The sequence below is a fragment of the Leucopleurus acutus genome, assembly GCF_964270905.1.
Source record: "Leucopleurus acutus genome assembly, chromosome: 2".
Lineage (NCBI taxonomy): Eukaryota > Metazoa > Chordata > Mammalia > Artiodactyla > Delphinidae > Leucopleurus > Leucopleurus acutus.
In genome coordinates, this window is record NC_139143.1 from 142,786,468 (window position 1) to 142,930,646 (window position 144,179).

General features: G+C 37.0%; 2 protein-coding genes and 1 pseudogene across 10 annotated transcripts in view; 1 reads left to right on the forward strand and 2 right to left on the reverse strand.

Moving 5' to 3' along the window:
* Positions 1–31,598: 31,598 nt before the first annotated feature.
* Positions 31,599–99,101, reverse strand: HOOK1 (hook microtubule tethering protein 1). 2 transcript variants are annotated; one of them, XM_082833283.1, is made up of 22 exons: positions 98,877–99,101; positions 91,662–91,747; positions 84,716–84,788; positions 81,604–81,654; positions 80,142–80,274; positions 72,603–72,670; positions 71,368–71,430; positions 70,352–70,435; positions 64,984–65,150; positions 58,526–58,666; positions 57,188–57,389; positions 56,265–56,375; positions 50,625–50,712; positions 50,477–50,537; positions 48,687–48,827; positions 46,782–46,875; positions 43,685–43,719; positions 43,053–43,135; positions 42,336–42,436; positions 39,158–39,259; positions 37,190–37,258; positions 31,599–35,393 (listed from the first exon to the last, which is right to left on the reverse strand). In XM_082833283.1, the coding sequence occupies exons 1-22, from the start codon at positions 98,937–98,939 to the stop codon at positions 35,223–35,225; spliced, it is 2,187 nt and encodes a 728-aa protein (XP_082689409.1). In that variant the 5' UTR covers positions 98,940–99,101; the 3' UTR covers positions 31,599–35,222. The 2 variants fall into 2 exon arrangements, with proteins under 2 accessions (XP_082689409.1, XP_082689410.1); XM_082833284.1 differs by lacking the exon at positions 98,877–99,101 and adding an exon at positions 91,943–91,959.
* Positions 56,400–57,181, forward strand: LOC309958114 (large ribosomal subunit protein eL43-like; annotated as a pseudogene). Its single transcript has 2 exons — positions 56,400–56,436; positions 56,521–57,181. The product of its transcript is annotated as a large ribosomal subunit protein eL43-like (transcript).
* A 39,415-nt stretch (positions 99,102–138,516) lies between the features above and the next one.
* FGGY (FGGY carbohydrate kinase domain containing) overlaps positions 138,517–144,179 on the reverse strand; it is a 422,532-nt gene continuing 416,869 nt past the window's right edge. For all 7 annotated transcript variants that reach the window (XM_082834792.1, XM_082834791.1, XM_082834790.1 and 4 more), the window contains 2 exons: positions 143,847–143,908; positions 138,517–138,738 (listed from right to left, as the gene is read on the reverse strand). In XM_082834792.1, the coding sequence (XP_082690918.1) occupies positions 138,657–138,738; positions 143,847–143,908 (144 nt within the window). In that variant the 3' untranslated portion in view covers positions 138,517–138,656. The remainder of the gene's footprint in view (positions 138,739–143,846; positions 143,909–144,179) is intronic.

Here is a 144,179-nt window from a genome sequence, read left to right on the forward strand (position 1 = left end):
GACGTAATGTTCTGAAAATGTCAATTAAGTCTAACTGTTCTATTGTATCATTTAGGATCTCTGTTGCCTTATTGATTTTCTGTCTAGAAGATCTGTTTATTGATGTAAGTGGGGTGTTAAAGTCTCCTACTATTATTGTATTCCTGTCAATTTCTCCTTTTATGTCTGTATTTGTTTTACGTATTTAGGTGCTCCTATATTGGGTGCATAATGTTGATGAGTGTAATATCCTCTTCTTGTATTGATCCTTTTATCATTATATAGTGTCCTTCTTTATCTTTCTTTAGAGCTTTTGTTTTAAACTCTATTTTGTCTGACATGAGTAATGCTACAAGTGCTTTCTTGTCACTTCTCTTTGCATGAAATATCTTTTTCCATCCCCTCACTTTCAATCTATGTGTGTCCTTTGCCCTCAAGTAGATCTCTTTTAGGCATCATATTGTAGCTTCTTTTTTTGTTTTGTTTTGTTTTTTTAATCCAATCTGCCAGTTTGTCTTTCGATTGGGGCATTTAGTCCATTGACCATTAAGGTAATTTTTGATAGGTATATATTTATTTCTGTTTTAAACCTTGTTTTCCTGTTGCTTTTCTATTTCTTATATGATCCTTTTTCTTTTTGTTTTTCCTTTTGTAGTTTGAAGATTTTCTTTTGTGTTGTGCTTGTGTTCTCTTCTTTTTGGTTTTTGTGAATCTAGTGTATGTTTTTGATTTGTGGTTACCCTGTTTTTCAAGTATGTTAACCCCTTCCTATATCTACTTGCTTTAGACTAGTAGTCATATAGGCTCAAACACATTCTGAAAAAAAAAAAGTATGTTTTCTTACTCTCCTCCCCCGCATTTTATTATTTTGATGTCCTTTTTTACATCTTCATGTTTTACCTTTTGATGTTCATTGTGGTTATCATCACTTTCACAGAATTTTTTTAATTTTTATTTTTCTTAAATTGATGTACTGGCTTATTTAAGTGATTTACTTTCCATTTGTGATTTTTCTCTTTCCTGTAGATTCTTGCTTCTTTTCTATTTAGAGAAGACCTTTCAATATTCCTTTAGGACAGATTTAGTAGTGCTGTATTCTTTTAGTTTTTGCTTGTCTGAGAATTCTTTATCTCTCCTTCTATTCTAAATGATAATCTTGCTGGGTAGACTATCCTAGGTTGCAGATTTTTCCCTTTCAGAATTTTGAATATATCTAGGCACTCCCTTCTGGCCTGCAGCATTTCTGTGTAGAAATCAACTGATAGTCTTATGGGGGTTCCCTTGTAATCAACTCTTTTCTTGCTGCCTTTAGAATCTTCTCTTTATCTTTAATTTTTGCCATTGTAATTATGATATGTCTTGGTGTAGTTCTGTTTGGGTTCATCTTGTTTGGGGCCCTCTGTGCTTCTTGTACCTGGATATCTGTTTCCTTCTTTAGGTTTGAGAAGTTTTCAACCATAATTTCTTCAAATATATTTTTGATCTCCTTTTCTCTTTCTTCTCCTTCTGGAATCCCTATTATGCAAAGGTTCCTATTATCCCATGGGTCCCTTTTATTGCTTTCATTTTTTTTCTATTTGGCTTTTTTTCTTCTGTTCTGATTTCGATTATCCTATCTTCCAGATCACTTATTCATTCTTCTGCATTATTCAATCTGCTATTTATTCCCTTAAGCTCAGCTTTCGTCTTGGCAAATGAATTTTCTAATTTTTCTTGGTTCTTCTTTATTGTTTCTAGTTCATTTTACAGTAGTCTGCATTTCTATCAGCCCTTCTTTTTTTTTTTTTTTTTTTTTTTTTTTTTGCGGTACACGGGCCTCTCACTGTTGTGGCCTCTCCCGTTGCAGAGCACAGGCTCTGGACGTGCAGGCTCAGTGGCCATGGCTCACAGGTCTAGCCACTGCATAGCATGTGGGATCTTCCTGGACCAGGGCATGAAACCGTGTCCGCTGCATTGGCAGGTGGACTCTCAACCACTGTGCCACCAGGGAAGCCCAGTAGCCCTTCTTAATTCCTTCAATATTCTCATTATCTCCTTTTTGAACTCGATGTCTATTAGACTGAAGAGGTCTCTTTCATTGTTTGTTCTTTCAAGGGAATTCTCTTGATTTTTTAAATTGAGAGTGGTTCCTCTGCTTCTTCATTTTACTTACATTTCTCTTACTTCATGAATTTAGGAGAAACAATTATCTATTGTAGTCTTGGAGGGCTATTTTTTTGTGGAAGGACCCCTGTGTAGCTTGCATGGGTTTAATATTTTTGGTGCAAGGACTGTTTTAGTATTTTTGCCTGCCGCCTCTTTCCTCAGTGTGTGCTGGCCATTATCCCCTTGATGGGGGTATGACTGGTGTTGTGACCAGAGCCTGCACTGGATGTTGAATGGGGCCTCCTCTTTGTGGTTGTCAGGGTCTGCTCCCTAGTTGTTGGACTAGAAGCCCTAGATCCATTTCTAAGCTGCAGTATTAAGTAGGCAGGATTGGAAAACTCCCTCTGGAAGAGGAGCCACTGATTATTCCTTTGCTGGAGCTGTCCACCAGGGAGTGCACTCTATGGTGTCATCTGTCACCCATTGTGTGGGCTTACAAAGTATACTGTTGTTCGCACTACCCTTGGCCCTGCCTCCACTGTGGGAATGCAGGCAATCATCCCCGGTGTCCTTCAGGCTCTGTGTTCACAGAGCCACCAGAGTAGATCCCTAGGCACCCATCCACTGAAATCAGGTACCAGGACTGCTGTAGTTGCATGCCTGGTCCTACCATGGGAGCTATGGAAGCAGCCCAAACCTTGGTCCCGCTTTCATGTGCATGTGCCCACAAAGACTATAGCTGCTAAGGCTGGACCAGTCCCAGCCACAGGAGTACCCATTGTCCATTCTGATGTCCTGCAGGTGCTGAGTTTACAAAGTCAGTCACGGTGGTGTGGATCACACAGCTGTGGGGAAAGAGCTCTGCTTTCAGCCCCACATCCACACGTGGGCAGCCCTCTGACACTGGCGCTTGCATGCTCCCAGAGCTTGTAGAGGCAGCTCCGAGAAAGGGCCCCACCTCTCCCTTCACTCACGCATTAACAATGGGGTGTCAGTGGCAGTGCATGGTGGCTGTGAGCACACCAAGAGTGAGGCTGCTATGGTGGACCCCACCCTTCCCTTCATATGCCTCTTAATGGTGCTTTGCTTCTATGGTGGGCTGGGCTTCTTCTGCAGACACCCCTGGTTGCAGCCCATGCCACACTTCAGCCCCTTCAGGCTGTCCACACAGCTAACCCCAGTCCTCTCCCTGGGTCTGTCCTCTGAAGCTTGTTTCAGCACTCAGCCCCTGCATGTACTAGCAGGCACACATCTTAGGCTGGGGACTGCGGCAAAGTAGCATGGATCCTCTGTGCTGTTCTCTCTCTGTTCAACCTGAGACAAACAGGCTGCTTGAACTCTCCAAGCCTCTGAATTTCCCTTTCTGTCCTGGCTGATCTCTCCTCTGGTAAGGGAGTTTCCCAGGGTGTGGGAACCTTTCCTCTTTCACAGCTCCATCCCAGGGGCACAGGTCCTGTCCTGCTTCTATCTTTTACTTTTTCCCCTTTCATCCTACCCAGTTATGAGGGAGATCTTTCTTGCATTTCTGGGCATCTGAGATTTTCTATCAGTGTTTAGTAGGTATTCTGCGAGAATTGTTCCACCTGTAGATGTATTTTTTATGTATTTGTGGGAGGAGTTGAGCTCTACGTCCTTCTATTCTGCCATCTTGATTCTTGCTCCTATTGCCCTGTCTTTAAGTTCCTTTTTTAAAAATTTTTATTGGAGTATAGTTGATTTTCAATGTTTGTTAGTTTCAGGTGTACAGCAAAGTGAATCAGCTGTATATATATCCACTCTTTTTTAGATTCTTTTCCTATATAGGCCATTATGAGTATTGAATTGAGCTCCCTGTCCTATACAGTAGGTCCTTATTAGTTATCTCTTTTATATATATAGTAATGTGTATATGTCAATCCCAATCTCCCAATTTATCCATCCCCCCACTTACCCCCTGGTAGCCATAAGTTTGTTTTCTATATCTGTAATTCTATTTCTGTTTTGTAGATAAGTTCATTTGTACCCTTTTTTTAGATTCCACATATAAGTGATATCATATATTTGTCTTTCTCTGTCTGACTTCACTCAGTATGACAATCTCTAGGTCTATCCATGTTGCTACAGATGGCATTATTTCATTCTTTTTTATGGCTGAGTAATATTCCATTGTATATATGTACCGCATCTTCTTTATCCATTCATCTATTGATGGACACTTAGGTTGCTTCCATGTCTTGGCTATTGTAAATAGTGCTGCAGTCAACATTGGGGTGCCTGTATCTTTGCAAACCATGGTTTTCTCTGGATATATGCCCAGGAGTGGGATTGCTGGATCATATGGTAGCTCTATGTTTCGTTTTATAAGGAACCTCCATACTATTCTCCATAGTGGCTGTACCAATTTACATTCCCACTAACACTGTAGGAGGGTTCCCTTTTCTCCACACCCTCTCCAGCATTTATTGTTTGTAGACTTTTTGATGATGGCCATTCTGATTGGCATGAGGTGACACCTCATTGTACTTTTGATTTGCATTTCTCTAATAATTAGCAATATTCAGCATCTTTTAATGTGCTTATTGACCATCTGTATGTCTTCTTTGGAGAAATGTCTATTTAGGTCTTCTGCCCCTTTTTTAATTGGGTTGTTTGTTTTTTGAAATTAAACTGCATGAGCTGTTTTTCGATTTTGGAAATTAATCCCTTGCCTGTTGCACCCTTTGCAAATACTTTCTCCCATTCTATGGGTTTTCTTTTTGTTTATTTTATCCATTGCTGTGCAGAAGCTTTTAGGTTTAATTAAGTCCCATTCATCTATTTTTTTAAAATTTTCATTGCTCTAGGTGGTGGGTCCAAAAAGATATTCCTGTCATGTATGTCAAAGAGTGTTCTGCCTATGCTATATTGTAAGAGTTTTATAGTATCCAGGCTTACATTTAGGTCTTTACTCCATTTTTTTTCTTTTTCTTTTTTTTGTTGCAGTATGGTTGATTTATAATGTGCCAATCTCTGCTGTGTGAGTCACAGCAGAGTGACTCAGTTATACACATATATACGTTTTTTAGGTCTTTAATCCATTTTGAGTTTATTTTTGTATATGGTGTTAGAGAACGTTCTAATTTCATTCTTTTACATGTAGCAGTCCAGTTTTCTCAGCACTACTTATTGAAGAGACTTTCTTTTCTCCATTGTATATTCTTGCCTCCTTTGTTGTAGATTAATTGACCATAAGTGTGTGGGTTTATTTCTGGGCCTTCTATCGTGTTCCAATGATCTATAAGTCTTCTTTGTGCCAGTACCATACTGTTTTGATTACTGTAGTTTTATACTGTAGCCTGAAGTCAGGGAGCCTGATTCCTCCAGCTCCATTCTTCTTTCTGAAGATTTCTTTGGCTATTCAGGATGTTCTGTGTTTCCATAGGAATTTTAAGATCTGTTTGTTCTAGATCTGCAAAAAAATACCATTGGTAATTTGATAGGGGTTGCATGGAATCTATAGATGCAAATTTACCAAACTTATTGATGAACCCAAGTAAGTTTTTGGTAGCATCTTTAGGATTTTCTATGTATAGTATCATGTCATCTGCAAACAGCGACAGTTTTACTTCTTTTCCAATTTGGATTCTTTTTGTTTACTTTTCTTCTCTAATTGCCATGGCTAGGATTTCCAAAACTATGTTGAATAAAAGTGGTGAGAGTGGTCACCCTTGTCTTGTTCCTGTTCTTAGAGGAGATGCTTTCAGCTTTTCACTGTTGAGTATGATGTTAGCTATGTCATATATGGCCTTTATTATGTTGAGGAAGGTTCCCTCTATGCCCACTTTCTGGAGAGTTTTTAATCATAAATCAGTGTTGAATTTTGTCAAAACCTTTTCTATATCTATTGACAATCATATGGTTGTTATTTTTCAATTTGTTAATGTGGTGTATCACATGGATTGATTTGCAGATATTGAAAAATTCTTGCATCCCTGTGATAAATCCCAGTTGATTATGGTGTATGACCCTTTTAATGTACTGTTGGGTTCAGTTTGCTAGTATTTTGTTGAGGATTTTTGTGTCTATGTTCATCAGTGATATTGGCCTGTAATTTTCTTTTTATGTGATATCTTTGACTGGTGTTGTTACCAAGGTGATGGTGGCCTCATAGAATGCGTTTGGGAGTGTTCCTCCCTCTGTAATTTTTTGGAATAGTTTTAGAAGGATAAATGTTAACTCTTCTCTAAATGTTTCGTAGAATTTACCTGTGAAGCCATCTGGTCCAGGACTTTGTTTGTTGGGAGTTTTAAAATCACAGTTTCAATTTCTCTGCTTGTGATTGGTCTGTTCATATTTTCTGTTTCTTCCTGGTTCAGTTTTGGGAGATTGTACCTTTCTAAGAATTTGTCTATTTCTTCTAGGTTGTCAATTTTATTGGCATATGTTTGCTTATAGTAGTCTCTTATGATCCTTTGTACTTCTGTGGTATCTGTTATAACTTCTCCTTTTTCATTTCTAATTTTATTGATTTGAGCCTTCTTCCTTTTTTTCTTGATGAATCTGGCTAGAGGTTTATCAGTTTTGTTTATCTTTTCAAAGAACCAACTTAGTTTCATTAATCTCTTCTATTGTTTTCTTTGTCTCTATTTCATTTATTGCTGCTCTGATCTTCATGATTTCTTTCTTTCTAGTAATTTTTTGTTGTTGTTGTTATTTCTCTAGTTGATTTAGGTGTAAGGTTAGGTTGTTTATTTGGGATTTTTCTTGTTTCCTGAGGTAAGATTGTATTGCTATAAACTTTACTCTTAGAACTGGATTTGCTGCATCCCATAGCTTTTGGATTGTCATGTTTTCATTTTCATTTGTCTCTTAGGTATTGTTTCTCTTTGGTTTCTTCAGTGATCCATTGGTTTTTTAGTAGCATATTGTCTAACCTGCACATATTTGTGTTCTTTGCAGTATTATTCTTGTAATTGATTTCTAATCTCATAGCATTGTGGTCAGAAAAGATGCTTGATATCATTTCAATGTTCTTAAATTTACCAAGACTTGCTTTGTGCCCCAAGATGTGATCTATCCTGGAGAATGTTCTGTGTGCACTTGAGAAGAATGTGCATTCTGATGCTTTTGGATGGAATGTCCTCTAAATTTCAATTAAGTTCATCTGGTCTAATATGTCATTTAAGGTCTGTATTTCCTGTATTTCCGAGACTGATTTTCTGTCTCGATCTGTCCATTGATGTAAGTGGGGTGTTAAAGTCCCCCAATATTATTGTTACTGTCGATTTCTCCCTTTATGGCTGTTAGCACTTGCCTGATATAGTGAGGTCCTCCTGTGTTCTGGGCATATATATTTACAATTGTTATATCTTCTTCTTGGATTGACCCTTGATCATTATATAGTGTCTTTCTTTGTTTCTTGTAGCAGACTTTATTTTAAAGTTTATTTTGTCTGATGTGAGTATTGCTACTCCAGCTTTCTTTTGATTTCCATTTGCATGGGATACCTTTTTCCATACCCTCACTTTCAGTCTGTACATGTCCCTAAATCTGAAGTGAGTCTCTTATAGACAGCATATATATGGGTCCTGTTTCTGTATCCATTTAGCCAGTGTATGGCTTTTGGTTGGAACATTTATTCTATTTACACTTAAGGTAATTATTGATATGTATATTCTTATTGCCATTTTGTTAATTGTTTTGAATTTGTTTTTGTAGGTCTTTTCTTCATCCCTTCCTCTTTTGTTTTCTTCTCTTATGATTTGATGACTATCTTTAGTGTTGGCTTTGGATTTCTTTTTCTTTTTTGTGTGTATATTATTGTAGATTTTTGGTTTGCAGTTCCCATGAGATTTTAATATAGCAGTCTATATATATACAAGGTTGTTTTCAGTTTCTGGTCTCTTAATTTCAAATGCATTTCCTGTATCCTGCATTTGTACTCTCTTCTTCTCATCATTGCTGGTTTTGATATCATGTTTGTGTACAGATGATTTCCTAAATTTACTGTATGTTTGCCTTTACTGGTGAACTTCCCCATTTGTAACTTTCTTGTTTCTAGTTTTGGCCTTTCTTTTTCTGCCTAGAGAAGTTTCTTTAGCATTTGTTGTAAAACTGGCTTGGTGGTGCTAAATTCTCTTAGCTTTTGTTTGTAAAGTTTTTGATTTCTCTGTCAAATCTGAAAGAGAGCCCTGCTGGGTAGAGTATTCTTGGTTGTAGGATTTTCATTTTTATCACTTTAAATATATCATGCCACTCTCTTCTGGCCTGCAGAGTTTCTGCTGAAAAATCAGCTGATAAGGTTATGGATATTCCCTTGTACGTAGTTTGTTGCTTTTCCCTTGTGGCTTCTAATATTTTCTCTTTGTCTTTAATTTTTGTCAGTTTGTGTCAATGTGACTCAGCATGTTCCTCCTTGGGTTTATTCTGTATGGGACTCTCTGAACTTCCTGGACTTGGGGGACTGTTTCTCTTCCCAGGTTAGGGAAGTTTTCAGCTATTATCTCTTCCAGTATTTTCTCAGACCCTTTCTCTCTCTCTTCTCCTTCTTGGACCCCTATAATGCAAATGTTGTTGTGTTTAATATTGTCCCAGAGGTCTCTTAAACTCATCTGAGAGACTCAAAGTTCTCTTAAACTCTGAAATGAGTTCCTTCCTCTGGAATATATTCCTCTGCCATTTCATTTTGTCTAACTTTCTGTGTTTGTGGTCCCACAGGTGTTTGCCCTCTAGTGGGTGAGGCTGGTCTAAGAGTCTTGTGAAGGCTTCCTGGTGGGAGGGACTAGTGCCTGCCCTCTGGTGAGTCGTGCTGGGTCTTGTCCCTCTGGTGGGCAGGGCTGTGTCAAAGTGTGTGTTTAGAGGCAGTCGTGGGCTCAGGACGACTTTAAACAGGCCATGTGCTGATAGGTAGGGCCGTGTTCCCTCCCTGTTGGTTGTTTGGCCTAAGACGTCCCGGCACTGGAGCATAAGGGCTGTTGGATGAGGCCAAATCTCAGTGTCAAAATGGCGGCCTCCAGGACAGCTCACACCAATGAGTACTTCCCAGTAACTCTGCCACCAGTGTCCTCGTCCCCCAGTTAGCCACAGCCACCACCTGCCTCCCATGGAGACCCTATGGGTCCGGCAGGTAGGTCTGGCCCAGGCCCCTTTGAGGTCAGTGCTTTTTTCCCTGGGTACACAAAAACTTGTATGCACCCTCCAGGAGTGGAGTTTCTGTTTTACCCAGTCCTGTGGATTTCCTATAGTCAAGCCCTTCTGGTCTTCAAAGCCAAGTGATCTGGGGGCTCCTCCTACCAATGCCATACCCCCAGACTGGGGAGCCTGAGGTGAGGCTCAGAACTTTCACTCTGGTGGGAGAACCTCTGCAATATAATTATTTTCCAGTCTGTGGGTTGCCCACCCAGTGGGTATGGCATTTGGTTGTATCATGAATGCTCCCCTCCTACCGTCTCATTGTGGCTTCTTCTTTGTCTTTGGAAGTAAAATATCTTTTTTGGTTCCAGTCTTTTTTGTCAATCGTTGTTCAGCAGTTAGTTGTGATTTTGGTGTTTTCATGAGAGGAGGTGAAGTCAGGTGCTTCTACTCTGCCATCTTGTCCTGACTCGAAAATACAGTTCTGGGGACTGGAAGTCTGCATTCAAGGTGTCATCATGGTCAGCTGAGACCCCACATCTGGTCACAGATTTTTCTTTTTACCTCACGTGGTGGAAGAGCTATATGTCTGTTTTGATTATAATAACTTTGTAATATAGTTTGAAATCAGGCAGTGTAATGCCTCCAGCTTTGTTCTTGCTCAAGATTGCTTTGGCTATTCAGGGTCTTTTGTGTTTCCATATGAATTTTAGCATTTTTTTTCTATTTCTGTAAAGAATGCCATTGGCATTTTGATAGGGATAACATTGAATCTCTAGATCACTCGGGGTAGTATGGACATTTTTACAATATTAATTCTTCCAATCCATGGACATGGGATGTTGTTAAAACTATCTGTGTCTTCTTAAATTTCCTTGTGTTTTATATTTTTCAGTGTACAAATATTTCACCTCTTTGATTGTTTACTCCTAAGTATTTTTAATCTTTTTGTTGCTATTGTAAATAGGATTGCTCTCCTAATTTCCTTTTTGAATAGTTCATTGTTAGTGTATTATAGAATTACCAATTTTTGTATGTCAATTTTTATCCTGCAACTTTACTGAATTTTAAAAATTGGTCTAACAGTTGTTTGTTTTTGGTTGAGTCTTTAGTGTTTTCTACATATATGTTTATGAAATCTGCAAAGAGAGATAATATTACTTCTTCCTTCCCATTTTAAATGCCTCATTTGTTTTTTCTTGTCTAATTGATCTGGTATGGACATCCAATAATATGTTGAGTACAAGTGGTGAGGGTGGACATCTTTCTCTTGTACCAGTTCTTAAGGGAAAAGTTTCTAGTCTCCCCCTGACATAGACACACACAATTGATTATGATGTTAGATATGGGGTTTTCATATATGGTCTTTATTGTATTGATGTACGTTTCTTCTATACCTATATTGTTGAGTTTACTTTTTTATCATGAATAGATGTTGAATTTAGTCAAATACTTTTTCTGCTTCTACTGAGATAATTGTGATTTTTATCTTTCATTCTATTGATGTGGTGAATCACATTGATTGATTTGTGTATATTGAAGCATCCTTTTATCTCAGGGATAAGACCCACTTGGTCATGGTGTATATCCTTTTAATATGCTGCTGAAATTTGATTTACTAGTATTTTATTAAACATGTTTGCATCTGTATTTATTAGAGATATTGGCCTGTAGTTTTCCTTTCTTGTGAAGTCTTTGTCTAACTTTGGTATCAAAGTTATTTTGGCCTCATAAAATGAGTTTGGAAGTGTTCCTGCTTTTATTTTTTGATAGAATTTTAGAAGGATTAGTATTAATTCTTTTTGAATGTTTTGTAGAATTTACTCATGAAGCCATCTGGCCCTGGGATTTTCTTTGTGGGCAGGTTTATGATTACTGTTTCAATCTCCTTATTTGTTACTGATCTGTTCAGGCTTTCTATTCTCTCTTGATTTGTTCTTGGTAGGTTGAATGCTTCTAGGAATTTATATATTTTTGATTATCCAATTTAATTATTCATAATAGTTTCTTATCCTTTTTATTTCTGAGGCATCCATTATAATGTGTTCTCTTTAATTTATGATTTTGAGTTTTCTTTATTCTTAGTCTAAGGTTTTCCTGATTTTGCTTATCTTTGACAAAAAACAAAACAAAAACAGAAACCCAACGCTTAGGTTTGTTGTTGTTTTTCTATCATTCTCCTTTATTTGGTATATTTTCGCTCTAACATTTAGCTAACTTTGGGCTTACTTTTTTTTCTAGTTCCTTGAAGGTTAAGAGTATGTTGTTTGAGACCTTTAGTTTTTTAACTTTTAAAAAAATTATTAAAGTATAGTTGATTTACAATGTTGTGTTAGTTTTAGGTGTACAGCAAAGTGATTTAGTTATACATATACATATATCTATTCTTTTTCAGATTCTTTTCCCATATAGATTATTATATTGAGTAAAGTTCCCTGTGCTATACAGTAGGTCCTTGTTGGTTATCTATTTTATATACAGTAGTGTGCGTATGTTAATCCCAATCTCCTAATTTATCCTGCCTCCCTCCCCCACCTTTCCCCTTTGGTAAACAGAAATTTGTTTTCTAAGTCTGTGAGTCTGTTTGCGTTTTGTAAATCAGTTCATGTCTATCACTTTTTAGATTCCACATATAAGTGATATCATATTTGTCTTTCTCTGATTTACTTCACTTACTATGATAATCTCTAGGTCCATCCATGTAGCTGCATATGGCACTATTTCATTCTTTTTGATGGCTGAGTTCCATTGTATATATGTACCACATCTTCTTTATCCATTTATCTGTTGATGGACGTTTAGGTTGCTCCATGTCTTGGCTATTGTAAATAGTGCTGCAATCAACACTAGGATAATGTATCTTTATGAAGTATAATTTTCTCTGGATATATGCCCAGGTGTGGGACTGCTGGATCATATGGTAGCTCTATATTTAGTTTTATAAGGAACCTCCATGCTATTCTCCATAGTGGCTATACCAATTTACATTCCCACTAATGCTGTAGGAGGGTGTCCTTTTCTCCACACCCTCTCCAGCATTTATTGTTTGTAGACTTTTTGATGATGGCCATTCTGACCGGTGTGAGGTGACACCTCATTGTAGTTTTGATTTGCATTTCTCTAATAATTAGTGATGTTGAGCATCTCTTTATGTGCCTCTTGGCCATCTGTATGTCTTCTTTGGAGAAATGTCTATTTAGGTCCTCTGACCATTTTTTGAATGGGTGCTTTGTTTTTTGTTGTTGAGTTGTATAAGATGTTTGTGTATTTTGGAAATTAAGCCCTTGTCTGTGGTATCATTTGCAAATATTTTCTCCCATTCAGTAGGTTGTTTTGTTTATGGTTTCCTTTGCTGTGCAAAAGCTTGTAAGTTTGATTAGGTCCCATTTGTTTAGTTTTGTTTTTATTTCTATTGCCTTGGGAGACTGAGCTAAGAAAACATTGGTATGATTTATGTCAAAGAATGTTTTGCCTATGTTCTCCTCTAAGAATTTTATGGTGTCATATCTTATGTTAAAGTCTTTAAGCCATTTTGAGGTTATTTTTGTATATGGTGTGAGGGTGTGTTCTAACTTCATTGATTTACATGCAGCTATTCAACTTTCTCAGCACCAGTTGCTGAAGAGACTTTTTCTCATTGTATACTCTTGCTTCCTTTGTCAAATATTAATTGGCCATAGCTGTGTGGGTTTTTTTCTGGGCTTTTGTTCTGTTCCATTGATCTGAATGTCTGTTTTTGTGCCAATACCACAGTTTGCATCACTGTAGCTTTGTAGTAAATATTATCTGAAGTCTGGGAGGGTTATACCTCCTGCTTTGTTCATTTTCCTCAGGATTTCTTTAGCAATACTGGGTCTTTCATGGTTCCATATAAATTTTAGGATTATTTGTTCTGGTTCTGTGAAGAATGTCATGGGTAATTTGATAAGGATCTCACTAAATCTGTAGATTGCTTTGGGTAGTATGGTAATTTTAACAATATTAATTCTTTCAATCCAAGAGCATGGTATATCTTTCCATTTCTTTGAATCATCTTCAATTTCCTTTTTTAATGTTTTGTAGTTCTCAGCATATGTCTTTCACCTCCTTGGTGAGGCTTATTCCTCAGTCTTTTGTTTTTTATGGATGCAATTTTTTTTTTTTTTTTTTTTGCGGTACGCAGGCCTCTCCCTGTTGTGGCCTCTCCTGCTGTGGAGCACAGGCTCTGGATGCACAGGCTCAGTGGCCATGGCTCATGGGCCCAGCCGCTCCGTGGCATGTGGGATCTTCCCGGACCAGGGCACAAACCCTTGTCCCCTACATCGGCAGGCAGACTCTCAACCACTGCGCCACCAGGGAAGCCCTTTGGATGCAATTTTAAAAGAGATTGTTTGTTTACATCCGCTTTCTGATACTACATTGTTAGTGTAAAGAAATGCAACCAATTTCTATATGTTAATTTTTTATCCTGCTGCACATCTGAATTCCTTTATCAGTTCTAATAGTTTTTGTGTGGATTTTTTAGGGTTTTCTATAAATAGTTTGTCATCTGCATATAATGACAATTGTACCTCTTCCCTTCCACTTTGGATACCTTTTATTTCTTTTTCTTGTCTGATTGCTGTGGCTAGGAATTCCAATACTGTATTGAATAGAAGTGGTGAGAGTGGGCATCCTTGTCTTGTTCCAGATTTTTGCAGGAAGGCTTTCAGCTTTTCACCATTGAGTATTATATTGGTTCCAGGTTTGTCATAAATAGCTTTTATTATGTTGAGGTATGTTCACGTTATACTCATTTTCCTAAAGGTTTTTTTATCATGAATCTATGTTGAATTTTATCAAATTTTTTTTCTGAGTCTGTTGAGATGATCATGTGGTTTTTGTCCTTTCTTTTATTGATGTGGTGTATCACATCAATTGACTTGCATATGTTGAGCCATCCTTGTGACCCTGGGATGAATCCAACTTGGTCATAGTGTATGATGTTTTTTATATGTTGTTGTATTCGGTTTGCTAATATTTTGCTGAGAATTTTTGCAGCTATCTTCATCAAAGATATTGGCCTGTAATTTTATTGTTTGGTAGTGTCTTTGGTTTTGGTATCAGGGTGATGATGGCTTCATAGAATGTTTTGGGGAGTGTTCCTTCCTCTTCAATCTTTTGGTAGAGTTGGAGAAGGATCAGTATAAGTTCTTCTTTGTATGTTAGGTAGAATTCCCCAGTGAAGCCATCTGGTCCTGGACTTTTGTTTGTAGGGAGTTTTTTATTTTTGTTTTTTTACAGATTCTATTTCATTTCTAGTTATTGGTCTGCTCAAGTGATCTATTTCTTCTTGATTCAGTTTTGGTGGGCTCTGTTTCTAGAAAGTTGTCCATTTCTTCTAGGTTGTCCAATTTGTTGGCATATAATTGTTCATAGTATTCGCTTATGGTTTTTTGTATTTCTGCAGTATATTGTTATGTCTCTTTTTCATTTCTAGTTTTGTTTATGTGGGTCCTCTCCCTTTTCTCCTTGGTGAGCCTGGCCAGAGGTTTGTAAATTTTGTTTACCCTTTCAAAGGCCAGCTCTTGGTTTTATTTATTCTTTTATTTTTTAAAATCTCATTTATTTCCTCTCTGACTTTATTATTTCCTTCCTTCTGCTGACCTTAGTTTTTGTTTGTTCTTCTTTTTCTAATTCTTTTAAGTGGTGAGTTAGGTTGTTTAATTGAGATTTTACTTTTTTCTTAAAGAAGGCCTGTATCACTATGAACTTCCCTCTAGGAACTGCTTTTGTTGCATACCATAGATTTTGTGTGGTTCTGTTTTCATCATCAGTTGCTTCAAGCTATTTTCTAATTTCTTCTTTGATTTCATCATTGACCCATTTAGTTTTTAGTAGCATATTGTTTAGTCTCTATGTAATTGTTTATTCTCGTTTCTTTTTTCTATGGTTGATTTCTAATGTCATTCCATTGTGCTCAGAAAAGATGCTTGAAATAATTTCTATAGTCTTAAATTTGTTGAGGCTTGATTTGTGCTCTAGTACGTGGTCCATCCTAGAGAATGTTCCATGTGCACTTGATAAGAATGTACATTCTGACTTTTTTTAAATGTAATTTTCTGAAAATATCAATTAAGTCTAACTGTTCTATTATGTCATTTAGGAACTCTGTTTCCTTATTGATTTTCTGTCTCAAAGATCTGTCCATTGATGTGAGTGGGGTGTTAAAATATCCTACTATTATTGTATTCCTGTCAGTTTCTCCCTTTATGTCTGTTAGTATTTGGGTGCCCCTTTACTGGGTGCATAATATTGATGAGTGTAATATCCTCTCTGTTTATTGATCCTTTTATTATTGTTTAGTGTCCTTCTTTATAGCCTTTTTTTATTGGAGTATAATTGCTTTACAATGTTGTGTTAGTTTCTGCTGTACAGTGAAGTGAATCAGCTATATGTATATATATATCTCCTCCCTCTTGGACCTCACCCCCATATAGCCTTTGTTTTAAAGTCTATTTTGATTGATATGAATATTGCAACCCCTGCTTTCTTGTCATTTCTGTTTGCATGAAATATCTTTTTCCATCCCATCACTTTCAATCTATGTGTGTCCTTTGCCCTAGATTGGGTTTCTTTTAGGCAGCATATTGTAAGCTCTTGGGTTTTTTTAATCCAATCTGCTACTCTATATCTTTTGATTGGAGTATTTAGTTCATTGATATTTAAGGTAATTATTGATTGATATGTATTTATTTCCATTTTAAACCTTGTTTTCCTGTTGATTTTGTATTTTTTATTTGATCCTTTCTTTTTCTTTTGCCTTTTATGGTTTGATGATTTTCTTTTGTATTATGCTAGTTTATCTATCTTATATATAGTACTGTGTATATGTTAATCCCCAATTCCTAATGTATACCTCCCCCCTTTCCCCTATGGTAACCACAAGTTTGTTTTTTATGTCTGTGAGTCAATTTCTGTTTTGTAAATAAGTTCATTTGTATCATATTTTAGATTCCACGTATAAGTGATATCATATGGTATTTGTTTTCTGACTTCACAATATGATAATCACTAGTTCCATCCGTATTGCTGCAAATGGCATTATTTCATTCTTTTTATGGCTGAGTAATGTTCTATTATATATTTATATATATATATCACATCTTCTTTGTACATTCATCTGTCAGTGGACATTTAGGTTGCTTCCATGTCTTGGCTATTGTAAGTAGTGCTGCTGTGAACACTGGGGTGCATATATCTTTTCAACTTATAGTTTTGTCTGAATATATACCCAGGAGTGGGATTGCTGGATCATATGGTAATTGTATTTTTAGGTTTGTTGCGAAGCTCCATACTGTTCCCCATAGTGGATGCACCAATTTACATTCCCAGCAACAGTATAGGAGGATTCCTTTTTCTCCACACCTTCTCCAACACTTATTATTTATAGACTTTTTTTAACTTTATTTTTTTGTTGGAGTATAGTTGCTTTACAATGTTGTGTTAGTTTCTGCTGTACAACAAAGTGAATCAGCTATGTGTATACATATATCCCCTCTCTCTTGGACCTCCCTCCCACCCTCCCTCCCACCCCCATCTAGGTCATCACAGAGCACTGAGCTGAGCTCCCTGTGCTATACAGCAGGTTCCCACTAGCTATCTGTTTTACACATGGTACTGTATATATGTCAATCCTAATCTCAGTTTGTCCCATCCTCCCCTTCCTCCCCGTGTCCACATGTTTGTTCTCTACATCTGCATCTATATTACTGCCCTGCAAAGAGGTTCATCTGTATCATTTTTCTAGATTCCACATATATGCGTTAGTATACGATATTTGTTTTTTTCCCTTTCTGACTTACTTCACTCTGTATGACAGACTCTAGGTCCATCCACATCTCTACAAATGACCTAATTTCATTCCTTTTTGATGATAGCCATTCTGACCTGTATGAGTTGATACCTCATTGAAGTTTTGATTTGCATTTCTCTAATAGTGATATTGAGCATCTTTTCAGGTCCCTGTTGGCCATCTCTATGACTTCTTTAGAGAAATGACTATTTAAGGCCTATGCCAATTGTTTGATTGAGATTTTTGTTTTTGTGATATTAAGCTGTGTGAGCTGTTTGTATATTTTGGAAATTAAGCCTTTGTCCATTGCATTGTTTGCGAATATTTTCTCCCATTCTGTAGGTTAACTTTTCATTTTGTTTATGGTTTACTTTGCTGTTTAGAAGCTTTTATGTTTAATTAAGTCTCATTTGTTCTTTTAAATTTCTATTACTCTAGGAGACGGATCTAAAAAATATTGCTGTAATTTATGTCAAAGAGTGTCCTGCCTATGTTTTCCTCCAGGAGTTTTATAGTACCCAGTCTTATATTTAGGCCTTTATAGCATTTGGAGTTCATTTTTGTATATGGTGTTAGAGAATGTTCCCAGAACCACTTATTGAAGCAGCTGTCTTTTCTCCATTGTGTATTCGTGCCTCCTTTGTCATAGATTAATAGACCATAAGTGTGAGGGTTTATTTCTGGGCATTCTACCCTATTCCATTGATCTATATGTCTGGTTTTGTGCCAGTACCATACTGTTTCGATTTCTGTAACGTTATAGTCTGAAGTCAGGCAGGCTGATTCCTCCAGCTTCATTTTTCTTTCTCAAGTTTATTTTGTCTATTCAGGGTCTTTTGGGTCTCAAATGAATTAAAAGTTTTGTTTTATTCTGGACCTGTGAAAAATGCTAGTTTTATTTTGATAGGGACTGCATTGAATCTGTAGATCACCTTGTTTAGTATGTTCTTTTTAACAATATTGATTCTTTTGAATTCAAGGACATGGTATATCTTTAAATCTGTTTTTGTCATCTTCAGTTTCTTTCATCAGTGTCATAGTTTTCACAGTATAGGTCTTTTGTCTTCTTAGGTAGGTTTATTTCTAGGTATTTTATTCTTTTTGATGTGATGGTAAATGGGATGGTTTCCTTAATTTCTTTTTCTTCTATTTTGTTGTTAGTGTATAGAAATGCAACAGACTTCTGTGTATTAACTTTGTATCCTGCAACTTTATCAAATTCATTGTTGAGCTCTAGTAGTGTTCTGATAGCATCTTTAGGATTTTCTATGTATAGTATCGTGTCATCTACAGTGACAGTTTTACTTCTTTTCCAATTTTTATTCTTTTTATTTCTTGTTCTTCTCTGATTGCCGTGGCTAAAAATTCCAAAACTAGGGCTTCCCTGGTGGTGCAGTGGTTGAGAGTCCGCCTGCCAATGCAGGGGACACGGGTTTGTGCCCCAGTCCGGGAAGATCCCACATGCCATGGAGCGGCTGGGCCCGTGAGCCATGGACACTGAGCCTGAGCATCCGGAGCCTGTGCTCCACAACGGGAGAGACCACAACAGTGAGAGGCCCACGTACAGCATAAAACAAACAAACAAAAAAATTCCAAAACTATGTTGAATAAAAGTGGTGAGAGTGGGCATCCTTGTTTTGTTCCTGATCATAGAGGAAATGTTTTCAGCTTTCCACCATTGAGTATGATGTTAGCTGTGGGTTTGTCATATGTGGCCTTTATTATGTTGATGTATGTACCCTCTATGCCCACTATCTGTAGAGCTTTTATTATAAATGGATGTTGAATGTTATTGAAAGCTCTTTCTGCATCTATTGAGATGATAGTTTTTATTCTTTAATTTGTTAATGTGGTGTATCACGCTGTTTGATTTAGAGATATTGAAAAATCCTTGTATCCCTGGGATAAATCCCACTTGATCATGGTGTATGATCCTTTTAATATATTGTTGGATTTCGTTTGCTAGCATTTTGTTGAGGATTTTTGTATCTATTCATCAATGCTATTGGCATATAATTTTCTATTTTTTTGTTATCTTTGTCTGATTTCGGTATCAGGGTGATGGTGGCATCATAGAATGAGTTTGGGAGTGTTCCTTCCTTCCTCTGCAATTTTTTGGAATAGTTTCAGAAGGATAGATGTTTACTCTTCTCTAAATGTTTGGTAGAATTCACCTGTGAAGCCATGTGGTCCTGGACTTTCATTTGTTGGAAGGATTTAAATTACTCATTCAATTTCCGTACTGGTAATTGGTCTGTTCATATTTTCTATTTCTTCCTTGTCCATTCTTGGGAGATTACACCTTTCTAAGAACTTGTCCACTTCTAAGTTGTTCATTTTATTGGCATATAGTTTTTCGTAGTAGTCTCTTATAATCGTTTGTATTTCTGTGGTGTCCATCGTAACTTCCCCTTTTTCATTTCTAATGTTATTGATTTGAGTCCTCTTCTTTTTTTTCTTGAGTCTGGCTAAAGATTTATCAATTTTGTTTATCTTTTCAAAGAACTAACTTTTAGTTTCATTGATCTTTTCTATTGTTGTCTTAGTCTCTGTTTCATTTATTTCTGCTCTGATCTTAATGATTTCTTTCCTTCTACTAACTTTGGGTTTTGTTTGTTCTTTCTCTAGTTGATTTAGGGTATAAGTCTAGGTTGTTTATTTGAGATTTTTCTTGTTTCTTGAGGTAAGATTGTATTGCTATAAACTTCCCTCTTAGAACTGTGTTTGCTGCATCCCACAGGTTTTGGATCATTATCCTTTCATTTTCATTTGTCTCTAGGTATTTTGTGATTGATGTCTTTGATTTCTTCAGTGATCCATTGGTTGTTTAGTAGCATATTACTTGGCCTCCACATGTTTGTGTTTTTTTTCTTTTACATTTTTTTTTCTTGTAGTTCATTTCTAATCTCATAGCATTGTGGTCAGGACATATGCTTTATATGATTTCAATGTTCTTAAATTACTGAGGCCTGCTCTGGGGCCCACAATGTGATCCATTCTGAAGAATGTTCCATGTGCACTTGAAGAATGTGTATTCTGCTGATTTTGGATGGACTGCTCTATAAATATCAGTTAAGTGCATCTGGTCTAATGTGTAATTTAAGGCCTGTATTTCCTTATTGATTTTCTGTCTGGATGATCTGTCAATTGATGGAAGTGGGGTGTTAAAGTCCCACACTATTATTGTGTTACTGTCAGTTTCTCCTTTTATGGATGTGACGTACTCCTGTGTTGGGTGCATATATGTTTACAATTGTTATATCTTCTTCTTGGATCAGTCCCTTGATCATTACATAGTGTCCTTCTTTGTCTCTTGTAACAGTCTTTATTTTAAAGTCTATTTTTGTCTGATATGAGTATTGCTACTCCAGCTTTCTTTTGATTTCCATTTGCATGGAATACCTTTTTTCATCCCCTCAGTTTCAGTCTGTATGTGTCCCTAGATCTGAATTGGGTCTCTTGTGGACAGCATATATACAGGTCTTGTTTTTGTGTCCATTCAGGCAGTCTATGTCTTTTGGTTGGAGCATGTGATCCATTTATGTTTAAGGTAATTATATGTGTGTTCTCATCGCCATTTTGTTAATTTTTTGATGTTTGTTTTTCTAAGTCTTTTTTCTTCTTTTTTCTTTTCTTTTTTTCCTTCTTTTTCTTCTTTCTTTCTGTTTCCTCTTTTGTTTTCTTCTCTTGCAATTTGACGACTAACTTTAGTGTTGTGTTGGATTCCTTTTGCTTTTTTCTGTGTATATCTATTGTAGATTTCCAGTTTGTGGTTACTATATGATTTTGGTATAGCAGTATATAGGTAAACAAGATTGTTTTAATTTGCTGTTCTTTTAATTTGTTCTTTCAAATGCATTTCCAATATCCTGCATTGGTGCTCTCCTGTTCTCACAATTGCTGGTTTTGATATCATATTTGTGTGCAGATTACTTCCTACATTTATTGTATGTTTGCCTTTACCAGTGAGCTTTTCCATTCGTAATTTTCCTGTTTCTAGTTATGGACTTTTCTTTTCCACCTAGAGAAGTTCCTTTAGCATTTGTTGTATAGCTTGTCTGGTGGCACTGAATTCTCTTAGCTTTTGCTTGACCTTAAGGCTTTTGATTTCTCTGTTGAATCTGAGTGAGAGCCTTGCTGGGTAGAGTATTCTTGGTTGTATTATTTTCATTTTCATCAGTTTAAATATATCATGCCACTCCCTTCTGGCCTGCAGAGTGTCTGCTGAGAAATCAGCTGATAACCTTATGAGAGTTCCCTTGTATGTTATTTGTTGCTTTCCCCTTGTTGCTTTTAATATTTTTTCTTTGTCCTTAATTTTTTTCAATTTGATTAGTATGTGTCTTTGTGCTTTCCTCCTTGGGTATAGCCTGTCTGGTATTCTCTGCACTCCCTGGACTTGGGGGATTGTTTCCTTTCCCATGTTAGGTAAGTTTTCATCTATTATCTCTTCCAATATTTTTTCAGGTCCTTTTTCTGTCTCTTCTCCTTCTGGGACCCCTATAATGCAAATGTTGTTGCATTTAGTGTTGTCCCAGCTGTCTCTTCTGTCTTCATTTCTTTTCATTCTTTTTTATTTATCCTGTTCGGTGTCAGTGATTTCCACAATTCTGTCTTCCTGGTCACTTATCCAATCTTCTGCCTCAGTTATTCTGCTATTAATTCCTTCTAGTGTATTTTCCATTTCAGGTAATGTATTGTTCATCTCTGTTTTTTTGTTCTTTAGTTCTTCTAGCTTTTTCTTAAACATTTCCTGTATCTTCTCGCTCTGTGCCTCCATTATTTTTCCAAGATCTTGGATACTCTTTACTGTCATTACTCTGAATTCTTTTTCAGGTAGATTGCCTACCTCCACTTCACTTAGGTGTTCTTCTGGGGTTTTATCTTTTTCCTTCATATGCGACATATTCCTCTGCCATCTCATTTTGTCTAACTTTCTGAGATTGTGGTTTCACTTCCACAGGCTGCAGGGCTGTAGTTCTTGCTTCTTCTGTCTGTCCCCTGGTGGATGATGCTGTCTAAGGGGCTTGTGCAAGCTTCCTGGTGGGAGGGTCTGGTACCTGCCCACTGGTGGGTGGAGCTGGGTTTTGTCCCTCTAGTAGGCAGGGCTGTGTCATGGGGTATGTTTATCAGGCAGCTCTGTGTTCAGGAAGACTTTAAGCAGCCTGTCTGCTGATGGGTGGGGCTGTGTTCCTGCCTTTTTGGTTTTTTTGGCTGAGGAGTCCCAGCACTAGAGTCTACAGGCTGTTGGGTGAGGCCAGGTGTTGGTGAGAAAATGGCAGCCTCCGAGAGGGCTCGTGCCAATGAGTACACCCCAGAGCTACTGCTGCCAGTGTTCTTGTCCCTGCAGTGAGCCCCAGCTACCCCCTGCCTCCATAGAAGATCCTCCAATACTAGCAGGTAAGTCTGGCCTAGTCTTTTATGGAATCACCACTTTTTTCCCTGGGTCCTAGTGTGCACGAGACCCTGTGTGTTATAATAATGATTTTATTTATTTATTTATTTATTTATTTAATTTATTTTTTTTGCAGTACACGGGCCTCTCACTGTTGTGGCCTCTCCCATTGTGGAGCACAGGCTCTGGATGCGCAGGCTCAGTGGCCATGGCTCACGGGCCCAGCCGCTCTGCAGCATGTGGGATCTTCCCAGACCAGGGCACGAACCCATGTCCCCTGCATTGGCAGGCGGACTCTCAACCACTGTGCCACAAGGGAAGCCCAATTATTATTTTTTAATTTAATTTAATTTATTTATTTTTGGCTGTGTTGTGTTTTCGTTGCTGTGTGCAGGCTTTCTCTAGTTGCAGTGAGCAGGGACTACTCTTCATTGCAGTGTGTTGGCTCCTCACTGCAGTGGCGTCTCTTGCTGTGGAGCATGGGCTCTAGGCAGGCAGGCTTCAGTAGTTGTGGCTTGTGGGCTCTAGAGCACAGGCTCAGTAGTTGTGGCACATGGTCTTATTTGCTCCGCGGCACATGGGATCTTCCTGGACCAGGGATTGAACCTGTGTCCCTTGCATTGGCAGATGGATTCTCAACCACTGTGCCACCAGGGAATTCCCTGTAATAATTATTATAATATAATTATTATATATAATTCTTCAGTTTGTAGGTTGCCCACCTGGGGGTATGATATTTGATTATATCATGAGTCCGCCCCTCCTACCCATCTCATTGTGGTTGCTTCTTTATGTCTTTAGTTGTAGAAGATCTTTTCTGATAGGTTCCAGTCTTTTTCATCTGTGGTTGTTCTGCAGTTAGCTGTGATTTTGGTGTGTCCGCGAGAGGAGGTGAGCTCAGGGTCCTTCTACCCTGCCATCATGGCTGCTCTCCCTGAGATCTTTTTTTTTTTTTAATGTAGGCATTTATTCTGATAAATTTCCCTCTTAGTACTGCTTTGCTGAATCCCATAGTTTCATTGTGTTTTCACTTTAATTTATCTTGAGATATTTTTAAAATTCTCTTTTTATTTCCCATTTGATCCAATGGTTGTTCAAGAGTATGTTGTTTAATTTCTACATATTTGTAAATTTTCCCATTTTCTTTTTTTTTTTAATAAGAAAAGAGTTTATTTGGGGTATAAATAATTGCAATTCAGAAGGCACAGATTCAGGTAACCCTGAAAGAGTGTTCTGGGGAAGAGAAATAATCAGGGGCTTATAAAAACAAAAAGCCATGAGGTTGTTAAAAGTTGCCTGGTGAGAATTGTGTTTGTCTCCAATGTGAGTCAGGAAATATTTGTCCTTAAGAATCACAAGTTATTTTAGGGTAGGGGTCTGATAAGTATTTAGGCTGTTCCAAGGTATTTTAGAGTAAGGGTCCAATAAGTATCTTGAGTTTCTGGCAGATATTTTGGATGACATCATCAGGACAGTAAGTGGTCAAAAGGTCAGATCCATCCAGGCTGAGACATATATAAGTCACACATTATTAATGGCCTCCTGGCTCCATTTTAGAGATCCTTTTAGCAACACCAATTCCATTTTTATTTTCCTTCCACAGTCCTTTTTTATCTCTGCCCCATTTTTTATTGTCCCAGGCTAGCCTTCATGGTAAGTCATTTCAGAGATGTCCAAAAATCAACATAGAATCCTTTGTTCCCCTGGCATTTTGTTATACCAGCAATGATAATCCCCTGTTTTGGGTTAATCCTATGGTTTCCATCGTTCTCATACCCATGATGGTTGATTGTACTCATTTAAAATCATGCTAACTAAATTCAACCAGGCTTAAATTAGTTAGCAATCTTTTTTTCATTATTTTCCCTAGAGTCTATTGTAAATAATTTTCACATTCCTCAAATTCCTAGTATGTCTTCTATATCAAAACCCAGAGGCTATTTCACTGAAAAGGTTTGTTATTAATAAGCTTGATTGACTTCCTCTCTTTTCTAATCTGAAAAGTTTACCTTATTTCCTCCTATACACTTCTTCAATTTTGTCACAAAGAAATACCCTGCTCCCATTTTCAAAACTAATCCCTTCACCTGTCCTAACAACCCCATTTTCACCTGCCTCTTCTCCCTCCTTATTTATAAGGTATCTCTTGAATCTCAAGTAAATTCTTCCCTAATGGCTTGATTCCAAGCTACTTCACTGCCCTAGTTTTACTCTGCCTGAATGGTATTCCTAGGTCTCCCTCACAGGCTTTACTCAATCATTTTGATTCTTAAATGAGGGATTTCTTAGGAGATTTCTTTTGTGTTATCATCTCTCCAAATTCCCCACCTTGGTGTCTTCACATCTAGACACTCTATTTTATGTTCTTCTGCGTAAATTGCCATGGCGTTTACATTGAGCTTTGTTAAGGAAAGCAACTCTGCTACTGTCACCAAACCAGCCTGAACTAGGAGAAATGGAGAGCATGAAGTACCATCAACATGAGGTAGCTTCATATCTCTCAAACTGTAGGCTGGCCCCACTTTCTGCATAGCTTCAGAAAGCCTGGTTTCAGACCAATACTTTTACAGAGCATAATACTTGATAAAAATCCTCAAATTCTTACTGGTTTATGGTTAACCACAGGGAAAGTCCCATCATGCAGTTAGTTGGAAAAATATTTTACAATAATTATCTAGAGAAGTTCGTTTGAAATGATAATGGCCTAGGTTAGACAATCTTGGAGTATTTTATTAAAAATTCTTGAGGCTAAGATGGTCCTTTAGCTATTCTTGCTTGAAGTTTGTTCCCAGGTGAAAATGCCTTGGGTCACTTCCCAAGAGACCTTGATTGTCCACTTGAGCTGAACAACAATGAGAAGACATCTCATTCTAAAACTAGTTCCTCAGGAGTCTTCTCTTTCTGTGAAACAAGCCAGGTTTCTGTCCTTCCCCAGTCATCCCTGAGGTCCACTCAACTTCTCATCTTTCAGGAAGCCATTCAGAACCAAGTAAGGTTTTCTTCCTCTTTGGAGAAAATTTCTTAAAAATGGAAGAGTGTGTAGTAAAGGAATAGGGCTCTAAAAGTCAAATGAAAGAACCACAGGCCTCTCTTATGGAATAAGGAATGAATATTCCATAAAAACACTAAATTATATTACAAAAGAAGTGCCATGACTCTAAGGAAAGAATAGAACTGCTTTCTACCTCTTAACTTCAGCAAGCCTGTTATGTGCCTTTAAGTTTTTCTTCCTTGTAATATTGTAGATGCAGTTAAACAACATGGTTTCTCAGATTTCCTCTAGAGCTAATATAATACCTAAATTTACTCAGTAGTAAAATAGTCTAATATTATAATGCAATATATATTTTTAAAATCTATTTATTTATTTATTTATTATTTTTGGCTGCATTGGGTCTTCATTGCTCTGCACAGGCTTTCTCTAGTTGCAGCAAGTGGGGCCTAATCTTTGTTGCGGTGCGCGGGCTTCTCATTGTGGTGGCTTCTCTTGTTGTGGAGCACGGTCTCTATGCAAGTGAGCTTCAGTAGTTCTGACAGGCGGACTCAGTAGTTGTGGCTCATGGGCTCTATAGCACAGTCTCAGTAGTTGTGGCACACAGGCTTAGCTGCTCCACGGCATGTGGGATCTTCCCGGATCAGGGCTCAAACCCATGTCCCCTGCATTGGCAGGCGGATTCTTAACCACTGATCTACCAGGGAAGTCCTGCAGCTTTGATTCCATCTGTCAGACTCTCTTCAATTCTCTGAACCCCTTGCATTATTCCAGAAAGTCCCAGTTTTGCCATAACATGGAGATTTGATTTCTCTTATGAGCAAAAATTCTGTAAGTAGGAAAATAAGCACCAAATTCCAGCAGAGTCAACTTCACAGAGAGCAAAGGGGTTCAGAAACCACCTTTCGCAGAAAGGAGCTCCAGAGCCCAAACCGGCCACCATCTCTAGAAAGTTCTCCCCCCGCATCCCTCACCACCGGCCGGCCAATTTTCCCATTTTCTTGATATTATTGATTTCTAGTTTCATTCTATTGTGGTAAAAAAAAATAGTTGGTATGACTTAGATCTTAAATTTACTAAGACTTGTTTTGTTAACTAACATGTGATCTATCTTGGAGAATATTCCATGTGTGCTTGCTGTTGGGTGGAAAGTTCTGTGTGTATCAGTTAGGTCCATTTTGTCTATAGCATTGTTCAAGTCAGCTATTTCTTCATTGATTTTCTTTCTGGATGTTCTATGCATTATTGAAAGTGAGACTTATTAAAGTCTCCTATTATTATTGTATTTTTATCAATTTCCCCTTTCATATCTGTCAGTATTTCCTTTATGTACTTAGGTGCCCTGTTGGGTGCATATATATATTGCACCCAACAATTGTTCTATCTTCTTGTTGAATTGACTCTTTATCATTACATGATGACATTCTTTGTCTCTAGAGACACTTTTTGAGTTAAAGTCCATTTTGTTTGATATGTTTATAGCCACTTCTGCTTTCTTTGAATTGCTGTAAGAAAGGGATATATTACATTTCTAACATCCCTTCATTTTCCAGCCTGTCCACTTCTTTCTTGTAGATAGCACATAGTCTTGGTTTTTCATCCATTCATCCACTCTATATCTTTTGACTGGGAAGCTTAATCAACTTACATTTAAAATAATTATTTATAGAAAAGGACTTCCTATTACCATTTTGTTAACTAATTTGTCTTATAGTTCTCTTGTCCTTTTTTTTCTCTCCAACTGTCTTTGTGTTGTTGCTATTATTTGTATTGATTCCTTTCTCCTTTTCTTTTGTGTAACTTCTCTAAGTATTCTCTGTGTGGATAACTTGGGGCTTATATAAAATATAGTTGTAACAGTCTACTTAAGGTGATAACAACTCCACTTACAAACAAATCTACACTTTCATCTCTCCTTCCCCATTATATGGTCATGTCACAATATACTTCTATTTATATTGTGTATCAAATAACATGATTTACTTTTAGTTATTTTTAATACTTTTGTCTTTCAACTTTTTACTAGAATGAGAAATGATTTATCCACCACTGAAATAGTAATATGGAATTCTGTTTTTGTCTGTATATTTACCTTTACTAATGAGTTTCATAATTTCTTAAGCTCTTATGTGGCTGTTTAATATCCTTCTACTTTTGTTTAGCTGAGAAAGTATTTTTCTCCCCTTCATTTTGAAGGATAGGTTGATCAGGTATAGTATTCATGGTTAGCAGGGTTTGTTTGTTTTTCAGCATTTTGAATATATCATGCAACTCCCTTCTAGACAGCAAGATTTCTGATGAAAAATCTGCTTATAGTCTTACACGGCTTCCCTTGTATGTAACGTCACCTTTCTCTTGCTGTTTCAAAATTCTGTCTTTAACTTTTGACAATTTGATTATTATGTGTCTTTTTCATTTTGCTTGGTGTCTTTTGTGCTTCAGGGACCTTGGTGGCTATTTCTTTCCCTAGGTTTGGGAAGTTTTCAGCTATTATTTCTTTGTATAAACTTTCTTCCCCTTTCTCTCCTCTCCTCCTGGGACTCTCGTAATGAATATTCTATAAGTCCTTTAAGCTATGTTCTTTCTTTCTTTTTTTTTTTTTTCCCCCTCTGATTGCCAGTGGCCTTTTAGTTTGTCAGTGCTTTCTTCTGCTTGATCTATTCTGTTCTGAAGCCCATTTAAATTTTTTTCAGTTCAGTTATTGTATTCTTCAGCTCTGTGATTTCTGCTTGGTACTTCAAAAAATTTCCTCTTTGTTGACATTCTCACTTTGTTCATGCTTTGCTCTCCTGACCTAGGTGAGGATCTTTATGACCATTATTCTGAATTCCCTGTCAGGAAAATCACAGATCTCCATTTTATTAGGGTCAGTTTCTGGAGACTTATCTTGTTCTTTTATTTGGAACATATTTCCTTCTTTCTTCATTTCCCTTGACTCTCTATGTTGGTGTCTGCACATTAGATAAAACACCCACCTCTCTCTGTCTTCTTGGACTGACCTCATAGTATAGGAAATAAACCTCACCAATCATCCTGGCCAGAGATTCTGGGTGCCTCTCAAACCTCTGTGCTTGTCCAAACTGCCATCTTTGTTCTTAGTGTCCCCCAGGAGAATAAAGTATGCCAAGTCCTCAGTGCCTCAAGAAGGCAAGAAAGAAGCCAGTAGCTCAAATAACAGCTAGAAAAGTTGGGGCACTAGATGAGTAAACCAATTCCTTCTCTCCTTAGTGAGTGAAGTTGGAAGCTGGAGTTTATCACTCACTTGCTCTGCAATGAACTTGGGAGAGGAACTGTGGCAAATTTCTACACCCTCACTCAGACCAACCACCCTTTCGAATGGCCTGCTTTGCTCTCTGTTGCCCCCAGGATCTTAGCAAATGTTGGGTCATGTTAGGCCTCATAGACATGTGGGTTAGAAGCCAGTCGCTTGGGTAGCAGCTGGAAAGTGGGGGGCTTGATGTGAAGTCCACCTCCTTCTAGAGAGAAGCTGAGGACTTGATTTTATCACTGTAGCAGGCTGAGGGTAGGAGCTGCAGGAAGTGCCTGCACACCTGTTCAGACTCCCAAGAGACTAGTCATTGCCTGTCCTGTCAGCTCCCAGAGACAGGCAAGTTAGATGCCAGACCCTCAGGCAGCAGCTGGAAAAGTCAGAGCACTAGTTTGCAGTCTAACCCTTTCTAAAGAGATGCTGAGAGCTGGGTTTTATTGGAGTGAGCTAAGAGGAGGGGGAGGAGTCATGGGGAGAGCATGCAGGGACATTAAAAATTGTTGCTTTCTCTGTAGACCCTGGGGGAGAAGTACAGGCTGGGCCCCATCACCTCCCAGAGACAGGCAAGTTAGACCCTCCGATAGCAGCTGGAAAAATCACGACACGTGTAGTTCAACTCCTTCCAGGGAGAAGCTGGAAGCTTGTTTTTTTCACTGGAGTGAGCTAAGGGGAAAAGCCACAGGAAATGCCCACATGCCCACTTAAGCTCTGAGAGGACTAATAATTGCCTACCCCATTATCTACCAGATGCAGGCTAGTTAGAAGGCAAATCCTCAGGCAGCAGCTGGAAAAGTCACTGCCAGATGTGCAGTCAAACCCTTTCCAGGGAGCAGCTGGGAGCTGAACTTTATTGCCTGCTCACTCAGCTCCTAGCCAAGGGGAACGAGCTGGGCAAGTGCTTGTACAAGTTCAAAACTGCGTCATAGTTCCTTGAGGTCCCAGGGAACTAGCAAATGCCAGGACCTATCAGCTTCCAGAGATGGGTGAGTTAGAAGCTAGTCCTTCAGGTAGCAGCCATAAAAATTGTGATGCTAGATGTTTGGCCCAAAGCCTTCACTCCTCAGGTTGAAGGTAGTTGAGGGTTTCCTCCCATTTGCCAATTGCATGGCACATTGCTGGGGTGGGGTTTATGGTGAGAGGGTATCAGCGTTTCCTACCTTTTTCAATGTGGGTATTTTCTTAGTCACCCAGTGTGTAGGAGTCTTTCTAGTTTCTGGATTTTTCTCAGAAGTCCTGATACATGTGAAGCAGTTTATTGAGTCTATGGGTGGAAGATCTTTTGCCTATTCAGATACTCCTTCCAATGCACCCCCTGATCTCTTCAGAGCATCTTGAGACTGGATTTCTAAAGAAAACATTGTGTCCATCAGCAATTCTAATGCAGCTAGTACATATTTACTAACTGTGTAGAAGATACTGTGCTGAGTGTTGTGAGGGAAGCAGAGATGAACCAAATAAGGCCAGTGACCTCAAGAAACAGTGTAGCAAGACAGACACATTAAAAAAAAAAAACAAAGGTAGATCACATGAAGGTCACTAAGACAAAGACTTTGAAAGTTTTAGAAAAATGTATCTCATCTTTTTTGAGAAATCCCGGAAGAATTTATGGAAGAGGGGAATGTTTGAGTTGAAGCAAGAGGCAAGAGGTCTAACTTGCAACTTTCAACCACTTACTGATAGCAAGTTGCTGCAGCCCAGGTGGGCAAGGGAATGGAGCACGTCACCATCAAAACCATAGCCAGATTAAGGATCCAACTGTAGCTCTATCCCTGAGCATGTCACTGTGCAGGGTGATGCCTGAAAGTTTCACTTCACTACATTTGTTATCCCCTATAATATGGAACTTCAGAGAGCTGTAGAATGTGTACATTTAATTTAGACATCTAGAGTAGAGCTGTCCAATAGAATTTTCTGTGATGATAGAGATGTTCTTAATCTGCACTGTCCAATAACAGAGCCACTAGCCATATGTGGCTAGAAGGAGGAAATAAAATCTAAATTTGTTTTAATAACCAGTGTGGCTAACAGCCATCACATTGGTCAGTACAGGGCTAGAACTTTGGGTTGTTCTTAGTGAACTAGTCACAAAATAATATATGGCCAGCATTTATTGTATAGTTCAGAAAGTCAAATTAGTAGAATCATGGTCTTTTGGGATCATGTTGATCTACCTAGAGTGAGATAGGACTTCACTTCTGTCTCCATCATCTTTCCATAACTGACACATTAACTAACTTCATGTGATTAAACAAATATTTATTGAGCATCCATTAACATGAACAGAATTAAACCTTTCCAAGACATGTTCCAAGAACATGAAACACCTGCACTTTTCTAAAAACTTCACAACTCATTTTGAAAAACCTGTGTAAGATTCGGAAATGGGGTACTGGAAGAAAGAAACCTCCAAATAAAGCAGCTTTAAAAATTGCTTAACTAAGAGAAATCTGGGTTGGAAGTCCACAGCTGATATGACTAAATGGTGATTTCAGTATACAAGTGCCTTCTTCCTTATTGTTCCACTAGGGTTGCCCTCAGGCACATGGCATTCCAGATGGGGAGGGAGAAGAGCTAGGGAAAGCAGCCCATTCTTTTAACAGGCACACATCACTATTATTCACATCTCTTTGGCCAGAACTTGGTTAAATGGCCCCACCTAGTTACAAGGGAATCTGGCAAGTAGTTAATCTAACTCCCCCACCCCATGGTAAATATAACAAGCTGAAGTATGGGGTTCTATTGCTAAAGGAAGAAGGGAAGAAAGAATGGATATAGTCGTAGTCTTTGCCAAAAAACACAAAAAAACCCAGAAATATTCTGGATTCCATGATAATGCAAATTGGAGATATAAAAGAGCACACCAAAAAAATCATTTTTACACATCATTCACCACACACACACACACACACACACACACAAAAACAAATGAAAAAATTAGAATTATTTTTTCTTTACCAATCTAAATATTTAAGTCCTTTATTTAAAGCAACAAATGTGCACTTGTACCCACTAAAAATTCATCATATCAGACACAGAATCGGAAAGTTTATTTACTTTAAAACATTTGACAAGTATTGTTATTGGACAATCATTTATTTAAAATAATATACTAAATACAAAAATAAATCAAGTATTGCTTCTATTTTTCAAGTGTCAAAGTCTTTGCCATAGAAAATAGAACCTTTTATAAACTAAAAATTACATTTAAGCTCCATCAAGTTTAATAACTGCACACGATTTCCTTTTATGTTTGTGCTTTACAAATTTCCAAACTACTTCTTTGCAAGGTACAGGTTCACAACAAGAATGTATGCATACAACCATATACACACATTTTTACATAGGAATGTTTCTCATTAAATATACATATAGAGAACCTAAAACAGATAGTACTGTGGCCTAAAAGCCAACCCACTGGGCCACATGTGCCACTATACAGCAACAGGTGTAGATGCAGAAGCATTATTTGACATTCAAATGAGCGCTCCAGTTATCAAAGACGATGACATCTGAGTAAGGGCCACTCAGTTTAATGTTTCTAGACAAGACATTAGTTCTTAATCTATATTAAATCATTAGTTCAACAGCCTTATTCATTAAAAAAAATAGAGTGAACTTCAAATATTTCACAATACATTAAGTTAAGCTGAGGATAAACATCATTGTCATATGTATACACACTTTTATTTTAAAAAGGTAAAGGAATACTTATTAATCTTAGAGCAAATACTCAAAGATCATTCCCAAATTGGTCTGTGGTTTTACTTTATAATCACTGGGACATTCAATTCCTTATCAATCAGAGAGATAAATGCTGAATTTCTCTTCCCTGGTATATGCACTCAAGCCTCACAGCACAGACATGTATAATCATGGTTCAAGATGAATATTTATAATGCTTTACCACCCACAGGGTGTCAATCTCACACTAACCAGATGTGGAAAAGACTCTCACTTCTGATCAGTTCCTGAATTTCCATATGATTAATCACAATAATACAGAACTTTAAATTACATTAGTAATTTATTAGTATAAATACATATTGAGCATTTTAAATTCTACCAACTAGAAAAGTGCTAAATCACAAAATTTGCTTTTTCTCTATTTAGGAAAAAGAATCTAGCCTTACATCCTTATTCAGAAATTACATGAATTTTTCAGAAATTCCAAATATAATGATTGAAAATTTATAAGCAATTGAACTGTGAAAATACTAATTTATTGAAATTGATGTTTTACAATAAATTTCATTAAAAGGGAGCTTGAAGAGCTTGTGAAATCTCAATTATAAGCAAGTAGTAAACACCAAAGGAGCAGATATCTGACATTGACCAAAATGTACCAAAATGCTATAATATTTAGAAAATTTTAATTAGCATGCTAAAATATTTTCAAAAGCTTATTTCATTTCACTAAAAGTCACAGGCAAGCAGAGACTACAATAATACAGGAAAATGAAATCCAACAATATACTTGTACCAGTAAAGAACACCAAAATCTAAGAGGTAGTCAAAAGAAGTAACCCTGATAAAATATCCTGACAGATGCTCCCTAATCTCAGAGACCCAAATATAGTATGAAATTCTTATATTTTCAGTGATTAGAAAACATTTATTGGTATAGAATATAAAAACCAAGTATCTAAATGAATAATACTGTAAATGGAACGATACTCATATTTGCAAAAAAAAAAAAAGCTAAGAATAAAATCTAGAACAGATGTCTACAGCCTGCAGGCCAAATCTGGCCTACTGCCAGTTTCTGCAAACAAAGTTTTACTGAAATATAACTACACCCATTTAATTTACATATTGTATATGGCTCCTGATTTTATACTTACAGCTGAGTCGAGTACTTGCGATAGATCATACGGCCCACAAAACCTAAAATACTTACTAAAACATTGACCATCTGTCCCTTTACAGAAAGTTTGCTGACCCGTGGTCTAGACATATGCTGATAGGTATGTAGTTCTGAATAGCACTGGAAAGATTATGTCACAACATAAGGTATTCAACCATAAGGAATGTAAGATACTAGTTACATCATAATTCAATTATTTTTCATATCTGAAATCGTCCTAACATTTTTCTTTTTTTCATTTTTGTGGTCTAACATCAATGAGTGTTTCCAAGTTATTATAAAAAGATTTAGTACTACACTGTCCAAGAAGTTTCTGCAATGATGGAAGTATTTTATATCTGCACTGTCCAGTACTGTAGCCACTAGCCACATATGGCTATCGAGCATCTGAAATGTGGCTAGTGCAACCAAAGAACTGAATTTTTAATTTTAATTAAATTGCCAGTGTGACTTTTGGCTACATTATTGGACAGCACAGATTTAACTCAACTAAATTAAAATTCCAAAGTGTGACTCTTAAAAATGACCAAAAATAATAGAGTAATGCCTTTGAAAAAAGGAGCTTTGGGCAGAAATGAACTGAATACCATAAACTCAACCCAAGACAAATTCCTTAATTAGTAAGCAAGATAAAAGTGATTCCAGGGCTTCCCTGGTGGCGCAGTGGTTGAGAGTCTGCCTGCCAATGCAGGGGACATGGGTTCGTGCACCCCGGTCCGGGAAGATCCCACATGCCGCAGAGCGGCTGGGCCCATGAGCCTGCGCTTCCAGAGCCTGTGCTCCGCAATGGGAAAGGCCACAACAGTGAGAGGCCCGCGTACCGAAAAAAAAAAAAAAAAAAAAGTGATTCCAAATTGTTCCTCTACTTCACTATCTCTTTTCAGTGAAGAGGCAAAACTACTAATGCATCTTTTTTTTTTTTAGCAGAAACCCTGATAATTTTATGCTTAAAAGTAATAATAATTGTAATCTTCATTAATTATATTAAAATAGTGTGGGCATTTCACACGAAGTATATTTTTTAGCTTGCTTCCCATCAGAAAGTCATCTCTTAAAGTCAGTTCATTTCTATACCCTTAACATTTCAACCATGCTGTACAGAAGCCTTAGCTTATAGTAGGTACATATGAGAACTGTGACCTCTTCTAAATCTGCAAAATTGCCAAGAAGTGACTTCTACTATGGAGAAGTCATTTTAATAGTCCAATCTTCCAAATGTTATATCTTCCATTACATGATAAAATATACCCATTCAGCGACAGAATTAGAGGACAAAGGTAAAGCCTTGTGTAGGTCGAGTCAAAAAATATAACTCTTGTATAGTTCTCCACGTGCCTACCTCACAACTATTTTTTTTCACAACTATTTTTATACCAAAACACAAAAATAGATGTATTTTTAGATTACATATTACCGATTACACATTGCAAATTAGTTACTGGTCCAACCGAAAACATTAAACTAAAATATACAAAGTCAATTTGAAATAATATAATACTCTCAAAAGACAAATGTTTGAGATTTTTGCCTTATTATATCTTCCATTTATTCACACATGCTTCCCCAGATAGCTAATTTCACATTCTGTTTTCAAAATCAGCTGGCAAGACTAATTTTATGCATTTTGATTTTAAAATAGCTGATATCCGGAATCATACGCTTCTTTTCCAACCTGGTAGTTAGTTGAAAGATACAAAATATTTTAAGGGCACTTCTGTTTATGTGTTCTTTTGCAGTTTAATCAGATGTCGTAGCAGGAACTTTAACAGAGACATTTCTTCTGGTGCTGGTGATGTGCCGCTGCTGTGCTAGGAAAGACCGGGCAGGAGCACAAGCCCCCGTGTCTCTGTAAGCACCACTGCCGCTCACGAGTCTAGATTCCATCCCTAATTTCTGGAATGCTAGACTCTGAACAGAAATAAACAAATAACATGACTATGTAGAGTTTGCAAAGTGCTTTCCATATATACAAAGTCATTTAATCCTCAAAACAATTCTATATAGCTGGTGTCTTCCTCATTGTTATAGAAAAATTAAGGGTTCAGGAGCTACACTCCACGTGATAATGCCAGTAAGAAAGGAGAAAACAAAGGCATAAATCCCTGTTTCTCTATTTTGACCCATTAAATTTGAAATTGTTAAAAACAGTAGCTTAAAATAATGCTCCAGAATTAAGCTTAATTATAACAATAGAAAAAAGTCCCAAGGCAAATTTTTGTGTTGGGGCCATTACTCCAGCCATTATGAGCAGACACAGCAGAAGAGAAAAGCTTAGGATCGATGGTTCTTGAAGTGTGGTCTCTGGATTAACGTTTGCACAACTGGGAATTTAAAAGTGCAAATTATACCTGTGGATTCTACCCAGACCTACTGAATAAAAAGCTCTGCAGGTAAGTCCAATAGTTTGTGTTTTAACAAGTCTTCTGTTGAATGCTAAAGTTTGAGAATCACAGAATAGTTCAAATTTACTATGGTCTAGCTATATATCAGTACGTGACAAATTACTGTAGTTGTGGCTATTGGGTTTCTTACTAAGGGAAGAAGTCACTACTCCTCTCTCACTAGATCACATAAAGCGATTTTACTGAACTTAGCTTCACTGGTAACTAGTACAATAGACAACAATATTGTAAATGCTCAAAAAATATGGGTTGAGAAATGATTAAATAATGCATTATTTGGCTCTAATATCTTTGATGATTTATGTATCAAGAGGCCACAGAACAACAAGGAAAATAATACATTGTCCCTAATCTTAACCAGGATGGCTAACCCATGAAGGAAGGTTCTGGGGACACCTCACACAACCTCCTTCAAGGTCTTGCTAAATTAAGCCAGATTTCACCAAATAGAGAAGGGAGGGAAAAAACACAGACAAAAAGTATGATGACATGCAAGAAAAAGGCATGTTTGTTTGAGGATGGAGAACCAGTTCTTCATGGTGAAGCACAGGCTTCACATGTGGAGAGTCTATAAACTGATATTCGCTCGTACTAAATAAATGGCAGCTAAGGTAGATAATGGCTGTGTTATTATCTATGCTAGCTGATTAGAATACTCAAAAGAACCATATACATCAGGAAATGCTACTCTTGAAAACATCCCACCATACTAAGGATGACAAAATAAAATATACCGAATTATTTTATACTATTTTCTCTGTTAGGACAGATAGACAATTCTTAAAGAGCAGTCTCTGGATAAAAAAAAGAAAATACAACAAAGGATACACTGAGAGGCTTTAGGGATGTTAAAATACATGCTGAGTACTAGAAGCAATTAATTTTGCATTATACAGACATTCGTATTTCTATAGAAACACTTTATGAAGCACAAATTAAATGTTTTAGCTCAAATAAGGCGATTCTAAAAATGTTTAAGAACTGTATGAGTGCTTCATGTGCATTAACTTAAAGGTTGGTGAGTCATGAAATCAATTTAGTGGTTTTCAAAGTCAAAATCAACTAAAAATATTAAAATATAAAGTAAATTTGGATTATGATCAACATTTAAAGAAAACGAGAGAATGTAATAGAAAACACCTGAGTGCAACACACACAGTCAAGGTAACTTTGTTCAGTTATACATAAACATGAACACATACTAATTTGTAGTATAAAGTATATTTCCTTCTGTGGTTCATGGTCAAAATGTTTGATAAACACTGTTCTAAACATCGATTCACTGGCTAAATTTCAACTCACCTTATTATACCAGGCAGAAACAATGAGTTTTTCTTCATAATCACGGAATTTTGCTACTTTACATTCACTCTGGAAAAAGATATGAGGACTATTAAAATCCCAGAAACAAACCCAAATTACTGAAAATGGAATATTTTTTTCACTATGCCCATGATCAAGAGAATGGGAAGAATGCATTGTGAGGCACAGGAAGTATACAAATTGTAAAGCTGAATCATGGGAAATGCATGCCCAGCACCTTTAGGAAAGAGTAAGATTGTGACTAATAAATCTTTATTTTAGGAATTGTACTGGTAGAACAGATATTAAACAATAACAAACAAGAAACGAGTGATTCTTATGCTACTGTCCCCTATATCTAGAGAAAAAAGTAACAACTGGCTTAGGTGACAAAACAAAGCTGCACCTGCGGAGAGTTGAAACTAAGGAGAAAAAGGATGTAGGGAAAAATACCCCAGAAAATCCTTTAAAATTTCCTGTAAAGCTTAGCAAGAATTGTTCTGTCTCAGTCCTTGGTGACTGTATGCTACACTGCCCGGGGCCCTATCTGCGTGCCACCCTAGAGACTGACGTTCATTTCTTAATTACTCTAATACAGCTGATTTTGTACACGTTGTGGAGCGCCAGATATAGCTGGCATCTAAAACATATGAATGTTCCTACAGCAAGATGCTCATGGTATGAAAAGCATACAGGAAACAAAGGAGGTAAGATGCCCATCTTCTCGCTCACATCCACTCCAGACAGACTGCCCGAGAAGGATGCAGACAGAATAACCTCTGCTATAAACTTTAGTTTTCTCCTTTTTACTGTTTGCAGTGTGTGTACAGATAACTACACATAAATTAAAGGCCCACATGCTGTGACTTAACTGAAGATTTTCCTCACAGCCCTATATTAGAGGCACCATTTTGTCATCACACTTGTAAAGGAGCTACATTTCAAGTATCAACACTGGTGCACATTCTCATTGGCTTTCACTGGGAAGTGACTATTCAAAGCAACTTAGAGTTCATAGATTATTCAGTTCAAGTCCCATTATTTTACAGATGAGGAGACTGAGGAACAGACAGGAGTGACAACTTTAAGACAAGTTAACAGTAAAGCTGTTAACCTTGGCTTCTGATTGATGTGATATTTAATGCCGTGGGGGTACAGAGATATGATACAGCCTCTGCCCTCACGACACTCTGACACATGCCATAAAGAAAAATGCTGTTGTGGGATGAATTCATGAGTTCAAAGTACATGGAGTCACTATAAAGAGACAACTAACTTTGCCTAAGATATACAAGGAGAGCTTTATAAATGGGAGATACTGGAGCTGGATCCTGAAGAATGAATAGTATTTCTTCAGAGAGACACTTCTATCCAGTGATTTTTTACAACACTTGACATGGCCCGGACAAGCACTTGCAGCAAGTGCACCATAAGGCTGGTGTGTACTCTGTATATTAAAGTCTTTAAAGCTTTAAATAAATTATTTCCACCACAGTCTCTATCTACTGGCTCAGAAATAATATGAGTAAATGAATATAGTGTATTTCCCTGAAACATAACCTTCCTAGTTGATTTATTGGGAGAAGAAAAGTAAAAGAAGAATCTGGTTAACTGAGTGTAGTACCTTTTTAAAAGGGTGAGCTTTGTGTTTTGTTTTTTTTTAATGAACTCTCATCCACATAATATTAAAAGGAGCATGATGGCAGGACTCTACTAGAAAGAAGGGCTATCTATATGATTGGCTGATACAGAGGGAGAGGCATACAATGGAGCAAGATACATAAGCTTGTAGAGGCCCATCTTGTGGGCTTGTGAGATGCTTTGTAATAAGCATACTGAGTACTAAAACATGACACTCCTAACTTCTAAATTCTTGTGAAATTTGATCATTAATGGCAAATACTGACAGCAGTTAATTATACATTGACAGAATAATTAAGAGGAGATATATGAATATGGAAGTTTTACCTCCAGAATCTCAATTCTTCTCTCTTTCTCTGCCAACTGCTTTCTAAGTAGCATTATTTCAGCTGATGCTGGATTTAATTTGGGGTCTAAAGTTTTTATTACCTGTTTAAAGGAAAAAAACAAATCTCTTACATTCACTTTATCTTGTCAAATACTGAAATAAGAACACAGTGTGTAAAATTTGTGTAAAGTGGAACATTATCCAGAAAGTGATCCAGGAGCTAACTATAACTTGTTTCACATTCTAATTTGAGTAACAAAAATAACATTCTACAGACTAGAAGTGGTGTAAAAATTCAGTACAAAAATGGGAAGATACCCATCCCCAAATCAAATATCCTTCTCCAGGCTCAGTACTCAGAAATAGTTACTTAGCCTTATCAAGCTTTGAGCACTGAGGTCTTGAAATAACCCTTTTCTACCTTTAACTTGAATCAGATAAATTAAAACATTTTTTAATTAATTAAAATGAATTCAATAGTTATATGGGAACTTGCTAACTGTACAAAGTAGGAGTAACTAACACACAAAAAAATTCTTAGCAACAATCTTTTACTACCGTTATCTAGTTAGATGTAATTCAATATATAAGATAAATATAATAGACATTGATGATTTTGTCTGCAAATTCTAGAGTATTCAATCATATCCATGTAAATTACCAAATGTGAGCAAAAACAAAGTTTGATCAGAATGTTGTTCAGAGACTGAACTAAACTATGTAGTCAGCAGTACAGTAGCAAATCAACTCAGAAATATTAGGTATAAATTACAAGCAAAACAAGTTTCCAGTAATAAGGTCATCTGTATCACCTAATTACAAATCTATTTTAAAAGATTTAAAATTTAATGACAAGAAAATTTCATCTATGTTTATAGAGGTAAAGAAAAAAGACTAGAAAGTAATATCCCTAAACATTACTGTGGTTCATTCAAAACGATTCACTGCTAAACGTGGCAGGCACTGTGGCAGATGGGGCTGCAGCAGTTTGCCAGAGTCAGGGCAACTGACTCTTACGAAGTACCTCCCCTTATGAAGTACACATTGTAAAAGCAGACACATTAGTTTTTAAATCATAATTACAAAGAACACATAAAAATTGGTTGCCTCTAAGTGATAGAAAGTATGGTTGTGACTTCTCTATATTTTCTGAGCTTTCTATCATGGACATATGTTACTATTTTAACCTCTCCCCTGAAATAGGGTAAGGGTAAAAAATGAAATCATGTTTACCAAGAAAGCAACTATCTTTTAAATGATAATATTTGATGATGGCAAGAATACAGTATTCATTGTCATTGCTTTGTCCAATTAGTTATAATACTTTTAGAATATCATGTAGAAATACATGTTAAGCATCTTAAAAATGTTCTTATCCTTTGACCCAATAACTTTGTTTGATGCATTAACCTAGGAACAAGATTAACATAATAAACCAAAATAAGGGGAAACTTTCTGTATAAATATGTTTCCCATAGCCTTATTTCTAGGAGCAAAAAAGACATGGAAACAAACTATTTCCAACAATAGGATGTTGACTAAGTAAACAATGATATATCTACTCAACTGAAAGAATATTATGTAGCTAACTCTTTAATTTTGCAGTCTGCTCCATATACAAGTGTATTGTTTGCTGCTGTATTCCCAGTGCTTACCATAACAGGTGCTCGATAAATATGAAGCTATATTTATAAAACATGAGGACATTAAGTTTAAAAATACAAATCGCATGATCAAAATCATACGTGATACGATCATACAAATTGGGTGTGTGGGTGTGTTACGGTAAACAATCACGGAGATAATAGGCACTGAAAAAAATGCACTGTTAACAGCTGTTGTCTCTGGGAACCTTTCAATAAATTTTCTACTGAAAGCATTTACACATTTGTAACAGAGACACTGAACTGTGGCAGACTGCCCGGATGTTTAGTAAGTCGGCCTCCTGAAGTTGGGTGCAGCCACCTGCCTGAGTGCTGCCCAATGAAATGCAAGGGAAGAGATTTACGCCTGATCCATTACGTATGTCCCATACGATCTTAGCTTGTCTTCCCTCCTCTGTAGCTGGACAATGTCGAGTGAATCTGAGAACCCCTTAGTGAAGAAGGCTGACCCTTCGTCAGTTCGGGGCTCTGAATGACTGCATAGAGTACGGCCCCTCCCACACTGACGACTGAACTTCGTGTGATCAAGAAGGGAACTTCTGGGCTTCCCTGGTGGCACAGTGGTTGAGAGTCTGCCTGCCGATGCAGGGGACATGGGTTCGTGCCCCGGTCTGGGAAGATCCCACATGGCGCAGAGCGGCTGGGCCCGTGAGCTATGGCCGCTGAGCCTGCGCGTCCAGAGCCTGTGCTCCGTCCACAACGGGAGAGGCCACAGCAGTGAGAGGCCCACGTGCCGCAAAAAAAAAAAAAAAAAAGAAAGAAAGAAGGGAACTTCTATCTTGCTAAGCCTTGAGATCTTGGGGCGTACCTGTTGCTGCAGATACTATTTACACCTTAATAAATAAAAAACTTAAACATAACAAGGGAAGACATGTTAGCAGTATTTTAAGGCTCTGTCATAAAATTCTCTTCTTTTATTCAGTAACTAGAAAAGGGCACATTAACATTCTTTGAGAATACTTACAGTTAATTAGGAAAATATATTCATGGAAATAAAAGATTTTATGAGAACAGTACTTACAGATATTTAAGAAAAAGTATGAAATAAGGAAAAGAATAATTAGTCTGGTGAACATTTAGACATTAACTGTCTAATACAGACTTAATGCTAAAACAATTTAAACAAGTTTGGTGAACATTTAGAACATTAACTGTCTAATACAGACTTAATGCTAAAACAATTTAAACAAATTTGCAAAGCTCAATTTTCACAAAGGCAAATGTTCACTGTAAGAGCTAAAGATTACATACCTTACAGTAGTCATTTTCTCTATAATGAGGTCACTACAATCAATATTTAACTGTCCCTATGAAGCCATGTGTAGTATTTTCTGATGCTGATGAGTGAGAGGGAAAGAACATGAGGACTGAGGTGGAGACGCACCAGGAACCTGACTGGCAAGGCAGGGTAGTGGGGAGCAAAGCGATGTGACATAGATCCAAGAAGAGGTGGGATAGGCCCAATTAGAACCCAACTCACAAAGGCTAAAACCCTGAAAGATAAGCCACTCACATTTCTTGCTTTCTCTAAGTACATTTTGTATCTTTCTTCCATTGCTTTCATATCTTCATCTTTCTTCTGAAGAGCAGCTTCAAGTTCGTTGATCTTTTGTACTGTTATTGAAAAGAAAATGAAACGAGCAATTTAAAGTACTCCCTCCTCACATAAAAAAAATTATATTTTCTAAAGACTGATAATGAGAACTTAGAAGAGAAACATTTTATTTCTTCTTTGTAGTCAATTCTTATCTAAAACTTTTGAACTACACCCAATACATCCCTGATCATTTTGTATTATTTTTTCTTAAAAAATATCTCTAATCTGCTTTACTGAGTTATTTTTCTCCCTTCTATCAAGTATTTCATTGAGCAAATACACCTTACAATGTAAGCACAACCATCACAAAATAAAGCATTCTTTCTACATGTTTGAAGTTCATTTTAATCTGATTATAAATTATTTTATTTACACTTCCATAGTATTAATTTTATTATATTTTACAATGTTTGATACTCCTATATATCAGGTCATTTTATTAGATTTACCTTTTTTTTGCTTTAGGATACAATCATTTATTAATTACTTAAATCACTAAAAATTATTATGATTCTTATTTGCCATGTACGTATCTGCATTGCCTGAAGACTTATATACACAGTTCTTGCATCCTTCAACTAAAAAAGTCAAGTCTTTACATAAAGTCTGATCCAGATTTTTACAAATACCTACCATTCTGGTTTACATCTGGCTGGAGGTCTTCAATGAGCTCTTGTTTCTTCTGTAATTCTTCATGGACCTCCGTTAGTTTTTCCCTAAGTAGTGGAAAGAGCATGGAGCTTTGGAGCCAAACAGACCTAAGAATGAAAACTGGTTTCTGCCGCATAACATTTGTGGACTGTGGGAAAGTCACTTTCTGATCCGCAGTTTCTTCATCTGTGAAATGGGAATAATACCTGCCAAATATTCTAGGGGTTGGTTATGAGGATGTAAACTGCCTGACACATGGTGGGTGCCAAAAATTTTACAGTTTTCCCCAGGCCACCCTTGCTTCCTAAGAAAGTTAAATATTTTATAGGTTAAACATCCCACACTTCCACATAATCTAGTTCTGACAGTTGTCTGCTTTATAAACTCTTCAAACGACATTAGCGATAAAAAAATGTAGGAGTTTGGGATCATGAGCAGGTAGGCTGACCCTTTTACCATGTTCTTCTTTTCACTTTTGGTAGCAGTGGTGAACACTGAATTGGCATCAGCGTTTTTACTTTTAATAAACAAAATCAGAAAAGGATATTAATAACTTCAGGAGCTTTTAAAACCCTTCCCCTCTCATATTTGAAATGAATATCAGTTTTACTTACATATGAGCTTCCAACTTCTGCTTTAGTTTGCTGGACTATAAAAATTAGAAAAAGTTGCTGTAAGATAACTGTTGTGACAAAGGTAAGTTTTCCAGACTTTGAAATCTCTTTACCTCCTTTTGAAGGGATACTATATAAAATTATAAATGTTTTAAAAATTTGTATTTCTAATAACATACTTTTAAAAACAGAAAATTTTAGGTATATTCTTACTTCAAAGAAGAAAGAGAAAGAATAGGAAATTAAATTAGGAAGAGTAAGTATAATAGCAGAAAGAAAAATACTTCATATTTTTGAATACAATGAAAATAAAATTTGAACTCAAAGGAAAATAGCAAATGCAAGCTGAATGTGATATATTGAGGAGTATCAAACATTTAAACTCCTAAAGAATCATCCATCTAAAACACAAATTTTAGGATTTTAGACCTTCACTAAAGAATAGACTTAATGAACAAAAATTATCTCTATAATAAAACTTTATCATTATAAATGCAAGCACTTTCAATATTAACATCAAAATGAAGCAATTGGATTTTGTTAAAAAATAAAATTTAAAACACAAAATTTCCTCTTTAAAAGAACTTAGGAATTTAGGAATTAGATTGCAAAAAGGAATTTAGATTGCAATACTAGTTCTGTATCATCTACCAAATAGTTTGAAGAGTTTAAAATATATAATCTAAAATGTAATTTGGACACCAATAAATTTTTTTAAAAAGATCAATTTAAAATCCTTAAAACACTGCAATCCAAAATGTACTACCCCAAAATGATCCCATTTAAAAATATTTTTTAATGTGGCTTAAAAAAATTTGTATTAGAGAGGTTACAATACTGTCTATATGCACATATGAGATGCTGCCATGCATGAGATGATTTCTATTTTCCAAGCCCCCAGGGAAAAAAGAGAAAATCATATAAAGCGTATAAAAGACAGAAAGAAAACTCAACCCTTTCAATCTTCCTTTTCATCTCTTTATTTATCTCCCTCATCAATACAAGTATAGTTACCTAACATTCTATCCAATCAATATCTAACACACATCTAGCCCTATCTTTTTTTTTTTTGGAACAGAAAAAGTTTTATGGAAGGGCCAAGCAAGGAGAATGGGCAGCCTATGCTCAAAAAGCCTGAACTCCCTGATGGTTTTCAGGGAAGAGTTTTTATAGGCAAAATTTTGAGGGAGGGCTGCAGGGTGCATGACCTTTCTCTGATTGGTTGGTGGTGAGGTAACAGGGCAGTGCTCTAGAAATCATGTGCTCAGCCTGAAGTTACCATCCTCCACCTGGGTGGGGATCTTAGTTCCTGTAGAAGAACTCAGAGATACATTGTTATATATATATCCTTTGAGGAGGAACCAGGACCATGCTTCATCTGCACTGTTGTTTCTTGACCGCTCCTCCTCTGTTTCTGCATTCCCTCCCTTCCCTAATTAGTAACTGTTTGAATCTGCCCTTTAGAACTCAGGTAAGGTCTAGGAGGCCAAAGCCTTTTTCCTTAAAACATGAAATGGGAGACAGAGAAAGACTTTTGCACCTGGGAGGGCCCTACAGCATCCCGCTCAGTTTCAAGCATGCTTATTGGGATCATTGTTTCTAAGCCTTTTCCATGAGCAGAGCTAGGAAATATGCACACACACACATACACAATGCACATACACAACATACTTTTTTGTATGTATGTTATAGTCAGTAAAAAGGGCTTTTTGTTGAAATGAACATTTTGTCCTTCATTTTGCTTCCTAGACTCCCAATAGCATAGCCCACTGAGGAGCTATTGGCACAAAGACCATTTAGTATTTTGAAGTCTTTGTGGAGAAAGAAAGCAGTTCTTCAATTTGAGTTTATGGATCCAACTCCCATTTCAATGTTGTTCATTTTCTCTCTCATATATTAGTTCAAAAAAATCTCTACTCATCCATACTATTTTACAAAGTCTATTTATATTTTGAAAACGCCAAACTTTCATCAAATAATTCTCTTGGGGGACTGTTTGAGATGCAAGCTGTGGCAGAAAAGAAGAGGAAAGAATGGTCTGTGGGCCAGCCCACCTGTGCTTTGCTCTCATTCTGTAAGTTTGCTAGTTGCAAGTCCAGACTGAGAATGAGCTACACATGTTGCTAACACAACAGAAACACACCTCCTTACAAGGGATATTAACAAGAATATGGCCCTGAGTCCTAATTTTAGCTTAAATGCTAGGCTATAAAAGAAGTACAAGGGACACTAGATTAAGGAAGGATTTAGTCTATACTGAAAAGCATGAAAATAGGATGGCAAGTGCAAAAGAATCAAGGGCAGATATTCAGTTTCTGTCACACTTCCCAATGGAAACAGAGGAAAATATTTGCTGTAATACTTGTGTGGTCTTGAAGACAGGTCCAATGTGTCAAGTATGACATCAGCCCTATCTTTTTGTTGTTGTTTTAGTTAAATACATTCCTCCCTCAATTATTACTTCTTCTCCTCTCTGTATACAGAGATTGAACTATATAAACATCGCCAGTTCTATTCAGAGTTAGGCTGTTTGATCTTTTTTAAGTCCTCTTACCTCTGCCCTCACAATTGTTTGCCATCAAAAACCATGAGAAATGGCAAGGCCATGAGTCTGTATGAAAGGAGGGAAGAAATAAGGGGTGATGTACTTCAAGACTGCTTTAAGGTTTCTGTCCTTTGGAGGTTGATGTGACCTACTTCTCGAATGTTCTTTTGGTAGAAATCACTTTCTCATTCTCTCTTTTCCTCTATTCTGACTGCAGATTACTCTCACTAGGGTTTTCTCAGGCCAGTCCTGTTGGGATCCCAGCAAAACTGTGAAGGCCTCAATTGTAGCATGCTCCCAATCAGGAATTACCATGAACTTAAGGGTAGCTGTTGAAGTAGGACAGATAGAAATCACCTTCCAATCCATATGATCAATTTATAGGCTCCAAGTTGGCAAAATCACTGCATCTGTTATGCATATATATACGGTATTTAAGGGCACCCCCAATGATAAGGGTAGCACTTTCAAGTACAAGATTAATTTGGACATCAGGACCTATTACAGAGAGTCCATACACAACAGAATTATCATAACTTTTAAGTTACTTACACTTTCTCCTTCAGACTTGGAGCCTTGTTCTTGCAGAGACTTCTGGAGGTCCTCAATCTGCTGCTGCAATTCTCGAATTTGTTCTTTGCTCAGCCTATTATAAGATGAATCACACGTGTTTATTTGTACTGAAAGTCAAAGTAGTTAAGGATCTATAAAGGTGCATTTATGCAATTTAACTCATAATGTATACGTTTAATAGCAATAACCAAAGCTGAACAATTATCTGTGGCTAGGTATAATATATGGTATAGTAGCCTACTTTCAAGGAAATTTCTTTAAAAAAAGACATTTTTATCCTGAAAGCATACATGCCCACATTTAAAAATTTAAGGTTCTTAATGAGTCAGCGGCAAAGCATAACATTTCTGCACTGTACTCACTGGTATAAAAATCAGAAAACTAGCTCAGTTTTCCTTCAGTTGTATTTTTAATGAATGGAAATTAGGTTTCCATTTCTTGTTTCAGATTTCACAGGGTGTTGGGAGAAGAGGAAGGCCACCATTTTCCAACCATTTCTTCATGACTTTTATTTCAACTAAAGAGATTGGCACTAGCAACTACTGCAGCTTTTTAACTTGGCAAAATCTCATTAAAGATGGATGGGATGGGGGTGGGGTAGAAGGGAGGTCTAAGAGGGAGGGGATGTATGTATACATATAGCTGATTCACTATGTTGTACAGCAGAAACTAACACAACACTGAAAAGCAGTTATACTCCAGTCAAAAAAACAAAAAAACAAAAAACCCTGCTTAATCATTACTGCCATTGAAGTTACCAGCAAGAGAGAGAGACTTACTATCTGTCTGACTTTCTCTCTTCATATATATATGACACAACACACCTGCTCATCATGACACTCCATTTTTCCAATATTACAGTTATCACATAATAATTATCTATTCACATGTCTATCTTCCTATATTAACAGCTGAAACTTAGGATCTCCAGTGCTGATATTGAACCATATAAAACAGCAATATTTAATGGTCTCTTCAGAAAGCTAAAACGTTATTTTTCTTTTAACTGCAGTTGATGTAATAGTATACATACAAGTTGAGAGACAAGGTTCAAGTGTCTTTAAAATTCCTGGTGGTCTCTAAGATCCAATAAAGGTAGGTCAGATAAATCCAAATACCTTCATTGTCAGTATGCTATTATAAGAGGCAGGTTAGCAAAGTGGTTAAAGAGCACAGACTCTGAAGTCAGATTGACAGAGGGTTCAAACGCAGGATCCAGAACTTACTAGCTGTGTAACTTTGGGCAAGTTACACCTTGCACCTCAGCTTCCTTGTCCATAAAGAGAGAGATAATTATAGTTACTACTTCGTAGAGTTATTGTGAGAATTTACTGAGCTAATATAAAAAAGTGCTTAGAAAAGTGCCTGGCACTAGTAAGCACCATATAAACGTTATTTTTTAAAAACATTATAATTTTTGAACACCTCATTGATATCAGATAAGTACACCACTTGCTTTAAACACATTATCTGTAATCTTCATAAGAACCTGCAAATAGGTGTCATCTCCAATTTATAGCTGAGGACACTAAGTGTGAACTTAAGTAACTTGCCCAGTTTAAGTAGAGGTGGAATTCAAATTTGACTCCACAATCTACGTACCATCTATGCACAAGACTCCAGCTGAAAACCAGATTGTCATTTATTCATCTGTTAATTTTTTGTCATTTGTGAAGACATCTAAATGAAATTCAAGAATAAGCAACTTGCTTTAACAAAGTCTGCTAAAAATAGTGGGTAGTGAGAGATGAAAAAACAAAAATCGAAACTTGTGCAAATCCTAATTATTGGAACTACAATATCTTCCACTTCTGCGAATCAAGATTCTGTGGTTAGGTAATTAAATCTCTATGACTATCAATTATGAAGGTGTGTGTCAGTCACCTCTGCTCAGTTTCCAATTCATTCATCTTGCGGTGCTTCTGTTCCAGCTGTTCCTGAAGTTCTTCAATACGTTCATTCTCAGTACCTTCCTGCTGTAATCGAAGCATCTTATTTTCATGTTGCAGTCGAATAAACACCTCCCTGATGTTAAAAAGCAATTAAAAACAATTTTTTTAAGTATAAGAGTTTTTTAAATTCTTTGCTTTTTAAAAAAGAAAATTCCTGTCCACTCGCTAGCTGTCATTTTGAAACGTTACCAAAGCTTCTGAAAGTTCTTAAGAAAAAACTGTGCATTGTAGTACTATGTCTCAAAAAAACAAATGGTAAGTTTTTAAAGGTACAGGTATAAGATTATATGTCAATAAATGTTTATTATGTAAATCCCTAAGAGATGATATGAATTATTTTACTTTGATAATTTAGAAACTATTCACACTAAAGGTAATATATAGCACATCCTTAGAAAACATATAAATAAAAAGCAGTAGATTTAAGAAACTACAGTTTGCTTTAAATTTTTAAGTATACTTTTATGATAATGACAGTCATATGAGTGTCTCTAGACTTTTTGTTTTTAGAAAAAATTTTTATTAAAGGTTTACATACATGTTTTTAAAAATGCAAATGATAGGAATGGTATTAAATTAAAAAGTAATGCTTCCTACCTGCTGCCCTCCTAAATTCCATTCCCCAAAAGCAACTAATTTTAATTAATCACAATATTTGTTCTTCTGAATGCCAGCACCATCACTTTAAAAAATGGCTATTTTTAAATGATTAATATCACTGGATATTACTAACTAAAAAGTGCAAGTTAGTTTCCAGCCCAGCATGTAAGGAGCTCTATCTTAACAGCAAAAAGCTGAACAAATTGAAAATCAACAACTTTATAAACATTATGCAAAGTGAAAGAAGTCACTCACAAAAGGACGCATATTGTATGATTCCATGTATATGAAATGTCCACAATAAGCAAATCCATAGAGACAGAGTAGATTACTGGTTGCCTGGAGCTGGCGATGGAGGGGAGGCAGGAATGGGGAATGGCTGCTAATAGGTACAAGGTATCTTTTGTGGAGGATGAAAATGTTCTAAAACTAGATAGTGATGATGGTTATACAACTCTGTGATTACACTAAAAACCACTGAACTGTATATTTGTAAACGGGTGAATTAATAAAGCTGTTTAAATAAAGAGTAGAATTTGAAGTAATTAACAAATAAAACTGTTGCCACAAAAAAGGAAAAGAAAATTTTATACCAGATTAGTCAAATATCTAGAAGTAAACATAGCGGTAAAATACCAAAATTAAAGTTAGGTCAAGAGGAACCTCTAAAATTTGTATTTTGTTTAACTCCAGCTTAATCCTCCTGCAATTGACAGCTCCTCTCCTATTTTTTTCACCAGTGTGGATCTGAATGCCAAGTATTAAAAAGGTTTTCCTTAGTGTTTAAAAGAGGAAATTCCTGTCCACTCAATAGCTGTCATTTTAAAGTATTACCAAAGAGATTAAGGATAAAAAAATAAGTTAAACACAATAAAGGCTGTATTATATAAACTAGAATATGTTATTCAGCTAGTAAGTGAAATTTTATTTCTGGTAAATTTTTAAGCTTCCATAGTAGCAATAACAATCTGATTTAGAAAGCATAAGCATGAGACAAAGTAATTTGCAAGCCCTATGACTCGTAAAATGGAAAATGTTAAAGGCTTAGAAATTTACAAAAGGAAGAAGAAATCACGTTTCTAATATTAAGTATGGGTTATCAATTAATAAAAACAAGTTTACCTATATTCCACTGGCATAATCTCAGCAGCAAGATTCTCATAGCTTTTTGTAGCAGATGCATCTAAACAACATCAGCAACAAAAAAATAGATTAACATTTCAGTATATCTACCATTACAAAAACCTTTTCTAAATGCAACAAAATTCACCTGTTTGGTTTAGGTGATCCTGTTGTACTTGTGAACATCGAAGCTCTTCATTTGTTTCTTTCAGAGTATCAAGCTGTTCTATTAGTCTCTAAAAAAGAATTGTTTATATAAGCAAAATATTTAATTCTGCCCACAGGCAATTTAATTTATGCTTAGAATAATTTATCTTAATTTAATTTGATAATTGTTCCTTAATTAAAAATGACAATGTTTTAGTTTTAGTGCTAAGGGGTAATTTCTCTTGTATAAATCACATAAATAATAGACTTTACACAACACAAAGCTTGTGATTTTCCCCATTAGATAGTTTATCTTTGAAACAAATGAATGTAATTATGCAACACAGCACAAATATGCAACTGTAGAGTAATAAAAGTACATGGACTTTGGAGGCAAATAGATCGTGCCCTGAATTCAGTTTCACTATTTCCAGCTATACTATCTAAGGCAAGTTATTGATTCTTTGGCTTTAGATCGTTATCATCAAAATGAGAATACTGATTCATAAGCCCCTGCAAAGGTGTTCTGAGTAGCGAATGAGATAAAGTTTGTCTAATATCTAGACTATAGTCTGGTGTGTAAGAGACGCTGGAGACTTGTTATTTCCTTCTATTACTCTAAGTAGCATACTGGAAGTATGAATTTGTGGAAAAACATTATTTCCTAGGGATAGCATGCTAGGACTTCATATCATTGGCTATTTTATTTTACAGCTGACAGCCAATGACAAATTTCTACACTCTGTACAAAAGGCTCATGTTTAAATGATTTTCCCGGAACTTGAAAAGTACTTTAACATAAAATCATATTTTAAATGTTATATTTCAAATCAGTAAACAAAACTCTACTTAGTCCATTATGTGGTTCAAATCAACCTAACAGTAAATTGGTTAGGGTCCAAGGGTCCTGACTCCAAGGGTCCTTAGGCCAGAGTGCACAGATGCCGTAGGAATCTCTGAACATGAACACTATAAACTATAACTACAGTCAGGCATGAGGACCCCTATAAATCTGTTCCTTCATAAATGCAATTCAAACACTAGCTAATTTGTCAAAATCAACTTTTCCAGAACTCTGAAAATTAACCAAGGGTCGGCCGTGATCTGAGGAGCACTTGTTAAAGAAACTCTGCTAAATCTCAGAACAGGGAGCTTTTTGTTCTTTTAACTACTCTTACTACTATCACCCTCTCCCCAACTCTGGAGTAGCCTTGAAAACCAGCAGACTTTCAATCTTTGTAGCTTTGTTCCTGTTTTTTGTTTTGGCCGCACCACACGGCTTAGTTCCCCGACGAGGGACTGAACTCAGGCCCACGGCAGTGAAAGTACTGAGTCTTAACCACTGTACCACCAGAGAATTCCCTCTCAATTTCTATGGCTTTGAAAAACAGCAGCTTAGCCACCACCAGAATGGTCAGACTGGATATGAAATTCCTCCTAAAAAAGCCCCATGCTTAGAGAACTGTCACTATCTGGTCTGTCTAGAAGCACTCTGGAGAAGCCCCAGTCATACTTTTCATTGACTGATTTGTCAAAAACAATCATCAGCAATTGTTTTCACTATAGCTGCTGGAGGCTGTGATGCCAGTTAGGGCAAACAAGAGTCTTGTCAAAACCTTACAAGGAAGAGCTGAGAAACAAGAAATCCATAGAGGACTTAGAAAAGTTCTGACATATCCCTGGAGATCCAGGAGGCCAGCTATATATAGAGTTGTGTGCATGCCCAGAAAAGACCTGAGAGGGCCCCAATGTCTCAGCTCTGGATAAACTTGAAGCCCTGTGCAAATAGGAAATAAAGGCAAAGGCAGAGTTTTAAATTGCCTAAGAATTGAAGACGTTTTCCAAAATACACACTGAGTCCTTTGGCAAAGGTTGGGAGAGTTATTGGCTCAAGGCATCTATGGAAATATCTGACTAATCATTAACTGATCTCAATGGTAACTGAGCAGAGAATTCAGTGGTTGAACATTACAAAGAAAGAAGATTTTATAGAATTAGTCCAAAAGAGTCACTAAAAAAAAAAACAGCAATAATAACAAACTCTGAGGTTGAAGGAAAATCTGGATTTCCAGAGTTGAAATATTATATTATTTTAAAGGTCATATTTTCAAAAAAAGTATGAAACATGCAAAGAAACAGGACAGTCCCAATGCAGGAAAAAAAAAGACAAACAGTTAACAGAAAAAGTCAATGAGATGACCCTAGTGGGTGGACACACTAGATAAAGACTTCAAGTGACTAAAGACACACTTCAAGTGACTAAGACTAAAACCTAAAAAGCAGGAAAAAATTTTCAACTCATTCTGTGTGGTATCATCTTGATACCAAAACCTGGCAATGACATCAAAAGAACTACCAACCAATATCTCTTATAATATAGATGGGAAAACACTCAACAAAATACTAGCAAATTGAATCTAGCAATATATAAAAAGGATTATACCCTATGACCAAGTGGAATTTACCTCAAGAATGCAAACTGATTTAATATCAAAAATCAGTGTAATATACCACATTAATACAATAAAAGACAAAAACCACACATCATCTCACTGACCCAGAAAAAGCAGATGACAAAATCCAAAAACTTTTCAGGATAAAAACATGCAACAAACTAGGAATAAAATGAAACTTCTTCAACCTGATAGAGGGCATCTACAAACAAAACCCACAGCTAGTAACATACATAATGATGAAAGAGTGAATGCTTTCTCCCTAATATCAGAAACAAGAGAAGGATATCCACCCTTGCCATTTCTATTCAACAAAGTACTGGAGGTTCTAGCCAGAACAATTTGACAAGAAAAGGAAATAAAAGGCATCCAGATTGCAAAGGAAGAAGTAAAACTACTTGTATTTGCAGATGTCCTGATCTTCTATATAGAAAATCCTAAAGAATCTACTAAAAACTATTAGAAATACTAAGTGAGTCCAACAAGGATGCAAAACACAAGATCAGTGTTCAAAAATCAATTGTATTTCTATACATTAGCATTGAAAAATCCAAACATGCAACTGAAAAAATAATTTCATTTATAATGGTAACAAAAAGAATAAAACACTCATGAATAAAGCTTTAGAAGGTGCAGTCTTGTACAAGGAAAACTACAAAACATTGTTGAAAGAAGCTAAAGACCTAAATAAATGGAATGTTATCCTACAGTCATGGATCAGAAAGTTAATGCTATTAAGGTGGCCAGATTTCCAAACTGATCAACAAATTCAGGCAATCCCTATCAATATCTCAATCTGGCTATTTTTCAGGAATTGCTAATCTGATCATAAGATTCATATGAAATGCTAGGGACCCAGAATAACCAAAACAATAGCTTTAAAAAGAAGAACAAAGTTGGAGAACTCATACTTTCCAATTTCAAAACTTACTACAAAGCGCCAGTAATCATGACAGTGTGGTACTAGCATAAAGCTAGACATACACATCAATGACAAAGAAAAGCCCAGAAATAAAGTCATATATTTATGGCCAAATGATTTTTTTTTTACTTAAAAAAATTAATACACTTTTTTGCAGAAAAACTGAACAGATAGTACAAAGTTCCCATATACTCCCTCATCTCCCCCCATTCCCCAATTTTCCCTATTATTAACATCTTTCATTATTGTGGTTACCTGTAAGAAATGATGAGCCAATATAATAATAATATTATTATTAACTAAAGGACATAGCTTACATTAGAGTTCATTCTTTCTGTTTCACTTTTATGAGTTTTGACAAAGGTATATCCATCATTACAGTATCATGGTCAATTGATTTTTAACAAGGGTACCAAGACAATTCAATGGGGCAAGTCTTGTCAACAAATGGTGCTGGGACAACTGAATATACACACACAAAAGAATAGAGTTAGAAACCTATCTCACACCACATAAAAAATTAATTCAAAATTGATCACAGAGTAAATATAAGAGCTAAAACTATAAAACTCTTAAAAGAAAACATAGGAATAAATCTTTACAACCTTAAGGTTATTCAATGGTTTCATAGAAACACCACCATAAAACTAACAAAAGAAAAAATAGATAACCTTGACTTCATCTAATAAAAAAACTACTCTGCTGCAAAAAAAATACCATCAAAAAAAAAGTGAGAAGACAACCCACAAAATGGGAGAAAATATTTGCAAATCATGTATCTGACAAGGGACTTATATCCAGAATATATAAAGAACTCTTAGAACTTGAAATTAAAAAGGCAAATGACAAAACATGGGCAAATAATTTGAAGAGATATTTCTCAAAGATAATTAGAAATGGCCAATAAGTACATGCAAAGATGTTCAATATCATTAGTCATTAGGGAAATACAAATCAAAATCATAATGCTATACTACTTCATACCCACTAGGATAGCCAAAATTAAAATTTAATACACTTAGTCAAGGATGTGGAGAAATTAGAATCTACAAATTGCTGGTGATAATGAAAAATGGTTCATCCACTTTAGAAAAGTCTGGTAGTTCTTAAAAAAGTTAAACATAGTTACCATATGATCCAGCAATACCATTCCTAGGTATATACTCAAGAAATGAAGGGACTTCCCTGGTGGTCCAGTGCTTGAAAATCTGTCTTGCAATGTAGGAGACGCCAGTTCGATCCCTGGTCGGGGAACTAAGATCCCACATGCCGCACAACAACTAAGCCTGCGTGCCACAACAAGAGAGCCTGTGTGCTTTGGAGCCTGCGCACCACAACTAAAGAGAAGCCCACACACTGCAACTAGAGAGAAGCCCACGCGCTACAATGAAGATCCCACGTGCTGCAACTAAGACCCAACGCAGCCAAAAAATAAATATTAAAAAAAAAAAGAAAACATACGTCCACATAAAGACTTGTACATAAATGTTTATAACCACATTATTCATTTAATAGGCAAAAAGTGGCAACAACCCAATGTCCATAAACTGATGAACAGATAAATAAAATGTGGTATATCCATACAATGGATTATTATTCAGCAATAAAAATGAAGTACTGACACACACTACAACATGGTTGAACCTTGAAAGCATTATGCTAAATGAAGGAATCCAGTCACAAAACCCACAAAGTGTATGATTATATATTCATATATATAATATTCATATATTATATATATATTATATTCATATAATCTATAGAGACAGCAAGTAGATTAATGATTGCTAAGGCTGAGGGAAGGGAGGCCAGAATGCAGGGTAACTGCTAATGGGCACACGGTCTCTTTTTGGAGTGATGACAGTATTCTAAAATTTGATTGTGATAATGGTGTCACAACCCTGTGAATACACTAAACACCATTAAACTATACCTTTTAAATGGCTGAAATTTATGGTATATAAATTATATCCTAATAAAGCTGTTAAAAAATTGCATCTATGGTCCTTGCTCTCAAGGAGCTGACAGTCTAGAGCTGGAAAACATGCACTGAGACATGACCTAGGCTCTGTGACTTCATCTTCCCATATGAAAGAAACTTACAAAACCCCATAAAGAATGTCTACAAGACTTTCTTTTATATCACCAATTTCAATTTAGAGAAAGACAGAACGGATTACATCACTTCCATTCTTAAAACAGCAAGGACAGTATTAAAAACTAAAACAAGACATACATATTACATATCAATTATATTTACGTTTACCTCTTTTTCCTTAAGTAAAGCTTCGTGTTTTTCTTCAAGCCGCTTCATTTCAAATGCTAGTGTGTCCGCCCTTTTGGTTTCAGAGGAAAGTTTAACGTGAAGATCCTGAACCTTTTATCGGAAACAAAAGTAAATATGAGAGTATATAATATTGATAGCTTTTCAGAGTTCAGTAAATGAGAAACTGGAAATAAAATTTATACTAAGATTATAGTCTAATTCTAAATATTTGTGGACTCTCTGGGCTTGGTCCTAGGTTGTAGCAATGTGGCTAAACGCATCAAGAAGGTTGGAATTGTGGGTAAATACGGGACCCATTATGGTGCCTCCCTCAGGAAAATGGTGAAGAAAACTGAAATCAGCCAGCATGCCAAATACACTTGCTCCTTCTGTGGCAAAACCAAGATGAAGAGATGAGCTGTGGGCATTTGGCACTGTGGTTCCTGCATGAAAACGGTAGCTGGTGGTGCCTGGACCTACAATACCACTTCTGCTGTCACAGTAAAGTCTGCCATCAGAGGACTGAAGGAACTGAAGGCCCAGTAAAGCACCACCATTTGAAATGTTGCTAGCCTATAAAAATTGGTTAATTTATATAACAAAAAAAAAAATTTGTGGAAATGGCATGTAGATAAGAATAAACGTAAGTTTTAAAATACACAAATAATAACTTAGCAAAAACAAAATATCAGCCTTCTACCCTGTTTATCTAGGTTGTTTGATAAACAGCAGAAGAGAATATTTTAGGCTATAACTCCATTCTCTAGGCATTTATCACTGGTTACCAGAAATACTAATAAAACAATAAAAATGTCTAAAAAATATACAAGCTCAGAAGCCAACAAACATGTAAAAGACTTAGATAACTCAAAGTTAAACTCTTTTCAATTTTACTGATTTAAAAAATCAAGATATTTTCTTACCTGTCTCTTGTATGTTTCTAATTGTGTACGTGCTGCATTTGCCTTCTTTAATTCTTCTTCTAGGCTGACTGTATTATGCATATACATCATGTTTGTTTCCTGTAAAGTTTTCACCTGCTTGCGAAGGTCATTCAGATCTTGGAGCTTCTGACGATATATCTCAACTGTTGACTCCAGTTTATTTGCTTTATCAGAGGTAGCCCTATAATAACAGAGACTAAACATTACTGTGTAAAAACTAGTAAGTACACATAACAATGTTATTCTGGCTGTAAAATGAGTCTTCCCAATGAACTATCAATTGGTTAAAAAAAAATGAGAGGGACAGAGAAAAGAAATCATAAACTTTGCGAGAACTTTGGAGACAGACTCAGGCCTAAAACTGTCTAAAGTTCAACCCTTCCGTTATAAAGTCATCAAAATAAAAATGCTTCAAATTTGACAAACTGAATTATCAAACTATTTTATATATCAGAAAAATGTATAAAAAAAGAATGGTTTTCTAAATATAATTGAACAATTCTGAGCTGCTCTGTAGCTTACAGGCCAATTGTGCTTTGTGCATAATATTTAATGTAGTTCTGCTCTAAGTATTTGATATACTAAGGAAGTTGACTCAACTTATAATTTGTTTAGCAAAGCACTTCCCTTTGGAGTTGTGCTTACCTGACAACTGGGCTAGAGCAAAAATAAATAAATAAACCAAACCACTTCAATATCACATGCAAGTTCAAATTAATGGTTATAAAGATTTCGTTTAAAATAAGGACATTAAAAACTGTGCAAGAAAATGGCTGATTAACAAAATTTAACAGAAAATATAAAAGTCATGTGGATAGACTACTTGCTTCAGTAACATTTTACAGGCAAAAACTAATATAAATTTTATATTGTCAAAGACTATAAGACAAACCTGAGATAACCTTGAAATAAATGCTAGGATTCTTATCTATATTTTATCAAATGTCAAAATGTGGTTTGTGACTGCATTTCCTTACACAAAAATTTCACAAGATATACTAGTAAGCACAAGAAAGTCAAGCCAAATGTATCTAAAAGTAACTCAGCTTACAAATTTTTAAGAAAAAGGTATCATTTTCTTAAATGAGAAATAAGAAAAAGGTTTATGAAACTGTCCTAACAAGAATCAAATGTTATCCTTAAACAGTCCATAACTATCAACAAGCGTAAAAGAAGTAAAGACTAGGAGGCTGGATAAAAACTGATCAATACTTGATACATAGGGAAAACTCTAAGAATCCCTGATTAAAATATGGAATACTGAAATGACTAAGTATTAACTTAGAAGTGACATAATTATATTTAGACATGCCATACCTAAGAACATCTATTTCATCTTTCAGGGCTCTTGTTTCCTCAGCAAGACTAGTCAACTCATCATTCCTATGTTGAAATTCAATTAATTGCTTTTCAAGTTCTTCACAGTGAACACGGTAATCATCTTTTGCAGCTTCGAGCCTTGCATAAAGAAAACAAGTATTTATAATGTAATTTCCATTATTTGTTTTCTTACTGAGATATGAGCTTAGCAAAACTTATTTCTAAAATGTTTTTTTGGATTCTGCATTCAAAAGAAGAAAAACTAAAGGAATAAGGTACTTTTCAGCTGTTGGTTTTAAAACAGACCTGAGAAGCAACAGATGGTCAGAATTTTCATTTTTACTTCTAAAACACTGAGTTTGGTTTTCTAGTTCAAACAGGAATTTTAATTTCAAAAGATGAAGAGAAAATGTATATATTAAAGTTATCCAAAAATATACATAGCGTGTAAAGTAGTAAAGTATTAACTCTAAGTATAGACTATGATAAAGAATAAATACTTCAAAGCCTAGAGCAACAACAAAAACTAAAATGACAATACAGTAATTAAAATATTAAAAAATTATTTGATCAACTGAAAATAATGCAAAAAAGGAAGAAAAATAAACCCAAGACTAGATATAACAAATGAAAAATAGAAAATCGATAGACCTAAATACAGCCATGTCAAAAATTACATAAAAGTCAAATGGACTGAACATACTAATTAAAAAGGCAGAGACTATCAGACTGGATAAAAAAAGCAAGGCTCAAATATATTTTAGTTACAAGAAATATTTTAAATATAAAGACACAATATGTTAAAAGTAAAAAGATGAAAAAAAGTACCATGCAAACAGTAAGCAAAGAAAGCTGGGGTGGTTATATTAACATCAAAAAACTTTTAAAGACAAAAAGTATTACCAAAGATAAAGAGAGACAGTTCATAATAATAAAAGGGTCAATTTATCAGAAAGACATATCATAAAGGTATATATAAGTAAAAACAGAATTTTAAAATAGATAAAGCAAAAACTGACAGAATCAGAGATCCACAAATCGATAATTACTGTCGAAAATTTTAACATCAGTCTCCCAATAAATGATAGAACTAAACAAAAATGTCAGTAAAAATACAGAAAAGATCTGAATAACACTATTAACCAGTTTGATATAATTAATATTTATGATACACGTCAGTCAAAAAAACAGAACACACATTCTTTGCAAGTACACATGGAACACTCACCACAATACAACATATGATGAGCAATAAAATAAGTATTATAAATATTAAAAGATTGAAGTCTCATGGAATATGTTCTCTAACTACAAGGAAATTAAATTAGAAATCAGTCACAATACGAAGTCTGTAGAAAAGCCTTAAATATTTAGAAATTAAACAACACATTTCTAAATAATCCCCGAGTCAAAGAAGAAATCACGAGGGAAATTAGAAAATATTTCAAACTGAATAATAATAGAAACACAATCAATCAAATTTTGGGGACCCAGCTAAATCAGTGCTTAGAGGAAAATTTACAGCTTTAAAGGCTAATTTTAGAAGTGAAGAAAGCCTTAAAATCAATCATCTAACTTGAAGAGGCTAAAAAAAGAAGGGCAAATTAAATCCGAAGGAAGTAAAATAAATAAAGAACAGAGATCTAAAACTTACAATATGGAAAGTTAATAAAGGATGTTTGAAAAGATTAATAAAATTGATGAACCTCTAGCAAGAGTGACCAAGAAAAATGAGAGAAAACACAAATTACCAGTATCAGGAATGAAAAAGGAAATACTACTACAGCTCCTACAGTCACTAAAGGGACAATAAATAGAATATTATGAACAACTTTATGCCAATAAATTCAACAACTTAAATCAAATAAACATATACCTTGAAAAAAACAATTTAGCAAACTGACATAAGATGAAACAGAAAATCTGAAAAGCCCTATGACCATTACTGAAATTACATGTGCCATTAAAAGCCCTTTCACAAAGAAAACCACAGATCCAATTGTTTTACTGATAAATTCTATCAAATACTGAAGGAAAAAATAGTATCATTCTTACATAAACTCTTTCAGAAAATAGAGGAGGAGAGAATACTTCCTAATTATTCTATGAGACTAGCAAAACTCTGATAACAAAACCTGAAAGACATTACAAGAGAAAAAAGTTACAGACCAATATCTATTATAAAGACAGACACAAAAACACTTTCAACATATTAGCAAACCAAATCCAGTCATATGTATATAAGACAATAAAATATGACCAATTGGTTTTCCCTAGAATACAAGATTTTTTTAATTTTTTAATTCAAAAATTAATCATATTAAAAGAGTGAAAAAGAAAAACCAAACCATCTTCTCAAGACGCAGAAAAGTCATTTGACAAAAAATCAACACCAATTAATGATAAAACTTGTAGCAAGGCAGAAATAAAGGGGGAACTCCTTCAATCTGATAAAAAGCAAATTTAAAAACTCTACAGCTAGCTTCATAATTGACAGTACTTAATTGAACATTTTCTCCAAAGACCCAGAACAAACCAAGATGTTTGCTCTTGCTCAAAACAAAGAAGATAAATACAAGGCAGAAATAATACAAGGAAGAGGTAAAGCTCTATTAATAGACAAGGTGACTGTAGATTCCTTAGGATTTTCTACTTCAATAAACAACTAGAAGAATCAGTAAGGGAATTAAGAAACTTTGCAAGACAGAAAGGTTTCAAAATACAAGACACAAGTTTCAAGATACAAGATAAAAGTTTCAATATACAAAGATTAATTGTGTATCTATATATTAGCAGTAACTTTTCAGAATAATGTTTTGTGTTTGTAACAGCAAAAAAATTAAATATTTGGGAATAAAATTAACAGAAGACACACATAAAACTATGATGGAAACAACAGAAAATTGCTAGAGAAATTAGACTTAAATAGACGAAGATACTACATTCATAGACAGAAATTCTCAATATGGTCAAGGTATCAATCACATACAATCCAAATCATAATCACAAAAGGTTGTTTTTTTTTACAGAAACTGACTAAAAAAGCAAAGGATAGAATAGCTAAAACAAATTTTGAGAAGAAAGAACAAAGTTGGAATACTCACACTACCTGATTTTAAATGACTTACTCTAGAGCCATAGTGATCAAAATTGTGTCTTATAGGCATAAAGATAGAAAAATTGATCAATGGGAAAGAACTGAGTTCAGAAAATGACCCAAATTTTATGGTTGTATCATTTTTCACAAAGGTGCCAAAGCAATTTGACAGAGTAAAATAAATTTCTTTTCAGCTGATGATACTGGAACAACTAAATACTCATAAGGAAAATAAAAATAAAGCTTCACATCCACACCTCACACTAGTTTCAAAAAATCAGTTCAAGATGGATCACAGACCTAAATGTGAAAGTTAAAACTATAAAGATTCTAGAAGAAAACAGTAGAGTGTATTTTCATGACAAGGGAGCAGACAAAGATTTCTCGGACAGTGCACAAAAAGCACTGATCTTAAAAATACTGATAAATCAGACTTCACCTAAGTTAAGAACTTTAACTCTTTCAGATACCATTTGAAAAATGAAAAGGCAAGCCAAGAATGGATGAAATATTACTACCTGTATATCTGACAAAGATTTTGTATCCAGAATATATATTTTTAAAACTCCTACAACTCAGTAATAAAGACAAACAACCCAATTTAAAAATAGGCTAACAGTGTGAAGAGACAATTCACAATGTAAGATATATTGCCAATAAGCACAAGAAAAGGGGCTTACCATATCATTAGTTATCAGGAAAATACAAATTAAAGCCACAATTCAACACCCTTAACACATCCCCTGGGATAACTAAAATTAAAAAGCTTGATAAAGCCAAGTTATGTTATACAGGCAGAGTAACTAGAGCAACCAGCAGCAAACACTGCTGGTGGGAATGTAAAACAATATGAACACTTTGGGAAATGGTTTGCCAGTATCTTTTAACACTAAACACAGACATAATGTGTAACTCAGCAATACCAGTTCATTCATGTATTTGCCAATGAGAAATGAAAAAATATGTTCACAAAAAGTCTTATACTCCAATGTTCATACCAGCTTTATTTATATTAGCCAAAATCTGGAAAGCCAAATGCCCATCTAAAGGAAAATGAATAAGCAAAATGTGTCATAATGAGAAATAATTCCATATAATGGAATACTACTCAGCAATAAAAAAGAATGAACTACTGATATATTCAGCAACATCTGTAAATTTCACAAATATGCTGAGCATAAGAAGCCAGTCACCAAAGAATTCATATTGCAGTTCAATTTATAAGAACTTCTAGATGAGAGAAAACATATCTATGGTGGAAAATAATCAGAAGAGAAATTACTCTCTGGGAGATAGGGGTTGACTGGGAAGGGGCATAGGGGAACTTTCTGTAGTGATAGAAATGATCTATCAAACAATAAAAGTGTGAGTTACAAAAATGTACGCATTTGTTAAAACATGCCAAATTGTACTCAGCATTTATTCATTTCACAATATGCAAATGTCATCATAAAAAAAACAGAACTGTAAATGTACTGAAGTCTAGTATTAGTTTGCTTTTTACAGAGGTATGGGTTAGCAATTCTTACTTCCTATGTGTTTTGGGATTGAGTAAATGAGAAAATGTATTGAGGAAAGTGGAAGCCAGGTTTCTCACTGTTGGAGAAGGGAGTTACAATATGGAAATGGAGAAAATCAGAATGAACCTTGAAGTCACTGGACTAAAATGGAAGATGATAAGATGAACTCATTGTTCATAATTGTAGGTATGAAAATAAATGCAGATATGTGCATATACGCACATGTGCAAACATGGACTGGTATGAACCTGTGCAAGAGTATTTCCTAGCTCTGTACACCAAGGTGGCTCAGAAGTAATGACAGAAAGTTTCATCTGGAGCATAGTTCTTTGTTTCTAAATAACATTCTCCACTAAAAGCAATAAGGGCTTCTTGGAGAAATGGCTGATTCTAGAGTTGAGGAAGAATAAGAAGAGTCTGGAACATTTTGTTGTGCCAGTAAGTAAGAAAATACTCAAAGAAGGATAGCAACATGTTGAAATTGAAAGGTTTCTCAGTGGTCAAATCTGGGACAATTTAAACATCAAGACAAATGATGACAGTAATGGAACTATTGTCCATTGAATATCCATTACTATCAATAAATGGATCCATTTCCTAAATGCAATGCATGACCCCGGATTAGATTCTGAACCAAGAAAAAAATTACCTATAAAGGACACTGAAATAGCTGCTGGAATTTGAATATGATCTGTGGATTAGATAATGATATTGTATCAATGACCAATTCACTATTTTGATCACTATGCTGTGATTTATAAGAGAATATCTTTGTTCTTAGGAAATACATACTGAAGTATATAGGGGTAAAGGGGCATGTCTCCAATTTACTCTCAAATGGTTCCAAAAACTAACACGTGTGTGTGTGTGTATATATATATATATATATATATATATATATATATATATATGATTATGTAAAGAGACTGCTAAAGCAAATGAAGAAAACTGTAAAACAACTGTCAAATCTGAATGAAAGGTATAAAGGAGCTCCTTATACTATTCTTGCAACTTTCTTGGTAAGTTTGAAATCATATCAAAATAAAGTAACAACGGGGCTTCCCTGGTGGCGCAGTGGTTGAGAGTCCGCCTGCCGATGCAGGGGATGTGGGTTCATGCCCCGGTCTGGGAGGATTCCACATGCCGCGGAGCGGCTGAGCCCGTGAGCCATGGTCGCTGAGCCTGCACATCTGGAGCCTGCGCTCCGCAACGGGAGAGGCCACACCAGTGAGAGGCCCGTGTACCGCAAAAAAAAAAAAACAACATAAAACTAATAATAATAAAAAATAATAATAAAGTAACAACAACAAAAATACATACAGTACAACTGGAGCACCTACCCTCAAGGTCTTATAGTGCAAGGCTCAGTGGTAAGCACATAAGAGACAATCAATTTTTATTAAAGGTTAGATGTACACTTTTTTTTAAAAGAAGAAATATAAAAGTTTATATGAAAAGCATCTTCTTTAGCTTAAGATTTACATTTTTTCCATTTATTATCAAGTTCCTTCTCCTATGTAAGAAACTCCCACTTCTCCCCAGGCTTCAGCAATCACTCCTTTAAACTACTCTTGGACTTGCCTATGGTCTTCATTTGGCCCTTATCACACATTATCTTGAATTGTTTTGTTTTTTACGTATGTATCCTACTTGCCAAACTGAACTGTTAGCCCTATGAGGGCAGGAACCACTTACACCATTCAGTATTTTCAACAGTATTTTTAGGATACTAATCCTAAACATGCTTTGTAATGCTTAAAAATTAGTTGTTGATATTATGATTTTTTAGCTACTATTTTAATAAAACTGTATAAAATGATTTCCACTACAAATGTTACCTGAAGTTTTCTTCCTGTAATTGTTCTAGTTGCAACTGTGCATGAAAATACTTTTTTGCAACCATTGTATTTGGATCATCAAAAGAGCCATCCAACTGGTCAAGTTTTTCATTCATCATCTCATTCTCAGAAACTAGTGAATTCTTTTCATCTTGAAGTGCTGTCACCTAAAAAACAAATACACAAACATAAGCATCAATCGCAAAAAAGCTTAGAATAAATCTGACCAAGCCATTAAATAGCTTGGTCAAGCAGACTAGATAATTTCTAAGGATCCTTAGAACTCTGGAGTTCTGGGTCTGGGAGATTTGGGTCAGAAGAAATCAACTTTCTTAATACAGAGAAAACAGAGTTAATACATATAAGAATATCTTTCAAATGTTATGTTTGCTTTAGTTCTGAAAAGAAAATGTTTCTAAGTCTCTAAAATCTCTAAATACCAATGAACTTCAAAAAATTAATTTGTTTCCCTTTTAGGTATAAATTTTTAGGATGCTGTTACCTAGTAAGCCAAAATATACACACATATATACAAAGTTACCATTTTAGGTTCCTGGTAGAAAATTATCAGTTACACATCACGTCTTCAGGCAATAGGGCACATTATTTGGTTAATGAATCAGTAAGAAAAACCTGAATTGAATGCAACTGCACACTGAAACTATTTAAAATGGATATAAACATGTAACTTCAGAATCACATCAACATCAGCACTTGATACATTTTTAATTTTACTTACATATTTATGTTAAGCATGATTTGCTCTCTCAGTTTTATTTCTTTTTCATTTAAAAGCATCTTTAAAAATTTACAGTTAAGGCTGTGACCTTTTATAAGACTAGAAGTTTATGTGTGATTTTATTAAGATTAGTTTGAAAAAAGGTTGACCTCCCATAACTTACAATATAATATTGCACAAGTTTGCTATTTATATTTTCAAAAGGTATAATCATTTCAGTCCAGTTATGGGAATGGGACTACATATTGACACACCAAGCTAATAAGAGGAAATTAAAATCAAATTATAGTCTTAAATACAGTGTAGGCATGTTACAAACACTGTCCTCCAAATGAGGAACACAAACAAAGGCTGGGAAACTGTTCCCAGACAGACTAGGAGGAAACAGTTTCTCTTCCTAAATTCAGTGCATGCATCCATTCTTGTCATGCAAGCAGTCTAGTGACCTGTCTAGGAGGAAACAGTTTCTCTTCCTAAATTCAGTGCATGCATCCATTCTTGTCACGCAAGCAGTCTAATGACCTGTCATGTACAATCCTAAGTGTTTGGGATACAAAAAAGATGAGAGGTTGTGCCCTTTTAAGATCGCTACAGCAGAAATGTAAACAATTACAGGACAGAAAATGTGGTGCTTTGGTGGAAGTATACTATGGGGGGTTGGGGGCCCACAAAGAAAACAAGATCTCGTTCTAGCTTGAAGGTAGGGGCTGTTGTAAAAAGACTGGTAGAGGAGAAACAATACCCTGTCTTCAAACTGGCTAAGAATCCCCTGAAGAAGGGAGAGGAGCACGGGCAAACTTACTTTTCAATACCTAGTGGGTAACCAACCTTGTTCCTATCCATGCAATTTACATTGTGGTTCTAGAGAAACCTTTATCACAGATATGAAGGAGGTGGGTATTAAACATGAGAATTCCTCGGACCCATCCCGAATGGGTGACTTAAGAGTGTCCAGTGGTGGTTCTAGGCATCTCTTTTAACAAGATGCCATGGTGATATTTTGTTTAGGTTCACTCTGTACCTGCCTCTGTCCCTTTCTGTTTCTCTCTGTCTCTGTCTCTCTCTGAGCTATTTAAAAGAGACAGAAAGTTCAAAAAGCTAAAAAAGAAAAAAAAAGCTCAAAAATAATACTCATATTCTCACATCACTCAGACTTAATGTTTTTATAATTGTTTATTTTAAAAATTAAAATATAAAGTAAACTTCTATAGCTGGAGTCCTCTTTATCACATTGTGCCCAGTCACACATACTCTGTATGTAGACACCTTAAGTTTGAAAATAACTGCCTCATTGAATCTTATACAATGCTGGGTAAAAGTATGCTTTTCTCTAACATACTAGAAGCAAGAATAACCAGCCTCTGTTACTGCAGTAAGTGAAGCAGTGTTACCTACTGCTGCCAGGTGGTATGAATAATGACTGGGAAAGGCAGGTAAAGAGTGGTTGATAAACCTGTCCTAACTTGCCCTAAGGCCCCATAATCATCTTGGACCAAAACTTTGTGAAAGTTTCTCAAAATTTTACATCAAATTCTCATGTGGATTTTTTTTTCTTTCTTTTTTTAAAGTACGCATAATCAGGCCTTACTCCTGACTTAGTGAGTCATAATTTCATTTGTCCCAGTATCTATAACCATAATTTACACAGAACTCACACAGATCTTTATTTAAATGGATTGAGCTTCATCACCAGATCTTTCACTACAGAATCTCCTCTGTTCTTGCATTCTTTATTCTGATTAAAACATGTTTGCTAACTGGATTGTGTCAATGAGTAGTTTTTTTTCAAGAAAGGGAGTTTGCACCTGCACTCCTCAGTTAATGCTGTTTCCCTGCCTCAGCATTTTGTGGATATTGCTCCTCTATATTCCAGCATGGAAGTTGTAGGGGAGCCTGATTTTCTTATCTTTGTGGGTGACTTACCTTTTCTACTTGACTGACTGAGTTGTTTTTCCTGTATTCTTGAAGTCTGATAGCTTAACTAGGGTAAGGGTTGGTGTTAAACATTATTCACTGATTTGTTTCTATCTAGCTGCGATTTCCTTTTAAATCTTCACTTTGTTGTCCTAACCCCTAGTCTATTCTATTGACGTGTTCTTACGAAATTGTAATACTAAATGAAGTGAAAGTTATTTTCTAAGCTTGACTGTTGTCTTTTACATGCTCTTGTCTGTTTTTGGTTTTAGTCTGTAATGTTCACAGAGATGTCATGCTCTGATTCTTTTCATCTAGTTCATGTTTTGTGGGCAGTTAAGATACCCTGTTTGTTCTGGCATAGTGTTGAAGACTTCTTGGACACCCTTTCCACTGTAACCCATGGCCCAGTATGTTCTCCCCTCTGGGTAATAGTTGGGACTGTTTTCTCTCCACCTCTCTATATAGCCTTGTGAATGGTCAGGGAAGATAGTGGGGGGGGGGGCAGCATGGGGGCAGCTGAGACAACGGGCAATCTTTTTATAACACCCGGGCTAGGCTCTCACTTCTGAGGTTTAAGTAGTTCATACCAGGGTGGTGAGAAGTATATTCCATTCCCATGGAGAAATTCCTTTGGGCATCAGACTGTTTCCCCAATTCAGTGTGTGGCCCTACAGCCTTTGTTCCTATCAGAAAGAGTACTTAGTTTCTTCTTAGCCATCATTTCCACTCTTCCCCAGTTCAAAGAAAATGAAGGACTCATAGTGTGAACTTCCTTCTGATTGGGTAGATTACTGTGGGAAGTCTCAAGATTTTTGTTGATTCCCCTGCATGGGCTGGGGATGAAGGAAGAACAGCAGGTTCCTGCCATGCAGCACCTCTGTCAACATCATATGCCTGCTTCTTTCCTTGATTACCAGCTTTTAATTTAACTTCATTAGGTTATGCCCTTTTGTTTATTCACCTGCCCTTGGTGAATTTCTTTGCAGCTTATTTTTCTTTTTTGGTTTATTTGGTTGAGTATTAAAAAAGAATTCCCCCCAAATTTTAGAATCACTCTCAAGTGACATATGATTAAAAGTAAACATTTTTCAAAAATAATTTTCCTTATAAAATTGGGGTATCATATACACCTGTGTGAAATTCATATTGTTAAATTAATTATTTTTGTTTTGATTATATGCAGTTTTGATTATATTCATTTCACATGTGTAGCAGATAGTTGAGGGTTGACTCTATTTTGATACTGGAATTAAAAATGCCAAAACTTGGGATGTCTACACTTTTCAACTAAAATCAGATCATCACATACTCTCCATCATGTGTTACAAACACTGAAATGTTTTAACACAGAATTTTGTGTTCTTTTTTGAGTAAGAATTTCTCAGAAAACTGTACAGAGATCCTACATGAGACTGGTAATACCTGAATGATTCAATCCTCTATTCTTTATATGAGGTATTCTGGAGAGAGGATATAATCTTACTTGAAAATAAAACATCTCTGATGCTGTGCAGGTCTGTGCATATATGTGATGATATATATGCAAGGTGAGTGTGGTTAGGAAAGGAAAAAGGAGAAAAGGTAGACGTTCTCATAATTTTGAGACACTAGCTTCATACAAATATAAACACTGGCTTTGTTCAAACATAGAGGAGTGATGTTTAAAGATGACGTTAGAAGATCTGGATTCTAGTGCTGTCACTGCCCTACGTAGCTGAGTCACCCTGACCAAGTCAATTCTCGTTTTCTTATTTGCAGACCCTTGAATGTTAGAAATATTACCCAGCCCTATCACTTTAGATATTTATCTCATCAAGCAAGGATAATGCTACCACAACCTTGGTTCCTTGTCCTCACACTTTTCAGAGTCAATTATTTATGTAGCTCATTATTTGAATGAAAAGTGCAATTTACATACAGCATAATATGATGGTACATTTAAATCTTTGTATAATTTTTCGAGACTTATTGCATAATTTTCACATAACAATAATAACAATACATGCAAACATATACACAGCCCTATGCACCAGGCCCTGCTTTAAGTGCTTTGTGTATATTAATTCATTTAAATGTAATTATCACTCTGGGAGATATATACTATTAACACATCATTTCTCAAAAGAGAAATATGAAGTATAGAGAAATTAAGCAATTTGCCTGAGCATATACAACCAGCTAGTAACATAACCAGGTTCTGAATATAGGCAGCCTGGTTTGACAATCTACTCCTTTAACTGTTAACTACTGTCTCTCATGTCAAGTTTATTTTGCTAACACGTATGTGCATAGGAACCCAAGAATCACATACATGTGTTCATATACACATACATGTTAGCAAAACAAACTTGGATCTCAAATTTATTGGGGGTCAAGCCCTTCTAAATATTTCCATAAAGGACCCCAACTTAATATTCATACCCTATAAAGTAGATACTTTAGTTTCCCCTTTTTACAAAACAACAAACCAAGGCATCATCTAAGCAGTTGAAATTCTGCAATTAGAATGACCCTCTCAATGAAGTAGTTAAAAGCAAGCAATTTTCAACTCTAAAAGAAGAATTATAAAGTTCATGTTTGAAGAGTCAAGCCTATAACAGACTCTTTCAATGGTCCCTCCATGAAATGAAACCCAACCTCCAAAACACTTCACTAATTAATTAAAATAAGACTCTTGTAAATTTAAAGAGGAAATTATTCTTCGATCCATACCTGCATATCTAGTTCTTGGCATCTTTGCCTCAGTTCTTCTTTTTCTGCTAGTGCTTCCTGAAGTTCTTCCAGGGCCCTTTTAAGCTGAAATAGAAAATGTCCTAACTCTTAGTAAATCACATTTTGAAACAAATTGAAAAATATACTTTTATCAAAACACATATATACACTGATGTTGGAAATGCTTTTAAAATTTACCTATTAACAAATAAGTAGTAATATGTTGTTTTTCTGTTAATAATATCAACAGAGTCTCATTAACATTTAAGGCTAAGGTCCCACAGAAATAAAATTTTATGTAAATCTTTGTGAAATATTTAAAACAGAGTATTAGAGGATGAACTGTTTATTTTATCACAGAAAAAAATTTAGAGCACAGCATGTTTATATTTAAATAAAATTTTTATAGAAAAAATTTTTTTTAATTTGAAATACTTCTTGAGATGGCTGGTGACACTCATGAAAGTCAGATGTCCAAACATATAACAGGAAAAGTATTTGATGCATTTACCTCTCCTCTTACCCTTCCCCTTATAACCCAGATTGGTTATACAGAAGAGGAGTGTGCCTTTTCCTCCATGTAAAACAACTGTGTAAAACAACCAGGGAAAGAAGCCCTGAGTAGAGGACCTTTGAGTTAACTCTTCAATATTAGAGGAAAGCAACTGTGACAAAAATCATATTTCCTTATTAGGTAAATTAGAATGCAGCAGAATTTTTAAGTACTATTTAATTATGTAACTATACAGAATGGGCCACATATGTATTAACAAATGTCAGGAAAGTTTAATGCCACTCATCTCTTCAAACATGATCATTAAAAACTCTGGAGATGAACACTACTTGCATTCATGAAGGAATGCATAATAGTCAATTAAGATCTTATAGGAGAATAAACTAAATTTCATGGAAGAAAATAATCTTGTATGTGGTCTCCTATGTAAGCCTTTAAGATAGTAATTGACAAAGGAACTCTATCACTGTGCAACATTTTCCTCACATACTAAAATACTCACCTGTTGCTCTAATTCTCCAACAGCATCATTTGTAGGAGAGCTCACTATTTCTTTACTCATCAACTAGAATTAAAATAGTAAAATTAAGTACAATAAAGTAAGATTTACACAGTAAAAAATATGTTTACTTGAAAGGAAAGTAAAATGCTTTATGTTTAATTTTTCCTTGCCTTAATTTGATGATCCTTATATTATTTAAATAAAAAATGAATAGAGGTTTAAGCTAAATAACACAATGTTCAAGCATTACATTAGTGAGGACATAAGTAAAATGTGCTTGAAATATTTAGATATATTTAAAATACTAATGTACTGAAAAATTATAATTCAAGTTCTAAACGATGAATTACTAAATAAAACTGAACACATCACATAATAAAAAAAATTATTTTTCCATAACATGAATTGGCACTTTAAAAATAGAGCTTTAAATGAGTGATGTGGCAAAATTCTGAATTTGAGAAGTCATTTTAAAAGTAGGAGTTACAATTATATGAAAAAAAAAGGATCCTGTAAAATAACTTTTCTGCATATGAAAGGCAGATTTATGCATAGTGATGTTTTGAATTCCAACCAGCAATGCAAACTCAGAGTATACACACTTCTAAAGTCCTAGATGCTGTCTCCCTCTAAGTCATGCCTCTTCCAAACTATGTTTTCCTCACTAACCCTTCACTCAACTTTCCCTCAGGCCTCCTCTTCACTTGACTTCATCTCAGCCTTTTGTTCTGATTTTAAGAATGAACATGCACCGGATGAATTCTGAATCTCTATGGTACAACTTAGATAACTAGGCTGGCTTGAATCCAGGTTACCTGGCTCCGAAACCTAATTTTCACTCTATTTGCTCACAGTTCTAACATTCTGAAAATGCATATGAGATACATACACACACACACACTTTAAAATTTCAGAAAAGATTACTCTACCTGGCAGAAACAAAGAGAAGTTATAAAAACTCCTAACTGGGAAGAGGCTGTTTATCTTGCTTAGTTGAAGTTATTTAAAGGAAACTGGCAATGTTAATTTAACTTTTAAAATGCAGAGGTACTACAATTGGGCTTCAAGTCCTTATAAGAAATTTTTGGGGAAGACACAACAGCCAAAGATAAGTAAACCTACTACAAAGGGCTCGTTTCTACAGCAGTGAAATATACATCCATAAAATCTATGTGAACAGTTTTATATAATTGGGTTTAGGATTTTCATACATATGTGATCATGATATAGCTTACCTCTTGAATGGCAGTCATGACCACATGTTGAACAGACTCTTCCAGTGTCATTATATTTTGAATATGTTCTATGATTAAAAAAAAAAAAATCAGATCTGAAAAAACCCTACTCTTCACCCATAGAAATTTAGTCGTTCAATTAACAACATAAAAATTCATTCACTACACATAATTCTTTATGCAAGTATATTATTTTACCACAAAAAATATGTCCATTGTAAACAAATAAGCAGAACTGAAAATACTCATAAAAATATCTATAAATGTTTTAAAGAAAATCTCTAATTTTCTGACAAGGAAGAAAAAGAGAAGAAATTGCAATTAATGTTAAAACAATTATGACAATTTCTTTCCTCTTGTTAAATATTCAGTATTATGAGATGAATTCACATGTACAGGTATACCACAGAGATAGTACCAGTTCAGTTCCAAACCACCCCAATAAAGCAATTATCGCAATAAAGTGAGTCACACGAATTTTTTAGTTTCCCAGTACATATAAAAGTTATATTTACACAATACTGTAGTTTATTAAGTGACAATAGCATTATGTCTAAAAAAACAACATACAAACCTTAATTAAAAAGTACTTTATTGCTAACAAAATGCTAACCATCATCTGAGACTTTAGCGCGCGTGGTAATCCTTTTTACTGGTGGAGGATCTTATCTTGATGTTGATGGCTGCTGACTGAATAGGGTGGTGGTGAAAGCTGGGGTGTCTGTGGCAATTTCTTAAAATAAGACAACAGTGAAGTCTGCCATGTCAATTGACCTTTCCTTTCACAAACAATTTCTCTGTAGCATGCAGTGCTGTTTGATAGCATTTACCCACAGTAGAACTTCTTTCAGAATTGGAGTCCATCCTCTCCAATTCTGCTGCTGCTTCATCAACTAAGTTTATGTAATTTCTAAATTCTTTATTGTCATTTCAACAGTCTTCATAGCATGTTCACCAGGAGTAGATTCCATCGCAAGAAACCACTTTCTTTGCTCATCCATAAGAAGCGACTCGTCTGTTAACATTTTGTCATGAGATGGCAATAATTCAGTCATACCTTTAAGCTCCACTTCTAATTCTCTTGCTATTTCTACCACATATCCAGTTACTTCCTCCACTTAAGTCTTGAACCACTTAAAGTCATGTATGAGAGTTGGAATCAGTTTTTTCCAAACTCCTGTTAATGTTGATATTTTGACCTCTTCCCATCAATCACTTATGTTCTTTTTTTCCCCTCAAGGGAAACATTCCTTTATTTTTAAAAAGTTTTTATTTTACACTGGAGTATAGTTGAGTTACAATGTTGTGTTCATTTCAGGTGTACAGCAAAGTGATTCAGTTATACATACACATATATATCCATTATTTTTCATATTCTTTTCTGATATAGGTTATTACAGAGAACTGAGTAGAGTTCCCTGTGCTATAGAGTAGGTCTCTGTTGATTATCCATTTCATATATGGTAGTGTGCATATGTTAATCCCAACCTCCTAATTTATCCCTCCCCACTACCCTACCCCTTTGGTAAACATAGGTTTGTTTCCTAAGTCTGTGAGTCTGTTTCTGTTCTGTAAATAAGTTCATTTGTATCATTTTTTAGATTCCACATATAAGTGATATCATATGGTATTTGTCTTTCTCTGATTTACTTCACTCAGTATGATAATCTCTAGGTCTATCCATGTTGCTGTAAATGGCATTCTTTCATTCTTTTTTATGGCTGAGTAATATCCCATTGTATATATGTACCACATCTTCTTTATCCATTCATTTGTCGATGGACATTTAGGTTGCTTCCATGTCTTGGCTATTGTAAATAGTGCTGCAGTGAACACTGGGGTGCATGTACCTTTTCAAATTATGGTTTTCTCTGGATATATGCCCAGGAGTGGGATTGCTGGATCAAATCAATTTTTAGTCTTTAAAGGAACCTCCATACTGTTCTTCATAGTGGCTGTACCAATTTACGTTCCCACCAACAGTGTAGGATGACACAAACAGATGGAAAGATATACCATGTTCTCAGATTAGAAGAATCGATATTGTCAAAATGACTATACTACCCAAGGTAATCTACAGATTCAATGCTATCCCTATCAAAATACTAATGGCATTTTTTGCAAATCTATAACAAAAAATCTTAAAATTTGTATGGAAACACAAAGACCCTGAATAGCCAAAGCAATCTTGAGAAAGAAGAACACGGCTGGAGGAATCAGGGTCCCTGACTTCAGACTATACTACAAAGCTACAGTAATCAAAATAGTTTGGTATTGGCACAAAAACAGAAATATAGAACAATGGAACAGGATAGAAAGCCCAGAGATAAACCCACACACCTATGGTATATTAGTCTATGACAAAGGAGACAAGAATATACAATGAAGAAAAGACAGTCTCTTCAATAAGTGGTGCTGGGAAAACTGGACAGCCACATGTCAAAGAATGAAATTAGAACATTCCCTAACATCATACACACAAAAAAAACTCAAAATGGATTAAAGACCTAAATGTAAGACTGGATACTATAAAAACTCTTAGAGGAAAACACAGGCAGGACAATCTTTGACATAAATCACAGCAAGATCTTTTTGGATCCACCTCCTAGAGTAATGAAAATAAAACCAAAAATAAACAAATGGGACCTAATTAAACTTAAAAGCTTTTACACATCAAAGGAAACCATAAACAAAATGAAAAGACAACCCACAGAATGGGAGAAAATATTTGCAAACAATGCAACCGACAAGGGATTAATCTCCAAAATATACATACAGCTCATGCATCTCAATATCAAAAAAACCCCAAACAAGCCAATCAAAAAGTGGGCAGAAAATCTAAATAGACATTTCTCCAAAAAAAGACATACAGATGGCCAGAAAGCACAAGAAAAGATGCTCAACATCACTAATCATTAGAGAAATGCAAATCAAAACCACAATGAGTATCACCTCCCACTAGCCAGAATGGCCATCATCAAAAAGTCTACAAGCAATAAATGCTGGAGAGGGTGTGGAGAAAAGGGAACCCCCTTATCACCTATGTTCTTAATGGTATCTACAATAGTAAATCTTTTCCATAAAGTTTTCAATGTACTTTGAAAACCAGATCCATCAGAGGAATCACTATTTATGGCAGTTATAGCCTTACAAAATGTATTTCTTAAATAGCAAGACTTAAAAGTCAAAATTACTTCTTGATCCATGGGTTGCAGAATAGATGTTTTGTTAGCAGGTATGAAAACAACATTAATTTTGTTGAACATCTCCATCAAAGCTCTTGAGTGACCAGGTGCTTTGTCAATGAGCAGTAATGTTTGAAAGGAATGCTTTTTTTTGTGAGAAGTAGGTCTCAACAGTGGGCTTAAAATACTCAGTAAACCATGTTGTAAACAGATGTGCTGTCACCCAGCCTTTGTTGTTCCATTTATAACACAGGCAGATTAGATTTAGCATAGTTCTTAAGGTCCTAGGATTTCCAGAATGATAAATGAGCATGGGCTTCAACTCTGTCACCATCTACATTAGCAAGAAAGTCAGCATGTCCTTCAAAGCCAGGCATTGACTTTTCCTAGCTACCTATGAAAGTCCTAGATGGCATCTTCTTCCAATAAAAGGCTGTTTTGTCTATACTGAAAATATGTTTAATATAGTGGCCTTCATTAATTATCTTAGCTACATCTTCTAGATAACTTGCTGTAGCTTCTACATCAGTACCTGCTGCTTCACCTTGTACTTTTATGTTCTGGAGATGGCTTTCCTTAAACCTCATGAACCAACCTCTGCTAGCTTCAAACTTTTCTTCTGCAGTGTTCTCATCTCTCTCAGGCTTCACAAGATTGAAGTTAGAGCCTTGCTCTAGATTAGGCTTTGTCTGAAGGGAACGTTGTGGCTGGTTTGATCTTCCATCCAGACCACTAAAATGTTCTGCCTATAAACAATAAGACTTTCGCTTTCATATCATCGGTGTGTTCACTGAAGCAGCACTTTTAATCTCCTTCAAGAACTTTTTCTTCATACTCACAATTTGGTTGTTTAGTGGAAGAGGCCTAGATCTTGGCCCCTCTTGTCTTTCAGCATACCTTCCTCACTAAGCTTAATCATTTCTAGCTTTTGATTTAAAGTAAGAGATGTGGGACCCTTCCTTTCACTTGAACATGAAGAGGCCACTGCAGGGTTATTAACTGGCCTAATTTCAATATTGCTGTGTATCAGGGAGTAGGGAGGCCGGAGGAAGGGAGAGAGATGGGGAAATGGCTGGTTGGTGGAGCGGTCAGAACACATACAACATTTATAACATTTACTGATTAAGTTTACCACGTTACTATGGGTGCAGTTCATGGTGCCTCAAAACAATTACAATAGGACTTCCTTGGTGGCGCAGTTGTTGAGAATCTGCCTGCCAATGCAGGGGACACGGGTACGAGCCCTGGTCCAGGGAGATCCCACATGCCGCGGAGCAACTGGGCCCGTGAGCCACAACTACTGAGCCTGCGCGTCTGGAGCCTGTGCTCCGCAACAAGAGAGGCCACAACAGTGAGAGGCCCGCGCATCACAACGAAGAGTGGCCCCTGTTCGCCACAACTAGAGAAAGCCCTCGCACAGAAACGAAGACCCAACACAGCCAAAAATAAATAAATTAATTAATTAAAAAAAAACAATTACAATAGTAACACCAAAAAGCACTGATCACAGATCACCATAACAAATATAATAATAATGAAAAAGTTTGAAATACTGTGAGAATTACAAAAATGTGACACAGAGACATGAAGTGAGCAAATGCTGTTGGAAAAGTGGTGCTAATAGATTTGTTGGACATAGGGTTACCACAAACCTTCAATTTGTGAAAAACACAATAAAGCAGAGCTCAATAAAACAAGGTATGCCTGTATTCAGTGAACTCTTAAGATCTAAGCTCAGAAAGTTTCATTTATCACCTACTTAGTTCATTTCAGGGAGGTTTTCAATGAAGAGACTTATACAGCTTCCTGCAAACACCTGCTCGACATTCACCAAGTTTCACCTTAAGGAGATCCTTATACCTTAACACACACACACACACACACACACACACACACACACACACACACACACACGTGGGAGCGCAGTAAGTTGATTCTGTCACAATTAGAAGTGATGAATCATGAGAGTTTTTCCTGTATTTGCAGGTTTAGATCGACAGCAACTGTATGTTCTCCACCTAAAACAATTTTCCAAAAGTTTTAAGGATTTATTATTTTCTAATGCTTTTATTGTTTTAATGATACTCTGGAAGACTTCTAAAAGTTCTCCAAATCTCTCTTTTATTTGTGAAGCCAAGTACTGGAAAAAAATTCTGATAGATTCTGGTATGCACCCGACCACTAAATTCTATGGGTGTGTGTGTGTGTTGGAGGGGGAAGAATTAACTAGATGAGGCACAAGAAATGGAATGATTTCTTTTAACTGGATTTGTTGGATAATGGAGTGTTTCAAGTCTACTGAAACCTTCATAAAATTTTTCTCTTTCCACACCAAGATAAACAGGGTACTGTTAACCAAATTAGTTAATTCTTTCAAGATTAAGACTGCTGCAATACCTTTGAATCATTTTGAAAATCAATTCTCACTGAAAAGTATAAATATGTGGAAGGTGGTTTATATTATGGATGTGTTTTGGTTTTACATTTTAATTAAATTACTACAAGTTTTTTTTCCATTTATCTGCTCACTCCTAAAAATTGAGACCCCAGACACATACCTCCAAAAATAGACCCAATCAGATAATCCTGACTTTCAAAATAATGAAAATTAAACTATTTCTTTATATTTATTACTTGCTAAACTTTATATACCCAGGAATTGAGCCTCCTTTTAAAAATTCGAGGTCAAAATTGCTAAGTAATGCTTAGAACTAAATTATGAAAATACTACATATTATATCAATATTTATAGGAGGCAACAAAACAAGAGAAAATTATAGCTTAAAACATCAATTATAGTTTAGAATAGAAAGAATTGATTAATTCACAATAGAAGCAATGAGATAACAGAATAGATATTAAATAGTACAAACAAAATGAATCAAAGCCCAAAGTTGGTTCTCTGAAAAAGACTATTAAAATCAACAAACATGCTAAAGTTAAGCAAAAAGATGTTATAAATAACCAGTAACTGAAATAGAAACAAAGCATTAAATAGAAAAATAAAAAGGATCACAGTAATAGAAAATTGCTAATTCATAAAAGAATTACTATTTGTCAATTTGTAGTTAAAAATATATAGAAGTTTTAACTTTCCATAAGAAAACGTTTCTTACTTTCATTAAAAAAAAACAGAACAAAACAACAGAAACATAGAGACCTTTGACATTATCTATGAGAAATAAAAGCCTATGGAGAAGTACTGACTTGCCCTAGAAAAAAACCAGCCAGTTAATAATAGAGATGGACTAATATGAAAGTTTTCTGATACCAAAACCCTTTTTTATGATAAACTATAGCTGATTTCATGTGTTTCATTTTTCTCCTTCCTGAATTGATTCTTACTGAATTTATCTTGTCTCATATGTTCTCTTCATTAGTTAGATAACACTGAATGTGTTTTCTAAGGTTCTGACTTAAAATGTTTTACAAACTTCAGCACCCAACATTCTTTTATGAAGGTGATGTCCTAAGGCCAATTTTGGATGCAAAAAACATCAGCATCAAAAATGTCATCACCCAGGGCTTCCCTGGTGGCGCAGTGGTTGAGAGTCTGCCTGCCGATGCAGGGGACACGGGTTCATGTCCCGGTCCAGGAAGATCCCACATGCCGCGAAGCGGCTGGGCCCGTGAGCCATGGCCGCTGAGCCTGCGCATCTGGAGCCTGTGCTCCACAACAGGAGAGGCCACAACAGTGAGACGCCCTCGTACCGCAAAAAAAAAAAAAAAAATGTCATCACCCAGACTGATGCAAGCCCCTCAAGGAAGTAGACCTTGGTCTGTTCAGTTCACATTTTATTCATTACATTCAACCAAAAATGTTCTTTTTGTACTCAGCAGGATATGGGTCACTGTGTTCATATATACCAACAAAGCACACCAATTCCATTTATATCATCAGACTGCTTATCTTTATCTGGAGGATACTTTGGAAGCATTCTTCTAAAAAGAGCAGAATATCATCTGAAGAAGCCTGGAAGTAGCTGCATAATCATTTATGAAAATCTGAATCAACCTAAGGTTCTGTCTCTCACATGTTAAAGAGATAAATGTATCAAATAAATAAGTACAATTTTTATTGAATATCCACTAAGTCCTAAGCATTGATTAAATTAACCTAATTAAAGTATATTTTATTTAGCCACTGAATACGAATCTCAGAATCTAGGTACAGTTAGGATACTGAAGATTTATAGCTTTTTAATTGCAGAGCTGTGCTCGAATTCAGATCTTCTGGCTTACATTTCAGTGTGCTTTCCACCAATCTACAATAGTACATTTTTATGCAATTTCCTATAGCAATGTAGGTTGTCTCTAGAAAGTAGATATCCTCAAATGACTGAAATTCACTTACCTTGCTTCTTTTCACAGTTGACAGCACAACCTAAAATAAGCTGGAGCAACCTCCCAAGCTCCACAGAATCGGAACATTCAGTTATTTGGTTTAAATCAGGGATAAGTTCTTCAGAAATCTGTTGTCCCAAAAACTGCAGTGTTGAAAATAAATTAGATCACTCATTTATGTAGGCTACAGAGAACTGACTACACTGAATTATTGCAAGGAAAATAAATTATAAATAGGTTCACGAAAAGACTCAGATAAATTAACAAATGATAAACCCACAATTACTGACTAAAACCAGTTAGTAAAGTTCAAGCAACCTCCCCAAATTTTGAGAACCAACCAAAAGCAACTAAAATGGTTTTATAACAAATATCCTTTACCCCACGGTCAGAAAGAGGAATTGTTTAAGAAGCCCCTGGCCTGATCTATTATGATAAAACTTATGCCTTTCCATAAAAAAATAAACAGACTTAAGTCAAAGAAAATTCATAATATTTTGATACATGTTCAATGAATAGAGAACCATAAAATAAACCAAATGAACAACAAATCTAATGGATTAATCTTTCCTGGCTCTATCTTTTTTTTTTAAGATTGCTTTTTTCTTTTTTCTTTGGCTGTGCCATGCAGCTTGCAGGATCTTAATTCCCCGACCAGAGATTGAACTCAGGCCCTGGGAGAGAAAGTGCCACGTCCTAACCACTGGACTGCCAGGGAATTCCCAAGATTGTTTTTTGCAAGAAACTAAAAAGTATTCTTGCCATTAAAAAAAAACCCAAAAAACTTCAAAATGAGTTTTAGGCATTAATGAATTGAAAAATTTTAGTTCTAGAATTATTTGGAAGAAACTGCAAGTTCAATTGTATGAAAACTTTAAAAAGTAAAAACAAAATTCTTTAATGGCAAAACCAAACCAAAAACTTTTACACATTAAGCAATAAACATTCTGATATCAAATAATCCTGCTAGAGAACTTCTTAAGACGCTGAATAAGAAAAACAAATCACTTGAATAATGCATTATCTAATGTGACTTTAATACTACTTTTATTTTGCATTTTTTCCCAATTCACTTGCACAAGCATAATTTCATAGTATGTCTTTGCTGTTATTTACATTGGAAAGAAATATAAAAACAACGCTTTAAATAGAAAAGTACTTTAATTTAGTTATAAGGTCTACTTTATAGCACTGCATAAAATCAAATTATATAAAGATGAACGTAATTTTATTTGAGAAAAAATCAACTTAAAGAGTATCAATATAGAAACATTATTTTACAAATCAATATATTACTTTTTAGCCCCTTTACGTTAACAAAATTTGAGTGTTCTAAAAATGGAAAAATCATATTTCAATTATGAATTATATACCAGTAAAATGTTATAAACAAAAAGCCAAGTCATTTTTCAGTGTCAATATAATTATCACAGAGTATTTTATATTTAAACAAAGTCAAATGATTTTCATACCTCATTGTAATAACCCATAATTCCTTGAAGTACCTTCTTTAAATTACTAGCCTAATGGAGGAAAAAAAATAAATTATTTAATATTAACAATGAAATAAAACATATGCCAAGGTGAAATACAATAAAAACTTCCTGATAAAAATGACAACAGAAACATATATTAGAGTTCTATAACTACAAATACATGATTTTTAAACATCAAAGCTTTATTCAGAGTTTGATTATAGAAAAAATGTCTTCTTCCTTAGATAGTTGAACTAGAGTGATTGTATTTAAAGTGAGCCACAACAAACTCAAGTACCAACTTAAAAGATTTAGCTATGAGCATGTCCACCTTCAGTCATGAGTGAGTAACTGGATCTAGACTTACTCTCCACCACAAACAACCAGAAAACAGGACAAAATACAAGGAATATTGTTTTCAAGCTTTAGCCAAAAGACAATATAGAACTCTAATTTCTAAGAGAAGGAAAACAAAAAAGATGAGCCCTACACTAGTCTAAGATTTCTCTCTAGAGGCAATTTTCATACCATGGCACAGGGAGGTGGAAACAAAACAAAGCCTGATGTTCTCGTGGAGTTGAGAAGATAGACATCAGAAGTTCAGGAAGGTCGAGGTAGTTGGGATTTGCAGGGCAGATAAATGAAGAGGTGAGAGCTTTGGAAAGAAATCTCCATAGTAGTCCCTTTGACTCTTTGGCTGAATACTAATTTGCATGTGCATGGGTGAAACTCAATGAGATGAAACAAAAATGATTTCCGAGGAAACAACAATCTAGGGAACTATAAGCTGAACAATTCCTTGAAGATTGCACAGGGCCAGAAACTGCTAAAATTCCCACCAGTCAGAGAGAAGAGATCATGACTATGCTAATACAGACAAGCATTCACTAAAAACCCCCAAAAGGTAACAGCTTAGTAGTGAGTCTAACCTAGCCCTAGAGGAGAAAATAACTCTAGATCTGCCTTCCATGCCCCCAAACCCTGAAAAGATCACACTGATTCACAAGTATCTTAACTGCCTGTAAGAACAAAGTCCAACACTCTTTAAAAGAATACAAAAAACCCAGCACTCAATAATAAAATTCACACTGTCTAGTGTCCAATAAAAAATTACTACACATGTGAAGAAGCAGGAGTATGTGAACTATAATTAGGAGAAAACTCAGTCAATAGAAACAAGCCTAAAATGAAAGATGAAAGAATTAGAAGATAAAAAAGTTAAAACTGTTAGTTTAAAAATGTTCAAGGGGGGCTTCCCTGGTGGCACAGTGGTTAAGAATCCGCCCATCAATGCAAGGGACACACGTTCAAGCCCTGGTCTGGGAAGATCCTACATGCCGTGGAGCAACTAAGCCCATGCGCCACAACTACTGAGCCTGCGCTCTAGAGCCCGCAAGCCACAACTACTGAGCCCGCGTGCCTAGAGCCTATGCTCCGCAACAAGAGAAGCCACCGCAATGAGAAGTCCGCGCACCACAACGAAGAGTAGCCCCCGCTCGCTGCAACTAGAGAAAGCCCACGCACAGCAATGAAGACCCAGTGCAGCCAAAAATTTAAAAAAAAAAAAAATGTTCAAGGGTTTAAATAAGAGGAATATAAGAAAATATTTTTTTTTTTAAAAAAAAGAACGAAATAAAGAGACTGTCAATGGATAAAAAAGCAAGACCTAACTATTAGGTGACTATATCACTTTCAATATAAATACACAGAGAGACTAAAGAAGAGAAAAAGATATAATAGGCAAAAATAATCTTTAAAAAACGGGAGTGGTACATCAGTATCAGACAAAGTAGACTTCCAAAAAAGAAATATTACCAGGGATAAAAATAAGTCATTTTATAATGATAAGTAGATTCATTCAACAAGAAGACATAAAAAATTAATGTATATAAACCAAATAACACAGATTCAAATTACATGATTAAAAAATTAGAATTAAAAGGAGAAATTGAAAAATCCACAATCATCATTAGAGATCTGAGGACTCCTCCCCCCTTAACTGATAGAATAATCAGACAGAAAATCAATAAAGATACAAAAGTAAACAGTACTATCAACAAAGCTGTAATAATCCGTATTTGTAGGACTGCAAAATACATGTTGTTTTCAAGTGCACATGGAATATTCACCAAGACAGACCATATATTAGGTCATAAAATAAGTCTTAGTAAATGTAAAAGAATTCAGAGTATGTTCTCAAAACAAAATGGAATTAAATTAGAAATTAATAAATAAAAGAAAGATATGTAGAAAATCCTCAAATATTTAGAATTTGAAATACCTACTTCTAATCTACCCAGGGGTCAAAAGAAAAATCACAAGGGAAATTACCAAATATTTTGATCTAAATGAAAATAAGAACACAGTATGTTAAGATGTGTGGGATGTGGCTAAGGCAATGCTTACTACTAGGGAAAAGTGCTTAAAGCTGATGACTTAAGCTTTCACCTTAAGAAGCAAGAAAAAGAGCAGATGTCAAGAAGAAAGGAAATAACAAAGAAGAGAAAGGAAATCAATAAAACAGAAAACAAAAGCTAGTTCTTTTCAAAAAAAAATTTTTTAATTGAAAAACATCAAGCCAGATTTATCAAGGAAGAAATAAAAAAGACAAATTACCAATATTAGAGAAGAAAGAACAGAAACAATTCAACATCCACCAACAGGTGAATGGCTAAGCAAATTGTGGTAAATCAGTGTAATGAAATACTACTCAGCAAAAAAAAAGAAATAACTACTAATACAGGCAACATGGATGAGTCTCAAAAACAATACATGAGTAAAAGAATACCAAAGAGTTCATAATATCTGATTCCATTTATATGGAACTCCAGAAATTAAACCAATACTGACTGAAAGCAGACCTGTGGCCACCCAGGGCCAAGTCAAGAGTGAGGATTAACTGGGAAGGGGCATATGTGCCTGTTTTTGCTTAATGGAAACGTTCTATATCTAACTATGATGGTATAAGAACATACACAAGCGTCAAAACTCAAACTATACACAATAAAATGTACTCTTCAGTTAATTTAAAAAATAAGATTTAGTTGAGCTTAGTGCTAATTTCAGACCACTGTTTGGATCAAGTACTTCTAGCATTCATTCTACATACCTTTATTCGCCAGTTGTCACCGATATCCTCTTTAATTCGGCTTAACCAAGATTCATTGAACCAAGCTACATCACTATAACAAAAATACAAATGTTGAACATTAAAATGATTTTATTTCATGAAAAATACCAAATTTAATCAACAGATTCAAAGTTATTTTCCATCTTAAAGCCTGTCCTTAATAAGAATAGTAAATATTATTTGAAATGAACCCACTGAACTTTTTGTTATTCCTAAGGGTTTCTTCTGGAGTTTCTCATAGTAAATTAATTAAGTCATTAACATCTTCAATTTAACAAACATTTACTAAATATCTCATACTAGGCACCCTGGTAGGTAGATGTAAAAGTCCCAATCCTAAAGGGAAAAAAAAGGAAAACATTTTAACGTGTCTACTATGTATCAAGCACTGTGCTTGATGTTTTTTCATATTACTTCATTTAAATATCATAGTAACTTGGCACAGCAACCATTATCCCCAATCTTACTCCTCAGTGAACTGAGAATAAGACAATAATTTTCCCCAAGTGACACTAGTACATGGCAAAGTTTAGTATTAAGTCCGATATTGACATTGAAGGCCAAGACAAAGAACTGCTATACCAAATTTTTATGTATTCAATAAGGCCTTGAAGAATAACACCCGATTATAAATAGTGAACTACAATAATAGATTACATTCTTTTTTTTTTTTTTTGCGGTACGCTGGCCTCTCACTGTTGTGGCCTCTCCCGTTGCGGAGCACAGGCTCTGGAGGCGCAGGCTCAGCGGCCATGGCTCACGGGCCCAGCCGCTCCGCGGCATGTGGGATCTTCCCAGACCGGGGCACAAACCCGTGTCCCCTGCATTGGCAGGCGGACTCTCAACCACTGCGCCACCAGGGAAGCCCAATAGATTATATTCTAAACAAATACTTGGATGCTTGCTGTAAGAGTAAAATGAAGATGAATAATTTATTATCCTGACTCTTAGAGAAATATCTAATAAAGGGAGAAAGTAAAGAGCACAAATAACTATACTCAAAGGAGAATGTGATAAATGCTTTGAGGAGTAAACAAACACCAAGAAATTACAGAATGTTAGTACTAGAAGAGGTCTTACCTAAATTTTTACTTTATAGATAAGCCAACTAAAGTGAGGGTAGAAATTAAAGAGGTTATTTCCAAGGCGGTATCCTGAATTTAAAGATGCAAAGCTGAAAACAGTGCCTAGTTTTTCAGCAATCATTCTGCCTCAGATGTGCTAAAACAGAAGATGCCACTTCTGACTACAGTAACCAGAAATGGCTTCACCATTTTCAATTCATTCTTTGGAATTTGTAACCATTTTCTTTTGAGCAAATTAATGTTAATTATTTTCGACTTTTCTCAGATGCTAAGGCTATAATTACCAAAATAACTTGGCTAAGTGTATAAATGGTATATTTCTAACCAGGTATTTACCTGAAAAGACTAAATTTATTTAGTTAATGAGTCAAAACTCTCAAAGTAAATTTACTTTCTTTTGACATCAGTTTAAGTTGAAGAGGTATGCCAGTTGCAATGGTTAATTTTATGTGTCAATTTGGCAGGGCCCCAGTACCCATATATCTGGTGAAACATGCTTGGATGTTGTAGTGAAGATGTATTTTAGATGAGATTAACATGTAAATCAGTAGGCTCTGAGTAAAGCTAATTACCCTCCATAATGTGGTTGGGCCTCATCCAATCAGCTGAAGGCCTTAAGAAAATGACTCACCTCCCCTGAGAAAGAGTAAATTCTGCCAGTAGACTGCCTGTCGACTCTAGCTGCAACATCAACTCCTCCCTAGATCTCCAGCCTGCTGGTCTACCTACTCTGTGGGTTTTGGAGTTGCCAGCCTGCAAAATCACGTGAGCCAATTCTTAAATTTCTGTCTCATCCTGTGTGTGTGTGTGTGTGTGTGTGTGTGTGTGTGTGTGTATGTGTGTGTGTGTGTACATATACACATGCGTATATATACATATCTTATTGGTTCTATTTCTTTGGAGAACACTGACTACCTACTACACTTGTCTTCTGACCCTAAAAAAAATCTTCATATATGATTCTATAATTCTATAATTCCATTGTAATTACCTTTAGAAAATGGATCTAGAGATAACCTCTTCTAGTGAGAGTGTTTCCTCCTTTTGTCTACTTGTCTTCCTTCCCATCTCAAATCAGCTTTAGCCCTATGTCTTAGAGTGTGCTCAGGCTGCTACAGCAAAATACCACTAGATGGCTTAACAGAAATTTATTCCTCACAGTTCTGGAGGCCGGAAGTCCAAAATCAAGATGCTAGCAAGGTAGGTTTCATTCTGAGATCTCTAGTTGCTATCATCTTGCTGTGTGCTCACATGACCTCTTTTTTGTATGTTTATAGACAGAGAGTGAGCTCTCTGAATTCTCTTCTTATAAGGAGTTCAATCCTACTGGATCATGTCTCCCCACTTTTATGACCTCATTTAACTTTAATTATTTCTGTATAGACCCCATCTCCAATATAGTTAAACTGGGGGTTTGGGCTTCAACAGGAATTTTAAAGGGACACAAACATTCAGTCCATAATACCCTAACTGAGAAATACTTTCTAACTTCTCCATAGAAATCTAACTCCTGTTCTCTTATAAACAAATCCATCCTTCTCAAACAATTATAACTGCAGCCAATCTTTCCCACTATTAAACTTTATATCCAATCTCAGAACATTCAGGACATATCCTTCTTTTACGTTTTTGCACTGCCACATCTACGTGCTTTAACTGGACTCTTGGCCCTAACAATTAGCTCCTTTTTTCTAGTATTTCCCAGAACTTCAGTGAAACTTAAGAGACACCAAATAAGAAGGGAACACAAGACTAAGGAAGTGAAATGTGGTCTTAACTGTTTTCTAATAAAACTAAGTAAGAAACACTACAGGATTATTTTTTAACTCCACCCATGGTTATTTGTCTTCACAATTCTACCAACTAAATATAGGTAGTAATTAACACCTACTGGTTACTAGACACAACATAGCTGTGTTGCTTCAGTGGACACCCTGACACCATTCTTCGTAAATAATCAAAAGGCCTTGTGTGCTTAGCACATCAAATTGTGATCTGTACTTTGGACATGCACATCTGGCCTCTCATTTATTAAGACTCCAAAGTAAAAGTCTATCAGGAGGGGTTCAACATACTAGGCTGAAATGATTACAGTTGACTGAGGGCACTGGCTTGAGTCAGGCCAAAGTGATAAAAATATGGGCTTTGCAATTTTACTCATTATTTGACTTACTGAAGTCATTTCACCTTTATAAACCTCTGTTTCCTCACCTATAAACTGAGGATAAAAATAATGCCTACCTCACAAAACAGTAATAAAAATTAAATGAAATACCATATGTATAGGGTATAGAACAATGTCTTACATTTAGTAAATACTCATATGTTGGCTTTCATGATTTATTATTTTAAATGCTCAAATATCTGCTGAATGAATGAATGAACAAGTAAGTGCATGATACTTGAGGTCTCTGGATATTCTACATTCTGTCTCATTCTTCTCCCTCTCATAAAAATGTCTAGTCAAAGACAATAGAAAAAAACAGAGAAATTATCTGGTGCTTAAAGTGACAAAGCTAAAAAGTAGCATGCACTATTTATAGCTGTTATGGGTTGAATTATGTCCCCAAAAAAGATGTGTTCAAGGCTTAACCCCCACTACCTGTGAATGTAACCTTATTTGGAAATAGGGTCTTTGCAGATGTAATCAAGTTAAGATGAGGTCACACTAAATTAGGGTGGACCCTAATCCATTATGACTGGTGTCCTTCTAAGAGGAGAAGAGACACAGAGGGAAGACAGCCGTGTGAAGACGGAAACAAAGATTGAAGTTATGATGCCTCAAACTAAGGGATGCCTGGGGCTACCAAGGACTAGAAACAGCAAGGCAGGATCCTGACCTAGAGGTTTTGAAGGGAGCACGGTCCAGCCAATACCTTGATACTTCTAACCTCCTGAACTCGTAAAGAACAAATTTTTGTTGTTTTAAGCCACCTAATCTGTGGCACTGTTATGGAAACCATGGGAAATGAATACAGTTGTAGTTATAATTTTCCCCCCATGTGTCTTTAAAATAACAACAGTTTCTGCATTTAAAAAAGAGATACATATTATGTATTAAGACTTAAGAAAACAATTAAAGAACTGTAGAATCCTAGCAACAATTCCATGGCTCACCATGTCTAAGTCATATACTTTGGGAATTGATTCTTTTTTTTTTTTTTTTTTTTTTTTGCGGTACGCTGGTCTCTCACTGTTGTGGCCTCTCCCGTTGCGGAGCACAGGCTCCGGACGCACAGGCTCAGCGGCCATGGCTCACGGGCCCAGCCGCTCCGCGGCATGTGGGATCTTCCCAGACCGGGGCAGGAACCTGTGTCCCCTGCATCGGCAGGCGGACTCTCAACCACTGCGCCACCAGGGAAGCCCTGGGAATTGATTTTTAAGATTTTATTATTTAGAAGCATACCTGCCTCAGGTAACTAATGAAAGAATTATTCATTAGATTTTGCTACTTCCTTAAAAAGCAAAATTTTCCTTCTCATTTTCAGTAACAACTTTGATGTGAGTCACAACAGCCATCAACGCAATACATAATAAATTGGAACATATATAAAGTGCTTTGAAGTGTTCAAAGAAATAAGGTAAAATTTGCTTTTTTTAGCAGGAATATTATAAACTGACCCAACTAGGGGAAAATGTACGCTATAAGTTTCACTGTCTGGATCCAGACTTCTGAAAAGCTTACAGAAGAGGAAGGGGGTTCAAAAAGAAAAATAAATTTAAATTGGCTCTTATACTATAAGGAGGTGTAGACATCTAAGTACATGCAAAAACAGACAAATGAAACAAAAAAGAGGTTTAGGCCCAATTTTAGGTCATTTGTTTTATTGTCATTTGTTTTATGAAGAATGAGAGCTTTCTGATTGGTTGGCTATTTTATTATTCCTGCAGAAAAGCTATTAGAAGACAGTAAGAGACAAAAGAGAGAATAAAAAAAGAAAAATCAGAGAGACAGAGGATCAGCAGTAACAACAGAATCCAACACATTATGTAAGAATGAGTTGGTGATAAAGGATATGGTTTAACTAAAATTGACCTGACCCTACTCTAAATATCAGGTACAGTGCTAGCATACAGGAGGTCAAAGAGCCATATGTATCACCATATAATAGTAAAAACAGGTCTCGTCTACTGTGTTGTGGTGTAAAGCTATTAAAGACACTTCAATACATATAAATGACATCTTTGGATGGCACTGTTGAAGTGAGTGAATGCTCACCGGCCTTACACCTATACCAAAACAACATAGCTGCGTCTACACCAACACGCACAAGAATGAGAAAAGGCCAGGTCGTATGTTCTAATGACAAAAAACAATGATGACTTTCCCAAATCATCAAGAAAGGACCATATTCAGAATTCTTAGTTCTGACCAATTAAATCACTTTGAAACCAATTAGGGTATAAATAAATAATTAAGAAACATTTTTAAGAAAGCAGGGGAGTAAGGCATATTTTAGAATGACTGCCAAAAAGAATGTTAACATGCTAAATTTATCTTTTAAAGTGTTAATCTTGAGTTAACCATAAAATCTGTCTATTCAAATTAGATCATTTTGAAGATTCCAAGTAACTAAAATTATGATATTGTTTGAAGTTGTTTTTCTAAGAGTGGTAAAGAATTTTTTCTAATCTATCTACAGAGTTTTTCAATGTCAATCATAAAAAACCTTTACAAAATGATGGCAATAATTAAATAATTTCTGATATATAAAACCATGTAGCAGAAATAGGAGTCTGGTCTCACTGAAGATATATTACCATGAAAGTAAGCTAATACAAAATCAGTATGACTATTAACTAATAAATTATGACCACAGGGCTTCCTAGGTGGCACAGTGGTTAAGAATCCACCTGCCAATGCAGGGGACACGGGTTCGAGCCCTGGCCGGGGAAGATCCCACATGCGGTGGAGTAACTAAGCCCGTGCGCCACAACTACTGAGCCCATGTGCCACAACTATTGAAGCCCGTGTGCCTAGAGCCCATGTTCTGTAACAAGAGAAGCCATGACAATGAGAAGCCCGCACACCGCAACAAACAGTAGCCCCTGCTTGCCACAACTAGAGAAAGCCCGTGCACAGCAACGAAGACCCAACACAGCCAAAAAGAATTAATTAATTTTTTAAAAATTATGACTACAGAATAGGCCCTGTACAGAAGAGTACAACTCATATTGTAGATATTATAACCCTAATCCTTATACGATGTTTGGCAAAAATTATGAAATAATGGATTTAGGAACTTTTGATATTGTATAATTATATAAAAGGGGCCCAACCCAAACAGAATCACTTTATTGGTTAAGGTACCCAGCATTTGTGACTTAAAATGTCATTTACACAACATTTCATTATTGGTGGATTCATACAATTATGATTATTAATTCAATATAGATTTTAAATTAATATTTTTTCCAAATCCAGTATTTCCTGCTTCAATTATCTCAAAAATAATAATCTCCATGTATTGATATCTTAAGATGACAACAGAATAACTGAAGGAAACATTACAGTATAAGAAATTATATCACTCATTTAACCTATTTCTTTCTCAGTAACTATAACTTGTGAACATGACCAGAACAAGTTTAAAATTAACATCTCTTGAATAGATAAGAACCCCGGTTGCTCATTTAATTAAGATGTATCTCTATGAACAAGCAAGAAATAATCAGGTGGTAAAATTTTTTGTTCCTTACATGCAAGAATGCCTTGGCAAAATATACCTGTCATCACTGGAAAGGATAAAGTTTCAATAACCTTTAGAACACAAGTCTAAATTTTCTTCCTTGAAATTGGGTTTACAATTATTTCAGGAAGAGTGTGGAACACTACTTACATTTGATGAAGAACTTGTGCCATGGCAACTCCATTAGTCAGCTGTTTCACATCCTGACAAGGTGCAGCAGTATTGAATGTCTGCAGCTAAAATGACATAAAGCAAGTTACTTAACTGCTTTACTCCCCTCCCCCCTCAATTTATATACATGAATGAATACTAGAGAGAAAACTGTTTTGTTTAAATAGACCCTGCCAAACAAATGAAATTATACTAATATGTTTCTATGACTGTTATATTTTCATAAGAATACTTAACATTTCATAAAATCATTACCATACCTAATAGTCAAACGTATTGATGTCATGTATGAAGTACTTCAGAATTTCTGAAAAACACGTGTAGAACTCTTAAGATAGTAATAGTCTGTGTTTTGTCAATTTTTAGGAGAATAACATCAGGAAAAGAATTTTAAGATAACCTAACATCTGCAAGTTAAAATTTCACTCATATCATTTGGTAGGAAAACAAAAGCTAGAAATGTCAAGTCTAAAACTACCTAGTTAATCAATAAGCTCTAAATAAGGCAGGACTTCTGCCTGTTACCAACAGTTACCCTTAGAGCATGAACAGTCCAGGGCCCACCAATCACGTCAAGTTGTATCTATCTAGTTTGGCTTTAGATGCTACTAACTTTTCAAATCTCTGTGTGTTAAACATTCATGTACATTTTAAAAATAGAAGTGAAACAGTGGCAACTCTTCCCAATAAGCAAATACAAGATAGAGGAATTTTTTTAAAGCAAATTGCAACAGAGCTCAATGGATTATATACTTTCTCGAAGTCTAATCTCAATCCATAAATATCTTAAATTAAATATACTATGATTCTCTATTCCCTCACATATTCATCTCCTTTACTATTCAATTATAATTCCTTAGTTTACCACCATAATACACCTTTAGTGATTGTTGTATTTTGAGATTCTACAAATCTGTCTCCATTATCCTTATACAAAGTGGAAGAATGACACAAACTACGTAAATCTAGCCACAGTTACTTTCAAAGCACAAAGATAGATACTTTACGGAGCTTCTACTCTACATAGGGCACTGTAGTATAGGAAGGAGTTACAAGGGAAAAACACCAGGTTTCCACTCTCAAGTAGCTTCAATCCAGAGTTAAGGAGAGGAGAAAAAGACACAAATCATTTGCAGAAGATGTCACTTCTAGTCTCATGACTGCAGTATGCACAAAATGTTCCAAAATATACAAGAGTCAACTAACCTAATTAGGGCTTGTATTTATTAAAGACTTCTTAGAGACTTATTTATTAAAGACTTCTTAGAGATGATTCCAATGGATGATCCTGAGTAAAGAAAGGGCCAGGGGAAGGAAACTTCAGGAAATAGCAACATGATAAAAGCACAAGTACAAGAAAAGACATGGTATTTTTAGGTAACATGCAGTTCAGTATTGCTGGATTTCTCTGCATGTTCAGTTGTTAAGGGAGACAACCAAGGGGGTAAAAAACAGGCATGCGTCAGAACTCGGGGTCATGGCAAGAAACTTGGAATTATCCTTAATGGTATTATCTATATCATGGGGAAACAGTAGAATAGTTTCTACCTCACAAGTTGGTTGTGAGAATTAAATAAATTAGCAAACACAGTGTACTCAGATCAGTGCCTGGCACGTGGTACAAACTCAACAGCTGTTAGCACATTAGCTATGAGTCAGGGTTTCTCAAAGTGTGGCATCTAAGAACAATATGTAACAGAATCTCCAGACAAACTAAATCAGAAAATCCCCAAGTGATTCTTATGTACATCAGTTCTTTAGAACCATTGCTCTGGGTGATGAAGAATCACTAAAGAGTAACAAGGAAGAGACATCTTTAGTATGTTCTGGATAGTAGCAAGAGTGACACAGAGAATGGGAGAGAGTAGCTTTATGCTTGCTCAGTTAGAAGGCTCCTGCAATGGTCTTTTTGACAACATGGAATGCTAAGATTAGTTAGGGTAATGCTGACTAACAGGACAGCGTGAATTCATGGAATATTTAAATTATAAAATAAGAAGGATTTTGCAGTTGGGTGGATGTACAAGGAAGAAAAACCCCAGGGTTTAGGGCATCTTTAAAAGGAAGATAATCATATACGTTCGGGTAAAATGTGGCTCCCACTTCTCAACCCTTCCTACTTACACATTACATCATTAAGTTTCTACAAAATGGATATGATTAGTGATTTTAAGAAGGCAATTTCATGAGACACAGAATATTAGGCAAAATAGTAAAGAAATATGTAAAAGGAGTAAATACACTGAGTGCCTCATGGTCCACCACGCCCAGATTAAGATCAATTTCTTCTTTTTACAGCCATGAAAAGTATTTCTTGGAAGCTCTTAAACTAGTTGCAAAATAAATTAGATAACAGAGAACGTCACTTCATTTGGCTAAATTGAAAGACTTTATAACCAAGAAATGTGAATGAATATAAAGCTCAGTGAGGGGAGTGAAGCCAAAGCAGTGGGACAAAAGAAAATGTACCCTTTCAGACTACTCTTCATAGAGGTGAAGATGCAAAAGTCTTTTGGTGAGTGACCCAGAAAGGACAAACAGGGCTTCCATCACTAAACACAGTGCTCTGGCAAATAGCATCTTACTTTCTTCTTTATTTTTAAATAAAGCAAACAATCAGAAATGTGGAAATGCTGTTCCTGAACTGCTTCAATATAAACGTCAAAGAAATCAAGGAAGAAAAGGGGTTTTCACCACTGATACCCAACAAAAACTCAACTTTGGGTCAACTTTATTCTCAAATTATTCTCAAATTCTCTTCCGTCAGCTGCTCATTTCAGAAAGAGAATCACTGCTGTGAGTTTTAAGATCTTCATAAAAATGATTCAGCCTTTTTTTTTTTTTGTAACTTGGGCATACATTCGGTATTAGTTTTTCCTTCACCGGCATGTTGAAGGCAAAGAATGAAAGAACCACGTAAACCATTAAGGAAAGTCTGGTCCAGCACTCTAACTTTATTGAAGAAATTAAAGTCCAAAGATTTAAAATTTTCAAATCACAGAGCCAAAAGGCAGAATTAAATTTATCTTCACACACGTACTTCAAACTCTCTCTACCATGTAAATGATGCCCAAATTTATCCTTCAGCCCTGAATTTTTTGCTAAGTAGCAGTATAACATTTCTAAGAACTAATTATTTTAAGGTGAGCTCCAAATCATAAAATATAACTTTTAAAGAACTGCCAAAACAGGCATCTCTTCACCTAACCAACTTTTCTTGATGACCTCTCTGTTAAGGATGGTTCTATTGTCCTAGAACAATGTCCAGTACTGAAAGAACACAGTTTACTACCAGCTGTCTTCTCACTTCCATTATAACGTTTTTTGTGGTTTTTTTGCGGTACGCGGGCATCTCACTGTTGTGGCCTCTCCCGTTGCGGAGCACAGGCTCCGGATGCGCAGGCTCAGCGGCCATGGCTCACGGGCCCAGCCGCTCCCTGGCATGTGGGATCTTCCAGGACCAGGGCACGAACCCGCGTCCCCTGCATCAGCAGGCGGACTCTCAACCACTGCGCCACCAGGGAAGTCCCATTATAACGGTTTTTTAATCTTATATCTCCTACAACTTCCCCTCAACACGTAACATTACTTAGCTTGGCAGGGAGCACATTCATTAAGAGTCCAGGGATATCATGACAAAGGTGTCTTCCATTACCTTCTTTCAATCTATCCTCAAAGAAGACTATTACGTTACTGCTAGAAGTTCTTCCCTGTGTCTGGAAAACTCATTTCTCTTGATTTCTACTTGCTGAAATTCATCAATCCTCTATGAAATAGTTAAAAATTTATCCTAGGTATCTACAAAAACCTATATACTTAGTGGTGAATAACGTATGGTGAAATACTAGTCTCTGATGTCAGGACCAAGACAAGGATATTTACTATCATCACTTTGATTCAATGTTGTACTGCAGATCCTAGTCAGTTTTTGTTTCTGGGAATAAAGCAGAAAACAGGTCAGACAAGAGCTCTGACCCCAAAGTGCAAACGAGATGACTTCAGAAAATGTTAAGTGTTACAGACACAACAAAAAGGGGTTAACAGGTTACAATGGGATAGGAGTAGGAGACAGGTAGGTCACTCACTGTCACAGACTGTCTCTGAAAGATGACAAGAGACCCAAGAACTGAATGGTGAGAAGCCAGCCAGCCATTGGAAGAACCAGAAGGAGGATATTTTAGGAAGAGGGAAGAGAAGTTAAAAAGCCCTGATGCATTAAAAAAAAAAAAAAAAAAAAAGAGCTTGACTTCAAGAAACAGAAAGTCAACACAGCATGGTGGGCACGGAGGAGTGTGGCATGAGACCAGTATGCAGAAAGTTGGGGAGGTGAGGTAAGACCAACTATGCAGTAGCTGACGAACAGCAAAGTTCACTGGGAATTATCCAGAGAGGTAAAGAAAAGCCTAGAGGCAGGAACCTAAGAAACTAAGGCAGAAGATAATTTCACAAAGGAGCCATCAATTAAGCTAAGGATAATATAATAGTTCCCAGTCTGCCAATCCCAGTACGTGAAGGCCTTAGAGAAAAGAGCTCAAGTGCAATGGGCTGAGGAGTAAATTAAAGCTCAAAAAGTATAAAGGATGAGTACTTAAAAATGCAAGAAATATGACTGTGAAGGAAGAGGGGGAATACAGTGTAGCTTTAATAGGGACTGATGGCTCTTTTTCTTTTTAAGAGAGGGAAGATTCGAGCAAGTTTACATGTAGAGAGGAAAGAGCTAATGGAAAGGAAAAAAATAAATACCAAAAGGGGATAAATGACAGAGCAAAGTTTTACAAGAGGTGAAAGAGGTGGACCTAGAGCCAGAGCCAAAGATAAGGAGGAGGTCGTTTTCCTGATGGGGAGAAGGTTTGGGGCTCAAACAGGGTACTGATAAAGGTTTGCAAGGAGAAGTAAGAGAGGAACTGTGTGGTTATTCTTAATCATAAAGCTGGGCAGTTTACAGGAACAGGAGAATTTGGCTGTAGCAGCATTTGAGAGGCAACAGTCTGCACGTTAATTCCATTTTCTCCATAGTGTTTCAGCAGCCTGAGAGAGAACTGGAGAAGCAAACAACCAGTTATACTCTGTCACCTATGATTCCTTATCTTTCCTTATATTATAAATAATATTTTTACATGGGACTTCCCTGGCGGTCCAGTGCTTAAGACTGTGCTCCCAATGCAGGGGGCACGGGTTCGATCCCTTGTGCGGGGGAACTAAGATTCAACATGCCACATGGCGCAGCCAGAAAAATAAAAGTAAATATAAATAAATAATATTTTTACAGTTTTTAAGGAATTTTGCCTTCCATTATAAAAAATACACAGCTCTGCCTACCACATCAATTAAAATAGAAAATTCTTTGATTATGCTTGATATCTTTCTTCCTCAGTGACTTATACAAAGTAGGAACTTCACTATTTATTAATACTGATTAAAACAATGGATACAGTCACAAAATATTTTAAATTTTGAAATACAATTCAAGAAAATCCTATACTTCACCACCAACTCTCATGTAAGTCAATGACATCATAAAGACTAAGTTTACTAGGTAAGTCATGTTTAGAGCAACAATGCAACAGATTAGGATACACCCTTTAATTAGTCACTTGTTTAATAAAACACATCATTAGAAGTAATGTTGCCTTGTTTCATGACAGCCTTAAACATGGCATCTAAATCCCAATACTTCTTTTTTTTTTTTTTTTTTTTTTTTTTTTTTTGCGGTACGCGGGCCTCTCACTGTTGCGGCCTCTCCCGTTGCGGAGCAACAGGCTCCGGACGCGCAGGCTCAGCGGCCATGGCTCACGGGCCCAGCCTTTCCGCGGCATGTGGGATGTTCCCGGACCGGGACACGAACCCGTGTCCCCTGCATCGGCAGGCGGACTCTCATCCACTGCGCCACCAGGGAAGCACTCCCAATACTTCTTTTAAGTGAAAATACAGATGAACACTTTGCTAATTGCTTTTAACTCAGAAACTCCAGATGCTTGCATTCTACTTAAAGCAAAAGCTATTTACCTCCAAAGTGTAACGGTTGCTTTACATTATGGTTATTTCCAATAAACTTCACACATTGTCAGAAACCTTCCCTAATTTCTCATTCTTTTGAATTACATGCATTGTGAGATAGACAGGGAATCTCATCAACCAATTACCGCCTCCTAATCCAGTCTGTTTACATTCCATTCTGCACACAGTCCCCTACACAAAACTAAACAACTGGTTTAGGGATGAGCATCATTGACAGCACCTTGGGGACCATCGAGCATCAACCTTGCCCAATGTGGGTTAGAAGCCACACCTGAATGTCAGCTCTCTCTGATCGCTGAGCACCTCCAAAAGGTGACAGAGACATTGTTTTGCTGGTGGGAATAGTGGGGACAGATCCTGCCCGTCCAAACCCAACAAATTAACAGAAATACTAAACGCGGATAAAGTGCAAACGAAAATGCCACGTTCTTTTCTTTAAGGAAAATGCTTGTCCATTGGAAGGGGAGGGGAACAAGTGAGAAAAAGGGAATACATGCCCCCACCCCTAACATATCTTCTGATCCATGCAGGAAATACGTGGAAACATCTCTTCTAAGAGGCTTCTACAAAAATGGATGTCCTGGGGTCAGGGAGAAGCAATGATCCACTAACTAAAACCACCTCTTGGTCACCCGTGTCCAAGTAGAGGAAGGTGCTTGCAGTGGGAGGGAGGTTTCAGCGGGGGTCTTCACTCCCAAGTGACACAAAGGTCACTGTGGGAAGACTGTTCAGCAGACGGAAGGCAAGGGTGTCAGTGGCCCAGAAAGTCTAGGGCTTGGGCGCAGGGCAGGGGCAGAAAATGGGAGAGCAGGGAGTAAAGGGATGGGCGCTTGGCTCCCGCCACAGCTGTTCGGAGCACGATCAGGGCGGTAAGACGAGCCTCCTCCGTCCCGCCCCCCAGAGCTCCCTTTACCCTCCCCCCGCCCTCGAAGACATAAACACACGCACACTCACTCACGGACGCACACCTGCCCCGCGACCCGCAGGTGGCACTCTCGCGGTCAAGGGCGACGCGAGGCGCGGAGGGCAATGCGCGGAGTCCGGGGCGCAGGTGGCCCCCGCTACGGCGCAGGTGGTCCCCGCTGCTCCGCAGGCTCACCTGAGAGGTGCCAGTGACCAGGCACCCCCCAGGACCTCTCCGCGGTCTCCCGGCCCCCCTCGCCCCCTGGTACTCACCCAGATGATGAGGCTGTCGCACAGTGGCAGCTCGGACTGCGGAAGCGGCTGCGTCTCTTCCATGGCCGGGACTGCCGTCAACTACACCGCTGACACCAAAACCTCCCTCCTCCCCGCGCTCCGCCAGGCGCCGGTGTCGAGGACCTGCTCGCCCGTCCGGAAAGCTCGGTAGCCAGGCCCAGCGACCGCGCCGCTCACGCGCGAAGCCTCGCGCTGCCGACGTCGCCGGCGTAACCCCCTCCTCGCCGCTGCCCCTGCCCCGCCCCGCAGTTCGCCCCCTCCCCCGTCTGGCCCGGGCCGCGCCGCTCAGCACCTGAGCCCCGCCCCCTCCCCTCCCTTCCCCTCCCCGCCGTCCTCCCACCCCTCCTTTCCACTCCGGCACTCCTTTCCACTCCGGCACACCTCTCCCCTCCGCACTGAGTGACCTGGGCGCGCACCAGTCACAAAGAAGATAGGTGCCGGAGGGGGACGGGTGGGGCGGGGAGGGGGCGGGAAGAGCGGGAATAGGTTGAGCAGGAGGGATTGCTGATTGGACACGCCCTCTTGGGCTTCGACCAATCAACGTGAGACAAGACTGTGCCTCCTAGAGAGCGAGCGAGACGGTGGGAAGGGGTTTATGACCTGGCAGGTGCAGCTAGGGTGGGGGGCAGCGAGTGCGCGTGCGCGGTTGGGGGTTGCTGAGGCGCAGCCCCAAGGGCAGAAGCGGCCACGGGGGCCTAAGGGTACGCAGGGCCGGCTCGGGCATCTTCCGGCCTCCTTCCTCGCCGGTAGGACAAGCTCCTGGCTACAGCTATGGAGACCCACACTGCTTCCACAACGTCTGCAGAAATAGATCCTACCCGTGAATAAAAACCACTCCAGATAGGGAGAGTTGATTTTCTTCTAGGCTCTCATTAGAAAACGATATTTTAATTTGCAGATAAGGCAAAGAAATGTGTTTCCTATGGGAGAAAAATACTATAAAGCTGCTTAAATCAAATAAGCTCTCACGAGATTACAAATCATGGGCAATTTTATTTTAAATGAGGCAAAAGGTAGGAAAATGAAAAATGAAATGATCTTTTAGTTTTCAAAAAACATGGAAGATATCAATGTACAATGCTTCTTATTTTTCTTTAACGGTTGAAAACTTGTCTTTTCTGAGAATGTTCATGGGGGAGGGGGAGGTGTAAAATTGGAAACTCTCCAAGGTACTGATGTATAGCTTAGGCTATTGAAATGGGCTGGCATATTGTTAGTCTTGCTGTTGATTTACATCACTTCAACTCATTCATAAACTCATCAATTCATGCTCTGTGTAAAAATGCAGCTGGATCCTTTCTATTACTGCATCTTTATACTTAGACACTGAAAGTTTAAAACCGATGGATGACTGCAATTAAAAGCCCGCCAATATAAATCAGTCTCATTCTAAAATACAGTACATGCATTTGTTATTGAGTCCCTTAACATTATTCCAGAACTTTCTTACCTTGTGTGAAGTATTTTATACTTCGGGACACTAGCAACATTAGTAATATGACTTAATGAAAAGTAAAAGATCTAAGAATTGAAGACCTTGTCTGAGTCTTGACTTTACTTCTCACTGGCAATGATGACAGCTTTCTCCTCTGGAACCCAACCACCACATTCCTGAAATAATGCTAATGACGCTAACCTGCCCTGCATACCTCACAGAGGCAAAAATAATGGATGTGGAAGATTTTTATGAATTAAAAACTCCTTTGCAAATATGAGTTACTGCAACCATATATGCTTAGAAGTGTATGAGAACACTTACTACTAAGAGCCACAGGTGATTAAACTACTTGAAGTATTTAAGAAGAGTAAGTGAGGGGCAACTGAGTTATCCTTCTGGGCTTTATACAAGCAGAGAATAGGTCCTTAGGGAAGGATGCCCAGTTGTCCTCATGGTACTAGATCTAATGAGAAAATATGTGAAGGACATGATTGTGAATTCAGAGAAGAAGAAATACAAATATTTCAAACAAATATGAAAAGTTAGAAAAGTGCAAAACCTGAATCATTGAAATAAAACAACACAAAACAATGTTGAAAAGAGTAAATAAAGTACACTTGCATATACAACTGGAACAAGCATTTTAGAATATTTTTCTAAGTTTTTAATTATAAAATTAGCTTGCATTACATTATACCAGGAAAAAAGATATTAAAGAAATGCCTGATACAATATAGGCTGTTATTTTCCAACTTCTGGCATTCATTCCTAAAAGTCAGCATCCATATTTGGAGAATTGAATAAAGCTAATTTTTAAGCACTAGCCATGGAATTATAAATTGGCACAATCTTTCTGAGAAGTCTTTGAGAATAGATATCAAGAATCTTTAAAATGTTCAAAGCCTTTAAGTCAATTTTACTTCCAGAATCTATTCTAAGAAAATAATCAGATGCCAACCAAGTTGTTGATTGCAGTGCTATTTATCAAAGCAAAAAAAGAAACAGCCATTAAATGTCTGAAAGAGGAATGATTAACTACATTATGATACATCCATACAATAAAATATATTGTAGATCTTAAAATAGTTTGAAAGAAGTTTAATTACTCAGGAAAATGCTTACAAAATAATATTAAAATTAAAAAGTGATGATACAAATCTGTACATACAGTATGGATTTCTCTCTCTGTATATATATAGACACATATCTGTGGACGCATGTGTGTGTATATATGTATGTATATATACACAGAGAGAGGAGAGACTAAAGGAAATAAACAAAAATGTGAATAGTAATAATGATAATATCTAGGTTTTGGAATAATTGGTAAGTTTTACCTTCTTTGTACTTTACAATAATTTAGAAAATTTCTGTAGTGATCTTATCATCTGTAAACTCGAATAATACTTGTATATTTCTGTACATGTGTATATTGCTTAGGGATTTTTTTGGTGGTAAGTGAGTGAAATCAAACCTGGTAACTATAAAGAAAACAATGTTATTGCAAGTGTAGAAAATCTCACAGATTCGGAGAAAAATTTGAAGAACTCTGCATGGGAAAGGGCAGGTCCCAGAGCAGCTCATCAGATCGAGGTAGCAAAAATTATAAGAAGTCTTTTCAGGAGAGCACCACCCAGATGAATATGATAAAATGGTTGTAAGTCTTTCTGAGTCATTCTGTTCAAGATTCAAGTTGCAGGAAGGGCATCTGATGGGTCTATCAGGGATATGTATCCAACCCTTTGCCAGAAGAGGACAAAGGACCTCGACTGGCTGCCCCACCAGGACTGCAGACCCAAGTTGAAATCATGGGGTGGTTGCCCCATGTGGATGGAGTAGGGGAGCTGGATGCCTGCAGACAAAAACAAAAACAGCAATTCGCTCCACATTTTCTCTTATGGTTGCTGTGAAGACCAAATGCATATAAAATGCCTAACAGAATTCCTAGCTCATAATAGTTGCTCGATCTATTTTAACTATTATTTACACTGTGTGTATGTCTTAAGGTGTGTGTGTGTGTTTGCACTCATTAAAAAAACTGAAAGAAGATATATTAAAATGTTTGTAGAGGTTATTCACTGTGATTATTTTTTTTCATTTTCCTATTTTACCAAAATGAACTAACATTACCTTTTTAAAATAAACCAAAAAAAATTTAAGAGAAAGACGAGGTCAGGATGAGATTTTAAGCTCTGAATTGAACTCTAAGTGGATGGATACATGATAAAAGGAGAAAATCCCTGATTAAGTACCTTAAAAAGAATTGTAGTAGGCTCTCCTGTAAAGAGGAAATCTATGTCTTGCACACTCAAACCATGGAGTGAAAAAATGGAGAAGTCTAAGGTTTTCTCTGCTGATATGTAGATACCCTGAATGGCTGAGGGTGTTCACCAGCTAGAAGAAAACCCTGGCCTGGACAGGCATGGAACTAGACATTCAAAAAGAGCAGCCATTCTAGCAGAGTCACCATATCAGCAGCAGACAATCCAGTGGACCTTGCCAGCAAAGCATTCATTCCTGAAGCATTCCCCCACACAGAAGATCCAACATCCGATCAGCATCGAGATCCACAGTCAGTTAAATGCAACAGGAGACATATCTAGATTGTAACAGTTTTCAGAATCTGGGAGATATTTTGAAATAAGAATGCCCAGGCCCTGGGCAAGGGGATTTACAAACCCTAGGTAGGGAAGAGAGATGATGACAAAAATTGACATTTTAAAACAGCTTCTAGTTCTCAGACCTGTGATCACAGTCAGTGCAAGTGCCTAGCTCTGTTAAATACTGTACTGGGTTTAGGGAAGCAAGACCAATCCCAAACACTAACCATGGGTGAGTTTTAGGCTTTGACAAAGAGACAATCTTGGACAGAATTGACTTGGGCACTCAGTAGATCTGAACTTTTAGGTGATGGGATTAGGACAAACTTCATCCCCACAGGTATTTTCAGCCATGGTGACTATTGAGAAAGAAACTGGAGAAAGGGGATAAAGGATGTGGACTACTTTCCACTGTGTATAAAAGGGAATAATTTCACTCCTGTTATGAAATTAATGTTCATTTGGAGACTGTTCATGACACTGAGAATTTTGCTTCTGGAGCTTTTATAGACTTAAGTGATTTTATATCACTTAATGATACTGCTTTTTAATGCATTTTAGTTCAGTATTTACAAGTGATGTTATTACTAACCTGTTGGGTTGCCCAAAAAGAGATTATTCTAGGGTTTCAATGAAGAAGTGCAAGTTCAAATTAAGGGTGAAGTCATCTCTGTCACTGATGAATGTACATCTACAATGCAAGGGATTTCAAATTTATACTATTAAGAAAATATTGCAAGAAGTGACTCCGAGATGGAGATTAGCATGCAAAAGGTTTATTAAGAAGTGCTCTTGGGAATAACAGCCATGGAAGGGAAGGAAAGGAAGCAGAAGTGCTCAGAGGGAGAAAGAAGGAAGGCTGTGATGCAGTCCTACTGAAAGTCCCAACCAATCCCTGGGGAGCTCTGAAGCTGGAATGACCCTTCTGAGATGTCTGAGTTTGGATGAAGGGGGCTTGATCCTTATGCCACCATGTTGACGAGTCCTTGGATGTGGACTATTGTGGAAAGGTGGCATGACAGCCTAGGCAATTCACAAAGGCTGATGGCTGTCTGCCAACAGCACTCCCAGATGTTGGGATCTGGGTATCACATCACAGTATCATCTGAACAGCAGTAATGTCCACAGTCATTTAGGTAGAGGTGGGGGCACCATCACTCAGAACGGTAAAGCATGGTTCAAAAAAGCATGGACAGGTTACCTTAACTGGGGCAATAGTATCATAACCACACAGTTAAAATGGTCACAGAGGAAGCATGTTGGTATTCCTGGTTCTTGCATTGAGAAGGCACCAAAATGGAAAGGGATCGTAGCCATGGTTACAATTTCACGTAGGGGCTTGGTGTCAAAACACCAAACAAACGCTGCCTTAGAGAATTTAAAACTGGAGTGCCTGGGGAAACAAAAGTTATGAAAGATAAATCACAACATAGGGTGACATTATCAATTGCATTTTACACTGATGGGAAGGAATGATAAGTTTGCCATTTATTGAGTGAAGATGAATATAACTATTTCATTTTATTAAGCATATTTAAACTTACCCCAAAGCTCTAAGTCAAATAAAATTGGACCAGATTATTTTATCTTGTCCTAAGGCACTCAGATGAGAAAAAAATGTAATAGCAAGGTATATGTTCTTAAAAGCTATGTTTTCAAAAACATAAAAACAATAGGTAACAAAAATAAACATTTAGTAAAATGTACTGATGATGTAACCAACCTAAAGTATCACTTAAACATATAAATCCTGTACTTTCTAGCTCAGCTTATTTAAGTGAATTACAAGACATGTCATCATTTTACACTCTGTTAGAAGAGATATCCATATGCCGCATTCTGTTGGTGACCTGTTTCTTCTATACAAAAATCCTTCTAATCCATGTAAGCAGATTTTTAAAATAAAATCTAAACACTGACACAGTGGCTAATCACTTAATCCAAAGATGTTTGTCTCAAAAGCAAGCAAAATCTAACTTTACAGTATAACTACCCAAGGTACCTCCTATTGTTTTCAAGGGTATTGAAAATAAATATTTTAAAATAAGAAGTTCTTTAATTTACATTATATAAATGGAAAATGAATAAAATCACATTCATGAGACAAGGTTCACAGAAATAATAATAAGAGCATGATTTCTAAGAATGACAGGGATCACTGTGTTAGAGATACTGCTTATATTTTATTATAGCTTGAGAAAACTATAATTGAAACCATCGTGGCTAAACATGGTATTCTGAAACCTCCACACATATATCAGTTGAAAATACAGGAAGTGATTTTTGCCTGAGGAAATGTATCTTCCTCACTCTCCATGTGTTAGATAATATAACTTATATAGAATTTAATACATCTTAAAATACCAAAATGCTAAAAGGAAGAAATGTATCAGACCATTTAAGGACAGAAGAAGGGGGGAGCTATCTAGCCATGAAAAGTTGGGCTGTAAAAACAAAGACAGAAATGCCAAGAAAGATGTGTGATGGGTTTGTTAATAGAAGCAGTTGTAGGAAATACCTAGAAGTCCAGTTATGGTTAATAAAATTTTTGAAATGATTTAACCAAATAAATAAATACTATGTTATGTGATTTGGAAATATTTTCCAGATATCCCCCAAACAAAACAAAACAAACATAAATTAAAAAACTGATCAGGGCTTAGCCTTATAGAGAAAAGAGAGAAGCTGCACATTTCATTAACGTATGGGACTTCACGCTGGAACAGTGTTTTGTATGAACATGATTGGTAACCATGAAGATATCCAGTCCTGAGGCTATAAAAACCTACAACAACAACAGCAACAATAATAACAGCTAAAATGTATGGAGTACTTATTAGGTGCTAAGCTCTATTCTAAGTTCTTCATCTTTGCTGATTCATTATCCTCAACAAACTGACAAGGTAGGTAACACTTTTAATCTTTATTTTATAGATGAAGAAACTGATCATATAATGAATAAATTGCATACTTCAGAAAATCTCTTTTCAAATGTAAAGAGGAGAATTCTCCTAGGGGAGATCAGAACCATTTTTTTAAGCTTTATTGAAGTATAATTGATATACAAACATTTACACACATTTAATATATGCATATTGATGAGTTTGGACATCTGTGTATACTCATGATGCCATCACCATAATCAAAGTTCTAAACTCAGCCATCACCTCCAAAAATTGTGTTCTTGTGTGTGTGTGTGTGTGTGTGTGTGTGTGTGTGTGTTTTGTGGTTAGAACTGATTTTTTAAAAGACAATCATTGCAAAATAAAATATAGCATGTACAGTTCTTCAGTCATTGTTTCTGTACTTTCCCTTGCTACTGAAATATTTCTTCAGGCAGTCAAGATTCTTTTTGTTTAACACTGTGAAGCAAGCGAAGCCATCATATCTAGATGAGTGAAATTAATTGTCACTGTTAGAGAATCTGCTGACTGAAGCCTAGTGACTAAAATACATGACTGAGAGACCTTGAATGGATTAAGATCTTGACATTTTTTATCTGAAGATGAGCTGGACCTGTTATTTCGAATACAATTTTTCTTATAAACTTCACATGATTTTTCTGAGGAATAATTAAGTTGACCATTTGGACTGAATAACTGGCCTACTCTTGGGGGTGTATTTTTTTTATGTTCAAATTGGTTTTTAGGCTATAGTTGCCACATTCTCTCTCTCTCTCCATATATATATTTCAATAGAACAAAATAAATTATCCTTAAATCTTCTAAGAATAAGGACATTCTCTTACATAACCACATATAATTATCACACTTGGGAAATTTAACATTGATACAATATTATTATTAAATATGCAATCCTTCTTTAAATTTACCTAATTGCCCCTAATTATTTTCCCTGCTCTGGAATCCAAAAATCAAGAAATCAAGGACCATGTGTTGTGGTTATTGCCAAGTTGCTTTAGTCTCCTCTAATCTAGGTCAGTTCCCCAGCCTGTGTGTGTGTGTGTGTGTGTGTGTGTGTGTGTGTGTGTGTGTGTGATTTCATGACAGCAACAGTTTTGAATAGTCCAGTCCAGTAACATTTGTCAGGTTGTCTCTTCATGACCAGATTTGGTTTTACCATTTTTAGCAGAGATTATATAGGGGCTCAGTGTGTCGCCTTGGCAGGAATATGACATTGGATTGTCTGATTATGGGAGATGTTAGATTTTATAATTTAGTCAGATAGTGTCCACCAGATTTCTCCATTGTAAAGATTTTTTCCATTGTAATTACTCAGTAATTTGAGACTGTGTGAATATATGGTTCCCCAAAAGTTTGTCACCCAATGTTTTTGCTTTTAGCTTCCATTGTTAATTATTGCCTGAATTAACTATTACCATGATGGTCACAAAATGGTGCTTTTCTACTTCCATTATTCTTTTTACATCTATTAGCTGACATTATTCTGTTAAAAGAAAAAAGACTTTTCCTCTTATCTCCATATCCACCTTTTACTTTTTAAAGTATAAATATGGACGCATAAATGTGTTTTTATTCAATATGACACAATAAATTCTTGCCACTATTTCTTTTTAATCATCAAACTGTCCCAAGTTCAGCTAATGGGAACCACTTCAAGTTGGCTTCTGAGTCATTTCTGCATACTTCTACTGTTTTTTAAGCTCTTCCATACACAAGACATTCCAGGTTCCTCTTGTATTGTACTTTCCTGTCCCTATCTTGACATCAGTCATTTCTCAAAGAAGCCCTGGCTCCATTTTATGGGGAATGGTGTTTAGTAAGGCTGAATTTCTATGATCAAAGCAGGTTACATTTCCTAATTATAATTTCATTCCTTGGACATTAGATTTTAGTTCTGTGTTAAAATAATAACATCCCTGTAAAAACTAAAATACTGAACCTAGTAGCCATTTACACTTCAGGGTGAAAGTACTTAACAGCTCGTATATTTTATAAGGGGTTGGAAGCAGAGAGAATGAGGACTCTGGACAATGTGAAAGTGGGGGTGGGGGAAGTGGAGAAGTGAGATGGGTCCATGGATGGAAAGAAAGCTAACATCAATTTCTTCTATTCCGGGCACCCTCACGTACACAATTTAAATTAATCCTTACAACAATCCTTATTTTTGCAAATGAGGAAGTAACTTCTTCAAAGTTGCAATATGTATGGCAGATAGCCCAGAACTAAAACCCTTTTTGTTTGGCCCCCAAAGCCTCATCTGTGCTTTCTACTATACCACTGTGTTCCCCAAGCCAAGCAAGGAGGTCTGTGAGCCAGAAGGACAAGTACCAACCACTTCAAGTCTCGAGAATAGCAAACTATGGTCATGCTGCTTTCCCTGCTCCACTTGAAGTTGTTCATTGTGACTTGCATGCAGAGCTACCCTCACAAATATTGTCCTTCAGTTGAGAATAAGGTTCAAACATTTCTCTCTACTGCTCAGGAAGTCTGTGGGAAATAATTCTATTTCATTTGCTTTCAGTGTTGATTCAAAAAGAACAGAGAGGCATCTCAAACTGAATGCTGTCTCAGTTGGATTATTCATTACAAGTACTGCCTGTTGCCAGAAGTTGGTGCTAGTGGTGGGAAAGCTTGTTGTAGGCTTGTCAGAGATAACGGAGGCAAGTTGCCTGAAAAACAATGTCATGTACAAAGCCCGTGGTCAAGTTCCTGAACTCTCTTGGTTCTCAGTTTTCTCACTGTAAATGCAGATAATAATAGCTTGCGTACCTGAAGGAAGGAGGCAGGATATCTAGGACATCAACAACCACCTATTAAGTATCTTCTATAGACAGAACATTTCCTTTGACACTGGAAATGTGCAGAAGTATACGGCAGAGTGTCTACCCTTACTCTGCTTGCCATCTAATTGGGGATGCTGAACTTGCATATAAAAAAAGGCAAATCAATTTTGTAACACACCATGTGAGTGTCAAAGACAAGAGAAACGATTAATTACCAAGGACATTATAAGCTTCCCAATTTAAAATAATAATAAAATACAACTTTCTCTTTTTTCTACCAATGTTTTAGAAATGAAAATAAGAAACAAGGAAAGAAGGGGCAAAGGAACAATGGAACAAATGAAGAGAGGGAGAAGGGGAAGGAAAAAACACAAGAGGAGCAATAATTGTAACTACATAGGTAAATAAAAAGTCAGTATTAATGTATTTTTACTTTGTAACTCCTTGTTTTCCCTATATGATTTAAAGAAAATGGCATAAAATGATAAGTCTATTTTGATGGGTACACAAAGTATAAAAAGTAATTTGTGACAATAACATAAAGGGAGGGATGGAATTGTACAGGAACAAACATTTTATACATAATTGAAGCTAAGCTGATACTAATTCAAACTAAATTGTTATGAATCAAAATGCTAATTGTAATCTCTAGGGCAACCACTAAGAAAATAACTTAAAACTGTGTGGAAAAAAGTGAGAAAGGAATCCAAATGGAATGCTAAAAAATACATATTGAACAGGAAAGAAGGCAGTAATGGAGGAACTGAGGAACAAGAAAAGATATAAGACATATAGACAGTCTATACAAAATAGAAGTCCTTCCTTATCTGTAATTACATTACAGGTAAATGAAATTAAAACCTCAATCAAAAGGCAAAAAAATGGCAGAATGGATGAAAAAACATGATTCAACCATACTATATCTATAAGAGACTCACTTTAGATTCAAAGTTAAGCTAGGTTGAAAATTAGGAGATGTGAAAAAATATTCCATGCAGACACTAATCAAAACATGCTGGGGGCTTCCCTGGTGGCGCAGTGGTTGAGAATCTGCCTGCCAATGCAGGGGACACGGGTTCGAGCCCTGGTGTGGGAAGATCCCACATGCTGTGGAGCAACTAGGCCCGTGAGCCACAACTACTGAGCCTGCGCATCTGGAGTCTGTGCTCCGCAACAAGACAGGCTGCGACAGTGAGAGGCCCGCGCACCGTGATGAAGAGTGGCCCCCGCTCGCCGCAACTAGAGAAAGCCCACGCACAGAAACGAAGACCCAATGCAGCCAAAAATAAATAAATAAATAAAGTTAAAAAAAAACAAACAAAAAAACATGCTGGATTGTCTATATTAATATCAGACAAAATAGAGTTTAAGGAAAATTGTTATAAAAGGCTATTACATAGTGATGAAAGCATAATACATCAAGAAGATATATTAAGTATAGACACATAAACAGAGCACCAAAATATATGAAGCAAAAACTAACAAAGGGATGAACAGTAACAGTAGGACATATTTATATATATATATATATACCCCACTTTCAATAATGGATAGAACAACTACACAGAAATCAGCAAGAAAACAGAAAACTTGAATAACATTATAAGCCAACTGGATCTAAGAGACATATATAGAACACACCACCCAACGGCAGCAGAATACACTTTTTTCTCAAGCGCATATGGAACATTCTCCAGGAAAGATCATATGTTAGGCCACAAAATAAATTTCAATACATTTAAAAAGACTGAAACCATACAAAACATTTTTCCTGACCACCATGAAATAAAATGAGAAATCACTATAAAAGTCCAGAAGAAAACATAGAAGAAATGCTCATGACATTGGGTTTGGCAATGATTCTTGCATAACACACCAAAAAGCACAAGCAACAAAAGCAAAATTACATATGTAATTACACTAAAAATCTGCACAGTGAAGGAAACAATCAACAGAATGAACAGACAAACTAAGAGTGGGAAAAATATTATAAAACCATATATCTTATAAAAGATTAATATCCAAAGTATATAAGGTACTCCTACAACTCAACAGCCAAAACAAAAACAAAAAAAAGATTAAAAAATGGGCAAAGAACTTGAATTAACATTTCTCTAAAGACATACAAGTGGCAAATAGGTATATGAAAAGATGCTCAGCATCACTAATCACCAGGGAAATGCAAATCAAAACCACAATTAGATATCACTCACACCTGCTAAGATAGCTATTATATATATATTTAAAAGGTAACAAGTGTTGGTGAGGATGTGGAGAAATTGGAAACCTTGTACACTCTTGGTAGATGTAAAATGTAAAAGGGTGAAGCCTCTATGGAAAACAGTATGGGGTTTCTTCAAACAATTAAAATTAGACTTACCATATGATCCAGCAATCCTACTTTGAGGTATATATCCAAAAGAATTGGAATCAGGATCTCTACAAGATATATGCATTCCCATGTTCATTGCAGCATTATTGACAATAACCAACATATAGAACCAACCTAAATATCCATTAACAGATGAACGAATAAATAAAATGTGGTATATACATACAATGGAATATTGTTTAGCTTTAAAAAAGAAGGAAATCCTGCCATATGTGACAACATGGATAAACCTGCAGGACACTATGCTAAGTGAAGTAACCCAGTCACGGAAGAATAAATGCTGCCTGATTTCACCTATATGAGGTATCTAAAACTGTCAATCTCATAGAAAGAGAGAATAGAATGGTGGTTGCCAGGGGCTGGAGGGAGGGAAAATGGGGTGGCACTGTTCAACAGGTATAAAGTTTCAGTTATGTCACATGAAAAACTTCTAGAGATCTGCTGTACAACACTCTGCCTATAGTTAACCTATAATAATACTGTATTGTACACTTAAAGTTTGTTAACAGAGTAGAGCTCATGTTCAGTGTTCTTCAACACACACACAAAAAAACCTTTTTAAAGACAGAAGAAAGAAAGAAAGAAAGAAAGAAAGAAAGAAAAGAAAGAAGGGAGGGAAGGAAGGAAGGAAGGGAGGAAGGGAGGAAGGGAGGAAGGGAGGAAGGGAGGAAGGAAGGAAGGAAAGAAGAAATGGGAGGAAAGAAGAGAGGGAAGGAGGCAGGGAGGAAGATAAACAGGAAAACTGCCAAATTCACAAATATGTGGAAATTAAACAACACACTCTCAACCAATGGGTCAAAAAAGAAATCACAAGAAATTAGAAGATACTGTGAGATGAATGAAAGAGAAAATACAACACACCAAAACTTATGGGATGCAGTTAAAGCAGTTCTTGGAGAGAAATTTATGGTTCTAAAATGTCTACATTAAAAAAAGAGGAAAACCTTGTATCAATAATCTAAACTTCCTAAGAAACTAGCAAAGAAAAATCCAAACTAGCAAACTAAATCCAAAGCAAGTGGAAGGAAAGAAATAACGAAGATTTGAGTAGAGATAAATGAAACAGAAAATAGAAAAATGGTAGGATAAATGAAATAAAAGCTGGTTCTTTGAAAAGATCAACAAAATTACCAAACCTTTAGATCTACTAATCAAGAAAAAAGATTCAAGTCACTAAAATAAAAAATGAAATGAAGATTTACTGTTGACCTTATAGAAATAAAAATGGTTATAAGAGAACGCCGTAAACATTTGTGTATCAACAAATTAGATAATCTAGATGAAATGAACAATTACTCAAAACACACAAACTACCAAAACTGAATCAAGAAGAAATAGAAAATCTGAATAGACCTAATTATTTTGATCAATAATCAAAAGCCTCCAAAAAAGAACAACTCAGGACTGCAGGGCTTCACTGGTAGAGTCTACCAAGTGTTTCATGAAATAACACGAATCCTTCTCAAACTCTTCCAAAAAACAGAAGAGGAGGAAACACTTCCTAACTCATTCTATGAGGTCAGCATTACTCTGATATCAAAACCAAAAAAGACATTACAAGAAAAGAAAACTATAGGCCAATATCCCTTTTGAATATAGATGCAAAAATCTCATCAAAATATCATCAAAACAAATCCAAGAGCATATTAAAAGGATTATACCCCATAACAAAATGTGATTTTTATCCCAGGAATGCAAGGGTGGTTTAACATATGAAAAGCAATCCGTATATTACAGCATATTAATAGAAAAAAAAAGAAAAAAACCCTCACAGTCATTTCAATTCATGCAGAAAAGGCGTTTGACAACGTTAAAAATTCAACAATCTTTCATGATAAAATTATTCAGAAAGCTAGGAGTAAAAGGCAACTTCCTCAACATGATAAAAGCCATGTGTGAAAACCCCACTCAGTGTGAAAGAATGAAAGCTTTCCCCCCAAGATCAGAAATAAGATGAGAATGTCCGCTTTTGTCACTTCTATTCAACGTGATACTGGAAGCTCTAGCCAGGGCAACAAGTCCAGAAAAAGAAAGAAAAGGCCTCCAAATTGAAAACGAACAGGCAAAACTATCTGTATTCACAGATGATATGAATATATATACAATCTACATATATGTATACATACACATACACATATATATATACATATATATGTATATATATGTGTATACATACACATATATATATACATATATATGTATATATATATCTCACAGACCTAATAAAGGAATTCAGAAAAGTTGCAGGGAACAAGACCAACATATAAAAATCTTATCGTAGTATTTCTATACACCAGCAATGAACAATCTGAAAAGAAAAGAACAATTCCATTTAAAATCAAAATGAATAAAATAGTAATAAATTTAACTAAGGAGGAGTAAGACTCGTACACAGAAGACAACAAAACATTGCTCAAAGAAATTAAAGAAGACCTAAATAAATGGAAAGGCATTCCATGTTCATAGATTGGAAGACTTAATATTGTTAAGAGACAATACTCCTCAAATTGATCTACAGATTCAATGCAATCTCTATCAAAATTCTAACTGCCTTTGTGAAGAATGGACAAGCTGATTACATCCCTTGCATGTAGTTGCAAGGGATACCAAATATCCAAAATCTTGAAAAAGAACAAAATTCTGCATACTTCTCTATTTCAAAACTTACTACAAAGCTACAGTAATCAAAACACTGTGGTGCTGGCATGAGGACACACATATAGACCAACGGAATATAATTCAGAATCCAGAAATAAACCCAGACATCTATAAGGTACCAAGAATATTCAATTGGGGAAAGAATAGTCTTTTCAACAAATGGTACTGGGACAACTGGATATCCACACACAAAAGAAGGAATTTGTATATCTACCTCAATCATACACAAAAATTAATTCAAAATGAATCAAAAGACCTAAATGTAAGAGCTAAAACTCTACAACTCTTGGAAGGAAACACAGGTGTAAATCTTCATGGCCTTGGATTAGGCAATGGTTTCTTAAACATGATATCAAAATCATAGGCCACAAAAGAAAAAAAATAGATAACGTAGTCTTTATAAAAATTTAAAAGAGCACTTTTGTTCATCAAAGGACACTGTCATTTAAATAAAAACAACTACAGGATGGGAGAAAATATTTGCATATCATCTATCTGTTAAGAGACTTGTCTGCAGAATATATAAATAACTTACAATGTAACAACAAGAAGGTCAAACAATTCAATTTAAAAATGGGCCAAGGATCTGAATAGACTTTTTTCCAAAGAAGGTATTTTAATGGTCAATAAGCACATATAAAGATGCTCAAAATCATCAGTCACTTGGGAAATACAAATGAAAACCACAATGAGAAACCACTTCACCCCCACTGGGATGACTACAAGCAAAACCAAACCAAACCAAACCAAACAAACAAACAAACAAAATAACAAGTGTCTGTGAGGTGTGAAGAAATTAAAACACCTATACATTGCTGGTAATAATGTAAAATGGTGCATCCACAATGGAAATGCAGCTTGGTAGTTCCTCAAAAAGTTAAATATTGAGTTAGCATAAGACCCAGCAATTCCATTTATAGATACGTACCCAAAAAAATTTAAAACAGGTGTTTAAATGAAAACTTGTATGTGAATGTTCATAGCAACACTATTCACAACAGCCAAAAGGTAGTAACAACTCAGTGTCCACCAACTGATAAACGGATAAACAAAATGTGGTATTTGTGTATCATAAATGTTATTCAGCCATAAAAAGGAATGAAGTACTGATTCATGTTACTATTTAGATGAACCTTGAAAATGCTTTGCTAAGTGAAAGAAGCCAGACACAAAGGCCACATATTCTATGACTGTATTTATATGAAATGTCCAGAACAGACAAATCCATGGGAACAGAAAGATTAGTGGTTGCCAGGTGCTGGAGGGGAAGGGGAAGGCCCAGTGACTGCTCAACGGGCACAGCCTTTCTTTGTAGGTTAATGAAGATACTGTAGGATTAGATAGCGGTAATGCTTGTAAAACATTGTGAATTTATAAACACCACTGAACTGGACAGTTTAAAATGATGAAAAGGATGAATTTTATGTTATGTGAATTTTACCTCAATTGAAACAATACTGGAGAAGAGAGAAAGCACTTAATGATTCTTATTTTATGCCCAGCCTTATCTTAGGCTTTTCCCATCTGTTTTCTTGTCAATACAAGTGGACCATAAATTCATTTGTCCATAAGTAAGTCATGACCTAAATGAAGAGAATTTCCCAGCTGGAATTAAAACTTTAGAATTTGTTCCGATTCTACCTTCTCTGTGAAGCATTCCCTTAACTCTCCTAAGACAAAAAAAAATGCCTACATATTACGGAACACTTCTCTACCTTCTTCCAGCTTCTGACATTTGCACATGTTATGCCTTGGCTTTATTTTTACATGTGTTTTCTTTTACCATATAACATGTTTGTCACCTGGTTTCTGAGCTCCTCAAGATCAGGACGGGTCCTTTGTGTTTACAGTTCTGTGCTCAGCACATAGTACATGCTCAATGAAGGTTTTTCACGGGCCAGCTGGAGTCACATATTTGGTTCCTGTAAATATACTACATTAATGGCTCCTAAAATAGCCATGCCTGCTTGACTTGCCTGTGCAACACTCAGCATCCATTTCCCAGAAAGAAACTAGGTCACATCTGGGACGCATGAACAGTTTTAAGAAAAGTTCTGTCTAAAACTCAAAAACCCTTCAGTGTATATCAAATATTATCAAGCTGATGATGCCAAAAAACTGTAAGGGATTAAAACTTCATTTCATTATTACATTTTTGGTCTTTGCTCTTTTACTTCATTTAATAAGTTTTATAGCAACAGAACGACTTGCACATGTTGGAAATCAAAACAGGGTGAAAATGGCGAAAAGAAAAGCAAAACATTTCACTTTATGCTTCTTTTTCTTTCTTTGTGAGTTCTCCCCTGCGCTGTGGTTATTTTGTAACCACCACAGGTCTGTCTTTCTGGTTATGGGGACGACTTGTGCACATAAGATCTAAGACATCTCTGCCTTCCTGTAAAAATGTGTGTCAACAGAGAAAAAAATAGATTTCTATCAATAAAGAGGATCTGAGGATGTGAGCCTCTCCTGACCGCAGTAACGTGTAGGATGCTTCAGTAGGGAAGCACTTGGAATTACCTGCCTTTGGTGGTTTCTAGGGACAACAGCAGAATTTGCTGGGTGCCCACAAACCTTTGGTTGTCCCTGTGCCGGAACATAGTTCACGTGTTCTTGTTACTTTCTCTTTTGTTTGTGATTCTTAAAGTATCCTTTTTTTGTGAAAAGGAGGCAAAATACTTCCTTTCTGATAGCACATCCTTGGAAAATCGTAAATCGTTCCAAAATGGAATGGCACAAAAGCACAGTAGGCATTCCATTAATTATATTATGCCCACTCACCTCCACTCTTCCCCCAGGTACCTAAAATGGCACCAAGAAAATTCACATTCTCGCTCTCTGCTGCACCATTTCCCTCTGAATTTTTTTTGAAACCTAGAACAGATTTTACACCTTCATAAATGTTAGCATTTTGCTGCTGTTGCTCAGGCTAAACCAGCCGATTAATCCTGATTCTTTCTCTTTCTTCTGTTGACATTCCATATTGGAGAAAGGAGGTCATCTGATGGAAAGGATCTGAGTCCTGTGTCTCAAATTCTGGTGAAATCTGTTCTCCCTTATCCTGTCTCAGACCTCTTACTTCAGATTTATCAGCATTTATTGAATATCCGTTATAAATAGTGACTGGTTCTCTGCTTGGCTGTAGTAGGGGCTCAAAAATCGACTCTATTCCCATCTCCCTCCCATTTGTTATAAATATTCATTGTCTTAGTCAGGGCCGTGGCCAGAAACAGAAAACATGTTCACATTGGATTCTGATGAGAATTAAATGCAGAGACAGTTTACAGAAGTATGGATGGAGTTGGGGAAACCAAAAAGTGATCCTGAGGCACCCAGAGATAGCAACGTCAAGTAGCTGTTACTCTTTAGGCCTGAAGAAGCAAGGGGAGGCCACAGTATCATGGAGCTTGGTGAGAGCTGGTGCTCTGAAAGGCTGCTGCCCATAAGGGCTGCAGTCATAAAGGGACCAGCTACCATTAGACTCTCGGCATTGAAGAGGTGGGGAGAGGTTGCTCCTTGTTGGCTGAACTGAACAGGAAGCCAGAGGGCAAAGGGAGCCTGGCTGATGCAGTCTGCAGGGCAGAGAAGTGAAGGGCATGGATCTAGGTGACCAAATGGAAAATAAAGAGCATGCTCACTTCATAATTTAACTTCAGAGCAATTCATGAAGCAGCATTATTATCCAAATTTTACAAATGATGACACTGAGGCAGTCAAGTTTAAATAACTTGCTGAAGGTCACATGGCTACTAGGTGGCAGCCTTTGGATTTAAATTCACGTCCTCTAGTTCCACACCTATTCTTTTATACCAGAATGTCTGTCTTACAGTTTACATTACATGACCAACCTTATATTTCTGACAATGTGAATCTTGTCAATGATTGTGACTTCCATATTTAATTTGGCTGTTAGGAAATTCAGTCAAATGTTAAGCCCCCATTGCTAAGTGTGCAGGATTTGCATTTCTCAGTGGCCTTAACTTACTGTTTTGATCTTACTTTCCTTTTGCCCTGATTTTTAAAATCTTTTTATATTACAGATATTCTCTTCCATGTCTTTTTTGAAGAGGTGAAGGATAAACAAATGAATAAATGAGTAGCTAGTATCTGTGTAACCTTTGGCCTCTGCTTGATCAGCCTTTCTCCTAATACAGACTACCACTGTATAGGGCCCCCTAACCCTCACCTCCACCTTCAAACACACACATCCATGATCTCTGCTTCAGAGCTGGTTTTATCATCACAGCCTTTTTCAACAAACTACCCCCAGCAGCCACTACCCATCAATTAATATTGGCAGGGGAGTTGAAACCTATTTGCTATGCCTGGTATAATATGACCAGTAAATTGACCGATAAATCTACAGGGTCTATAATATGGAAATGCCCTATGGAGAGAGTAGCTTCTTTTTTAAAAAATTTAATTTAATTAAGTTATTTATACAGCATGGAGAGAGTAGCTTTTATGCTTAATCACAGACATCCTGAGAGCTTTTACTTAAGCTCATTGTATGTGATGCCCATCATTATAGTCTGACTGCTTCCCATACTTTAGTAAAAGGCAAGATGAGCAATATGGGAGTGCACTCCCTCTACAAATAATTAATTTTTCTTCTTCAGACTCAAATGTGTGGCATTATTCCAAGATATCTCAATGGGTATTTTTTAAAGTTGCTTGCTATTGGTTTTTATCATTCTAGATAAAGGCCTATTTGGCCTTATTAATAGAGTTAGCTCTGCTAAAGCTGCCAGGTCACAATAACATTATCTCACATCCTGAAGCAGCACGACTGCACCATTCAGAAGACAGTGGAATTTGTTTAAGCAATGTGAGACTTGGATTTCATTCAAGACCATTTAGTGGTTCCCAAAGGACCATTATTAAGAAGACTTGCCCATAAGTTCGTAATGGCCCTGGAATCAAAATATTACAGATAATAGCAGTTTCTTAGAGTTCTATATGGATTGGTATATTATAATGTGTTTTCAGGTATATCATTTCATAACCTCCAAACAAAGCTTTAACAAGTTTCATAGTAATGCACATATCTGTCTGTAGGTATATAAATATATAAACACAATGAGTTTGAGTCTGTGGGATCTACCCAAACTTGCTGATTGCCATCATTAATATGTTCTTTAATCAAATTGTTCACCTTCTGCTCTGCTGTGTGAAACTCAGGTTCACTGGCCTGTGAGCTTTGACCATAAGGAATGATTATTCTTTTACTCCACTGACAGCCTGAGCACTTTCTCTTTCTCCCCCAAGTCCACAGATTGACACAGATGTGGCTATTTCTGATTCAGATACAGTCTGTTCTTTGATATATTTGAAACTAAAACTAAGAAAGTATTCAGGATTCTGACCCCTTCCAATGTAGAATCTTCCTGGAAGTTCTTCTTTTCCATGTTCTTACTACTCCTCTATTTGTTTCAAAGATGAACAATGAACACATTGATGATGTTTTCACATTTAAAAAATTACTGTCTCATATATCACCTCATTATTTTTCCATATCATCCTGTATAGTGGATATCATGGGTCCTACTTTACCAGTGGAGATACTAATGCTCTGGCATTCAGAGCTACACTAGCTCTGGGAGGGTCAGCTGATCCAGTGATGCCATAGTCATTAGTGTTCATCATTTATTGCTGATTTTAAAATATCTGCTGTTCATTTGTGTGTGTACACCACAATACCAGACATTGGGAGTGATACACAGATATACAGAACAAGTCGGAACATGTCCTCCAAGCTCCAAGGTGTCATACTTCTTTCTTCCTCCAAGTCTTTCCAAGTACTGTTTTTTCCGCCTAACTCTTCTTGACTCTTCCTCATTTCTCTAAACTTCATGAGCAGGGTAGCAGGTCTGTATTCACTGCTGTATCCCTGTCACTAGTGCTCTGTACATGGTAAATGGTCCATCGGTATTTGATGACTGATTTTTGAACTCGGCATATCAATTTGTCTCTTGCTCTCCCTGCAGGAATTTCAGTTCCTTGTTGCCCCATTGTAACTACAGCTCACATTTCTCTTGCCCTTGGAGTCCTAATGCCATTTCTGCACTCTGAAATAAACTCCTGAAAAAACAGGTGATACAGATGGTCTCAAAAGTCTTTTTTCTGTGACAATTTGTCTCAAAACTTGACCTGGGCCCACTGTCAGTCCAAAATAGAAAGAGTTGATCAGGGACAACACTGAGAACTAAGCATAAAGCCTGTTAAAATTCACCAGTTTAATAAAAAATTAATCAGTTTCTGACTTTTGTACTAGAAATAGAATCATAAATTATATCCTTTGCAAATCCAGATTCTCAGCTATATTAATTGTTAACACTCAGCATATAATATCTATGACAAAGTTACAATAAAATTACTGCTTCCAGAGTGAGTAGAACATAAATTTAAAAAATTTAACAGGAGGAAATATCTTAACTCCATTATAATGTTCCGATGTTGTTTCACAGACATAAGAAATATTGTGTACATATTTAACTCTATGAAACTTTGTCATCATCATCATCATCTTCTATTCAAACATCTCTGCATTTCTGGCACGAGCACTGGGGCTGAAGCATAGTGTGTACTTAGCAAATGTTTTTGAATTGAATGAATACACCTACTATGACTGATCCTTGACAAGAACTTTATGGTGTACAAAGTGAACAGCTGTCCAGACATTATTCCATTGGAACCTCATAACAGCCTAGTGGGTTGGATAGAGGGATGACTACCAACTCTATCTTAAAAATAAGAAAAGAACAACTCAGAGGGATTAATTGATTCATCTAAGTTCACATACAGCTAGTATGTGATAGAGCTGTCATTCAAATCCAAGTCTTGCAACTCCAAGTCCCAACGCTTTTCTGGCTTGACTTTCAAACTTAAGTTTATATATGGTATGAGGACTGAGAATTCCTTAACAAGTCAAGTGGCACTCAATATATTTGTAAAATATCAAAATAAAATTTTTCTAATTTTTTAAATTAGAGAGTCATTAATCTAAATAAACACAGACACCATTAAAACAAATTTAGAACCTGCAAATAATTGAACACATTGTCTTAGGACTAAAATGAGAGGAAACCACGGGGTATGTGGAATAAAAACAATCATGCTGTTAGTGAAATGTCAGTATCTCTTAGTCTGAAGGAGTGAGTAATTATCACAAGAGGAAAGGAAAAATAAACCGTAATTAAGCAATGATTGTAATAGTGTTCCTCTGGGGATAATTGTTTGTCTTTATTGCATTCCAGCAACACTACTCTATAGATGATATAGAACCTACTATTTTCATTTTAATAGTTACATTTGATCCATGCATTTTTAAATCTATGATTTTAATAAACAAATTGTTTTCTTAAGGTATTTTAAGTTTAGTAACGCTTTAGTTTTTATGTAAGGCACTATGAACATTTTTAAACAACCAGTGCCTCATTATTTAACAAAAACAACAGACCACTGTTAATTCATTTGGCCCAACAATGAATAAACATCAGTAACTCTGCAGTAATTAGAGCTGCTCAGAGAGACAGAGCAACTCAGGAGCTCCACATTTTACTGAAATCCTCAGGCTGAGGCTGGTAGGGGTGCCAAAGAGAAAATTCCAGCATCCAGTTGTAGGATGGGCTTCTTATTTCCTTGTTAATTTTTAAAATAAATTGTAACTGTCCTCATTTCAAGAAAGGTCTTCAATTTATTTACAACAAAAGTACAGGTATAATAAAATAAACAATCCGAAGTCACTAAAAACAACCAATCAGTAAAAGAGGAAAGGAGAAAAATTTTATCAGGAAGTCACAGGAAAATACAACTGAGTGTGTATCATATGTAGTCATGAACTTCTTAGCAACTGAGGAAAAGAAGGAAACATTATTCTTACTATTTAGCAGAGCCTGGAGTTCTGTGAGGCTTTGGATTCAAATCTGTTCTTAGAAAAGGCTTTACATAAATAATGTAAATGAGAGCACACTTTACAACAAAAGTATACACGTATCCCTCACGTGAGTACATTTTATAGATACGGCCTTGGTGAAATCCAAGACAAACTGGAAAGATAAGACTGTGGTGTGGACCAGAGTGATATGGCTTCCTGGGGATGGGCGCCAGCGGAGAAAAGCTAATAGGTGGGAGAGGAGAGCTGAGGCAGTTGGGGAGGTTCCCACTTCACATAACCCTACATTTCTACGTGAAGGAGGACGTACCCCCTCCCCTATTTAACACCTTTCAGTGGCAACCCATTGCTTTCATGATAAAAGGAGATTCTTACCATGGCCTTCAAGGCCCTACATGATCCCGCCTCTGCCCATTTGCAGTCGCATTTCCCTTGGATAACTCTGCTCTCACCATGATGGATCCCTTCCAATTCTTCAAATGCATTGAGCTCGTCCTACTAAGTGCTTCTTCAGAGGGTGCTCCTTCTGCCTGAAATGCTCTCTCCTTGCCCTTTAGCCTGGCTAATTTCTGCTCATTTAAAAGATTTTGGCTTAAGTATTCCTGCTACAAAGAAGACCTGACCACTGCCTCCCCCCATTTGTATTAAATCGCATCTATAATTCTTTTACACAGAATGTGGCATTTTTCTTCATAGCTAATTTATTTAACAACCTATTTGGGCTTTTATTTACTTAAATTCTTCTTATATGTATATACATGGGGTAGGATACATACATACGTATATTTTCTAGGACCGAGACGGCCTAGAAGCACATCTAGCATCCAGATCTTGGTTTCTAACATCATTCTCCAATAAAAGGAGCTAGGGCTCCCTGGAGAAATGACTGATTCTAGGGGCAGAGAGAAGGCAAGATGAGCCTAGAGCATCTCGCAGTGACAGAAAACAAGGAAGTGCTTTAAAAAACGGTGATATGGGGCTTCCCTGGTGGCGCAGTGGTTGGGAGTCCGCCTGCCGATGCAGGGGACGCGGGTTCGTGCCCCGGTCCGGCAGGATCCCACGTGCCACGGAGCGGCTGGGCCCGTGAGCCATGGCCGCTGAGCCTGAGCGTCCGGGGCCTGTGCTCCATAACAGGAGAGGCCACAAAAGTGAGAGACCCGCGTGCCGAAAAAAAAAATGGTGATATGTGAAAAGCACATGGCAGTCAACCTGAAAGAGCCCCCGATGGCCAAAGGTGGAACAGTTTGAGCAACAAAATAAATAATGATAGTATTGTATTATAACCTAAAGAATAAAACAAACATCTATGAATCCATAATGATATACATGATAGAATAAATAAATAAATAATTGGAGGAGAAGAGACAAATGTTTCTTACAGAAGAATTACAAATGATAAGAGCAGTTGCTCCCCCTTCCAGAAGGTAGAGCTTAATTCCTCTCCCCTGGAGTGTAGGCTAGGCTGAGTCAACTCCCTTCTAACTAATAGAATATGAAAGCAGTTACTGTAAAAGTAGTAATTTTACAGTAAAGAAATATGACAAACACCACTTCACTAAATGATTAAGGTTAACATCACCAGTGATAAGTCATGTTTATAGCATGTATCCTTGACACAATGTGATGAGAAGCACACTCCACCTTTGGATTATTCATCCAAAAAATCCATAACTCCAGCTGATTGTGAGAAAACATCAGACAAACCCAAATTACCTAACTGGTAATTTTCAAGAGTGTCAAGGTCATAAAAAACAAAGGAAGTCTGAGAAGCTGGCACAGTTTGGAGGAGAGTAGCAATACACGCTGACTAAATGCAATGTGGTGTCCTGCATGGAATCCTGGGACAAAAACATTAGTGGAAAAGCTGGTAAAGTCTGTAGTTCAGTTAGGAGTATCGTACCAACGTTAATGCTTAGTGATAAATATGCTTTGGTTGTGTTACACATTAACACTAGGGGAGACGCAGGAAGCACATATAGGAACTCTCTATACTGTCTGCAATTGTTCTGTAAAACTAAACTTATTTCAAAATGAGAAGTTAAAAATATCTTCTCCCACTGAACTCTGTTAGCAGGAATCATCCTGTAGTGATCACTACTATATGTCCATTCCTAGAACAGGGCTGTATGCTGGATAAGACTTTGGTTCTAGAGCCCGGCTGTACATTGAATTCCTGTCTTGGCCACTTATGAGCTGTGTTATGAGCAAGTTTCTTAAGTATTCCAGTCTCAGTGTTCTCATCTATAAAGAGGAAGATGAGGTGGTTGCGAGAACGGCAGGGCTTACTATGTATAAAACACAAACAACAGTGCAAGGCTAGTTATCATTGACATAACTCTCATTCAATGTATCATTGTTGAATGACAGAAAGAATGACACAAGGTTTTTGCTAAGAGAGAGTCACAATTCTATTAAAGTCATAAACAGAGAGTGTTTGGAGAAAAGGTTCGGCACACAGAGTAGTATGAATGAAATGGGGGTTCCATGAGGCACAGTGGGTAGGTTGGCAGTAAAGATGGCAGAAGTATAAATTGTGGAGAGTGAAGCAAGGAGCAGTACTGGTATGGAAGTATGTCTGAGGGCCTTGTATCAATATTTTGATTAATAGTGAAGAGCGATCAGCCTCTCTGGGGTATGCTGCCTAGCCTCTCCGGGGCATACCGCACTCTGCTCTGTATTTGCAGAGGGCTGACCCCTGAAGCATACATTTCTCAGCCTCCCACTTCTGATGGTTTCCAGCTGAATATGGCCAAATGGGAGGCAACAGTGAGACACTGGAGGGTGGGAGATTGGAGTCCCTGGCTGGGGCAATGACTCCAGCAGCAGCTACATCTCCATGAACAGTCCTGCCATGGTCTCAGCTTTTGCCCAGAGGCCAGTGGTACCACCTCTTCCTCTGTCCCTGTAACCTAGGGTCTTAATGGCCTCCTTCTGTCAATGACTCTTGGGTTGCCTCCCTGTCCTCATTTTGGCTCTCAGTTCCTCCATTACCCGTGTAACTTTACCAGTTTTGGAATCGCTACTATGAATGCTCAGGTGGTTTCTACTTCCTGATTAGATTCTGACAAAAACAAAGGTCATGATGAAATACCCTGTTTTCCAGACCGACTGAAACTCTGGGGCAAGGCTTCCCATTGCTACACTGGTTGTTTTCCTAAGTATCTATTATAGTCAATGTGCTGTGAACCATCCTGGGCTTCAGGTATCGTGACGTTTAGAAGAAGGAGGTGTTGCGGAGAGCCTGTTTAGGATTACTGAAGCACCACTGCTTTCCAGACAGTCCCAGACAGATAGGAAACATCTGATGGGAGGAGGAAGTTTCAGAATCACAGTGACACAACAGCCAGCCCCAATGATAGATCCATCAGGGGTCATATGGGTCAAAGAGCTCCCCTGCTCAGAAGTATGCCACAGTGGGACTTCCCTGGTGGCGCAGTGGGTAAGAATCCACCTGCCAATGCAGGAGACATGGGTACGAGCCCTCGTCCGGGAAGATCCCACATGCTGTGGAACAACTAAGCCTGTGAGCCACAACTACTGAGCCTGCACTCTAGAGCCTGTGAGCCACAAGTACTGAGCCCGCACACCCAGAGCCCATGGTCCACAACAGGAGAAGCCACTGCAATGAAAAGCCTGCGCACCTTAACAAAGGGTAGCCCCTTCTTGCCACGACTAGGGAAAGCCCACTCGCAGCAACGAAGACCCAACGCAGCCAAAAATAAATTAATTAATTAAAAAATAATAATAATTTTTAAAAAAAGGAGTATGCCAGAGTATTGGAGCCAGAGCAGGGGCATCCATACCATTCCAGGTCCTTTAAATAAACCTGGCTTAGTCATGCTGGGACTTCATACAAAAAGATGCTACTGTCACCAGCACTGTGTCTCCAGCATTCATTTAGACTGCCTCTCACGTGAGTTCTTGCTCTCTTCTTCCTCATTTGGGCTCCATTTCTCACACTTATTCCTCACCTCACCCTTGGGAATAACAACCTGGCTTGGCCGGCTGCCCTACCTTGACCTTGGTATCCCTTCCAGAAGGTCATTCTGGCATTTGTCTCCCAGCTCCTCACAGCCCGACCACAGTGATGGAAGATTCTCCTTCCACACCCCCACTTAGGACTTTACCAGGGTCTTCCTTTTATTCCCGTTTACCCTTAAAAATAGGAAACCAAATGAAAGACAGCATGTGAGAGTTGATGATGAGATTGGTAGCAACAAGTCAGGCTAGAATAAAGGGAAGAGAGATAGAGGCAAGAAGTTAGCTAGGAAGCTTTTAGATGTAGTTAGAACCTAGACTCTCAGAGTGGAAGAGGTGAAGATGTATGGGAAATCCAAGAGATTTCTTTAAAGGAAGATAATAATAGTAATAACATTTAATTATAAAGACACAGAGTATCTAATCTCTTCCTTTTAGCCTCAGTCAGATGGTTCCATAAACATCCTTGCCTGTCTGAGAGACAGCAGCAGTGACAAGTAGGGTTGTTAGGGTGAGTGGGCTTTTGCTTCTCCACAATTTCCACTGGTTTTCCCCTTTAATTCCTTGATCTTGGACAGCTGACGTTTTCTCATTCTTATGGAAAGGGCTTTGCATAAGCAGTTTTGTGAAGTCTGGTAGCTCCGACTTTCCACCAAATTGAGTGCCCAGAGCAATTCCTATATAGAAATTCTCAGTTCTCTACAGAAAGAGGTAGTTTATTGCTATCAAAGGTTGATCACGGCACTTAAAATCTATACTTTATTTTAAAACAATACCATTAGGCAGTGATTCTAAACAACCACGTGCACTCCCATTCAAACCAGGCTCATGCCTTCTTTCCCTCTCCTGTAAAGGTGAGCCCGGCAGTGTTCACTTCCCCAGAGGTGGCTCTTTGATGAAAAATAATGAAAATGTTTGTCACCACAGGCTGATACTGAGAAGTTACCTACTCAGCATAGACAGCAGCCTATTTTTAGCTAAGAATCCAGGAAGAAAATGTATCTGAAGTGTGATATTGTGAAGAGTATGGGTTTTGTATGCATTCAGAGTTAGTTTGAGTCCTTGGTTTCACAATTTACTGGCTCTGTGACTATTGGTAATTTATTTAACTTCCCTGTGCTTCAGTTCACTTACCATTTATTATTTTCCTATAACAAAAATCAGGATAGTAATATTCCCCTTACAGTGCTATTTAAAGGATTAAATGTGTATTACTATCTGACCTGGCATGTCTGGCATTTAGTGGCTTGTTATTGCTGGTGATGGTGTTTTTAAGTGTATTTCCTGAAGGATCGTCTCTCTTATTCTCTCCCAGAGAAAAAGTGAAGTTACTGCTATAGTGAGATTGCAATGGTTCTTAATGCCAGCTGCATTTTAGAATTACTTGGCAGAGATTTTCAAATATACCAATGCCAGGCCACATCTCAGAACAATCCAGTCAGAATCTCTGGAGGTGGAACCCAAACAGGTTCTTCTAATATGCAATTGGGAGTGAGAATCACTAGGTTAGAGGAACCATAGATCTGAAGTTGGATGGTGTGATGGTTAATTTCGTGTGTCAACTTGACAGGGCCATGGGGTATCCAAATACTTGGTTAAACACTATTTCTGTGTGTGTCTGTGAGGGTGTTTCTGGATGAGATTAGCACTTGAATCAGTAGAATAAGTAGAGCAGATTGCCCTCCTTAATGTGGGTGCGCATCATCCCATCTTCTGAGGGCCTGAATAGAACCAAAAGGTGGAGGGAGAATTCTCTCTGCCTAACTGCTTAAGGTGGGACATTGTCTTCTGCCCTTGGACTTGGATTTATATCATCGGCTCTTCCTGAGCTTTTGGACTCGGAACTTATATACCACTGGACTTCCTGGGTCTCCAGCTTACACACAGCAGATCGTGGGATATCTTAGACTCCATAATTTTGTGAGCCAATTCCTTATAACAAGTATCTATCTATCTATCTACACACACAAACACACACATACACATAGATATATATATATATATGTGTGTGTATACATATATACACACTGTTGGTTCTGTTTCTCTGGAGAAGTCTAATACAGATGATGCTCTTATGATCCTTTGTGCTCTCCAGATTTGAGAAGACTACCTGTTATTCTTCCTCTTTTATGAGGAACATGGACCTTCATTTTCCTAAAAGAGACAATTTCAGTTTAATATCACCCTGTATTTCAGGTCCAGGGTGGAAGGATTTGACTCAGTCTACTTGCAAAAGTATGATTTGATGAGCAGTATGTTGCAGAGTTATCCAGTGGATAAATATAAATTAAGTCATGTTCATATTTAGGGACCACTCATGGATGCTTATATATTGGTATATACCTATTAATCCATTATAGTTGTTTCTTTTTTTGATGCAACAATTGCCCTGTTTTGGCCAGTGGAAACTCTTCGAGTTTATCCAGTGTAAGATACTATCATTATTAGCTATTTTTATTGGTACATAAACTATACTATATTTGAAAGTGAGAGCTGTGATTAAAGTATAGTATGAGAAACAATAATATTTAGAACACTGAATTAAGTACAAATGCAAAAGGTTGTGAGGAGAGGAAAATGATAAGGAAAGGTTTAAAAGGGTAACACATTGTTATCTCATTCTACATTTACAGTCATAAAGGTGTTTTTTTTTAACCACTTCCTCACCAACTCAATCACCTTTAGAATAAAGTCAACATTGTACTTACTTCCTGTAGATTTCATAAGCTCCCAGAAGTTTCCTGGCAAGACCCTGTATTAAAAGGAGCAGGTGATATCAAGGTCAAGTATATGTTTCTGATATAAATAGCAGGAAGTCTATAAAGTGTTTATTTTAAGAAAAGTAGGTTTGAAACATATGCTTGAATATACAGAAGCACAATACGTTCTCCAGAGCAATATAACACCTGTGTAGAACAGCTAAGCCATATGTTTCAGAAATTATACTTTAAAAATTACTATGTAGATGTCAAAAAGGAAAATGCACATTTGTAAAAAAAAAAGTTTGTTATTAACATAACTCAACTGTATGGTTTCTTCAAATCTTTCTTAACTGTGAGAAGTATTTTTAAAATCTTCTAGGATATGCCAAAACTTCTTCTAAAATCATTAACGTATAATAAACCAAAAGTCTTAGAAACCTATTGTCAAAAGGATGATATTAAAATTTCTATACAATATTGGAATTTAAATCAGCTCAATTTTAATGCAACTCATGAAATTTAGTATTAGAAACTCAATGTGTCACAAAATAGCTAATGTTAGATATATTTCCCATTGGTATCTTCTTGGTCTCAAGGAAAGAGCTTTCTGCCCTTTTTAGCCGAAGATCTAACACTATGTTAAGGTTGTCCATGTTGTAGGTATGTACGTGTGTTTAGGGTTAGGGTGTGCACAGGAAGGGGAGATAAGAGTGAGAAGTCCTCAGGCTGCTCTGTGTGACTAGAGAGGTTCCTACCTGGAATATATAATAGAGGGGAGGAAGACTTAAAGTTAGAATAAATAGAAATACTAAATTTAAAAAGATCACCAAGAAATGCAGGATTGAATTTTCAGCTAGTATTTGACACTAGCTATCCCAATGGCTTGATCTATGGTGCTTCAAGAGCTACAATTTAATTTAACTGAAAGGGCAATTTAATTGAATTGAAAGATTTATTATAATGTGTTTCTAAATAAAAATCTTCTTTAAGCCTATTTTTAATAACTAGTTTAGACCTTGATAATTAATAATATTCATTTGTAAGACAATATTTGATATAGTAAAGTAGTGAATATAGTAAATTGATACAGTAATGTAGTAAATAGCATTTTGTTTCTATAATTAGGTGAAACAACCAAATTGCACTTAGTAACCATTAATTTGCTGAATAAACCTTATTCACAGATAACATGAAAGAAACATTCATATGACTCAGGTCAAAACATTATGGATTCTTGGTCCATTGGGTTCAAATTACTATAGTGGTTCTATATGAGTGCAATAAAATGCTCGATACAAAAATGGAATAAGTCTGGAAGATGTCTCACAACTTATCTCTCTCTAGGAGATTCACAATGCACATACCATATTTAGACTATTCTAAGATATCCTATAATAACAAAAGCCTGTTTAACTCAGCGTTTCCCAAACTTAGTTGGCCCTGGCTCACTTTTCCAAGGAAAACCTATTATTCTGGCAAACCCTGTAGATCAAACCCTGTTGGCTGCCTACACAACAGCTCTTCCCTCCTCCCCTTTTCTAACAGAACAATGATTTCATTGGAACGGCAATATGTCCAGTCCCAGTGCATCTTGAGTTCTCTAAGCCAGTCTTAAGAATCCCTAGGGGCAGATCTGTGATGCAGAACCTGGCCAACGAGACCTAAGGAGAAGTCTGCTGGGAGGCTCTTCCTTGATCAAAAACGGTGGCATTGCGAGAAGGTCCTGGATGCTGTTATGTGAAAAATGAGGTGCCTCTAAAAGTGACAGCATCTTGGCAATCAGGAAGTAACAAACCTAAGGTCAAAAGCCAGCTGGCTGAGGTGGGAGGAACAGAAGGATAAAATGGGCTTGGATCTTCGATGGAATTGTTGAATCCACACGCCAACTTGATGACTGCCTGTCTCCATATTTCTTAATAAGGAAAAAAAAATCTTATATAAGCTACACTCGGGTTATTATCACTTGCAGCTCAGCACCATCCCAAGTGACAAACATTCTCTCGGGAAACCCTGGTGTAGAATAAGAGGGTGTCCTGATGATTTCCTGGGAGATTGAGCACTCAACACACACCAGTGGGAAAAGGAAGCAAGAAGCGTTGTTCAGGGCTGGGACCAAGGGCACTAATTTAACAAGACTGAGCCTGATGTTCAGATCATGGCAAACTTGGCTTCATATGGGTCAGGGTGGTGCTAATAGTTTGAGGTATATCAATTGTGAGGTACATCAGTAAGGGTAGAAAAGATTATGCTGAGGGAAGAAACAACCTTAAAACTTATGTCTCACTCAAGCTGCATGTTCATTGTGGTTTGGTTGGGGGCTCTGCTCTGACTCATCTTTACTCTGGAGCCCAGGAGGAGGGAGAACCGTTTTCTGGAACAGTGCTGGCTGTCGTACGGGAGAAAAGAAAGTTCTGGGGATTCTCACTTGACAAAGACTTGGTCCATAAATCACACCCATCATTTCTCACAGATCATTAAACAGAACTGGTTACAAGATTCCACTCAACCATAAGAGATCAGGAACGGCAAGCCCTCGGAGAACATCTTCGCTGGCTATCACTCATGTCAGCGGAGCTGGCATCGCAATAGAAGTTTCTTGCCAGAAAGCATGCTTGAGGCCTTTGGATTCTCTGTGGGAGGTCTGTATGGGCAAAAGCAAGACCTGGGTTGGTGGCTGGAGAATTACAGGGAGCTGCATTTGGCCCTGGGGCAGAGAGCTCATAAGTGCTAGATAATGTATCAGGGTTCTATCAAACTGCTTAAAATCCAAGCAGCACTCTGGCCCCAGGAGAGAAACTGGAGGGCCAGATGCTTACCTCTAGTTTCTGTTTGCTGAGTTCAGGTAGATAAGCCTTCCATATGGTTTAATTTGAGAGGGATTTCTGGGGCCAGGTGGGATGGGAGAGACGATTTATAAGTCAGAGTAGCAGGAAGGTGAATTTAACTTATGGTTGAAGGAGAGCCAAGGTTCTACCCAGGGAGACAGTTTCAAAAGTCAAATTTGAAGGGATTAGTGAGGCCAGAAATAAGAGAATAAGTAAACAAAGCTCAGAAGGATTACATGCGGAATGCAATAAAATGTGAGGCATGGACTTTGACAAGTGGCTTAGGAATAACGCAGTGAACCATGTGAGTGGACTCAACATTTCTTTCTTTGTGCCTAGCATAAGAAGAATTGAGCAATTTCAAGGGGTCATGCCAGACTGGATAAACATGTTTGTCCCTTGGGGAGAAGCCTGTGATTTAGTGAGGTTCCCAGTGCCTAGGGCCTAATGGCAGAAAGACGAATTCCAGACTCACTGGCTGGGGAAGAGCTGCAGCTGGTCGGAATTGGGTGTACACAGCCTGCCTCAGCCTGGCTTATCTTCGGGATGGAGCAGAGCTGAATCTTCGGGTGAAAGACCTTCAGTACCTGAGCTTAGCAGAGCTGAGAAAGGCAGGGCTGGATGTTTCATCACTTACAGATGAGCCTTTCCAGACAGGCCTGCATTACTGACATCCTTAGACCTCTTGTAGAACCTATCAACCGTGGTGTGCATTGGGCATCTAGTATGACATTTCTGGGCTTGTTAAATCTCTTTCTATGTGTGTCCCCTTTCTCTGCAATCTGCAGCTGGCCCCTTTACGCACTGACGGGAACTATTCCAGCACTCTTAACATAGTAAGGGCCCAGTACTGGTTGGTTGTTATGGATAGAACACAGAACTTTCACCTATAGAAAATGAATATAAAGTCATCCAACGTTACTGGAAACAACGCTTCTAGATGCTTCTAGAAACAACGAATTTACTTTATAATGTAAAAATGGATGGGTTGAGGAGAAAAACTGGTGTTTGTTGCAGTTCTATTTTATATCAGGCACTGGGCCAGGCACTTCAAAACATCATCCCATTTACTTCTCACATCAGCCGTGAGGCGGATTTTCATTTCTTTTACCTTATAGATAAGGAACGGAGACTCACAGGTTAACTAGCTTGCATGAGTTCATACACTGTGTGGGTTAGTAAGCAGTGAAGCTGTGATCCGAAGGCAGGACTCAGTGACGCCGTGGCTCAAGCCTTTATCACTTCACCACTCTGCTGCCAATAGAAATAACGCAGTACTTTGATCAACCAATGAGCATCAGAAGGGGCCTCCTAGATATTCATACATCTTGTAAAGAGGGGGACCACAGAGGAGAGACCAATTAGCTAACTAATGAATCATCCTCTGTTGCACAAATAAGCTAATTGAATTTACTTAGGAAGAAGCATTGGAGTGATCCTGCCTCTGTGATCCAGCTACCCAATCTTGGGCGAGTAACTTAAGCTCTTGGAGCCGTGGTTTTTATAAAATGAGATCCCTCCCTTTTGTCAGGCCTCCCCTCACCAATCTATTATGAGGAGCAGCTGAGATTACATGCGTGCAGTCAACGTGGATACTGCAAAGAAATATTCAAATGGAAGGCATCATTATTGACTTTGTCTAAATACCAGACAATAATAAGTAAAATATTTTCCACCTCCAGTGTATTAAAATTGTAGAATAGGGAGCCAGGCTCACCCTAGATTTTAAAAAGGAAACACTTCTAGTCAAGACTTCAGGTATGACTTAAGCAAATAAAATTAGGTCTTTAGAAGCATTTATTCTAATATGTAATTTTAAATGATTTTCTGCGCAGAATAGAGATTGACCGTAAGATTAATGGGTGAGCTAATAATAAATTGGAAAACCTTAATTTATTAGCAGTGGTCTTTGTTTTTATTTAAGTTACTTTTGTTTTATAAATTTTATATAATTGTCAAATATTTAGAAGTACTGGGAGAAACATCCTTTTTAAAAATGTACTGCTTTTTAAGTTCTCTCTGTGGAAACTAGAAAAGGAAGAAAAAGATTTTTATGTTCAAGACTTCCTCCTATTACTGTCAATAACAGTTAAGTGCATTTATGGAGACATGAGACAGCACAAAGATTCTTCTGTAATTCATCAGAAGGCCCATCTTAAGTATAATTACATTACACAGCTCTGCTTGGTCATTAGTTTTTGTTTAGTGACAATGTCCTTCATTTTAAATCCTTTGATGGTAATTATTTGTAACTACACCCTTGAATTCTGAAAGCATGTGTACTGCAGCCCTGGTGAACAATGGGTATTTCTGGACTACGATGCAATTGGTTTCCCATAAAAGATCATACAGGGAATGGTCTGTAACAACACTGAAAATTTTTTTTTTTTTTGCGGTACGCGGGCCTCTCACTGTTGTGGCCTCTCCCGTTGCGGAGCACAGGCTCCGGACGCGCAGGCTCAGCGGCCATGGCTCACGGGCCCAGCCGCTCTGCGGCATGTGGCATCTTCCCGGACCGGGGCACGAACCCGTGTCCCCCGCATCGGCAGGCGGACTCTCAACCACTGTGCCACCAGGGAAGCCCAATACTGAAAATTTGCAAAAGGTTTCTGAGCTTGAAGTACAACACAAAATGAGGTGTGTGATGTTGTGTGTGTGTGTGTGTGTGTGTGTGTGTGTGTGTGTGCGCGCGCACACATGCGCAATAAAAAACTAAAGGCAAGTCGTTAGGTATAAGGCATGATTTTCTTAACCCTTAATGACCATGTCACATTTTAAAGTTTTCAATGTTGCTTAAATTAAGGTTCGCTAACACATATCTTAGATTGTTTGATCTGCAAGTGAAACATTTTTGAGATATTTTTAGTTCTACCTGCCTTCTTTGTGCAGAAAAATGTCTCATCTTTGTGTATTTATTTATATACTGAGCACCCATATGTGTTTGGAACAATTTAGGTGCTGAGAACACAGGTCCTGAGAGTCTTAGCTTCCGACAAGAGCAACCAGGTCAGTGACAGGGCAACAAACTTAAACCTGAATAACCTGATTATCCTCTGGCCTGTGAGAAACAGAGGGTCACCTTAACATTAAGACTCTAATGCTCAGCTTGTTACCCTTACCTGCTGATCTGGTGCCTCCTCAGAGCTGGGTGTTTCCAGGAATGCCCTACATTATTTTCACCACTCCCCTTGGAACGCATACTCTCTATCCCTCTGCTCCCCAGTGCAACTGGCAACAACATAGACTGTGGTGTGAATATAAAGACCACCACCCAGTCGGGGTCTCCCTGAGAGAGGGTATCCCTTCTAGCTGTTGCATTTGGACTCCAGCAAACTCTGGCATTGGGTCCTGTCATTTACTGCTGCTCTGCACCATGTCACCCATTCCGCTGTCCTTGTCTTTTCCTCTCCACTTCCCTCTCCCAGCTTTTATTCTCTCAGGCTCTTTGGAAAGCCACATTTATATTCTTCACATATGGGAAGTATTTTCGGTCAAAATGAAAAACCCAAAATGTGTTCCTTAGCAAAATGATTTGCGAAACAAGGCTGGCTTCAACTTGAAAGAAAAGCTTTTAGTAGGCAACCAAACCAAACAAAAATCCCACAAACCACTCTGGCCACACTGTAATTCTTATTCATAAAAGCTAAATACACTTATACTTTACATGTGTGCATTAAATAAAGCCCCCCTTCCCAGTGCAAGAAGGTGAGTATTGGAGTCATTAAAATTTTTATTCTCCAGCTACACATGGTTAAAGAAATCCATAGAGACATTTACATTTTCCTAAAACACTGGCTTTATAGTAGGAACCAGAATTATTTTCTTAGGGATTAACCATCTGGCCAGGTGACACCAGAGAACACTGTGGAAACAGCATTTGTAGAGTGTCTATCATCCACATAGCACTGTGCTTGGGCCTTTATAGAGTTTCTTCACTGAACCCTTATGACCAACATTAGGCGGTAGGTAGCAGGATTATACCATTGACAGAGGGGGGAGACTGAGGCCTAGAGGTTGAGTATCTTGCCCAAGGTTTTTCAGCCCTTCTAACAGTGCTTCTCACTGTTAAGATGCCAGAGGATTTCTAGGGTTCCCATGTTCCTTGCCTCACCTGTGTGTGTTTTCCTTTCTCTATAAAGCAGTGGGAAGCCAGGGTTGGTTTGGATAGGAGTTGCCTGAGAGAAGGACCAGCAGCCCCGCTGTTCACCCACGGCACGAGTACTCTAACCAAAGAGCAGGCTGTGGGGCTGGATTCCTCTGCAGCTGTTACAAGATGGTAACACCCAAAGCGACAGATCTGGATTCAAATCCTGTCTCCACTGCCACCTGAGGGATTCTGGGCGAGCTATTTATGTTTTCTGAGTCTTAAGCTTTCTTAACTGGAACATGGAGTTAATGTTACCGTAAGTTATGCTATGGTAAGAATTGCAGAGAACATACAGGAAGAACTTGGCAAATAGTTGCTAATTATTCACTCTTCCACCTCTGTGTTCCTAGCCAGGCACAACTTCTGCATTCACCGCTGCTTTGCTTGAGTGGGCCCAGGCCTGACCTGGTGTCTAAGTCAGAGCTGATCAGTATTAGCAGCTTAAGCCTGATTGTCTGACTGTGGTCCTGACATCTTGCCTTAGGTCCTGCTATACCTGACTTCTCCTCTGAGGTGCTGAGTCTGACTCCTCAATCCTTCTCACCCATAGCTCAAGTTCTGGCTGGGGTCTAGGTGAATGAACTGGGCTTCTTCCTGCTGCCAGAGCCTGCTGGATTAGACAGCCACACCTACCTTCACACTCTAGTCCCTGCCCAAGATCTCTATATCCTTTGGATACTGTAGAGTGTTATTACAGAGCTGGCCTTTGCAACTGGGTGTGGTCATTCTACTCAAAATTTTTATTGTTAGTGTTCTGAGCATCTCCTACATGCCAGGTGCTGCAAAAAGACAGGCATGATCCAGACAACTGAGCTAGGTGCGTTACAGGTATTATTTCACTTAATCCTCATTGTGATCTAGTAAAGTAGGTACTGTGAATATCCTCATTCAAAATCTGAAGCTTAGGAAGATTGAGGGCCTTTCTCCAAGTCACACATCAAGTCGGAGGTGGAGCCAGGCCTAGAATCTCAAGCCAGGGCTCACAGCCATTACATCATAATGCTTTCCATCCAATCTGTTAACCTTCCACTGCTTCCTCCTTTTCTTGCTGTTGGATGTGCTCTACGGCAGCAGGTGCTGTCTTTTAATGTGGCACCTCTTCCAGTGTACTGTGATCAATTTACTTGTCTCTGTTTCTCTTTAGACTGGGAGCTCCCTGAAGGCAGGGACCACGTTTTCTTTATCCCTGTACTCCAGCGCATAGCACAATAGCTGGCACAGAATGAGTACTCCAAAAGAGGTTTGAAGACTGAGCTGTAGTGGCTTTTTCTTCTCTACCTGCTGACTTATGTTGCTGAAGTTCCATATATTCTCTATTCAAACTCATCTGAATGACGACAGCTCTAGAATCAAAACTAGCAGTTACTCTTGGGTCCAAAATGGTATGTGTGTGTGCGTACGTACATGTGTGTATGTTTGTGTTTGTATGTGTGTGTTATGGTGTCAACTAAGGTAACTGTAGTTGTGTTTTCAAATACTTGTCTGTATCAAAAGCTTTTAGCCACCATGTTTCTTTTCCATACACTTTTGTCTTTATGACAGAGATATTTTTAAAGAGTATAGTCCATTAAAAAACAGAATGCTGCCCAATTTGGGTTTTGTCTTATGTTTCCTCATGATTAGATCGAGGCTATGCATTCCCAGCCAGAATGATGTTATGTCCTTTTCAGGCTGTCACATCTGGAGGCCCATGATGTCTATTTACCCATCTGAAGTTAATTTTGATCACCCAATCAAGATGCTGTCCTATTTCTTCCCTGTATGGTTAACTTTCTTTTTCTTCTTGTAACTGATAAACAATCTGTGAGGAGACGTTTTAAGACCATGCATATATCCTGTTACTCATCAAAATTTCCTCCTGGAGAACAGTATGGAGGTTCCTTAAAAAATTAAAAATAGAACTATCATATGGCCCAGCAATCCCACTACTGGGCATATACCCTGAGAAAACCATAATTCAAAAAGACTCATGTACCACAATGTTCATTGCAGCTCTATTTACAATAACTAGGACATGAAAGCAACCTAGGTGTCCATCAACAGATGAATGGATAAAGAAGATGTGGCACATACATACAATGGAATATTACTCAGCCATAAAAAGAAACGAAATTGAGTTATTTGTAGTGAGGTGGATGGACCTAGAGTCTGTCATACAGAGTGAAGTAAGTCAGAAAGAGAAAAACAAATACCATATGTTAACACATACATATGGAATCTAAAAAAAAAAAAAATGGTTCTGAAGAACCTAGGGGCAGGACAGGAATAAAGATGCAGACCTAGAGAATGGACTTGAGGACACGGGGAGGGGGAAGGGTAAGCTGGGACGAAGTGAGAGAGTGGCATGGACATATATACACTACCAAATGTAAAATAGTTAGCTACTGGGAAGCAGCCACATGGCACAGGGAGATCAGCTCGGTGCTTTGTGACCACCTAGAGGGGTGGGATAGGGAGGGTGGGAGGGAGACGCAAGAGGGAGGGGATATGGGATTATATGTATATGTATAGCTGATTCACTTTGTTGTACAGCAGCAACAAACACACCATTGTACAGCAATTATACCCCAATAAAGATGTTAAAAAAGAAAAATAATTTCCTCCTGGATCCATTGATGATCCCTGCCTGCACCTATCTTAAAGTGATGTTTGCAAGATGACTATTCTGCAGTTAAATGCAGTATCTGAGGCTAAACTGGATCCTACTCGGGAGAGAAAAATGCCATAATACACGTTATTGAATTATTGACAAAACTTGAATATGAATAGATTAAAGTGCTATATAAATATTAAGTCTACTGAAATTTACTCTCAAGTGATTCATAAAAATTTGTGTGTATATATGTATTCATATGTATACAAATATATATATATATATATACACACACACACACACACATGCATATAGAAAGAGAACATATAAATGAGAAAGCAGACAGGATAACCATTCAAAGGTAAAAGTTAGGTACATGGGTGTTCCCTGTATTATTCCTATTCTTGCAGTTTTTCTGTAAGTTTGAAATTATTTCCAAATAAAAAGTAAGTTTTTAGCCACCTATAGAATAAACATTAGATGCCCTACCTGAAGTTAGGTCTTTAATGGCTGACATTGAATCAGTTACCAAGGACAGTTTCTCCTGGATTGAATGATCCCCAAGTTCTAGTCCCATAGGAGATCCTATGACCCTTGGTGAAGTTTCTGTCTCCATGATGGTGCCTGTGGAAACCACCAAGTAAATAACGGTGGTATTGTGAAATGGAAGACTCTAGTTCTGGTTGCACACGTCTCAGTTTTCTTTATTAAAAAGAAAATACATAAATGATGAAATGATACCTAAGGGTCTTAAATATAAGGTGAAATGACAGAGGCCCCTGATGCAATGACATGAAACCTGGCATCCGCCCGTGCAAGCTCAGTTCAGTCCCCTTTCATGATGGATGCATACTCCTTCTGGTGTTCAACCAGCTTTAGGAATACTTGATATTTCTTGTCATAATATCTGCAGGAGAAAAATAAATATGTTGGGTGATCTCAAGCAAGACTGTTATGCTGCTTCCCCTGACATTTAGAAGAACAGAAGTGTTATCTGTTACAGTTTTGCAGACACTTCCCATTTTTTGGATGCTGACAGCATCCTGAGTCACATGTTTCACTCACTATCTTTAACCTCCATGGGTGAACCTACATCTCCATTTTAGAGGTAAAGGTTTTAGAGCTGAGATTTGCTCAAAGAGGCAAATCTAAAATAGTATTGCTAAAACTCGGCAGAGCTGGAATTCAAACTCAGGGCTATCCGACTTCAAAGCCTCCACTATAACACAGTGGAAGTGCTGGGCTTGACACAGGGCCTTTCACATTCCCAGCTTCAATAAGTATTTCATATATGATTACCCAACCCCCCCACCCCTGACCAGTTTAGCGACTGGTTTAATGTCACAGCCTGACCAGGGATGCAACTGAACATTTTAATCACCCTTTGCACACTCCACACCTACATTTCCTTTGCAGACTCCTTTATCTGGGAGTAAAACCCCATGAGAATGTGACTAACACCTTTCCTGGAGCTGTGCCCTGCCTTCTGGGCATCCCACAGAGGACCCTTTTCTCCGGTACTATCCAGCTGAGTCTTCAGATAAGACCTGTTAGAACTGGTGTTGGCCGTGAGTTAGAAGGCAGAGCAGCTGAAGCTACCTTGGCATCACAATCTTGAAAAGGACAATAGAAGCTAAGACAAATTATACTTGGAGACGGAAGCTTGGCCCTTATTCCTCTTGGCTGGGAGGAGCTGACGTGAGGTAAGGGGTTGATGAACCCTGTCTAGCATGTCTTGGTAGGTTCTGGGGTTCTCTGAAAAGAAGTCCTCGTGAAGGAGCACTGGTGCAAGCTTGGGAATTGGGGGAGACAGAGAGTGTAAGAGTAACTCTGAATGCACACAGGGACTTCTACCTGTAACATGCAGAGCTAAACAGATTAATAGGAACACCCCTGCCCGGCATTTCTACCTTAAGAATTCTGGTAACTTAAGAGCCGTGATGGGGCCACACACAGGGTTAAGAGGTGGACTCTGAGGCCTGGGTTTGAATCTCAGCTTGGCCCCATTACTAGCTGTGTGACCATGGATATTTTACTTAATCTCTTTGTTCCTAAATGTCTCTATTTGTAAATAGGAAAAATTACAAGACCTACCTCAATAGAGGTAATGTGAACTGTTATGTGAACTAAATGAGGTAGTATTTGAGAAGAACTTAGAACAGTGCCTGACTCACAGCAAGTGATATCAATGCTAGTTATGGTTACTACTTAAAAAATTAACATTCCAAAATTACCATCAATCTCACTATATGTAGATTATACTAAAACCCACTCTATGAGCCTCCAAATTTATTAATCATAGAATGATTTTGGGGACAGCAATTTTCTTCTTCAAATGCTACTCTCTGACAATCTAACGTCAAGCAATTTTTTCACTATATGAGTTGGATTTTCTGACTTTGGGAAACTTCTAGAAGGAAGCTTGGGTCAGTACTCTTTCTCATACACTTGACGATTTCTAATGTTAATACTGACAACTTTGCAGCAACTTTGTTCATTGGCCTTAGTCTTTGTACAGTGGGAAAAGCATCGGCTTTCCAGGCAGAGAAGCCTAGGTGATTCGGGGCAACTTCTTTAAACGGTCTGAGCCTCAGTTTCCCTGCTGTAAGAGGGATGATAACAGTACCTACGTCACAGAGTGACTGAATTTTAAACATGAACATGAAATATTATGCGGACTGTCAAGTGCTTACACGATGTGAGCTGATGTTGTTCTTACATCCTTCTATTATCCTGAAATGTCAAAAGATGGAGAGACTATATTTTTCCTTTTTTATACATGGGAAGCTGAGGTCCAAGGTGCTTCTTTCCCTGTGCTTTTTATTTTCCAATTTTTAAAACTGTGGTAAAATATACATAACATGAAATTTACCATTTTAGCCACTTTTAAGTGTACAGTTCAGTGGCATTAAGTACATTCATATTACTGTGCAGCTGTCACCACCATCCATATCCATAGAACTCTTTTCACCTTGCAAAACTAAAACTCCACCCATGAAATAATAACTCTCCATTCTCCCCTTCTCCCTAGCCCCTGGCAACCAACATTCTATTTTCTGTATCCATGAATTTGATTATGCCAGGTACCTCATATAAGGGGAATCATACAATATTTGTCATTTTGTGACTGGCTCTTTTCGCTAACATAATATCCTCAAGGTTCATCCGTGTTGTAGCGTATTTCAGAATTCCCTTCCTTTTTAAGGTTGAATAATATTCTGTTGTATGCATATACCACTTTTTCTTTAACCATTCATCTGTCAATGGACACTTGGGTTGCTTCCATGTTTTAGCTACTGTGAATAATGCTGCTCTGAACATGGGTGCATAAATATCTCTTTGAGACCATGATTTCAGTTCTTCTGGGCACATACCCAGAAGTGGAATTTCTGGGTTATATGGTAATTCTATCTTACACTTTTGAGGTACCACCATACTATTTTCCACAGTGGCTGCACCATTTTACATCCCACCAACAGTGTGCAAGGGATCCAATTTTTCCACATCCTTGTCAACACTTGTTATTTTCTGGTTTTTTGACAGTAGCCATACTAATGGGTATAAATTGGTATCTCATTGTAGTCTTGATTTGTATTGCCCTAATGATTAGTGGTGTTGAGCATCTTTTCATGTGCTTATTGACCATCTGTATATCATTTTTGGAGAAATGTCTATTCAAGTCCTTTGCCCATTTTTGATTTAGGTCGTTGGCCTTTTGGTTATTGAGTTTTAGGGGTTCTCTGTATATGGATATTAATCTTTTATTAGATATATGATATATAAATGTTTCCTTCCATTCTTAGGTCTGTGTGGCACAGACCTAAGTGTTCTATACAGACAAGAACGTGATTTGAGTCAAGGAGATGTTGAGTGTAGCTCAGAAGGAAACTGGCTCTTTCCACTTTCAAATCTTCAGGCCGCCTGCAGATGGTGCTGGAGCATCGTGTGCGCCTCTCTCACATCGGCTGACAGCAAGCCGCCAAGGATTCTTTTCAAAAGTACGTAAGCTGTGACAAAGCGAGAGAGTGGCATGGACGTATATACACTACCAAAAGTAAAATAGATAGCTGGTGGGAAGCAGCCGCATAGCACACGGAGATCAGCTCGGTGCTCTGTGACCACCTAGAGGGGTGGGATAGGGAGGGTGGGAGGGAGACGCAAGAGGGAGGGGATATGGGAACATATGTATATGTATAACTGATTCACTTTGTTATAAAGCAGAAACTAACACACCATTGTAAAGCAATTATACTCCAATAAAGATGTAAAAAAAAAAAAAGAACATGTGGAATCTACTCAAAGAACTTAAAAACAGATTTCTCTCAAGAGTCTTCAGAGGGTCAGTGAAGAGATGGAGAAGAATAATGTTTCTAATTTCAACAAAAGAGAGATGCTGCTAGGCCAGGGCTCCCACTGCCATGGGGAACTCAGTTCTCTCCATGTTCCTGCATTGAGCTCCCCCATGTAAGGGCCTGCTCCACTCATCCTGGTATTTAGAGAGGGTTTATATTCAGAGGATTAACAGCCCAGCTCCATTTGGAGACTTGCTTTAAGGAAATAAAAAGATACTGGATGGCTTTTTCCATGGACGTTTCCACTCCGTTAAATGTCGATCATGCTTTGGTGGGATCAGCACCTTTGCCTGTCCATTGTATAAGGTAGAATTTGTTTTTGTGTCTTAACCTCAAATACTTTCCTAAAATGATAAAAGCCACTTGCACAACTGTTCCTTCATCTCTAAACTCACTACCAGTGACTCAAGATAGGTCCTTTTCCTCTCTCAGCTGGATTGTTGAAAAACTTTTCATCTGGTCTTTCCTACCCTTAGGCCCTCTAACGCATCCTCTAAGAGGATTTTTCTAATATCTGCATCTGACCAGGTCCCACCACTGCCTAAAGTTCAGTATCTCCATTTCACCAGTAGGATGAAGTCTGAGGTCCTTAGCACGGCCTCAAAGCTCATTATGAGAGGACCCACTCTGTTCCCCCCAACACCCAATTTCACTCCCTGCCATCTCCCATCTCATACTTCGCATTTCAGAATTATGAGTTGTTGATAGTTTCCTGAATATACGATGCTGTTGCCACCTTTATAACTTTGCCTGTGTTATTCCTCTACTGACAAAGTGCTTTTTGGTTTTGGCCTGACAACTTCTTCTAAGCATTTAAAGTCAGCTAGACTTAACGTCCTCTCAAAAGCTTTGCCTCACTCCTACAGGGTCAAATTCTTTTCTGTTTTGGGTTACTTTGTCACCTGGTAATACTTCTATTATATAACATATCCCTTTGGCTCGAAATGATCTACTGCATAAATAAGATTGTCTTATTCCCTTCTAAATCCTGCCTAGATGCCAAAGAGCATAATGCCTTGAAGATAGCAGGCACTCAATAAATTAGTGTTTGTGAATTGGGGTTAAAACATTAATCAAAGTTATGCTGACGTACTGTATAGTATAGGGAACTATACTCAATATTTTATAATAACCTATAAAGGAAGAGAATCTGAAGAAGAATATCTCTCCCTCTCTCTCTCTCTCTCTCTCTCTCTCTCTCTCTATATATATATATATATATATATATAAAATCACTGTGCTGTATACCTGAAACTAACAGGATATTGTAAATTAACTATACTTCAATTTAAAATAAAAGTCATGTTGTAGCCCTCAAAGTCACATGATGCAAAGGGTGGAGGAACAGACAGATGCTACCGTGTGGAAGACATAAGAGATCCCCATTTTAGAACAGAGGAGACCAGATTTACTGCTAATGACCTAGGGAAAAAAACATTGGTTTGAGAGTTCAAAAGTTTGAATTTGACCTCCAGGTCTGGCCCTATCTAGCTCCGTGATCTTGGGGAACTGAAAGTGACTTTACGTCTCTGAGACTTAGTTTTATCAACTATTAAATGAAAGGCCTGGCTTGCTGACCCCTGTGGTTTATTCCGGCTGTAAAGTTGCATGTGTCTGTTGTCCTCACTCCTCAGCACTGTGCATAGAAAACATATAAACTTACCTTTTATCCTCACGTCTAGGAAACACAACTTTCCCAACTTTGCTCATTCTTGCCATTGCCTCCTGTCAAATGGAAAACAGAACACACAGAACTAAGTTGGAAAGTTAATACCAATGTGAGGCCTGTCACAGGCAAGAACATTCTTTTTTTTTTTTTAGTAAATTTATTTATTTATTTTTGGATACGTTGGGTCTTCATTGCTGAGCGTGGGCTTTCTCTAGTTGTGGCGAGCGGGGGGCTACTCTTCCTTGCGATGCGCGGGCTTCTCATTGCAGTGGCTTCCCTTTGTTGTGGAGCACGGGCTCTAGGTGCACGGGCTTCACTAGTTGTGGC

Coding starts and splice junctions, on each gene's coding strand:
- HOOK1 (XM_082833283.1), bottom strand. CDS start 98,939: ATGGAAGAGACGCAGCCGCTTCCGCAGTCCGAGCTGCCACTGTGCGAC. Junction 80,275..81,603: donor TTATGGGTTATTACAATGAG/GTATGAAAATCA, acceptor TCAACACTGCAG/TTTTTGGGACAACAGATTTC. Junction 43,136..43,684: donor CAGAAGTTGGAAGCTCATAT/GTAAGTAAAACT, acceptor TCCACTACTTAG/GGAAAAACTAACGGAGGTCC.